Source organism: Zalophus californianus, chromosome 10 (genome assembly GCF_009762305.2).
Source record: "Zalophus californianus isolate mZalCal1 chromosome 10, mZalCal1.pri.v2, whole genome shotgun sequence".
NCBI classification, from domain to species: domain Eukaryota; kingdom Metazoa; phylum Chordata; class Mammalia; order Carnivora; family Otariidae; genus Zalophus; species Zalophus californianus.
Genome location: NC_045604.1, coordinates 47,876,638 through 47,998,533, shown reverse-complemented (window position 1 = coordinate 47,998,533; position 121,896 = coordinate 47,876,638). Strand labels below are relative to the sequence as shown.

The window sequence follows — 121,896 nt, the reverse complement described above, 5'->3', positions numbered from 1 at the left end:
TCTAGGATGGGATCTTTTTTCATTAGTTATTCTAAGGACTCAGTGGGCCCTTCTAATCTGAAATGTGTTTTTCTTCACATCTGGGACATTTTCCTTCTTTTTAAACTCCCAAACCTCACCACCATTCTTTCTGATTCATTTTCCACCTCTCATCACTTTCATTTTTGTTGCCTTGTCCATTCTACTATAAACCGAGAAATCTTTTCTATGATGTGTCTTTCAGGGATTCCTCAATATACCTGGCTCACTGATGGAACATATTTTTCCCAGAGCTTTTTTTGGATTTAACAGGTCATGGAATTTTAGATGGAAAATAAAGTACAGGTGTGTGCACAGGTTTTCTTCTTAATTCAGATTCCTTGGTTATGTTTTGGTTTGTCGTGTTCCTTTAATTAGACTACATTTTGAGGTCTTTATGCCGTTCCTATTCTGTACCCCTTAAGCTTTTTTTCTGGTTTTCAAGGACTTTAGAAAATTGGCTCATTCTCCTTATCCAGTAAACACATCCCCAGGTTATTTCTTCAAATACATTCTCCTCTTTAGTTTCCCAGCTCGTTTGTCTCCAGAGGCATCTGGAAGGTTCTTCACATTCATTCAAGAAGCTCTCCGCGCCCCACCTGCTCTCTTCCGGGAGCCCAAGTTGCATCTGGCTCTGCAGTGATTCTCCACCAAGCTTCAGGATCGCCTGTAATTTTACCCCAACAGCGTTAGGCTTGCTGAATCAGAATCTCTGCGGATCAGACTTGGGTATCATACGGGTATCATTCCCCCCTGCCCCTAACTTCAGTAAGCTCCGCAGGTGATTCTGAAGCACACCCAAGTTCAGAACCTCGAGGCCCCCTCCCCCTCCTGCCTGCACATCGCTAGGGCGGACGGCCCCCTGTCCTCGCCCCTGTCTGGCTGGGGAGGTGGTCGGAGAGGTTCTCGAACTGCAGCCCCACCGCGCGTCTCCCAGCCACGTCGGAGGAGGTAGGCGCCGGCGATCCCCCGAGGGAGGCAACGCTGCCCGAGAGCACGGTCTGGTGGCCCTGCGCCGCCCGGTCCCCCAGCCCCGACCCCTGAGCGGCCGGCCCTGCCCAACCGTCCCACCGGCCGCGCGCCGCCGGGGCTGGACCGCTGCGACGGGTCGCACGCCGCCCGCCCTCGGGCCCTGGTGCGCAGGCGCGCGGGCGCCTTGGCGCTGCTCCTCCTCCGCGGCTGGGCGGGAGAACGCCTTTGACTCTCCCGGCCTGCAACGGCAGCGCCCGCGCTGTGGGCGACACGGGTGAGGGGCGGCGCTCCGCCCCGCGGCGTGGGCAGTCGGCGTCGCGGGAAGGAGAGCTACTCACACCGCTTGGGGCGGAGAGAGACGTTGGGGACGGGGAGAGGACCCCTTCGCCCCGGCAAAAAGAAGGTCGTTGACTTGGGTAAGAGGAAGCGGGCGGCCTCCCCGTGGTCTGGGTCGGAGCAGGTATGCTAGTGCGAGGTCTTCACCTGGAGCCTTCTCCGTGCGCTGGGGAAGGCGGAATTGCGTCTGCCTACTTCCCGGGCCTTCTCCCAGCGTCGACGAGGGATGCTGTCTGATGCGAAGTTTGCGTTGTAGGCTAAGACCCCAAAAAACCCTTGTTAATGCTTCAGCAGAACAAAACAAAACATAAAACCCAACCAGCCCGGAACTTGGGACTTCGCACACATTAGCCAGGGGCGGTGATTTCTCAGGCGTGCAGGTTAATCAACACAGGTTGAGATTTAGAGTTTGAATTGTGTGAGGGCTTTGCGAAATGAGGGTTTCAGAGAACCTTCACGGTTTTGCTTCTGCTTTATCACCTTTAGAATTCGCTTCTTGGTTTATATTCCACTATTGATCCTTTTAACACCCCCCCCCCCCCCCCCCCCCCCCCCGCCAACTTGGGTTTGTTTGCTTTTCTCATGAGCCATGTTTCTATCTTAAATCCGGTAAGGTGCAATGTCTGAACAAGAGCGTGTACAGGAATGCCTGAGGAAAGAAATAAGGGCACTTCTCATTTCCACCAAAGATGGTTTGACCCCACAGCAGTTGGAAAAGGAGTACCTTTTGATGGTTGGCAGCCATTTGCCACTCCGAATCCTTGGCTATCGGTCAACTATGGAGCTGGTGTTGGACATGCCTGATGTTGTCACTGTCTGCCCCTGTGGGGATGGTACTGTAATACTGAAAGGTAAGCTTAGGATTTAAGATCTATAAGCTAAGCAATAATGATTACTTAGGAAGGAATTATTCTAGCAAATAAATAGGTGATAGGGACTAAGGAGTGCACTTGTGATGAACACCAGGTGATGCATGGTGTTGAATCACTATACTGTACACCCGAAACTAATATAACACTGTGGATTTAACTGGAATTGAAATAAAAACTTAATAGGAATTGTTATAGCAGTTATCCTGCATCTAGCCATTATCCTGCATCCCAGGGAGGGGATTTTAATATTTTGAGGGGGAGAGGGTTAATGGTTACCTTTGAGGTTGTGGGAAGAGTGAAAGCTTTAGCAAAATCAAGAAATCGTTCCCCAGAAAAAGGTACGTTCACAAAAACTACAGTTTACATATGATTTCAGATTATTGCACCTTAAATTGGGAGAAACATAACAATGGAAATTTTATTTTATTATTTAAAAAAATTTTATTGTTATGTAAATCACCATACATTACATCATTAGTTTGTGATGTAGTGTTTCATGATTCATTGTTTGTGCATAACACCCAGTGCTCCATGCAAGATGTGCCCTCTTTAATACCCATCACCAGGCTAACCCATCCTCCCACCCCCCTCCCCTCTAGAACCCTCAGTTTGTTTTTCAGAGTCCATCATCTCTCATGGTTCCTCTCCCCCTCCGATTTCCCCCCTTTCATTCTTCCCCTCCTGCTATCTTCTTTTTTTTTCTTAACGTATATTGCATTATTTGTTTCAGAAGTACAGATCTGTGATTCAACAGTCTTGCACAATTCACAGCACATACCCTCCCCAATGTCTATCACCCAGCCTCCCCATCCCTCCCACCCCCTCCCACTCCAGCAACCCTCAGTTTGTTTCCTGAGATTAAGAATTCCTCATATCAGTGAGGTCATATGATACATGTCTTTCTCTGATTGACTTATTTCGCTCAGCATAATACCCTCCAGTTCCATCCACATCGTTGCAAAGGGCAAGATCTCATTCCTTTTGATGGCTGCGTAATATTCCATTGTATGTATCTACCACATCTTCTTTATCCATTCATCTGTCGATGGACATCTTGGCTCTTTCCACAGTTTGGCTATTGTGGACTTTGCTGCTATAAACATCAGGGTGCGTGTACCCCTTCGGATCCCTACATTTGTATCTTTGGGGTATATACCCAGTAGTGCCATTGCTGGATCATATGGTAGCTCTATTTTCAACTTTTTGAGGAACCTCCATACTGTTTTCCAGAGTGGTTGCACCAGCTTGCATTCCCACCAACAGTGTAGGAGGGTTCCCTTTTCTCCAACATCTGTCATTTCCTGACTTGTTAATTTTAGCCATTCTGACAGGTGTGAGGTGATATCTCAAAAATGGGAATTTTAAATTATGAACTCATGTTTTAAATTTCATGAAACAAACATTGCAGGGAAGTTTGTTCATCTTGAGAGTTTCAGGTATTTCAGCAGTCAGCGGTAATGCTAAATACTGGGATTTATCTTTCTGTCTTCATCCTCTGGTAGAGGAGCTAACAAGTGGTCGTCTGTAAAGTACAAGAAATGGAGGAACCAAGGGTTCACGTTTATAATGCTACCTAGATACACAGCTCCTTGGAGAGTTAAGAATTGTCTCTATAACCACAGATGCAAAGGATAAAGAAAGGAGTTAAGTTTTCACCTAAATATGATTTCTTTTTTCACACCTCCTTAGCCATTCCAGATGAATCCACCAAAGGAATAGCAAGTTTGGTTGCAAAACAGAGGAGCAGCCATAAGGTTCGAAACTCCGTGCAGAAGGGAAGGGCCAGTGTTTGCTCTGGGCCGAGCTCCCGTCGGCGAGTACCTTACCGAGGAAGGGTGCCCCCCATTCTTCCAGCTGTTGTGAAGAGTGAGTTGAAAGACCTCTTGGCGTTATCTCCCGTTCTCCTTTCTGATTTTGAAAAGGCATTTGTCAGACGATTTGGACGTTCATTCCAGTATGTGCAGTATGGATTCCTCTCTATGTTTGAAGTGCTTAATGCTGCTTCGGATGTCATTTCTGTAGAGCAGACCAGAGCAGGTTCTTTGTTGATGCTAAAGAAGAGCGTATCAGAGGAAAAGCAGAGAAGATGGCCAGCAGGTAAGCATGTGAGCATTAATCCCTGTATTGTGGGTTAGCAGAATTTGGAGCAGTCCTGGCAGCTATGGAGGTAGGTAATGTCTCAGCTCCCAGAGTTTGTCAAAAGTTGCATCCTGGCGCTCCCACTTGCTGGCTGAGTGATCTTGAGCAAGTTACTTAAAACGTCTAAGCCTTAGTTTCCTCCTCTAGAATAGGAATAATAATACTTGCCTCTTGGAGTTGTGCTGAGGATTAAATGAGATGAACTCAAAAAAGTGTCTCACATTTAGTAAGCTTATGATAAGTGGTAGCTATTACTATAAAAACACAAGATCTGCTTTCTCTGGAACACTGTAAATGAACATGAGTCCATGTAAAGCTATAACATGGGAAATGAGTTTAAAAAAAAAATACTGGTTGCATTTGCCATCTAATTTTTGCTGGCACAGATCTTTGATATCCTAGCAAGCAATGCAGTAATTTATGTACTGTAATGATAACCACCTTATTTAGCGTTTTACCTTGGATTCCCATTGCCACACCATAGAAGGGTGAATAACCCAATCATAGAGATAAGGAAAAGAAAGCTCAGGAAAGTTAAATGACTTTTCCAAAGTTGCATGACTAGAAAAGTGTTACAGCCAGGGTTTGATACTCAGCTCTTAATACTGTTCAGTGCTTTTCTTACCCAATCATTGTCCTTCTTGTTTTTGTTTTTTTTAATATATATATAGTTATTGAAATACACACAATGACCCATTGTTTTCAGGTGTACAACATAGTGATTTGACAACTTTGTACGTATGCTGTGCTCACCACAGTGCAGCTGTCACGTTATTACAATACCATTGACTGTGGTCCCTATGCTGTGCCTTTCATCCCTGAATCACTTTCTCAAAGTCTCAGAAGACCAGTGTGATCATTTGTGTGGTGCCTCACTAGATCCTTGACAGTACAGAATCTACACACTGAGCGTATTTGGAGAATTTCTATACCTATTTCAGTGATTTTTCTTTTTCTCTAAAATCTGTATTTAGAGTAATGTAGGTGAAACCATGAGAAAGTCCCAAGTGTAGAAACCAATACTTAAACTATGATAGGAAGTATAATTTGATGACGATATCCTAGGGTGTTTACATGCTCTGGTCAGGGAAGACTGCAGGGGCCAGTGAATGTTTTGAGTTTAACTCTGAACCATCAACAGTATCAGTATTCTTGAGTTGCTCAAACTTAGGGAGACAAACTCATCAAGCTGTTAAACTTATAAGAGGTTGACTTGTATAAAGCAGTTTGCCAACTTATTGAATGGGGGGAGCGATATTCCTTCCCAGTGATTGGATTGTCCATGTTTCCCATCTGTGGACCCTTCATCCTGTCATCAGGATATATTGGAAACAGTGTGTGTGTGTGTGTGTGTGTGTGTGTGTGTGTGTGTGTGTGTGTGTGTGTGTGTGTGTGTGTGTGTGTGCGCGCGCGCGCACTTGATGTTACAGTAAAGAGCTAGGCTATAATGAAGTCTAGTGATAAACTGTTCGTGTTGTACATCAACATATATCTCTCCAGTGGTATTTTCCTCCCTACAAATCTTGAAGAAAAAAATCTGTACTCTAGAATATCCTTTATTCTATAGCTTTTTTATCCCCCTTTCTTGCTCCCATACTACTAGGTGATTGTCTGGTTTGAGAAGCGTAGTTTTAAGTAGACTCCTTACTTGGAGGCTTTTTGACCTCCTAAACAGGATACAGCTTTTTAGGTTTTTACCTATTGAAACCTGCCTCTCTGTAATTATATTGAGGTGGCCTTAAGTAGAGTTTTTAGGTAGCCCCAACCTTTTCAGTAACACACTTAATGATCTCTTGGTTTTCATTTATAGATGAGAATCTCTTCCATTGTATGTAAATTTTATTTGGCAGTATGAACACATAAGCTTACTTAATTGTTATTTCAAAGTTGAGGGCAGTTAGGTCACAGTAGCCTCTATAGATAACCACTGGAAAATAAAGTAGAAATCGTTAGTGACAACTTTTCTCTGTTCTTTTATTCACAAAAGGAGGGAAAATGTTTACTCAGCCTTTTCAAATGAAACAGGGGTCATACTCCACAGGCTCCCCAGTTGCAAAGGCTTGCTTTTCACAACCCACTTCAAACATGGAACTACCGAAGCAAATATTGAACGTGGAAAAGACTTTTAAGTCAAATGCAGTAGAGACTTCAAGGCTGAATCACACTGAAAAATTAAACCAGGTAAGATATCTGATTTTGGAGATATATAAATACACCAAAAATGTGTTTAAATTCAGTGTTTATTACTTAGAACTGATGGAAAAGCTTACCTTTTAAAGTTAAAGTCATTTCATATTTGAACATTTTCTATGGTTGTGTTGATTATTAGCTAGTAAGAGGTGGCAGTGGGAAAAGAGTACAATTTTATCAGTTCCTCTGGTTTCTTCGACAGGTTTCCCCTGCTATTCGAAAGTACAGTGTTCCTAGGAAACCTTTCTTAAGTTGAACTGGTATAAAGCAAGGAAACAATTACCATTAATTTATATGGAAAATATTTTGAACATTCCCAGACTCTCAAAATAATCTCTAGTGGGCATTTCTGATACCTTAAGACACATCTTGCTAATGATTTTTCTGATACCTTAGGACTTATCTTGGTAATTGACACACAAAATAAATAAATGGAGATAAAGCACAGCATCAAGCCACCATAGCTTGATGCTGAATGAAGTTCTTGGGGAAGGAGGTTGGCGATGCCTCTCCAGCTGCTCAGACAGCCCCTGTCACCACTTGTTGCAAAACAAATGCTGGATGCTGTTTTCACTTCTGAAAATCCTCTTTCGATTTCTTTGAATTAGCAAAAACAAGAACTAACCCTAGATCCTTCATAAAAGCAAAGGGGCATAGTGTGAACTTTTGAAAGGCGAGGGGTACCTGTACTTTCTGCAGATGACCCTCAAATATCTCTCTAGTTCCAGCTTCTCACCGAAGTCCTAGAAGTATATTTGCAACTTACCTCGTGGATATCTTCACTCGAATGGCTGGCCTGAGCACTACAGTGCTGGTATTTTTTTGACTATGTATACACTGAAGGATTTTTCAACAAAAGCTACTAGAATATAACCAAGAAAGGCCTGGTTAAATTAGCAAGATAACAACCTTTTTTTGCATTAAAAATTAATTATATTTTATTTAAATTCAATTAACACAGTGTATTATTAGTTTCAGAGATAGAGTTCAGTTATTCATCAATTGTATATAACAGCCAGTGCTTATTACATCACACGCCCTCCTTAATGTCCATCACCCAGGTACCCCATCCCCACAAACACTCCCCTCCTGCAACCCTCAGTTTGTTTTCTGCAGTTAAGAGTCTTTTAGGGTTTGTCTCCCTCTCTGATTTCGATTTGTTTTATTTTTCCCTCCCTTCCTCTGTGCTCCTCTGTTTTGTTTCTCAAATTCCACATATGAGTGAAATCATAGGATAATTGTCTTTCTCTGACTGACTTATTTCACTTACCATAATACCCTCTAGTTCCATCCACGTCCTTGCAAATGGCAAGATTTCATTTTTGTGATGGCTGAGTAATAGTCCATTGTATATATATACTACATCTTCTTTATCACTTTATGTGTTGTTGGACATCTGGGCTCTTTCCGTAGTTTGGCTATTGTGGACATTGCTTTTATAAACATCGGGGTGCACGTACCCCTTCGGATCACTACATTTGTATCTTTGGGGTAAATACCCAGTAGTGCAATTGCTGGGTCATAGGGTAGCTCTATTTTCAACTTTTTGAGGAACCTCCATACTGTTTTCCAGAGTGGCTGCACCAGCTTGCATTCCCACCAACAGTGTAGGAGGGTTCTCCTTTCTCCGCATCCCCGCCAACATCTGTCATTTCCTGACTTGTTAATTTTAGCCATTCTGACTGGTGTGAGGTGGTATCTCACTGAGGTTTTGATTTGTATTTCCCTGATGCCAAGTGATGTTGAGCACTTTTTCATGTGTCTGTTGGCCATTTGTGTGTCTTCTTTGGAGAAATGCCCATTTCTTAACTGGATTATTTATTTTTTGGGTGTTGAGTTTGATAAGTTCTTCATAGATTTTGGATACTAGACCTTTATCTGATGAGACGTTTGCAGATAGCTTCTCCCATTCTGTCAGTTGTCTTTTTTTTTTTTTTTTTAAGATTTTCTTTATTTATTTGACAGAGAGAGACACAGCGAGAGAGGGAACACAGCAGGGGGAGTGGGAGAGGGAGAAGCAGGCCTCCTGCAGAACAGGGAGCCCGATGCGGGGCTTGATCCCAGGACCCTGGGATCATGACCTGAGCCGAAGGCAGACGCTTAATGACTGAGCCACCCAGGCACCCGTCAGTTGTCTTTTTTTTGTTGTTGTTGTTGACTGTTTCCTTTGCTGTGCAAAAGTTTTTTATCTTGATGAAGTCCCAATAGTTCATTTTTGCCCTTGTTTTCCTTGCCTTTGGAGACCTATCTAGCCAGAAGTTGCTGTGGCTGAGGTCAGAGAGCTTGCTGCCTGTGTTCTCCATTAGGATTTTGATGGATTCCTGTCTCACATTGAGGTCTTTATCCATTTTGAGTCTATCTTTGTATATGATGTGAGAGAATGGTCCAGTTTCATTCTTCTGCATATGGCTCTCTAATTTTTCCAGCACCATTTATTGAAGAGACTATCTTTTTTCCATTGGACATTCTTTCCTGCTTTGTCAAAGATTAGTAGACCATAGAGTTGAGGGTCCATTTCTGGGCTCTGTATTCTGTTCCATTGATCTCTGTGTCTGTTTTTATGCCAGTATCATACTGTCTTGTTGATTACAGCTTTTATAATCCAGCTTGAAGTCTGGAATTGTGATGCCACCAGTTTTGGTTTTTTTTTTTTTTTTTTTCAATATTCCTTTGGCTATTTGGGGTCTTTTCTGGTTCCGTACAAATTTTAGGATTATTTGTTCCAGCTCTGTGAAAAAAGTCGATGGTATTTTGATAGGGATTGCATTGAATGTGTAGATTACTTTAGGTAGCATAGACATTTTAACAATATTTGTTCTTCCAATAATGAGCATAGAACGTTTTTCCATTTCTTTGTGTCTTCCTCAATTTCTTTCATGAGTATTCTATAGTTTTCTGAGTACAGAGACTTTGCCTCTTTGGTAAGGTTTATTCCTGGGTATCTTATGGTTTTGGATGCAATTGTAAATGGGATTGATTGCTTAATTTTTCTTTCTTCTTTCTCATTGTTAGTGTATAGAAATGCAACTGATTTCTGTATATTGATTTCATATCCTGCCACTTTGCTGAATTCCTGTATGAGTTCTAGCAATTTTGGGGTGGAGTCTTTTGGGTTTTCCATATAGAGTATCATGTCATCTGCAAAGAGTAAGATTTTGACTTCTTCTTTGCCTATTCACATACCTTTTATTTCTTTTTATTGTCTCTTTGTGAGGCTAGGACTTCTGTGTTGAACAACAGTGGTGATAGTGGACATCCCTGCCATGTTCCTGACCTTAGGGGAAAAGCTCTCAGTTTTCCCCCAATGAGAATGATATTTGCTGTGGGCTTTTCGTAGATGGCTTTTATGCTATTGATATATGTTCCCTCTATCCCTACATTGTGGAGAGTTTTAATCAAGAAAGGATGTTGTACTTTGTCAAATGCTTTTTCTGCATCTGTTGAGAGGATCATATGGTTCTTGTTCTTTCTTTTATTAATGTGGGGTGTGTCACATGATTGATTTGCAAATGTTGAACCACCCTGGCAGCCCAGGAGTAACTTTGATTTAGTCGTGGTGAATAATCCTTTTAATGTACTGTTGGGTCCTATTGGCTAGTATCTTGGTGAGAATTTTGGCATCCATGTTCATCAGGGATATTGGTCTGTAATTCTCCTTTTTGGTGGGGTCTTTGTCTGGTTTTGGAATCAAGGTCATGCTGGCCTCATAGAAAGAATTTGGAAGTTTTCCTTCCCTTTCTAGTTTTTGAAACAGCTTCAGAAGAATAGGTATTAGTTCTTCTTTAAATGTTTGGTAGAATTGCCCTGGGATGCCATCTGGCCCTGGACTCTTCTTTGTTGGTAGATTTTTGGTTACTGCTTCAATTTCCTTGCTGGTTATGGGTCTGTTCAGGTTTTCTATTTCTTCCTGGTTCCATTTTGGTAGTTTATATGTTTCTAGGAATGCATTCATTTCTTCCAGATTACCTAATTTGTTGGCATGTAGTTGCTCATAATATGTTCTTATAATTGTTTGCATCTTTGGTGTTGGTTGTGATCTCTCCTTTTTCATTCATGATTTTATTAATTTGGGTCTTTTTTTCTTTTTGATAAGTCTGGCCAGGGGTTTATTGATCTTATTAATTCTTTCATAGAACCAGCTCCTAGATTTGTTGATTAGTTCTGTTCTTTTGGTTTCTATTTCATGGATTTCTCCTCTAATCTTTATTAATTCTCTTCTCCTGCTGGGTTTAGGCTTTATTTGCTCTTCTTTCTCCAGCTACTTTAGGTGTAAGGTTAGGTTGTGTATTTGAGACCTTTCTTATTTCTTGAGAAAGGCTTATATTGCTGTGTACTTCCCTCTTAGGACTGCCTTTGCAGCATCCGAAAGGTTTTGAACAGTTGTGTTTTCATTTTCATTTGTTTCCATGAATTTTTTAATTCTTCATTAATTTCCTGGTTGACCCATTCATTCTTTAGTAGGATGCTCTTTATCCTCCATGTATTTGAGTTCTTTCCAATTTTCCTCTTGTGATTGAGTTCCAGTTTCAAAGCATTGTGGTCTGAAAACATGCAGGGAATAATTTCACTAATTTCACTCCTTTGGTACCGGTTGAGACCTGATTTGTGACCCAGTATGTTTTCCATTCTGTGGAATGTTCCATGTGCACTCGAGAAGAATCTGTATTTTGTTGCTTTAGGATAGAATGAATGTATGTGAAGTCCATCTGGTCCAGTATGTCATTCAAAGCCATGTTTCCTTGTTGATTTTCTGCTTAGGTGATCCGTCCATTGCAGTGAGTGGGGTGTTAAAGTCCTCTACTATTTTTGTATTATTATCAATGTATTTCTTTAATTTTGTTATTAATTGGCTTATATAATTGGCTGCTCCCAGGTTAGGTGCATAAATATTTATAATTGTTAGATCTTCTTGTTGGATAGACCCTTTTATTATGATATAGTGACCTTCTTCATCTCTTATTACAGTCTTTGCTTTAAAACCTAATTTGTCTGATACAAGGATTGCCACCTTAGCTTTATTTTGATATCCATTAGCATGATAAATGGTTCTCCATCCCTTCACTTTCAATCTGGAGGTATCTTTGTGTCTAAAATGAGCCTCTTGCAGACAGCATATGGATGGGTCTTGCTTTTTTACCCAGTCTGATACCCTTGTCTTTTGATTGGAGCATTTAGCCCATTTACATTCAGAGTAACTATTGAAAAATATGAATTTAGTGCCATTGTATTACCTGTTAAGTCACTGTTTCTATATATTGTCTCTGTTCTTTTCTGGTCTAAGTTGTTTAAACGAAGCTCTCTCTTCGTTTAAAGGATCCCCTTTAATATTTCTTGCATGGCTGGTTTAGTGATCACAAATTCCTTTAGTTTGTTTGTCCTGGAAGACTTTTATCTCTCCTTTTATTCTGAGTGACAGCCTTGCTGGATAAAGTATTCTTGGCTGCATGTTTTTCTCATTTAGCACCCTGACTATATCATTCCAGTCCTTTCTGGCCTGCCAGGTGTCTATGGCTAGGTCGGCTTCCAGCCTTATGTTTCTTTCTTTGTAGGTTAAGGACCTCTTGTCCTGAGATGCTGTCAGGATTTTCTCTTTGTCTCTGAGATTTGTAACCTTCACTATTATATGTCCAGGTGTTGACCTATTTGTATTGATTTTGAGGGAGAGTCTCTGTGCCTTCTGGACTTGAAAGCCTGTTTCCTTCCCCAGATTAGGGAAGTTCTCAGCTATAATTTGTTCCAGTATACCTTTTGCCCCCCCTTTCTCCTCTTCCTCTGGTACCCCAATTATTCTAATATTGTTTCGCTTTATGGTATCACTTATCTCTCGAATTCTCCCCTCATGATCCAGTAGTTCTTTATCTCTTTTTCTCAGTGTCTTTATTCTCCATCGTTTTATCTTCTATATCACCAATTTTCTCTTCCTCATTTATCTTAGCAGTTAGACACTCCATTTTCGATTGCATCTCAGTAATACCCTTTTTGATTTTGACCTGATTAGATTTTAGTTCTTTTATTTCTCCAGAAAGAGATTCCCTAGTGTCTTCTATGCTTTTTTCAAGCCCAGCTAGTATCTTTATAATTGTTATTCTGAATTCTAGCTCTGACATCTTATATCCATATTGATTAATTCCCTGGCAGTTAATACTGCCACTTGTTTTCTTTTCTGGGGTAAGTTTTTCTATCTTGTCATTCTATCTAGAGAAGAATAGATGAACAAGAGAACAAAATACAAACATAGCAACTATGACCCCATCAAAATATATACTAAAAAATCAGAAGAGATCAGAAACCAAAAAAAGAAAGAAGAGAGAATATAATCCAACAGGTGGACCAAACAGAGCAATACCCTTGGTCCTGGGTACATTTTGGTCTGTTAGAAGAATCTAGATCCCAAAATTGTCAGGAAAGAGAAATATATATATACACACACACAAATAAAGTTGAATACAATGAAAGGAAGCCAAAAATAAAGAATATATATAAAAATGTAACTGTAAAAATGAAAATTAAACAAGACTTAAAGAGTTTATAAAATAAGAAATAGTTGAAAAGGAAAAAAAGAAAAAAAAATTAAAATTAAAAGACTAAGGAACCATGAGAAGAAACCCCAAATCTACATACTGTTTTATCCTAGTGCTGGAGTTTTGCAGTTCTGTATGATCGGTAAACTTGGTATTAGCCATATGTTCCTCCTGGTCTTCTGGGGGAGGAGCCTGTTGTACTGATTCTCAGGTGTCTTTGCCCCCGGCGGAATTGCACCGCCCTTGCCAGGGGGCCAGGCTCAGTGTAAGCTACTTCACATTGCTCTATGTGGCTTTTGTTTCTGAAGGCTTTCTGTCCCACTTTGGGGATGGAAATGAACATGAAAATGGTGGCGCTCCGATCTCCAGCCCCGGAGCTGAAAATTTGCACACCCCAGTGTTTAGTGCACCCTCAGGGAAAAGGAATCAATCACTCTTGTGTCCCTGGTTTCTGTGGGCACTGTGTTCACCCAGCCTGTGACCGAGTGTTTATCTCAGGCACATGACCCTGTATCGAGTTTCCAAACTTACAGACCCCTGCACTGTGCACTGGGACTGCTCCTCCCATGGCAGGGATGGGATCTCACTGTGGTTCTGCCTCTTGATAGGTCCCTGCTTGGAGAGCCGTTGCCCTACCATGCCCCCGCTCAGGGTTAATGGCAGCACTGAGCTGAAAGCCCACTCCTGGGCTTGAGGATAGCAGCTGGCTTCCCTGCTCTGATGCTTGGGAACTCTGCTGCACTCAGGCATGCCTATTCCTTCTGTGACCCTGGGGATCCTGAGACCACATTTCTTCCCTCACTGGAACACATTTCTAAAAGTTCTAATTTTGTGCTCTGCTGCTATATCACTTTCTGGTAGCTGGCTCCCTTCCTCCGGGGTTTATCTTCTGATACATCTTCTTGGGTTCACTTCTCCACACCTCCTACCTTGCAAAAAGTGGTCGCTTTTCTATTTGTAGAATTGCAGCAGTTCTTTTCTTAGATCTCCAGTTGAGTTTGCAGGTGTTCAGAATGATTTGATAGCTATCTAGCTGAATTCCAGGAACCAGATGAAATTAGGATCCCCTACTTCTCCACCATCTTCCTTCTCAATCCATGCAAGATGACAGCTTAAGTAGAGTTCAGAATAAGCACATGGAAATTAAATTCAAGACATAAAAGTGCCTTACCTGTATAACTTTAAAAAAATTAGCTTTAGTGACAATTTACATACAGTAAAATTTACCCATTTAAAATGTACAATTTGAGTTTTGACAATGTAGCCAGTCATGTAATCACCATCAAGAAACCATTTCCATCATTTTCAAAAAGTTCCATTATGCTGCTTTGTAATTGATCTCTTTTCCCAGCTATAGCCACAGATATAAAAATCACTGCTTTCTGTGAGTTTGACTTTTTAAGAGTTTCATCTAAATGGAATTAAATAGCGTCTAGCTTTTGTGTTTAGCTTCTTAGCATGATGCTTTTGTTACCTTTTTTGTTGCATATCATTCCACTGTATTGATATACTTCAATTTGTTATCTACTTCCATTAGATGATATTTGGGTTGTTTCCCTTTTGGGGTATTTACATATAAAGCTACTTTGAACATTTGCATACACCTTGTATGACTGTGGACTCCAGTTCTCTTAGGTAAATACCTGGAGTAGGATTGTTGGGTCATTCAGGAGGTATATGTTTCACTTTATAAGAAATTGCCGAACTGTTTTCTAAAGTGGCTGTACGATTTTACATTCCCATGAGCTACATAAGAGAGTTCCAGCTGCATCTTTGTTAACATTTGGTATTGTTAATTTAAAAAATACCAGTCATTTGAGTGGGTGTGTGGTGGTATTTCATTATGGTTTTAATTGGAATTTCTCTAATGATGAATAATGTTGGGTATCTTTTCATATGCATATTTGCCTTTTGTAAATCTTCCTTAAAGTATCGCTTCACATCCTTTGCTCATTCTTAAGAATTGAGATTTGTGTTGAGTTGGAAGAATTATACAAGAATGGGTACAAGTCCTTTACCAGAGACATGTTATGCAGATGCTTTCTCCTGGTCTGTGCTTGTCTCATTTCTTTAGTTCTGTCTTTGATGAAGCAGAAGCCATTAACTTTGTTGAAATCTAACTTACTTATGTTTTTCTTTTGATTCTTGCCTACCTAAACTTTGTTGAATACGAAGTCACAAAAATGTTTTGTGTTTTCTTCTAGAAGTTTTATGATTTTAATTCTTAGGTCTATTATCCATTTCTTTCTTTCTTTCTTTTTTTTTTTTTTTAAAGATTTTATTTGTTTTTTTGACAGAGACACAGCGAGAGAGGGAACACAAGCAGGGGGGAGTGGGAGAGGGAGAAGCAGGCTTCCCGCTGAGCAGGGAGTCTGATGCAGGGCCCAATCCCAGGACTTTGGGTTCATGACCTGAGCCGAAGGTAGATGCTTAACGACTGAGCCACCCAGGCGCCCCTCTATTATCCATTTCAAGTTAATTTTTATATAAGGTACCAATATGGATCAAAGTTTTATGCAATGGCTAGCTAATTCCTCTAGCACTATTTTTTGTAAAACACTTTTTCTCGCTCAACTACCTTATTACTTTGGCACCTCTGTTAAATCTGTTGACCTCTCGTATGTGTAGGTTTTAGGACTCTATTCTGGTCATTGATTTACATGTTCTTTTGTCAATACCACACTATCTTATTACTCTAGTTTTATAACATCTTGAAATTATATAGTTAAGTCTTACAACTTTTTTTTTTTCAAATTGCTTTGTCTACTCTAGGTTCTTTGCATTTTCGTATAAACTTAATTTGATATAAATCAGCTTGTTAATTTCTACCAAAAATAAATATGCCTCTTGTGATTTTCATTATAATTACATTGGGCCTATAGATAAGTTTGGGGAGAATTGACGTCTTAACAGGACGCCTGGGTGGCTCAGTTGGTTAAGCAACTGCCTTCAGCTCAGGTCATGATCCTGGAGTCCCTGGATCGAGTCCCGCATTGGGCTCCCTGCTCAGCAGGGAGTCTGCTTCTCCCTCTGACCCTCCCCCCTCTCATGTGCGCTCTCTCTCTCTCAAATAAATCTTAAAAAAAAATATATTAAAAAAAAAAGAATTGACATCTTAACAATATTGATCCATGAGCATAGTATATTTCTCCATTTGGGTCTTTAAGTTTTCAGTACTGTTTTATAGTTTAAGTACCCAAGGCCTGCATATATTTTGTTAAATTTTACCCCCACATTTTTCATATTTTTGATATCGTAAAGGATGTTTTCAATTTATTTTCTAGTTAATTGTTGCTAGTATATAGAAAATTAATTGCACTTTTTTGTATATTGACCTTTATCTTGTGACCTTGAATCAAGGTACTTGATAAACTCATTTCTGTAGTTCACATCATTCTAGTAGCTATTTTGTAGAGTTGGGATTTTTTAAAAAAAAGATTTATTTATTCATTAGAGAGAGAGAGAGACAGAGGGGAGGGGCACAGGAAGAGGGAGAGAAATCCTTAAGCAGACTCCTGACCCTGAGTGCGGAACCTGGTGTGATTGGGGGAGGGGTGATTGATCCCAGGACCCTGAGATCATGACCTGAGCCAGAATCAAGAGTCAGACGCTTAACTGACTGAGCCACTCAGGTGCCCCAGAATTGAGATTTTCTGCATAGGTCATCATACCATCTGGGAGTAGATAGTTTTACTTCCTTTTCAATCTGCCTTTTTTTCCTTCTTAGATAGGCTAGGCTCTCTGGTATAATAATGCATAGAAGTGGTGAGAGTGGAAATTCTTGCCTTGTTCCTGACTGTGGGGGAAAAATATTCAGTCTTTCATCATTAACTATGGTTTTAACTGTACCATTTTTATAAATGCCATAAACCAGGTTGAGGAAATTCCCTTCTGTTCCTAGATTCTGAGATTTTTTTTTTTCCTTGGATGTATGTAGGAATCTTCTCCATCCATTAAGATGATTATAGGATGTGATATTGTGATTTACTGTATGAAAAATACATTCTTTCCTCTCTTCTGGCACAGAGCTCCTAAAACCCTTGGAATTTTTAAAGTGATGAGAGCTTTAAAGGTGTCTTTTATTGTTAATGATGTGACTTTTGGAAATCACCTAAGATAGGGGCTGGTTGCCAGTTGGAGCCAACAATGTGATTAGAGGGTTGGAACGTTTTAGTCTTACCCCCAACCTCCTGAGAGAGGAAAGGGGCTGGAAGGTTGACTCATTGGCCCCTGGTGAATGAAGTCAATCAGTTATGCTGTTGGGACAAAACCTTCAAAAAACCCTCAATATGTTGGATTTGGAGAGCTTCCATGCCACTCTTCCAGGGGAGAGTGGCATGCCTGGTGAGGGTGTGGAGCTCTGTGCCTCCTCCCACATATCTGACTTTATGCATCTCCTCCATTTGTTGCTGAGTTATATCATTTAAAAATTTTTTTTATTGTTTTTAAAAATGGAGATATAATTGACATATTAGTCTCAGATATTCAACTTTGATGCATTGATATGTATAATATGAAATGATCGCAGTAGGTCTACTTAACATCCATCACCACACATAGTTAAAATTATTTTTTTCTTGTGATAAGAGCTTTTAAGATTTACTCTCTTAGCAATTTTCAACTGTACAATACAGTATTAATACTGTATTAACTATTATGTAATATATTACTATAATTATATAATGTATATTATTATGTAATATCTGTTATTCTATATCATTAATACATACAGTATTAAATATATTTGCCATGCTGTATATTACATCCCCAGGACTTTTTAAAAAAGATTTAAAAAAATATTTATTTGACAGCAAGTGCACATAAGCGGGGAGTGGCAGAGGCAGAGGGTGAAGCAGGCTCCCCGCTGAGCAGGGAGCCAGACACGGGGCTCCGTCCCAGGACTCTGGGATCATGACCTGAGCCAAAGGCAGACGCTTAACGACTGAGCCACGCAGGTGCCCCCCAGGACTTTTTATAACTGGAATTTGGTACTTTTTTACTCTCTCCACGTATTTTACCCACTCCCAAACTCCTGCCTCTGGATACCACCCATCTGTTCTTGTATCTATGAGCTCAAGTTTTTGTTGTTTTGTTTTGTTTTGTTTTTTAGATTCTGTGTATAAGTGAGATCATACAGTGGTTATCTTTCTCTGACTTATTTCCCTTAGCATAATGCCCTCAAGGTCCATCCATGTTGTCACAAATGGCAGGATTTCTTTCCTTTTTTATGGCTGAATAATATTCCTGTGTGTGTGTGTGTGTGTGTGTGTGTGTGTGTGTGTGTGTGTGTGTGTGTGTGTGTGTGTGTGTGTGTGTGTGTGTGTGTGTGTGTGTGTGTGTGTGTGTGTGTGTGTGTGTGTGTGTGTGTACCGTACTCACCCTCAGACCCCATCACAAAAAAACATCACATTGGGTGTTAGGGCTTCAACATATGAATTCTAGGAAACACAATTCAGTTAGTATAGTACCCACCCTAACAAAGCAAAACTCAAAAATGATTGAGTCCAAATAAATTAACTGTGTAAAGCTCAATAATGAAAGATAAGTTTGCTTTGTTTTTTCCAGTGTTTGAAGTTCTTCTGTCTTCCAAATTTATTGTACTGATTAAAAATTCCAGAAAAAATGTTAAAGAATAATAGTACAATTTTTTTTTTCAACGACTTTAAACTCCATAGAACTTGGTGGGAAGACCCTGCCTGTAACTTTCAGGACCAGGCAATAACAAATGCACAGGACCTTTGATCCTGGCATGGCTCCAAGGAGAGGATGAGAGGGATGCACAGACACTTTTTCTGTAACTGTTTTCCTTTGAGTTTCATGCAGCTCCAAGAATTCCTCATCTATGCAATCTAGTAACCACATTTCACCGCCAGTTGAAGTTTTTGCCATAGGAGCTGTTTGAATCTTGTTCCAAAGAGTGGGCTCTAATTCCTAAACTATGTATTTTAATTTGCTAGCAGGACAGACTCCACATAATTATCAGATCCTACATAATCCTATTTATAAATGTACAACTTGACGTTTCTTCAAAATTATAGGTCTAACAGTTTGCTCTGTGGTCCTACTTAGAACTCTACAAGTGTATGTATTAGTGTAGAAAAAGAACAGATCTATAACAAATTTAAATTACACATTTACAGACTTTTTGATACTGTTTTTTGTTTTTCCACAGTGAACATATGCTATTTTGTCATAAGAGAAACATGTTATTAAAAAGAATAAAAATAAATTTCTCCTTCATCAAGTGAGTATTAGTATTTTTTCATCTTTCACCTCTGAGTGGAACAACCAGGCGTGATCTTTGGTCTGCTGCCTTTTGGTCATTGCCATGCTTTGTTTCATGAAGCAAACAGCTAGAACAGTTTAAACTCTGTTTTGCAAGATGTGAATAATCTTTATACCACATTCTATTAAATTCCCTTTATATTGACTGAGGAAGTTTACATGGAGAATGAAAATGTGAATGAATGAGTATGGATTAGTCATATTTTCTAGGGAATAAAGCCTCAGATGCTCTGTCTGAGTGTAGTCCCAGATCACAGCTAACCATGGTGTTACTTTGCTTCCATTAATAGGTCATTGCCTTTAAGAATGTTTGGTCAAGGAATAGGGATCTGGCATTTCTGGGTTCTCTAGCCTTCATACTGTATCTAAGAGTACCCCATCCTACTCTACTCCCATCTTACATTACACATTAGGAAACTTCATTGTAACATTCACCGTGAGGTTTAAAGTAGGTAAACCTGGAATTATAGAAGAAGATCTGATCTTTAATGAATTAAAAATCAGGGATGGGTGTTAGTTTGCACCTAACTTTTAATTTGCAACCAAAGAGTTGATAGTTTTTATGTGCATTATGTGGTGTGCTTGGTATTGCATATAAAAAAAGATGCTTTTTTATTTTCCTTGATTGACCTGGCCCAACTGTCTTTTAAGAGTATCCTGGACAAGCAACTGGGTATATTAAACAGTTACTGTCAGCAGGAGCTGTTCGATGGGTTCATTAATGCAATTTTTGGAAGCTGTGTTCCCTGGCCAACTAAAAGTAGCTGTTCCCTATATGTTTTCTTGTGAGTTTGGATGAAATTTTCAGTACGGCAAGTCACATTCCATACTGCCTGGCTTCTTGTCAGATGAGGTACCTAGTAAATATTTTAGCAGTTGAAAACTTTGCTTCTATATGTGTCTGTGCCAGTTTTGTGATCTTTATCAGAAATGTATTTATGTTTCACCATATGGCCACAGGGCTGTAGTATACTCCTCTAAGATGTCACTTCTGTTCATTTCTGCTTTTAGCTTCATGCATCTTCTTTCCAAAATGCTCCCACCCTCATGTTTCCAAATATCACCCAGGTGTCTGTTTTTTTTTTTAAACTTTATATTACAAAGTAATAGAGATTGATTGTAGAAAATTTGAAATACAGGAAAGCACAGATGAAAAGAAAAAACCACCTATGCTTTTATCACTCAGAAAAGTTGACTTTTTCTTTTAAAGTTTTTATTTCAATTGCAGTTAGTTAACATACAGTATTATATTGGTTTTGGGTGCATAGTGTAGTGATTCAGCACTTTATACATCGCCCGGCGCGCGTCACAAGTTCACACCTTCATTCCCATCGCCTGTTTCAACCAACCCATACCCCCACCGCCTCCCCTCTGGGAGCCATCAGTTTGTTCTCTACAGTGAAGAGTCCCTTTCTCGGTTTGCCCCCCTCTCTCTCTCTCTGTCTCCCTCTCTGTCTCCTTTTTTCCCCCTTTGCTCATTTGTTTTGTTTCTTAAATTCCACATATGAATAAAATCATATATTTGTCTTTCTGACTGACTTATTTTGAAAAGTGTACTTGTACCCCAGTGTTTATAGCAGCATTTTCTACAAAGACAAATGATGGGGAAACAACCCAAGTATCCGTCAGCTGATGAGTGGATAAGAAGATGTGGTGTATATACACACACACAATGTAATAGTAACCATAAAAAAGAATGAAATCTTGCCATTTGCAACAACATGGATGGAGCTAGAGAGTATTATGCTAAGTGACTTTTTTTTTTTTTTTTTTTACTTTTAAATAAAGTTGGCATCATTCTGGCCCAGGTTTGTGACCTGCTTTTTTTTTAGTCATAACTGTAAGTTGTGAACACCTCACATTATTAAGTATTGTGATGCAACATAATTTTTAATGGCAGTAGGATGCATCGTAATTTATTTAACTTGTAACCTTGGTTAGGCATTAAGGCTCTTTCTAGTGTTACTAAAAATAACCTTGTGATGAAAATCTTGCTCAAATTTGCATATATCTCCATTACTTCACAGGATAAATTTCTGGAGCGACAATCACTGCATCAAAAAGAATGTGTATTTTTATGTAGTTAGGTTGTCCTCCGTAAAAGTTGTTTCAGTTAGCACTCAGATAAGGTATGTGTGGACTGTGCATCTCTCCTGTACCTTTGCTAATCCACAGTGTAGATGACCTCTCCCTCCCTACCAACCCAATCTGTTAGATCTCCCATTTCTTTCCTAATGCCTTTGGGCATATTATTTCTTCATGACACTCTGTGAGTCTTTTCATGATATTTATCATAATTGCAATTATATATTATATTTATGATTATTTCATGTCTGTCTCCCCACACTAGACTAGACTACCAGGTTCCAGGAAGGCAGTGACCATATTGATTTTATTTACCCCTGTATATCCACTGTGAAGCACATAGTATGTGTTCAGGACATTTTTGTTGAATAAGTGGGCATTATTGTGAAAATAATTTTCCAATTTGATAGGCAAGTTACTATATTTGACTAATGTCTTTTTATTAGAGGTTAAGCATCATGCTTTTATTGCTTAATGTTACTATTAATTGCCTATTCATGTTTTGTCCATTTTTTTGAGGAGTATCATCTTTTGATTCAAAGCTCTTCTCTGCCTCTTCTTCTGATCCTAGAGGCTCCTATCTGAATATGGTATTTTTTCCCCGTCACTTTCCATCTCTGCTTATGCCCCTATAATATTTTTGTTCACTTGATTTATTATCCATTCTTTGTGTTTGCTAGGTAGGCAACTGAGACAAGCATTATTGAAGTCAGGGTCCCCTCTTGATTATTTCCTGGTGTCTATCACTGATTACCTTCCTCTCTTACTGCCCTTCCCCCTCATTATAACTTCTGCCCTCCAGTTATAGATACCCCCAAGATTAGCTGGACTTTAAGAAATCTTCCCTACCCCATTCAGCTTAAAGTCGGCTTAATTTAGTGCTCTAGCTTGAGGAAAAAAATACATTTTTTTCCCTTCTCCAGAAGCATTCTGTCCCTAGCTAAGAGCCTATCATTTTGACATCTTAAGCCCAGGCCTGGCGACTATTTTCTTTAAAGGGCCACACGGTAAATATTTGAGGCTTGAGGTCCAAATGGTCTCTGTTGTAAACACACAATTCTGCCTTAAGCCCAGACCTGGCAACTGTTTTCTTTAAAGGGCCACACGGTAAATATTTGAGCCTTGAGGTCCAAATCGTCTCTGTTGTAAACACACAATTCTGCCCATGTAGATAATATATAAATGAGTGAGTGTGGCATGTTCCAGTAAAATTTATGAATACTGAAATTTGAATATCATATAATTTTCATGTGTCACAATATGTTCATTTTATGTTTTCCCCCCCAACTATTTAAAAATGTTGAGACTATTCCAAGCTTATGGGCAGTACAAAGACAGATGGTGGGCCAGATTTGGCCCCTGGGCTATCGTTTGCTGACCCTGTCACAAGCCACACTCCAGAGAGAAAAATCACATTTGTAATTCTCATCCTGTCATTTACCTCCCAGTTCCCCACACTTTTGGAATTTGTTAAAAACCAGCAAAAACCTACCTCTGTGTTTTAGCTTTCCTCCTAAAACTTGTTGTCTTTGAGCCTGTTTCCCTGGGTCTCTTATTATTCGTCCCTTTCGAATCAGCACCTGCACTGGATTCTTTCCTAATTTCTATGCATTCTGCATTCCACCTTTATAGTGTCCCCTCTTTCTAGTCTTACTCCCTAGTCTAAGACTCCCCTCCAGAGACTGGCACTGGGCTCCCCGTTGGTTGTCCACCTCTAATACCATTTTCTGCTGACAGATTAAAATTCTGATAGTGTCTTTCCCTTGCTGAAAATCTCGAGGTTTTGTCTGCATAACCAAGTAAAACTCCTTAGTTTGGCACCTAAGGTATTCTGTAGTACTTCCTTCTCTCTTCTTCAGTATTCTCTTCCACTACTTCCTTAGTGCCTCCAGGCAAGTTATTTTTTTCCCCTTTTCCTGTGCTTACGATGTTCCTTATGGCTTCATTGCCGTCTCTACCACCCTTCTTTGCAGTGTCCCCCCCACCCTTCAAGGCCCTTCAAAAAGGAAGCTTTCCCTATATTTATAACCTAATGTGATAATAGGTCCTCTGTGCTTCTGTCCCTCTTTAGTGATGCCCAGAGTCAGCCTTAGGTTATGGCAGTTTATGCTTTTATCTCATTTCCCTACTTAATTTTAAGTGGCTTGAGAGGAATGACAGTGCCGTGACCTTTTTTGGTCCCCTCAAACAGTGATAATACAAGAAGTTGTACTGATTCTTCTAATGAGGGGAGCATGTCGGGATGTGAAGAATCAGTTCTCTTTTGATTCTCTTAACTGTTCACTGGGAGAGCTTTGGCGAGTTCTCTGATGGCAGGTGCCGAAGAAGTATGAAGAACATAAGCCCCAGGGCTGAGGCTTTTTGTGAAAGCTAGTGATATGATCCTAGGAATCTGATCTCCCTCCCCCCAGCCCCTTTTCCTATAACCTTACAAGATACTGAAATCGTCTTCATTTTCCAGGTGAAGAAACTGAGACCTAAGTGGTTATACAGTTTGTAAGTAGTGACAGGCCAAGTGAAAACAAGAAGAAAGATGAAAAAATACAAAGTATAGAAGGAAAAAATATTCATAGTGATTCTGTCTATGTGATAGGATTTTAGGTAGTCTTTCCTAGCATCTATTTTTCCCGCTTATTATCTTTAAACATACATTATGACTCTTAATGCTTTAAGTCATCCCATTTCAGATGTTGTGGTTTTACTGGGAGAAATGCGAATCCATGGTCTTTGATTCACTTAGGCCTCCCCTGCCGTGGCTGTTCTCCGGGTGGGGCTGTCTGCATGTTTGTCATGCTTCTCTGACCTAACTGCCTGAGCTTCCGGCTTATTTTTCCAAATAGTCTTGTACATCACCTTCAACCTTATTGGGATCTCTATGCCTTTGGCTTGTCTCAGCTAAAATCCTTAGACCCCTGTTGTCTTAGCTTACGCCTCTCCTGTCTTTACTCCCTGCCTATTGCATTTGGATAATCCTCTTTCATTTCCTCACCTTATTTTTCTGCTTTCTCAACTGCCTGAACTGTCTCCCCTTTCCCTCTAACTCTTAGGAGTGGGCCTTGCTGCTGAACTCAGGATACTGAAGCCGTTAGTCACTCTACCTTGACCCTACATTCTGTATCCCACCTGGTTCTTTCTCCCTTCTTTCCTGTTACAACAGAAGAGCTTTTCCTTCTTACCCTGGCTCACATTCCTTCCTGCCTCCTAGGACCTTCCATCATTCAGTCCCTTCCTTGCATTTGGCATTCACTAAGCATGTGTTTAATAAACATCGAATTTTTATAAACAGAAGAAAATGAGTAACAAAAATCCTTTCTGGGTAAGAGTAGGAGATTGAGTAGGAGTTTGAAAAATGGAATACTCTAGAATCTAATTGTTTCAGAGAATGTTAATTATCCTGGAAAATTGCAGAGTGTTTTATAGATTCCATCTGCTCTAAATATATTTTAGATGGTATGAAATGTTATAGTGCCGCTTAAGAATTTACCCATTTGATTGAAAGACATTTCCTGTGATAGAGGTTTCCTTTTACATATTGTTCAGGTTTACCTTTGATCTTTTTCTTTTTGGATTATAACTTGAACTTTTTTTCTTTTTTTCCGTAGCTGGAGAACACATTCAAATCGGTTATTGCACAAATTGGACCTGGAGGGACTATCAATCCAGAACTAAAACATAAGATAAGATTTGTAAGTATTTTCTGTTTCTGGGAAATGAATATGAATAATTAATTATACATTTAGATCTCATTTGTGGTTAAATTTACTTTGCTTATGAGTATTTATTTTATAATTATACCTGATCTTTTCAAGTATATTGCAAATGGAGTGGCTATTCTTTTAAGATCAGGAAAAAAAATTACTCCTAATAATTTTTAATGTTCTCAAAATTATTTAGAAAATACCCATCACCTGGTTACCCCCTCCCTTCTGAGATTCTCAATTTGTTTTCCGGGGTCTATATACATATATATATATATATATATATAGGGGCCTATATATAAATATAAATATATATATAATATATATAAATTTATTAATTTTATATATATATTTTTTTAATAGATAAAATTTCAATGTAGTCCTTTTTTCCCTATTCAATGCTACCTTTATATATGTACCAGTTTTATTTTCCCTGTAACTCTGTGAAGTAGTGTCCTCTAACAAAGAGAACAAAATATACCCAGGAAGTACTGAAACACCCTACCTTGCCCACATTGAGAGATTATAGCCCCTCCTCCCCTCACCCCGCTGTAAAAATTTTAATTTTTAATGTTTTTAAAAAATTTTTAATTTCATAAATTTTATTCTTGGGTTTCATTTTGGCTTTGCTTTTTCGGTGGTGGCTTCCGACTGCTCCAGATATTCCCAGGCTGCATCTTGCCTGGATTGTGGTTGATATTTAGGGCTCTGTACATTCCCTCAGCCACCCCTCAACAGAATGACTAGGAGGAGGAACTCCTAACAAAGAAAAGAACCAGAGACAATGATTTCTCCTGCAGATCTAATGGATATGGATATAAGCAGGATATCAGAGATAGACTTTTCAGGGTAGCAGTTATGAAGTCAATAGCTAGGCTTGAGAAAACCATTAGTGGTGATATAGAATCTCTAAGGGCAGAAATGAGAGCCAATCAGGCTGAACTTAAAAGGGTTATGAGTGAGATGCCGTCTAACCTGGATACTCTTAACAACCAGGGTAAATGAGGCAGAAGAATGAATTAGTGATCTAGAAGATAAACTGATAGCCATTTATATTTCTTATGTGAATTACCTGTTCATGTCTTTGGCCTAATTTGTTGTTTTTCCTTGTTAATTTGTGAAAGCTCTTTGGCCGTTAATGTATCGGGCTAAAGAGTATGTACACTTAAAATTTTGGTGGGAGCTATTCTTATTTGAATGATCAGAGTGCTGTTACTACTCTTATTGCTTTAAATTATTCCATTTTGGATGTCGTGGTTTTACTGGGAGAAATGCAAAAACCATGGTACATTCAAACCCTGTTTTTTTGTTTGGACATTGACTGTGTATCCAACAATTATTTATTTAAGAATGTTCAATATGATTTCTTATGGTAACAAAAAGTTAAAGGAAAATTAAACATTCATTGGTAAAGGATTGGTTAAATTAACTACCGAAACTAGACAGTATCGTGAGGCTCATAAGAAAGTTTACGTATATCTCAATTAATTTTCATGGAAGTATCTCCTTGACATATTGTTTGACTTTAAAAACAGGTGTTATAGAATAGCAAGTTTAGTATTTTCTTTTCATGTAAAATCATGTATAATGTGTGTGTCTACATAAAAGGTTTCTGAAAGGATGATTTATGAAAAGCAGCAACAATTATCCCTGGTCACAGGATTTTGGAATCGTTTTTATATTTTTCTGAAGCTTGATTTAGCCTTTTTAATGAAACATGTAATATTTGGAAAAATCTGGGATAACAAAACTTTTTACACTTTATTGGGATAGAGTAAGTCTGCTTTTAGGAATTTTTCCTAAAAGATAATTGGACAAGTGTGCAAGATGCAAATATGAAAATAATTATAATATTTGTGACCATAAAGCAAAGGACACAGCCATAAATAGAGGATCAAGTAAATAAATTTATATGGAATAATTTGATAACTCTATAGCCAGTATATATGTTGATCCATATTTACTGACATGGAAAATTGTTTATGGTATGATAATAAAAAACTGGTTATAGAAATGACCTTATTTTTATATTAAATACAGGTATTTTTATGTGCATATGGGCAACAATGACTATGATAATTTTTTCTTTGCTTAACTGTATTTTTCAAAGTTTTCTATAGTATCCATTTTATTTCTCTTCTACCATTTAAAATGCTTGAGGGATGCCTGGCTGGCTTGGTTGGTAGAGCATGTGTCTCTTGATCTCGGGATTGTGAGTATGAGCCTGACACTGGGTATTGAGTTACATAAAAATAAAATCTTTAAAATAAAATGCTTGAAATTATGCTGTAGGATTTTTATTTTATGTGAGCTAAAGCTAAATATATGAGCTAAAGAATCGTAGGAATTTCTGGAGACCTGTGGCATTGTAGTATTGTGCAAGAATGATTTCTTGACTCTGGAAATGTTGGAAGCCTTTTTTTTGTTTTTTTTGGTTGCATCCTTTTTTAAAACTGGAAACTGATCTAAAAAATATTGTGACTTTTAATTCATTCAGTAATGTTATTTTTTTTTTACTATTTAAGTTTATATGTCTTATTTTGATATTTTGTTAGCCAGCATCCTAATAGTGTCTATTTATGTTGTATTTTATTTTCTATTAGGTTGTATCCAAGTTTCCAGAGGGCTTGCTTATTTCTAAACTGCTCAGAGAGTTTGAGGTGAGTATTTTCTTTTTCATCAACCATGGTTTTTTTATGTCTTATGTTTCTTGTGGTGGATAGAAATTTTGTGTCTATTCCTTGGATTCCCCCACCTATGCTCTAGAACTTCAACATTTTGTTTTGCATTTTGCTATCATTTTCTTTACTAAAAGAGTTAAGAATATGATCCTTTATAAGTACTTCATTATATATAGGATATCTTTACCATTTAATAGTATTATTAGAATAAAAGTTAATTTATTTTTAAAGTCTGACAATGCCAAGTGTCAGTGGGGATGTGGAAAAACAGAATATGTCATCCACTGCTCGTGGGACAAAATCCCTTTGGAACTTTGACAGTAGCAAGTAAAGTTGAAGACAAGCACCCCCAATGATCTAGCACTTCCACTTCTACATACATACTTTAGAGACACTCTTATGTGTGTGCACATGGAGATCTGCATAAGATGTGAACCTGGCAGCAGAATGAAAAACTGGAAGCAGATTAAACGACTGTCAATAGGAGAATGGATAAATAGAGATTGACATTTATGTGATGGAATAGTAGATAAAATGAACTAGGTTTATTCTGCAACATGGAATCATCATCTGTTTAGTGAAAAAATCACGTTGCAGAATGGTAATTTAGACACTGCCTTATATCCAATTTAAAAAAATGGTAAGATCTGTATACATGTTAGCTCTGTGCTAGGCTCTATTCTGAATGCCTTTCATGTTGTAATTCATTTGATTTTCATGATAGACTGAGGCACAGAGAAGTAACTTGCCTAAGGGTCAGATAGTAATGGGTGGAGTCAGGATTTGAACCCCAGGCAGCCTGGCTTCAGAATCCTAAATCTTAACTTCTGTGCCATGAAAACTGTCATATATTTCCAGATATAAACAGATTTTGTGAGCTACTACAGCATAATGGTTGATACATTAACCTGTATGTGCTGGTTTATAAATGATATGTAAAGTCAGGATAATATTACTTAAGAGAGTTTTGTGAAGTTTTAATGACTTAAAAATGAAATATTTAGAACAGTGCCTGCCACATAGTAAATTATGCAGTAAATATTAACTCTTAGAAGAAAGAAAGATTGAAAAGATAGGCATCATCCCCTGGATAGTGATGGAGAAAACTTAAGTTCCCATTGTTTTAAAAATATGAATCTTTTAGTGCCACACAGTTTATTTCAAATAGACTTAAAACAAGGGGTCTTGATTTTTTTTTTGATGAACCAGCAAATTAACTTACCTTATAATGAAATTCCAGAATAAAGTCTGTTAAAGAATGACTTAATTACCATAAAATTTATGGGTAAAATCAGTCTCCTATGCCAGATTCACAACTCAGAGTGAATAGTTTTATACCACAGTCAAATGTAGCTTGTAATAAAAGTTCAAGGTGTTAAGGTTACAAGTCAGCAATTCTGGAGAAGTTAAAACAAACCTTTTAATGTTATAGCAAAGCTCTTTGCTTTTCTTAGTAAAACAGGCAGAAATTCAACTTCATGATTAGAAGTATATAGGAAGTATAGATTTATTTTAACTTTTGTTCTAACTTGGAGAAACACTTGCTTAACCCTTTATTTATCCAGTGTGATGTAAAAGCTATACCTGTGGGATTTGCCCTCTTGAACTACCTGCTCAGTAGTTTGTCATTTGTTCAAAATGGCTTGTTCATTTGCTAATTGAAGGGAAGATAGTGCAGTGGCAGCATAGGTTTTGGTTTTTCCTGAGGCTCCACATAAAGACGGAAAAACTAGATAGCAAAACTAAAAATCCACTGACAATATCTACAACAAAATTGGGTAATATATTTTCTAAGAACAATTGTGTGGGGAGTAATTGCCAGCGGCCACAAGGTCTTCATGTTGCCAGTGTCTGTGTCAGGAGAAAACAGGGAAGCAGGGGAGCCAATTTCTGATGGATCTGGGAACAAAAAAGTTACAAAGTAACCATCAGATAATTCACTAGACAGTAGAGCAAGCCATTTTGAAAATAGCAACTGAAACTGGACAATATCAGTCTAATAGCAGAGAGTATCTCACGGTAAGGCTTGAATCAGACTGGAGCATTATAACCTCTGTGAATTCTTGAAATGGACAGGCCAGAGGTCCCTTCCAGGTAGGACCAGACAAGAGAAAAAAATTAAGCAGGACAGGGACCATAGAAAAAGAAGGGCTCAGATGTAAGTAGGATTAAGAGACGAGAGCCAGAATATTTCAAAAACAAGCTACTATATATGTATATATACAATTTTAAATTTGAGTGAAGTTGACCATATTACATTAGTTTCAGGTGTACTTCATGGCAGCTCAACGTTTAAATATGATGCTATTCTCACCACCAGTGTAGCTACCATCTGTTACCATACAGCACTATTACAATATCACTGACTATATTCCTTATGCTGTGCCTTTATTCCTGTGACTTATTCCTTCCATAACTGGAAGCCTGTATCTCCCACTCCCTTTCACCAATTGCTCATCCTCCCCATCCCCTGCCTTCTGGCAACCATCAGTTTGTTCTCTGTATTTACAGGTCTGATTCTGCTTTTTGTTTGTTTATTCATTTTTTAAAATATTCCACATATGAGTGAAGTCATGTGTTATTTGTCTTTCTCAGTCAGACTTATTTCACTTAGCATAGTACTCTCTAGGTCCATCCATGTCGTTGCAAATGGCAAGGTCCCATCCTTTTTATGGCTGTGTAATACTGTGTGTGTGTGTGTGTGTGTGTGTGTGTGTGTGTGTGTGTACGTACCACGTCTTCCTTATCCATTCATCTAATGGACTCTTAGGTTGCTTCCATTATTCTGGGTGTTGTAAATAATATTGTAGTAAACATAGGGGTGCATAAATTAAATAAATTAGTGTTCTCATTTTCTTTGGGTAAATTCCCAATAGTGAAATTATTGGATCATATGGTATTTCTATTTTTAACTTTTTGAGGAACTTCTGTGGGTGTACTACAATACTATATTTTTTAACAATATATGAAAATAGTAGAAGGAGGAGGTCTGAAGCAGAAAAGCCATCCAGAATGTTCTACAGATTAGGAAAATGAATTTAATGTAAGATATGCAACAGAAGAGGATCAGGGCCAAACTTCTTCATTGTGTTAAGAAAAAAAGAGAATAAGGAGAAGAATCATTTATCTATAGATAGTGAAAGCATGTCAGAAATGCATGCCCCTAATACAGATCAAAACTGAAGCCTGCTTTTTCAAAAAGATACGTTAAGAAAGTGATACAAAAAGATACATTAAGAAAGTTCTTTCATGAACAACATAAATCTGAAGTATATGAATTTGGAAATAAAGTGATAATAGATTGGGCAGAATTAGAAACAAAAGAAAAAAATCATTTCCAAAATGAAGACTAAACTACAAAGATGGCAAGAGCTAAAAATACAACAGATAATGCCCTCAGAAAAGAACAGGTAAATATGAGGAACATGTTGAAAATTAAAAGGAAATGAAGGAGGCACTGGGGATCTAGTCATAAAAAGTCTCTGTAAGATTTTTGAAATCTAGTGAGAAACTCAGGCACACAAATAAGATGATATGTCTGAGTAGCCTGTATTGGAACAATCTTGAAGATAAATATTATAAATTCTGGACAAAGTTTAAAAAACTCACTCTCTGAAGATACTAGATCAATATCTAAAAGTAGGCAGAAACTGGACAGGATTCAGCATCTGGAAGAGGGAATGACACTTTTATTTGCCTGGATTTCGGCCGGATGGCAGGCCCCATCCAATGGTTGGAATTTTGGATTTGGACAAAAACCAGAAGTTTATACTGCCTTGAAGAACCAAAGGATAGTGTTTAGAGCTACGTAAGCAGCTGAAAAAAGGGAAGAAATTTTAGGATGGAGAGAGCTACAGAGAAGGAGCACCAAATTCTGCACATAAATTCTTCCCAAATCTCTGGTTGACAGTTGAACTACACATGGTTGCAGCAAGGTCAAAGTAGCCTAGTAAGGCTAAAAGAACTGAATATATTTCAGCTGTTGACCATTACAGAGAGACAGAGTTTAAGTTCGGCCAAACTGCCTGCTAAAACAAAGCAAAAAGCAATCAGCTTAAAAGGAATATGAACAATTCCAGAGTCTTTTTAATATACCATTCATCATGTCCAGGATACAAACCAATTTACTAGATATCTGTTAAGAAACAAATATGATCCTTGGTGAAGAGAAAAAGTAATCAATGGAAATATTGGTGATGTAGATGTTGAAGTTAGAAAAAGGTTGTTTTTTAAAATATTTTATTTATTTGACAGAGAGAGACACAGCAAGAGAGGGAACACAAGCAGGGGGAGTGGGAGAGGGAGAAGCAGGCTTCCCGCCGAGCAGGGAGCCCGATGTGGGGTTTGATCTCAGGACCCTGGGGTCATGACCTGAGCCGAAGGCAGCCGCTTAACTGACTGAGCCACCCAGGCACCCCAGAAAAAGGGTTTTAAAAGAACTTTTATTGTCCTGTTAAAGAATATAAAGAAATATGTGTTCATATTGAATGAACAGATAACGGGTCTTACTGGAGAAAAAATATAAAAAAACAAGGTATTCTAGAAGTAAAAAAAAAATTCACTGCAGTATCTTAACAAGTTGGAAATGGTAGAAGAAAGCACCAGTGAACTTCAAGACAGATCAATAGAGATGGTTCAATCTGAAGAACAGAGAAAATAAATGAAAGATAAAAAAAGCAGAGTCTGAGAGACTGGTAGGACAATACCAGATGGTCTAATGTAGATGTAATTGGTGAGGAGAGAAAGAAAGGAGAGGATATAGGAAAATATTTGAAAAAATAATGGCTGAACATATTCCAAATTTTTGTGAAAGAAGTTTACAGATTTAAGAAGCCCAGATAACCTCACCCAGTGAATATAAAGAAAACTTTGCATCATAGTCAACTGCAGAAAACCAAAGATAATTAGAAAATTCTGAGAGCATCCAGCAAAAAATGATTTTCAGAGAAAATCCTGAAAGCAGTGAAAGAAATGCACACAGAGGAACAATGATACAAGTGATGGCTGACTTCTCATTAGAAACAATAATGACTAAAAGAGAGTGGAAGGATATCTTAAAAGTGCTCAAAGGAAAAACAATGTTAGGCCAATATTTTAGGCCAACAAAAGATACTTGATAGTATCTTTCAAGAATGAAAGTAAAAGACATGGGTGCCTGGGTGGCTTAGTCGTTAAGCATCTGCCTTCGGCTCAGGTCATGATCCCAGGGTCCTGGGATTGAGCCCCGCATTGGGCTCCCTGCTCAGCGGAAAGCTGCTTCTCCCTCTCCGACTCCCCCTGCTTGTGTTCCCTCTCTTGCTGTGTCTCTGTTAAATAAGTAAATAAAATCTTAAAAAAAAAAGTTTTCAAATGATCAAAAATTGCAAATTAATAGTAAGCAGCCCTGCACTATAAGAAATTCTAAAGAACATTCTTTAGGCTGAACAAAATGATGCTAGGTTCACTCAAATCTGCAGGAAGAATTGAAGAGCACAGGAAATGGTAAATGGGTATATATAAAAGACTTTCCTTTCATCACTTAAATATATGACTGCTTAAAGCAAAAATTATAACATTGTGTAATTGGGTTTGTAACATGTAGATATGTGGATGTAATACACACGAAAACCATAGCATAATGAGTGGAGTACATGGAGCTATAGGTTGTAAGGCTCTTTATATTTTATGTGAGGTAGTTCTATACATCTTTAACTGAAAAATTAAGGATGTATAAAACAGCCATAAAAATGCAGAGTTGCAGCTATTAAGCCAGTAGAGAAATTAAAATGGAATTATACAAAAATAGTAAACCCAAAGGAAGATAGGGTGTAGTGTTTAGTGTTTAGGGTTTAGTGTTCAGCTGTCTTGCTGGAAAGACAATGGAACAAGGTTTAGAGGAATAGAATACAGATGGGATCAGAAGAAATTAAATAGAAAAATAGTGGGGTGCCTGGGTGGCTCAGTCAGTTAAGCATCTAACTCTTGATTCCAGCTCAGGTCTTGATCTCAGGGTTGTGAGTTCAAGCCCCATGCTGGGCTCCACACTGAGCATGGAGCCTACTTAAAAAAAGGGCAAAATGGTAGCTGTAAATCCAGTTATCTTAATTTCACAAATGTAAGTGGGTGAAATATTAGAATTAATGAAATTATGAGACCAGATGTAGAGGCAAGATGCAACTAGATGACATTAACAAGAAACATACTGTAAATATAAAGACAGAGACTGAAAGTAAAAGATGAATAAGACAGTAAATAAGCATAAAAGAACTGAATTAAAAAAATTCAGATAAAACAGTTCAAGGCAATATGTATTATCAGAGGACCATTTGGTAAAGGATCAATTCTTAGGAAGGGCAAAGGATCAATTCTTAGGAAGATACACTATTTAAATGTGTATTTATCTAATATTTTAAAATAAATGATCCAAAAATTGACAAAATAATGAATTCCATAAACAGATTTTGTTTTTCCAGCAATTAATAGGATAGCTAAAAAATGCATAAGGACATAGAAAGTCTTAACCACTCTCTCTACCATCTTGGTCTATTTTATAGAACACTAGACTCAACACTGCAGAATACACTTTCTGTTCAAGTACATATGGGACATTTGCCAAGATAGAACATTTGGTTGGCTATAGAATTAAGTCTTAACAAATTTCAAAATATTGAGATCTTAGAGTATGTTTTCTGATTAAGAAGGGATTAAATTACAAATCAAACAGTAAATTATTTAAGTATTAGCCTTTCAGATAATTTGGAAATTAAACACCGTTTTTCAAGTAATTATTAGGGAAATTAGAAAATATTTCCAACTGAATGATAATGAAAATACAACATATCAAAATCTGTGAGATGTAGCCAGAACATTCCTCACAAGGGAAATTATAACTCTGAAATGCCTAAATTAGAAAAGAAGAAAGATATAAAATCATCATTGACCTTAAGGGTTTACCTTAAGCAGACTAGAAAAAGAAGGGCAAAGTAAGCTCTAAACAAGTAGGAGGAATGAAATGACAAAGCTAAGGATAGAAACCAATAAATTAACAATTAAGAGAAAATTAAAGCCAAATGTTGATTCTTTGAAAGTTCACCAAAAGTGGTGAACCACTAGATCCTTAAAAAAAAAAAAGACAAATCTCAGTATCATGAAAGAAAGATTTTGTCATTATAGATCCTACAGATCTAAAATGACGATAAGGGAATATTATAAACAACTGTGCCAATCATTTGATAACTTAGATGAAATGGACAAATTTCCTAAAAGACACAAATTGAACCTGAAGAGAAGTAAAACTGTCTTTATTTGTAGGAAACATGGTTGTCTACATAGGATATATTAAGGAATCCATGAAAAAGCTACTCAGACTAACAAGTGAATTTACTAAGGCCAAAGATACAGGTTAATATTTGAAAAATCTGTTACATTTCCATATAAAGGCAGAAAACAATTTGAAAAAGAAATTTAAAAATTTCTGTTTACAATAGTGTCAAACTTAAGTAACTTGAAAATAAGATTAACAAAGAAATGTAAGACATCTACATCAAAAACTACTAAACATAGCTGAGAGAAATGCAAGAGGACTTAGCTGTAACACATTCATGGGTGAGAAGTCTCAATATTATTATTATGCTCTAGATTCATTACATTTTTCATCACAATTCCTGCAGGCTATTTGTAAACATTGAAAAATGCATGAATTTGTCATATAGGAGCATACATGAAGAGATCCACTCATATGCACTCAAGTGATTTTTGACAGAGGTGCCAAAGGAATTAAATGGTGAAAGGAACATCTGTTCAGCAAATGATGCTGGAACAACTGAATATCCATAAAGGAAAAAAATGAACCTCAACCCCAACCTCATACCATGTACAAAAGTTAATTTGAGATATATCATAAATCCAAATGAAAAAGTTAAAAATTAAAGCACCTAGAAGAAAACACATTTTCACAACCTGGGGATAATGAGTTTCTTAGGACATAGAAAGCAATAATCATTTAAAGGAAAATTAATGAGACTTTATTAAAATTATATTTAGGAGACTACTTAAAAATTAATAGGCAGATCACAGACTAGGAAGAAATATTTACAATCGTACATCTAAAAAAAGACTTAAATCCAGAATACATAACATTTTATAATTACAGAAAGCCAGACAACTCCATTAAAAAAAATTGCAAAAAGATCTGAACAGTTTGCAAATGCAGATATGTGAGTGATTAATAGCACAAAGCACAAATGTAAACTCTCATACATTTTTGATGCAAGTATAAAATGGTACAACTACTTTGGAAAATGTTCTCTTTCTTATAAAGTAATTATAATATAATTTACCCCTTTGACCCAGGATTATACTCTTATTTTCCAAGAGAAATCAAAGCCTGTGTCCCCCCCAAAAGACTTGTACATAATATTTATAATAGCTTTATACTTAATTGCCAAAACTGAAAACAACCCTATTATTCACCAATGGGAAAATGAATAAAGAAATTATGGTATATTTTTACAATGAAATACTTATTCATCATTAAGAAATAAGCTAATACATGAACCAACATGGATGAATCTGAGAAACACTCGCTGTTGAATGAAGCCTCACACAGAACAGTGCTGTAGGATGTCTTCCATGTGAAGTGCTTGCTGAACTGATGGAAATGTTCTGTATATTGAACAGGGCTTTGGGTTACACAGTTTTGCCTTTTTTTTTTTTTTGCACACAGTTGTTTATAGCACCTTTATTCATAATTGTGAAAACTTGGAAGTGATTAGAATGTGCTTCAGTAGGTGAATGGGTAAATAATGGTATATCCAAACAATGGAGTATTCAGCTCTAAAAAGAAATGAACTGTAGGTCCATTTCTTGGTTTATCTCTTCTACTCTAAAGATTTTTAAGTGTCATTTATATATATATACTTAAAAGTTTGAAATATTTCCAGGTCTGACATATTTTCTGAGGCTGAGTCACATCATGAGCTTCCTAAAGAATACAGTCAATGATGTGCCCACTAAAATACCAATTTACACAGTTTTGCTTTTATCAAAGTTAATTGGTAGGCTTAAGTTTTAAATGTTTCACTGTATGTCACTTTTACCTTAAAAAACTAACATATTGAACTCAGTTAATGTGCGTGCTAACTCATTTTGGGGTGAAGGGTACTGATGTTGGGAGGTTACTCTGAAAATGTATAAAAAAGATAAGATGGATTGGTAGGTAGATGGATGGATAGATGATAAAACAAATATAGCAGAATACCAATAATTATATCACTGAGGTGGTAGATGTTCATTGTCCAAGTCTTTAACCTTTTGTTGTATTTGAAAATATTTTTTTAAAGATTTTATTTATTTGACAGAGAGAGACACAGTGAGAGAGGGAACACAAGCAGGGGGAGTGGGAGAGGGAGAAGCAGGCTTCCTGCTGGAGCAGGACCCTGGGATCATTACCTGAGCCAAAGGCAGACGTTTAACGACTGAGCCATCCAGGTGCCCTCCCTCTTTTTAAAGATTTTATTTATTTATTTATTTATTTATTTATTTATTTATTTATTTATTTATTGACAGAGAGGTATTTGAAATTTTTCATAAGAATATGTGAGGAAAAAATGAACAAAGGCAAAGATTTAAGAGAAAGTAACAGACTTGGAAAACATGCGAAGAAGAGCCAACGTATAAATAAAACTGAAGACTGGAACAGAACAAATACTGAAAGCTATAGTTTGAGTGAACTTTACTGAAATGGAAGATTTGAAACTATGTATTGAAAGAACACATGACATATCTGAGAATGTTCACCAGAAAGACCCACATCAAATTATTGGACTTAAAAAAAAAATCCTTTGGGCATCTAAACAAAAAGAGCAAGTGACTTATAAGGGAGACAGAATGAGGTTATGGGTATCTTCACAGCAGTATTTTATGCTAGAAGGAAAGGGAGTAACCTATTTCATATACTCAAAGGAAAAAATATAGGCCAAGGATTTTATAGCTAGCAAAATTAACCTTCAACTATAGAGCGCCAGAGAAGCTGTTATCACCATGCAAGGATTCAAGAACTCTTGTTCCCTTGAGTCCATCTCAAGGAGTCTACTGGAGAATGAACTTCAGAAAACTAGAATTGTTGAGAGATAGTGACAAAAGAACTGACAATGAGTGCTACTTGTAAAGCTAAGACCAAATGAGGGTTAGAAGGAGAGAATATAGTATGTAATGGCAATATAGTCTGACAATGTAGATAAAGAACAATGCCACAAAATGATAAGGGGTCAGCGTAGGCAAAAAATTTTAGTTGCTTTTATTATATTGATAGTGGTAATGTTAGTACTGTTAATCAATTTTGAGACTGTTGTGTAATGTGGTATGGGGCATATTAATAATTATGACATATGTGGAAGCAATTATGGGATAATTTTAATTGTATAAACATATTATAATATAATATATTCCAGGAATATCATATCATTTGGCATGATAGATGAACCTGGAATATCTTATCATTCCAGACTAATAAGGAGGCTATTAAAGACTGGGTTCACATCAGAAGGGCTTAGGAATCCGCTTGAAGAGTTATTTCAGGTATCAGTCATGATAATACGTGCAGTGGTTTGAAGTTCATCAAATATGTTTAATTCTGTGAGTTCTTATGATATTAAAAACTGGTCATCTTAGAGGATGTTAGAGAACCAATTTATTTTCTTGAAAAATGATAAAGAGCGAATCACTTATCCTGGCTTTGCTAAATGAACTGGTATGACTGGGTAACCAGGTAGCAGATGAGGGGAGCATACCTATATAATGTTCCAACTAAGTAACAAAAAAGAATTGATAGAATTTCACTATGTTAAAACCCTTAATAAAATAGTGGATCTAGGTATGGACCAGGAATGCCTCCAGACACCACCAAAAAAGAGACAACCAGACATTATGTGCCTCTTTATAAACACAGCATCACTTGAAGTCATAGAGCATGAGTCTGACCAAGCCTTTGATCCAGCTACCAATGCAGAAAATAGTTTTTGCACTAGAGTATGTCATCTGCAAAATCCACACGGTGAGGAGATGAAATCATGTAATAGGATATATTCATATATTAGAGGGCATAAATTTAAACTCTAAGTTAAAATTGAGTTGGAGGTGGAAGAGAGAAATGAAGGAGAGTGGGAGTAGAAATACATCAATTACTTCTTTGCTTATGGTTGGGAGTCTGTAAAGCTGGAGACATAACAAAGGAATTAGGAAGAAATATATCTGACATATCAGTCAGTGGACAAAACCAACTTAATACTGATTCTCAGAATCACAAAGCAAAACTCAGCTGTGTCATGTACTGATATGGGATTATCTCTGTATTGACTGAAAAATGTACAACAGATATAGTCTATTCTGCTGAAGCATGATGTGTGTTTAGATTTTGACAGTTTCTAGATAGTTACTCAAGCAACTGAGGATGATGGTTAATGCAAGAAACTTGGAATGATTGGTTCCCTCCAGGGACGTGATCTCCTGGGCCACTGAAGGATGGGAGTGGGTCAGAGACTTAGTTTTGCTGTATACTTTTTTGAGACTCCTAAATATCATGTATTAAAAAAATTCATGAGGGGCACCTGGGTGGCTCAGTCGTTGGGCGTCTGCCTTCGGCTCAGGTCATGATCCCAGGGTCCTAGGATCAAGCCCTGCATTGGGCTCCCTGCTCAGCGGGAGGCCTGCTTCTCCCTCTCCCACTCGCCCTGCTTGTGTTCCCTCTCTTGCTGTGTCTCTCTCTGTCAAGTAAAATAAAATAAAATAAAAATGCTTTAAAAAAATTAATGAAATCCTTCCCAGCCTAGTCTTGTGTTTGACTGACTTGCATATTCATAGTACTAGGCCCTTTACAGAGAAGATAAACCATTAAAGAGACTAACAGACATAAAAAGAAAAGAAGCCATGATACGTAATGTGCAAAGAAGTAGAGATACAAGTCTCATTCACCATCATCCTTCCCCTTTTTTCTACCAAACTTTTCTCTCTCGGGATATTCATGACTAGCTATAGATGTGATATTAACAACCCTTTAAAACCATGACTTGGCTGATGCTGGGCCCCCGTTTTCCAAGTGTCTTGGAGAAGTGATAAAGAGTTGAATTGGGTCTCATAGTGTCCATGAACAAGAAGGTATACAGCAGTCCCGTCCTCTGTCAGGAGTTAGTTCTTTCAGAGTGTTTGCCTCTGTGTGCCTGTCAGTTTTCCCCAAGGTGATTAAGTCAGAGCAAGTGTTTATTTCCTATTCTAGTTGGACGAACAGAAAAATAATTATGTTTAGCTCAACTGCTTTACCTTGGTTAGGAAGACAGAAGTTTAAGAATTTGAACACTTTAATGGGGGATCTCACTAACAAGGGCAAACTTCCAATTCATTGTGCAGTTTAAACCAAACATATTTCATATAAATCCCATATATATTTTTTCTATATTTGGTATAATTTTCCTTCTTTTGCAAGGCAAGAAAATCAAACAATACTGTAGGAGATACACTGACACCTGCTTATTAATCTCAACATCTAGGGTGAAATCATAAAATTTTAAGGAAATATTTTAAAATAGTATTACTTTATTGCATGTTGAAGGTGGTAGTGAATTCCTTATCTGAAAATAAATAGCCAGTTTTATTATGACTTTTGTATTTTGTGCATTCCTCCCCCCTTTTTTAAGACTTTTGCTTTATAATCAAATATTGTTAAAAATGAGAGGTAAAAAGCCCTCCTAATTTTCACTTCAATTTACCATATGCTTTAAAAGGAACTTGAAACTGGCCTGGAAGGGACTGTAGGTGTCAAGGTAACTCACATATTGACTAAGTCCAAATTAAGGGGCATTGTTTAAGGGCATCTGTATATGTTATATTCCTTCTATCTAATGTTTTATGTTATTTATTTTTTTTGATAGATAATCTTTAAAGAGCAACTTTCACCAAAAAAATTGGGCTTCTTAAATGTGACAGAACTTGTTGGAGCTCTTAGTGACATTCTCCGTGTTGAGTTCAGGGAAGGAGAACAAGACTTACTGGTGTTTGATGCCGATATGAAGCCACTACCACCTGGTGAGTTGAATCACAATTTGATGCAAACCTGATTTTGTAAAAATTGAAGTATAGTTGACATACAGTTATATTACTTTTAGGTGTACAACACAGTGATTTGACCGTTCCATACATTATGCTGTGCTCACCATGATAAATGTAGTTGCATTTTGTCACCATACAATGTTATTGCAATATGATTGACTGTATTCCCTATGCTGTATTTTTCATTCCTGTGACTTATTTATTTTATAACTGGAGGTTTGTACCTCTTAATATTCTTCACCTTTTTTGCCTATCCCCCCACCACTGCCCTCCCTTCTGACAGCTATCAGTTCTCTGTATTTATGATTGTTTCCATTTTGTTTGTATTGATTTTTAGATTTCACATATGAGTGAAATCATATTGTGTTTGTCTTTCTCTGCCTGACTTATTTTACTTAGCATAATACCCTCTAGGTTTATCCATGTTGTCTCAGATGACAAGATTTCATTTCTTTTTATAGCTGACTAATATTCCATTGTATATATACTAGGACTTTATGTGGATAGACACTTAGGTTGCTTCCATAACTTGGCTATTGTAAATAATACTGCAATAAATATAGGAGTGCATATATCTTTTTGAATTAGTGTCTTCATTTTCTTTGGTTAAATACCCAGTAGTGGAATTTTACTGGATCGTATGTTATTTTTATTTTTAATGTTCTTTTTTTTTTTTTTTTGGAAACTTTACACTATCTTCCACAGTGGTTGCACCAATTTACATTCCCACCAACAGTGCACAAGGGTTCCCTTTTCTCCATATCCTTGCCAACACTTGTCTATTTCTTATCTTGATACTAACCATTCTGATAGGTATAAGGTGATTTCTCACTGTGGTTTTAATTCTGCGTTTCCCTCATGATTAACAATATTTAGCATCTTTTTTTTTTAGCATCTTTTATGTGTCTATTGCCCATTTGTATGGCTTCTTTCAAAAAATGTCTATTCAGATTTTCTGCCCATTTTTATTTGGATTATAACTTTTTTTTGGTATTGAGTTGTAGAAGTTTTGTATGTATTTTGGATATGAACCCCTTATTGGATATATCATTTGCAAATATATTCCCCCATTCAGTAAGTTGTCTTTTCATTTCGGTTTCCTTTGTTGTGCAAAAGTTCTTTAGTTTGGTGTAGTCCCAATAGTTTATTTTATTTTGATTTCCCCTGCCAGAGGAGACATACTTGGAAAAATGTTGGTAAGGCTGATGTCTAAGAGATTACTGCCTATGTTTTCTTTTAGGAGCTTTATGGTTTGAGGTCTCACATTTGGATATTTGAGTTTGTTTTTGTGTATGGTGTAAGAAAGTGGTCCAGTTTAATTCTTTTGCATGTAGCTGCCCAGCTTATTGAAAAGACTTTCTTTTCCCCATTGTATATTCTTGCCTCCTTTGTTATAGATTAATTGAACATATAAGCATGGGTTTATTTCTGTGCTCTCTGTTCAGCTGATCTATGTGTCCATTTTTGTGCCAGTCCTATACTGTTTTGATTATCACAGCTTTGTAGTATGTCTTGAAATCTGGAATTGTGATACCTCTGACTTTGTTCTTTTTCAAGATTGCTCTGGCTATTCAGGATCTTTTGTGGTTCCACATAAATTTTAGGATTATTTGTTTAGTTCTGTGAAAAATACTGTTGGTATTGGATCACCTGGGTGGCACAGTCAGTTAAGCAACCGACTGTTGGTTTTGGCTCAAGTCATGCTCTCAGGGTCATGAGATTGAGCTCTGCATCAGGCTCCTTGCTCAATGGGAAGTCTGCTTGGGATTCTCCCTCTCCCTCTGCCCCTCCTCTCTTTCTCTTTGAAATAAATCTTTAAAAAAATACTGTTGATATTTTGATAAGAATTGGATTGAATCTATAGATTCCTTTGGGTAGTGTTGACATTTTAACAATATTGGTTCTTCTAATCCATGAACATGGTGTATCTTTTCATTTGTGTCATCCTTAATTTCTTTCATTGGTATTTTATAGTTTTCAGAGTACAGGTCTTTTATTTGGTTAAATTTATTCCTAAGTATTTTGGTTTTTGTTTTTTGGTGCAATTGTAAATGAGATTGTTTTCTTAATTTCTCTTTGAGCTACTTCATTATCAGTGTACATGCAACAGATTTCTTTATATTAATTTTGTATCCTATAACTTTGCTGAATTCATTCAAATAGATTTTTGGTGGAGTTTTTAAGGTGTTCTGTATATAGTATCATGTTATTTGCAAATAGTGACAGTCTTATGTCTTATCAATTTTTTTTTTTTTCTGATTGCTGTAGCTAGGACTTCCAGTACTGTGTTGAATAAAAATGGCAACAGTGGACATCCTTGTCTTGTTCCTGAGAGCAAAAGCTTTCACTTTTTCACTATTGAGTATGATGTTAGCTGTGGGTTTGTCATATATGGCCTTTATTATGTTGAATTATGTTCCCTCTATATCTACTTTGTTGAGAATTTATCATGAACAGATGTCGAATTTTGTCAAAAGCTTTTTCTGAATCGATTGAGGCAACCATATGTTTTTTAACTTTCATTTTGTTAATGTGATTTATAATTGATTGATGTGTGGATATTGAACCATTCTGGCATTCCTAGAATAAATCCCGCTTGGTTGTGGTAAATGATCCTTTAATGTATTGTTGAATTTGGTTTGCTAATACTTTGTTGAGGATTTTTGCCTTGTATGTTCATTAGGGATGTTGACCTGTAGTTTTCTTTTTTTGGTAGGGTCTTTGGTTTTGGTATCAGGGCAGTTCTGGCTCAGAATAAATTTGGAAGCTTTCTTTCCTCTTTTATTTTTTGGAGTCATTTGAAAGAGTAGGTATTAAGTCTTCTTTATTTAAATGTTTGGTAGAATTCACCTGTGAAGCCATCTGGTCCTGTACTTTTATTTCTTGGGAATTTTTTGATTACTAATTCAATTTTGTTACTAGTAATTGGTCTGTTTATATTTTCTATTTCTTCCTGATTCAGTTTTGGAAGATTGTATGTTCCCAGGAATTACCCATTTCTTCTAGGTTGTCCAGTTTGTTGGCATATAATTTTGTGTAGTATTCTTTTAGAGTTCTTTGTATTTTCATGGTGTTGGTTTGTTTTTTGTTTCATTTTTGAAATTGTTTGAATCCTTTTTTTTTCTTAATGAATCGGCTAAAAATGTATGAGTTTTGTTTATCTTTTCAAAGAACCAGCTCTTGGTTTCTTTGATCTTCTCTATTACATTTTTGTTTTTTTTTAATTTTTATTTTTTTAAATTTTATTATGTTAATCACCATACATCACATCATTAGTTTTTGATGTAGTGTTCCATGATTCATTGTTTGTGTATAACACCCAGTTTTTTTATTGAATTTTTTTATTATGTTAATCACCATACATTATATCATTAGTTTTTGATGTAGTGTTCCATGATTCACTGTTTGCGTATCACACCCAGTACTCCATTCAGTACGTGCCCTCTTTAATACCCATCACCAGGCTAACCCATCCCCCCACCCCCTCCCCTCTAGAACTCTCAGTTTGTTTCTCAGAGTCCATAGTCTCTCATGGTTCGTCTCCCCCTCCGATTTGCACCCCTTCATTTTTCCCTTCTTGCTATCTTTTTTTTTTTTTTTAACATATAATGTATTATTTGTTTCAGAGGTACAGGTCTGTGATTCCACAGTCTTACACAATTCACAGCGCTCACCATAGCACATACCCTCCCTAATGTCTATCACCCAGCCACCCCATCCCTCCCACCCCACCCCCACTCCAGCAATCTTCAGTTTGTTTCCTGAGATTAAGAATTCCTCATATCAGTGAGATCATATGATACATGTCTCTCTCTGATTGACTTATTTCGCTCAGCATAATACCCTCCAGTTCCATCCATGTCACTGCAAATGGCAAAATTTCATTCCTTTTGATGGCTGCATAATATTCCATTGTGTATATATACCACATCTTGTTTATCCATTCATCTGTCGATGGACATCTTGGCTCTTTCCATAGTTTGGCTATTGTAGACTTTGCTGCTATAAACATCGGGGTGCACGTACCCCTTCGGATCCCTACATTTGTATCTTTGGGGTAAATACCCAGGAGTGCAATTGCTGGGTTGTATGGTAGTTTTATTTTCAACTTGTTGAGGAACCTCCATACTGTTTTCCAGAGTGGTTGCACCAGCTTGCATTCCCACCAACATTGTAGGAGGTTTCCCCTTTCTCTGCATCCCCGCCAACATCCATCGTTTCCTGACTTGTTAATTTTAGCCATTCTGACTGGTGTGGGGTGGTATCTCATTGAGGTTTTGATTTGGATTTCCCTGATGCCGAGCGATGTTGAGCACTTTTTCATGTGTCTGTTGGCCATTTGGATGTCTTCTTTGCAGAAATGTCTGTTCATGTCTTCTGCCCATTTCTTGATTGGATTGTTTGTTCTTTGGGTGTGGAGTTTGTTAAGTTCTTTATAGATTTTGGATACTAGCCCTTTATCTGATATGTCATTTGCAAATATCTTCTTCCATTCTGTCGGTTGTCTTTTGGTTTTATTGACTGTTTCCTTTGCTGTGCAAAAGCTTTTTATCTTGATGAAATCCCAATAGTTCATTTTTGCCCTTGCTTCCCTTGCCTTTGGCTATGTTTCTAGGAAGAAGTTGCTGTGGCTGAGGTCGAAGAGGTTGCTGCCTGTGTTCTCCTTTAGGATTTTGATGGACTCCTGTCTCACATTTAGGTCTGTTGCTTTTTAATCTCCATTTCATTTATCTCTATTCTCACCTTTATTTCCTTTCTCCTCCTAACTTTGGGATTTGTTCTTTTTCTAGCTCCATTAAATGTAAGTTTAAATTGTTTAGTTGAGATTTTTCTTTTTTCTTGAGGTAAGGCTGTATCCTTATAAAGTTCCCTCTTAGAACTGCTTTTGCTGCATCACAAAGGTTTTGGATCATTGTGTTTTCATTTTCATTTGTCTCCATGTATTTTTTTCATTTCCTTTTTGATTTCTTCATTGATTCATTGGTTGTTTAATAGCATGTTGTTTAGCATCCACGTGTTTGTGTTTTTTGCAATTTTGTCTTGTACTTGATTTCTAGCTTCATACTGTTGTGTTTGGAAAAGATGTTTGATATGGTTTCAGTTTTCTTAAATTACTGAGTCTTGTTTTTGGCTTGATCTATCCTGGAGAATGAAAAGAACTTGAAAAGAATGTGTATTCTGTTTTTGGATGTAATGTTATGTGAATATTTGTTAAGTCTATCTGGTCTAATGTGTTGTTCAAAGCTATTGCTTATTTTCTGTTTGAGTGATCTGTTCATTGATGTAAGTGGGTGTTCAAGTCCCCTACTATTTCTCCCTTTATGTCTTCTAATATTTGCTTAATGTATACAGGTGTTCCTATGTTGGTTGCATAGATGTTTACAAGGGTTATATTTTCTTGTTGAATTGATCTCTTTATCATTATATAATGCCTTTATTTGTCTCTTGTTACAGTTTTTGTTTTAAAGTCTACTTTGTCATATTGCTACCTTGGCTTTTTTTTTTTTTTTTACTTCTATTTGCATAGTATATGTTTTTCCAGCCCTTTACTTTCAGTATGCATGTGTCTTTAGGTCTGAAGTGAGTCTCTTGTAAGGCAGCATATAGATGTCTTTTTTTTTTTTTTAATTCATTCAGTTACCCTATGCCTTTTTTTTTTTTAAAGATTTTATTTATTCATTTGAGACACAGAGATACAGAGAGAGAGAGAGAGAGAGAAAGCATGAGCAGGGAGAGAGGCAGAGGGAGAGGGAGAAGAAGGCTCCCCGCTGAGCCAGGAGCCCGACGTGGGGCTTGATCCCAGGGCCCCGGGATCATGACCTGAGCTGAAGGCAGATGCTTAACCATCTGAGCCACCCAGGTGCCCCTACCCTGTGCCTTTTGACCGGAGCTTTTAGTGCATTTACATTTAAAGCAATTATTGATAAGTATATATTTAATGCCATTTTGTTAATTGTTTTCTGATTCTTTTTATGGTTCTTTGTTCCTTTCTTCTCTTTATCTTTGTGATTCGATATTTTCTTTAGTGTTATGCCTGGATTCCTTTCTTTTCCTTTTTTTTTTTGCATATCTGTTAATAGGTTTTTGTCGTTACCATGAGGTTTATATATAATATCCTATGTATGTAGCAGTCTATTTTATATTTTTAGTTGGTGGTTGCCGAAGTTTGAACACATTCTAAAAACACAAAAGTTTTACTACCTCCCCCCCCAAGTTTTGTGTATTTAGTGTCATATTTCATATCTTTTTATTTCCTGGCCCTTAACTAATTTTTTGGATATTGATTTTACTATGTTTGTCTTTTAACCTTTCATATTAGTTTTATAAGAGATTGATTTACTACCTTTACTATATGTTTGCTTTATGAAATTTTTTCTTTTCATAATTTTTTTTCTAATTATGGCCTCTTCTTTTCCACTTAGTCCCTTTAACATTTCTCATAAGTCTCTTATAGTGGTGATGAACTCCTTTAACTTTTGTTTGCCTGGGAAACTATTTCTTCTTAAATTCTGAATGATAACTTTGTGGGGTATTCTTGGTTATAGGGTTTTTTCCTTTCATCACTTTGAATATATCATGCCATTCCCATCACAGCTGATACTCCTATCGGGTTTCCTTGTATGTAACATGTTGCTTTTCTGTTGCTGATTTTTAGATTCTCTACCTTTAATTTTTGACATTTTAACTAATTTGTATCTTGGTGTGGACCTCCCTAGATTCATCTTGTTTGGGATTTTTGTGATTCCTGGACTTGGATGTCTGTTTTCTTACCCAGGTCAGAAAAGTTTTCAGCTATTATTTTTTCAAGTTATTTCTCTGCCCTTTTCTCTCTCTCTCTTTGGGACCCCTGTAGTGTGAATGTTAGAATGCCTGATATTGTCTCAGAGATCCCTTAACTTATCCTCATCTGAAAAAATATTTTTTCTGTTCAGCATGGGTGCTTTCCATTACTCTGTTTTCCAGATTGCTGATTCATTCTTCTGTACCTGCTGATCTGCTGTTGATTCCCTCTAATGTATTTTGCATTTCAGTTATTGTATTCTTCAGCTTTGATTGGTTATTTTTAATATTATCTGTCTCTTTGTTGAAGTTTCTCTGAGTTCATACACTCTTCTCTGGAAGTCAAGTGAGCGTCTTTATGATTATTATCTTGAACTCTTTATCAGATAGGTTGTTCATTACCATTTGGTTTAGTTCTTTTTTGAGGTTTTGTCTTATTCTTTCATATGGGGCATATTCCTCTCTCTCCTCATTTTGTTTGACTCTCTGTGTTTGTTTCTATAAATTAGGTGGAAAACTACTTCTAGACTTGAAGGAATTGCCTTGTGTAGGAACATACCCTGTATAGACTGTATGTGTCTGGCAGCTTTGGTCGGTTGGCTGGAGCTTAGTGCATGCAGGCTGGGTGTCCCAGGGCACTTGCTTTAGGACCACTCTGGTGTGATGGCTGGAGCTGAAGTGGGTACAGAGCAGAGGATTCTGGTACTCTCCATGCACAGTGTGTCCTGGAGGTACAACTGGAGCTGAAGTGAATGTGGGCTGGGGGTTCTTGGAGTGTTCCGCATAGTGGGTACCCAAGTGAATTGTCTATAGCTAAAGTGGGGATGGGTCTGGAGTATTCTGGAAGATGGAAACCTGATTATTATTTGTTCCTGAAAGGACAAGGAAAAATAAAGCATTGCTTACATAATATTCTTTATTGTAACCACATCAACCAAACAGATTACACATTAGCCTTGAAAACACTTTGATATGATGACCATTCTTTTTGGTGATACTTGTAGTAAGGCTAACCTGTATCATTAATGAAGACCATCTAAATTATTTTTTAGGATTTATTTATTTTAGAGAGAGAAGAGGGAGAGACGGAGTGCGCCAGTGTGGGGAGGAGTAGAGGGAGGGCAGGAGAGAAGGCAGACTTCGCTGAGCACAGAGCCTGACTTAGGGCTTGATCCTACAACCCTGAGATCATGACCTGAGCAGAAACGAAGAGTCGGATGCTTAACCACCTGAGCCACCCAAGCGCCCCAAAGACCATCTGAATTTTTAAAATGTACTTTCTTCATTATCCACATATTTGGATAACTCTGAAGAAATAAATTTTCTAAAATAGTGATCTGATGGGGAAGCACCAAAACAGTGGTTGTTAACTCTGGCTGTGCATCAAAAGCTTTTTAGAAATACATGGTTATTTGGAATAAATGGGTGTGTATTGGGACCTAGCACTTGTATTTATTTTTAAACAAACTTTTTATTTTGGGTAATGTTAGGTTTATAGAAAAGTTGCAGAGATATTAATGAATTCTCATATGCTCTTCATCCATATCCCCTAATACTAACATCTTATATTACCATGATACATATATCAAAACTAAGAAATTAACTGATACATTACTATTAATGAAACTCTAGATTTTATTTTGGTTTTACCATTTTTCCCATAATTGTTCTATTTCTGGATCCACTCCAGGATACCACATTGCATTTAGGGCACTTGATTTTTGTTTGTTTTTTGTGTTTTTCTTTTGACTAAGGTTTTTTTTCTTTTGAAATTTTTATTGAGGGTATTATACATTTATATAGTTATTATGAACAAATGCAGAGAGATCCCATGTACTTTTTCCTCTGTTCCCTCAGTGGTCATGCTAAATTATAGTATAATATAGTTCAGTTGACCCTTGAACAAGATGGGTTTGAATTGGATAGGTCCACTTATATATGGATTATTTTTGGTAAAATTAGTATAGTACTGTAAATGTAATTTCTTTATAATTTTTTAAACATTTTTTCTTTAGCTTTATTATAAGAATACAGTATATGATATATATGACATACAAAATATATGTTAATCAACTGTTTATGTTACAGTAAGGCTTCTGGTCTGCAGTAGGCTATTAGTAAAGTTTTTGGGGAAGCAAAAGTTATATGCAGATTTTTGACTGCATGGGGGGGTGATGTCTCTAACCTCTGCATTATTCAAGGGTCAACTGTATTTATATTTTTATAGGTTTTTTTTTAAGATTTTATTTATTTGGCAGAGAGACAGCGAGAGAAGGAACAGGAGCAGGGGAATAGGAGAGGGAGAAGCAGGCCTCCCACTGAGCAGGTAGCCTGATGTGGGGCTCGATCCCAGGACCCTGGGATCATGACCTGAGCCGAAGGCAGATGCCCAACGACTGAGCCACCGGAGCGCCCCTATATTTTTTTTTATTTTTATTGTCATGTTAATCACCATACATTACATCTTTAGCGCCCCTATATTTCTATAATCTTTTACAAGTGGTTTCGATGGATAGCAATTTTTTGTCCAAAATGTAAATGTATCTTTCCTGATTTTTCTGATTATTAAAATAACTCATGTTCATTTTAGAAAATATCACAGATGAGTGGAAAGTTGGAAGTGAACAATTACCATCATTTTAGTTCCCCCAAAAATGCTGTTAGAATTTTTACATAGTCTTCCAGATTTTTTTCAACATATATGTAAGCATTGCTAGATTTTTAAAAACTTATAAAAGCAACATTTACTTATTAAATAATTCCAGCAATGTAGAATGGTAACTAGTAATTGTTTTAATGGGTCTTTTTTGAACCTTTTATATATAACATAGTTATTTATCATATGTATAATTTTCTTGTACAAAACATTATATAAATGTATACGTTCTTTTTATACTTCATGTATTATGGATGTTTTATATCAGCATAAATAAGTTTATTTCATCCTTTTTAACTACATATAATTCTTTTATGTGACTACATTCATTTAATCAGTCTCATATTGACAGACATGTAGAGTGTATTTATTTTTTATCATTATAAAAGATACAGATGTAGATACCTACATCTTTGTGGACTTTTGTTTTTCTTTAGGAGCCACTATGGTTTTAGGTCTATCTGGAGTCTGTTTTAATGTGGCAACCTCTTATAATCATCATACACATGTAATTTGAACAAAATATGTGATTGATTTGGTAATTCCCTAAAAATTAAGGCACTGAATTATGGAATATTAAGTAGTCACATACATCGTACATTAAGCAACAGTGCACTTTCACTGCTAAAGTTGAACAAAAAATAAATTGAAATCAGGATGTTGAAAAATAAAACCTTTAGTCAAAGTTCAAGAAACCTTACCAGACTTACCCTCTCCCATGCCAACATAAATAGTTTAAGATTTGTTCCCTTCTAGAATTTCCTTTTATCTCTCTATACTGAAAGGTCTGCAAAGACAGGTTCATGTCTCTCATTTATCATTATTTTCCCAGTGCCTGGCCCATAGAATGTGCTTAATAAGTTATACAAATTATTGTAATAGCTATCCACAGGCTACTGTATTGATCATTTCAGATGGAGACGTTTCATCAGTCAGAAATTCATGTTTAGTTCAATCGGATAAGAAAATAGAAGTCAAAGCTTATGTCTCCAGTCCCCCTAGAAATTCACTGTCTACTGCTGCTGTCGAGGAGACTGCATGGGATTGTCCTCCTAAAAAACCATAAGGAGCCAGAACAGAAGATTTGCAAGAAGCCTAATCTGGTGGTAAAACCTTTACAGCTGGTAAGGTTTAACGACTTTGTATACTGGAGATTCAGCATTATGAAAAGTAAATGAATATTTCTTCAAACCAAAATTCTATTTTAGAAAAGTCTTATTTCTAGATATATGATTTCTTAGAGCAAAGCTTTGGTCTGAAGTCGCCTTATGCAGCATTTATTCTGGTTTTCAATCTTTTGTATAACTAATTTCATTCAGATCTCATTTTAAAGTTTTCAGATGGCTTTGAAGATTTGCCAGTTTTTGCAAGAGGTTATAGCCAATGCTCGGTCCATGTTTTTTAAAATGTAGGCTGGAAAACCGTCGAGGGCTTCAGAAGGAAGAATTGAGGAGCTTTATTTCACTTTATGTCTCAACAGCTGCTGCAGATTGCCGTGCACCTGTCCTCAACTATAGGGTGCTTTTCCTTTTTTCTTTTTCATTACATGTCCACACAGTTCTCCTTTTTTGTGCTGTCCTCTCCTGTTATTTATTTTGTTGTTGTTAAGGAATTAATTGCTTACTCTTCTTTTCTTCTACCATCTATACCTGGCTTCTTTCATGGAAGGAAAACAATTTGTTTGGAAAGCCTACTGCATATTTTCTAGAGGATAAGAGAAAGGCCTAAAGGAGAATAAGATATTTTAGAATAAGAGTGTTTGAGAAACCCTATTTTTGGTTGGAAGACTAGTGTGAAATTTAATGCATTCTTTAAAGTTACCTTTGTTGGTAGGGTTGGGTAGGATGACAGTCTATCTTGGCTCAGCTTGAATATTTTAAGTACCATATTTGCAATTTTGTATGGGGTAGCTGTATAACATACTTTTAATATCATAAGGCAGTGGTTTTCATATATTAATGTAGGTAAGGATCACCTAGGGAATTATTTTTAAAAGATTTTATTTATTTGATAGAAAGCACAGGCAGGGGGAGCGGCAGGCAGAGGGAGAGAGAGAAGCAGGCTCCTCAAGGAGCAGGGAGCCAGGCTTGGGACTCGATCCCAACATCCTGGGATCGTGACCTGAGCCTAAGGCAGATGCTTAACCGACTGAGCCACCCAGGTGCCCACCTAGGGAATTTTTTAAGTGCATAACTGGAAGCCCCACTTCCAGGTATTTTGGATCAGTAAGTCCTGGCTAATGCCTAAGAAGCTTCATTTTTATAGTTTCCCAGGTGATTCTGATAAAGATGACTCATGAAATATACTTTGAGAAATGTCATAGTTTGAAATGCCACTCAAGGTTTTATAGTGGTTTCTTTTCTTTTTTAACTTGTAGCAAGTAGAAGTTAACAAGTCACAGCTCAACCTGGCAATGGCCAATCGTGATATCCCACCAGATGCTGTACGGGACAAGAAATTATGCAGACTGCCACCATTAGATACCAGTACCCTTGTGGGGGTCTTCGTGGAGTATATCATCTCTCCTAGTCAATTCTATATCCGAATCTATAGCAGGGATTCATCTGAGTTACTTGAAGACATGATGATTGAGATGCGGTAGGAGCCTGTTGTTTTCAGTGTATTTTTCATGTATCTCATTCTAAATCATAAGTTCTCAACATTTTGATTTTAGGGCTTTTAAAAATTAAGGACTGGAGAACTTTTGTTTATTGATATTTATCTTAGAAATTAAAACTGTAACATTAAATTTTTTTTTGTTTAAAAATAATGGTAAGTCCATTTGTGTGAATATAAATAACATAGTTCTGTGAAAAATAACTATTTTCCAGAAATTATAATATTGGCATTGTTCTACATTTTTGCAGATCTCTTTAATATCTGTCTTAATAGAAGAAAGTTTGATTTTAATATCTGCTTTTGTCTTTAATCTCTTGAGGTACATTGTTTTGGTTGAAGTATATGAAAACATCTGGCCTCACACAGATACATAGTTGGAGAAAAGAGTATTTTAGTAGCCTTTTCAGAAAATTGTAAATCTTCTTTGATAATTTCAGAAAATTCTGGAACATTCCCAAACTTGGCAAGTGGTAGTTTTTAAAAATTAGTTGCAGTGTGGAATTTGAACTTTTCATACCCTACTGTGATAAAGTCCGTTGGTCTTCCTTTGCACTTTGAATGAACCAGGACTGGTTATGCAATTGCAGGCTCCAGTGCAAAATTAAAATGCAAGATGCTGAGTTTAAAAATCACTAAGAATTTCAGGACAGCAATAGCAGAACATTAAAGCAAGCGTAAGGCCCTTCTAAGTGTGGACTCAATACAACTGGCCCTGAAAGGATCTTTTACCCCCATTAATAATTTAAAACATCGTGCACTGGTAATTTGGAAAACACTGTTTTGCTGAGTTATGTAGATCTTCCACATTTATTAATATCACCACTGACCTCATCAAAAAAGTATTACATATTAGGGAGCTGTCAAGCTCATGGTGGTAGATGCAACATTTCCAAAATCTTTATTTTCACTTGAAAGCCTTTAATTTTATCCGTGATGACAAATACTGTCAGTGTTTTCCTTGAAGTGACAGGCTCATCTCATTTTTGAGAAAATGTGTGTCAGATACCTAAGTCTGAATAAACAGAGTTTGATAACGGTCCTTTCAAGCAAAAATGGTGTTCCATGAGAACAATGGCTAGTTCATTTTCCAAGTAAAAATGTTCCACAAAAACAGCTAGTTCAATTCACAACTCAAGTGCATAAGTGCTTTTCTTTAAGACAACTTGAGAAGTGTTTTATGTGTATAGTACTTCCATTTTTGTCACACAGAATATTGAAAAGATGGTCACTCAGTGGTTGATATTTAATAAACTTAATTTTTATTACTTTATCAAGGACATTCTTAAGTGACTGGCTTTTTTTTCTTTTTCTTTAATTCTGAGTGTGTGACAGTGACATATAAATGATAAGTTTGGTGCCACTGTCTTGATTTGGTTAAGGCCCCTTGCTTTTTTTTTTTTTTTTACCATCATTGCAAATGTTAACACAGTGAAAAGGGTAAATCACTATTTTACTCAACTACTTATCTAATTTCTTTTCTCTGCTGAAAAATGATGCCCTTTCTTAGTAAACACCATGAAAAATGTGTACATTTGCAGTCACTTAAGATTTATTCATGAACAACAGTGTCTGGTTTTTACATAGGTGTCACATATAAGAATAATTTATTACATACTTCTCCAAGAGCATTCCATTTTTTAATCTAATTTTACCACATTATATACTCCACTCCTCTCTCACCCAAGAACACCTGGCATAATGTAAGTCACATAAAAATCACTTAGTAAAAATATCATATATTCCATTCCAGGATGCCTGTAAGATTTAGTACATGTTTTAAAGCACACTTAGGGGCTTTGTGACCTTGAAGTTACTTTAACTCTATAGGCCTAGTCTCCTTATCTCCAAAGTAGGGATACTAATAGTACCTGCCTCACAGAGTTGTGATGATTAAAGTACTTAGAATGGAGTCTAGTTCAAAAGTTGGCTACTGTTGTTATCAATACCATATCTGCTGTGTGCTTGGGATGTTGAGGTATGAGGAATACAAGGAGAAGACAGACGTGGTCTTTCCTTTGTCAACACCACGATTATCTGGGAAGATAGGGGATATGTGGGGTATTTCATGAGGTGGTCATTCTGCCTGGGCGAGGTGGAAGAGAGCTTCACAAAGCGGGTACTTGAGCTCGGCTTAAAAAACAAGTAAGAATTTGCCAGTCAAGGTGTGAGTGTGTATGTGCAGGTCCAGTCCTCGGCACTGAGGGCAGTAGTAGCATTAACAACAGGAGTAGCGCTGTGCTCTGGGAGCAACAAATAGGGCAGTGAGGTTACCACTGCGTGAGGTTGGGTGGACAGTGACTGAATGTGAAACTGGAATTAGGGAAGAGCTGGAGTATGAACACCATGGGAAGAAATTCTGACTTCTTCTGTAGACAACGAGGAGCCTCTGAAGGTTTTTAGAAAGTAGGGGCATCAACAGGTTTGTATTTCAGGATAACTCTGGTTGCAATGCAGAAGGTGGGTGGAGTGAACAGGAGAGCATCCATTACTATGCTAGTCTTGGTAGGAGTGTGAGAGTGGAAAGGGAGAGAGAAATTGGAGAGAATTTGGGAAAGTACAGTTGTCAGGTCTTGGTGACAAGCATGGGTTTGAGAAAGATAAGGGAGAAAGGGAGACTAGGAAACCTGTGTTGACTTTAGAGATTGGGTAGGTTTGAGCTGGGGTTAGAAGTTTGCACCTGGTGCCTCTAAGGTGACCATGAGGTATAGGGAATTGATAATGTTGAGTGGACAATATTAGTTAGGATTAGGTTTAGCCACTGTTACAAAGACATAACTTAGCCATAGTAGCATAAAGAAGATAAAAGTTGATTTCTTCTTCCCGTAGTAGCCCATATATAAACACTACAGACCAATAGGGTAGCTCCATGGTGTTAGGGATGCAAGTGTTTCCTGTCTTGCTGTTGCAGACAGTGTGTTGCCCCCATCTGCATGGTCCAGGAGGTAGCTCGCCACCACACCCAGCAAGCTCCTCATTCCAGCCAGTGGGAAGAAGAAAGAGAAGAAGGTAGGAGGTTGGAGGCATGCCATTTTCTTGAAAGACAAGAGCTGGAATTTCTATACTTGACTTTTTTTTTCCCCCAGAGACATGTACTCTTATTATTTTCTTTTCTTTTTTGATTTTTTTTCATTTTTAAAAATTTTATTATGTTAATCACCATATATTACATCATTAGTTTTTGATGTAGTGTTCCATGATTCATTGTTTGCGTATAACCCAGTGCTTCATGCAGTATGTGTCCTCTTTAATACCCATCACCAGGCTAACCCGTCCCCCTACCCCCCCATACTTGACTTTTTTTTTTAATTGTGGTAGAATACACATAAAATTTACTATCCTAATCATGCACACTCTACTTTTTCCTCACATCTTATTTCCCAGAGCTTAGTATTCACATCCAGATGCAAGGGAGCCTGGGAAATCTGAATGGCTATATACTCAGGAAAATTTGGGATTCCTCTTACTAGGGGAAGAAGAGAGGAGAGTGAGAATTGGGGGAAAACTAGCATCTTTTCCGTACAGCTGGAAGTAAAGTTTCAAAGTTCAGAAGCAATTCAGCGTCTAAAGATCCCAGTGGAGAATCACCAGTTTATCCGTAGTGGTGTAAGACATGAAAGTGGATGAGATGATGCTGTGTACAGCAAGAATATTAATAGATAAGGAGTACCTACTGTATTTGGGCTCTGTGCCAAACATTCACATATTTGAACTAAGGTTTTATTATCCTCTCCATGCGCAACAAGTAAACTGAAGCATAGAAAGACAAAGATACATGGCTAGTAAATGATGGAGTCAGAATTTGAGCTCATGTCCATTGGCTCCAAAGCCTGAGCTTTATTATTTTATACTTCCCAAAAAGAGGAACCCAGAGAACCCAGACATTTAAGGCAATTACAGGGCCAGGATAGGAATAATTATTGACAGGGAAGAATTGGGAGCAAATAGTGTCTTGGAAGCTAGGGTAGAGACTGAAAGAGGACAGGGTCAGGGTCATGCTGCAGAGAATTAACGGACCACCAATGCTTAAAAATGCCCATTTTAGGAAATGCTGAGGAATAAAGTTGGATTACATTTTGTTCAGAGAGTATGAGCTTAAATGAATGTGTGACTTTCTATTTGAAGAAGTTTGTCGATGAAGAGAAGGAATTTGGATAAGAAAGAGGAAAATAATAGTAATAAGCATTAACAAATCAGAAAAAGTGGGGATTCTTTTCCTTTTTGCCAAGACTTTCTTGCTCTTGATACGTTAGTAAAAATGATCTTGGTATTTTCTTCCCCTATGTGATTCCCTCTATTATGGAATTCTGTAGGCGCTGCTATTCTAATCAGCTGGTTTCTGATCGTACGCCATGCCGGAGTATTTCATCCAACCAGGACATCTCTGTTGTGTAAGGATTTCTGAGGATAAGTGGTGGTATCGGGTCATTATCCATCAAGTCCTTGGGAAGCAGGAAGTTGAAGTATTCTACCCAGACTTTGGAAATATTGGAACTGTTCAGAAGTCCTCCCTGAGGTTTCTCAAGTGAGTTAACAAATCTTACTAAATTATTCTTAAGTTTTGAATCCTGTGTTGAAGCCACATGGAGTTAGGATCACTCTTCCTTTTCTCTTGCCTTCCTCGCTCCATCCTTCCCTCTTTGTTCTTAGTGCAAATGGACTTGGCATACGGTTCCTTAGTTTCACAGGGAGATTATAATCTCTTATGTCTTCTTTCACATGATTATGAATCTGAATGGACCATGAGACTAAATTCCAGTCTCTTAATTAAGAAAATGATTTTTTGGGTCATGCTAAGAGTTGCATTATATAGCATGAAGGTTAGTTTGTTCCTACCTCTATTTTAATTGCATGGTTTTCAAAGATTATTATGTCTAAAGATTTTACTTCTTAGATTGCTTTAAGTGTAAGACATTAACTTAAAAATCTATGAATAAAATACTCCGAAGTGGTGTGAATAGCTCAATCAAGAATGGATTAGAGATTCATAAAATGCATTTAAAGATATGATTAAATATTTGTGTATTTGATTATCTCTTGCAGGTGCTGCTACACAAAGCTTCCAGCTCAGGCTATCCCTTGTTCTTTGGCTTGGGTGAGACCAGTAGAGGTATGTTTATTCCCCATTAATCAGCAAACGTTTGATACTTAGAACAGTTCTAGGATCTCAGGATACAAAAATAAAACATGGAATGAGCCCTACAATGAGAAATCACTGTAGATAGTCTGGAAGATAGACGTGGAGACAGAAATCAGTGTGCTGTGTTGTATTTGCTGTAGAGCTATTTATGGTGTGTGCTAGGAGGTGCAGAAGGAGGAGTGCGCTACTCTGTTGAGGGTAGTCAGGGATGACCCTCTGGCCAAGGTGGCGTTGGAGTGGAACTTCGAAGGAAGATTAGGACTGTAACTAGACAAAAAAAGAAAGCTGTTCCAGCCAAAGGGAGGGTAACATAAAACATCTAAAATTTGAGAAATGATAAGTGGCTCAGTTTGCTTACATGGCAGTAGATGAGCTGGAGTTGGTGGATGGAAGTGATATGAGAGAAACAGACAGGACCCTGAATGGGGATCTGTATCCGTGTTCAGGAGTCCAGACTTTGTCCTTTAGATGCTGGGGAGCAACTAAAGGATGTACCTAGGGAACCACCATACTGTTATATGTTTTTGAAGAATTCTCTAGTAACATAGTTGTGTGAGATGACTGAAGTGGGATGAAGCAAGAGGCATTTTTTTTTTTTATTAACATATACCTGTATTATTTGTTTCAGGGGACAGGTCTGTGATTCATCAGTCTTATACAACTCACAGCACTCACCTAAGCACATACCCTCCCCAGTGTCCATCACCCAGCACCCCATCCCTCCGACCCCACCCCCACTCCAGCAACCCTCAGTTTGTTTCCTGAGATTAAGAGTCTCTTATGGTTTGTCTTCCTCTCTGTTTTGGTCTTGTTTCATTTTTCCCCTCCTTTCCCCTAGGATCCTCTGTCTTGTTTCTCAATTCCTCATATCAGTGAGATCATATGATACTTGTCTTTCTCTGATTGACTTATTTTGCTTAGCATAATACCCTCTAGTTCCATCCATGTCATTGCAAATGGCAAGATTTTATGTTTTTTGATGGCTGCATAATATTCCATTGTGTGTGTGTGTGTGTGTGTGTGTGTGTGTGTGTTGTGTGTGTGTGTGTGTGTGTACACCACATCTTCTTTATTCCATTCATCTGTCGATGGACATCCTTGGCTCTTTCCATAGTTTGGCTATTGTGGACATTGCTGCTATAAACATTGGGGTGCAGGTGCCCTTCGGATCACTACATTTGTATCTTTGGGGTAAATACCCGGTGGTGTGATTGCTGGGTCATATGGTAGCTCTATTTTCAACTTTTTGAGGAGCCTCCATATGGTTTTCCAGAGTGGCTGCACCAGCTTGCATGCAGGAGGCATTTTCATCCATATAGAGACATTTGTTTATGTAGTTATGAATATCGTGCACTTAACTTGGTGTTTTTCCCTCAGAACTCTTTTTTTTTTTTTTTTTTTTAAGATTTATTTGAGAGAGAGAGAACAAGCACAGGGAGAGTGGCAGGCAGAGGGGAGAGGAAGAAGCAGGCTCCCTGCTGAGCCTGGAGCCCGAAGTGGGACTCGATCCCAGGACCCTGGATCATGACCTGAGCCAAAGGCAGATGATTAACCCACTGAACCACTCAGGTGCCCCAGAACTCTTAATTATATATGCCGTACACACTTATTATATTACATTTGTCTTAACGTACTGGTCTACTGGTTGCTTACATATTACATGATTATTCCTGTCAAGAAATTTATCTGAAAAACACAGTACAGAAGAAAAAGAAAAAACATTACTATTATTCTACTTTTCAAACACATTCAATTTAGAAACTTTGATGTGTGTTTCAGTTTACTGGATGTTGGGGGTCAGTTTTTGTAGGGTTTTCAGGATTACATAGAATAGTAGTATTATTTTATATTCTTAACTCAGCGTTATTACAGGATAAATTATTATGTTACCATAGTTTTCAATTTTAATAGATTCATAGTAATCTGTTAGGTAAATGTATATCATAGATTGATTAACTATCCCTTTATCGTCAGACATTCAATCTGTTCTGATTTTTGAGTATATAAATAATGTATGCAGTTACAGTCTTGTGCAGGTCAGTATTTGGGATTTTTAGGGTGCATTTTAGTCTTGGTTTTTTTCTTCCATGAGGAAGGTCAGGGCTAAATTTGTGACTCACTTGGAGCCAGTGTTCATTATTCTCATATTAGCTAGATGGCTTCCATTTTTGTGTCTCTTTTTGTTTTCTTATTTCCTTCCTGAAATGCTTCTGACCTTAGGGCTTTTGCCCACTCTCTTCCTTGGAGTAGCTTGTTCAAAGCATTCTCATGGTTGGCTCCTTTTTGTCATTCAGATTTAAGCCCAAATGTTATTTCCCAAGAAGGACTTCCTTGACCAGCCAATTTAAAGTACACACTTCTACTTCAGTCATTCATTGCAATTTATCTTTATACACTGTTATCTGGTATTATAATTATTTGTTCACACACACAGTGTAAGCTTCTGAGATGAGGGGCATTGTTCACCACTATATCTCTAGTGCCTAGATCAATGGTTGCGTCATTGTAGGTGCTTAATAAAGGTCTTCAACTGAATGAATGAATCTCAACTTTTTATCTTTTTTTCTGGTTTCAAAAATAGTTAACACATTTGGTAATGGCAGAGTAACAATAGAGTAGCATGGTGGGACTAATACTCCCATAGGCAAAATCCAAAGCAGGCAGAAAAGCAGAAATCTACCCTGAGAGTCAAGCCACAGGGTGGTAAGATCAGGAAATTTTCAGCTTCTATCCTGGGGTCACTCCCCAGTCTATATAGCCTTGGCTGGCTTGAAGAGTTAGAGGATGTTGTTTGGGACTGGCAGAACAGCTGGGAGTTAAGGGAGAATACTTGAAGGGAGGGAACCACAGAATGGGTGTTTCAAAATCAGTGACTTGCCATCTGCCCAAAACCTTAGATGACTCCTAAACTCTGCAGGCATTAGGAGAACCCAGTGGCCCTAGTGAAACATCACTGGCTTATTTACTCTTTCTTTTTGTCACCTTGCATGCGTTCTTTTGAAGTTTTTTAATCATTCCACTAACACACTATATTATTTTAGGGATTCTAGGAATACAACACTTGTAAATAACAATGCAAACACATTAGAACACTTTCTTCTTTAAACCTCCTCTTCTGATCTATTTTTGTTGTATAATTATTGTTATTGTTTTAAAACCCCTCAAGAAATGGACCACATAAAATAATGTTCATCTAGATTTAGTCATGTATTTCTCAATTTCTTAGCTCTTCATTCTGGCCACTCAAACCCCTTGAGAACATTTTCCTTTTATTTGAACGTATCCTTTAAGATTTTCATTTTGTGAGGGTTTGCTGATAGCCAAACTCATGTTTACCTGGACACATAATTTTGCCTTTATTTTTTGGAAGATACATTCACTCGAATTTTAGGGTGGCACGTGATATGTTTAGTGCACTGAAGATATTATTATACTGGCTTCTGGTCTCCCTTATCTTATTGGAGAAGTCAGCTGTCAGCCTGATGGATGTTCCTTTGAAGGCAGTGTCCTTTTTGTCTGTAGCTGTTTCTAGCATTTCCTGTTGTGGCTTGTGTCTTCAGTTTTAGTATGTTTTATGTGTGGATTTATTCTTATTTATCGTACTTTGTGGTTCATTGAATTCCCTTTATCTGTACTTTGTTACTTTATATTAAATCCAGCAAATTCCCGGCCATTATCTCTTCAATTATTATTGTTTTCCCCCCATTATTCATATTTATATTCCCTCTGTCTCTATTTCTGCATCTCTTTTTCTGGGACCACAATTAAAAGTATGTTAATATTTCTCAGTTTATCTTCCATATTTTTAAAACTGTATTTTTCTGTATTTTACATATTTCTCTCTTTCCATATTGCATTCTGGGTATCTTCCACTTCACTGATTTACTCTCTAATTCTGTCTAACCTGCTACTGAATCAATCTTTTAGGTTTTAAGTTTTGGTTATTGTATTTTTACTCTCTAAAAATTCTCTTTGTTCTGTAATTTTGCTAGATGAATTTTTATAGATTGCTGATCTCTGCAGAAGCTTTCAAATTAATCTTTTTTTGTTTTTAAGTGTAGTAAGTTTAGTTGCTTTATAATTGTCTAGAAAGTTTTTGAAGGTTTGTTTTATGTTGTTTCTCCTTGTTCTTACTTGTGATTAGTTGTTTCTTTGTATGCCTTTTATCTTTGTCTATACTATTCATTGTCTTTGAAAAATTATTTGTAAGAATGTTTGAATAATATGGGCTAAGATTGCCTACCTCTAGAGAGATTTGCATTCGCTTCTGCCAGGTACCTAGGAATACTCCCAGTCTGGAACCACGTTAATTTAAATCAACAACTTGAGGATTTGTGTACTCTCCGGTGATATGAAAATTAACTGCAAATCCACGTGAAGGCTAGCTTATTTCTTTTCCTTTTTTTTTTTTTAAGATTTTATTTATTAGAGAGAGAGAGAGCACAAGCAGGGGGAAGGGCAGAGGGAGAAGCAGGCTCCCTGCTGAGCAGGAAGCCCGAGGGGCTTGATCCCAGGACCCTGGGATCATGACCTGTGCCAAAGGCAGATGCTTAACCGACTGAGCCGTCCTGGTGCCCCTCTTTTCCTTTTTAGGCAAAATATTTCCCACTTTCCCTTTAATTCTCTCCTGATAATTTGTTACTCTCTTGACAGTTCTTTGATGCTTTTGGACATACCTAAAAAATATTTTAATCCAGAATTTTAGTGGTTTCTGTAGAAGGATTAGTCCAATAATTTAACTTAATCATTTCTGAAAATGAAAGTTTTTCACCACATAAATAATAAAGTTTTTTCCATAATCACATTTTTCATAATTTTTCCTTTATTCTGACTTTACTTATCCCCAAATCATAAATATCCTACAGTGTATAATTCTAGTAAGAGAGAGTGAGAGAGAGAGAGAGAACAAGAGGGGGTAGGGTCAGAGGGAGAAGCCCCCACTGAGCAGGGAGCCCAATGCGGGACTCGATCCTGGGACTCCGGGATCATGACCTGAGCTGAAGGCAGTCGCTTAACCAGCTGAGCCACCCAAGCACCCTACTTTTATGGTTTTATTTTTCTATGAAAATCTCTAGTTCATCAGGAGTTTATTTTTGTATGTGGTTACTATAATTCATGTTTGAATTTATCATCTGAATCTCATGTTTTGATTATATTTCAGGAACATTGGACGTCCAGAGCTATTTTGCAGTTCCAGAAGTTGTGTGGTTTGAAGCCATTAGTGGGGTAGTGGATGAATATGTAGACGGAATCCTTAACATTTTTCTGTGTGATACATCCTCAAATGAAGATGTCTATTTCCATCATGTCTTGAGAACGGAGGGCCATGCTATTGTATGCCGAGAAAATGTCCCTTCTAAGGTGGAGCTGTCTGGTTGTGTTTTTAATATATTTTATTTACTCTGAACACTTCAAGGTGTAAGATAATTTAATAGAGAAGGTTATTTGATGTATTCTTTAATCTTAGAGACATTTGAGATGCCTGCCTTCTTAATGCAGAGCATTCTCTTAATTTTCAAATGACCACAAAAAACTACCTTTGGCTGATGAGAGTGTGAATACTTTTAAGTAATTGAATTGAGATTCTGTCTTACCTCAAATCAGTTCTTTGAGGTCTTCTTAGAGAAGACAACACTCTTGTTTTGCAACTATTGATGGTGATGTCTGCATCACTGTTAATATTGATGTTGATATTTTTGTGACTAGGAAAAATTGTCAATATGGAAAATGTTTTAAATTTTCTAAAATTTTAAATTTTAGAAGATGATACATTTCTACAACATTTGAAAATTATGAAGTGCTTTTTCACTTTTTCTCTAAGTAATTAAACCCTTCCTTCTTTTTTTAATTCCAGGGTTTCAGAGAACTCAACCCTTTAGCTTTATATACTAAATCCAGTGCAGGGCCAGAGGATGTGGTCCTGACAGAACTGGGTTATCCTTCCCAGCAGCACTATTTTAATGAAGACCGAGAGATTAGTCCACAATCTAAGGAGAGTGAATTATATACCCTGGTGAGAGGCTTTTGTAAATATTATAATTCTTTTTATTATTGTTAACATTTAATGAGTACTTATTATATGCCAAACACTATGAAAAACACCATAAGCATAATATGTTATTTAATCCTCACAGAATGCCTGTGATACAGTTGCCGTAATTATCCTTATTTTATAGGTGAGGAAACTGAGGCTTTCCAAACCTAGGAAAGTTTATGCAACCATCGTAACAGTACCTTGTCTCTCATTATTTGCTGGTTTAAATCTTTGCTACAGTCACGCTTTCTCCTGCATGATTTCTCTCGCATACACTAAATTCCTTTCCTGCCTTCACCTACTCTAACCCGAATGCTGTTCTTCTTCGCTCTGCTTACCTCAGATTCTTCCAGTGTTCTCATTTCTTACTTTCTCTGTAAGCCTTTCAGTGACTCCCACTCACAGTAATAACAATATTACTATTCCTACTATTACTGTTACATATTATTCCAGCCAACAGAGGTAATAATAAAAATTTTAAAAAAATAACAGCAACATTTATTGAACTTGCACTACATGGGAGGGACTGTTCTAAACACTCTTATGTACTAGTTAATCTTTACAATCACTTTACCAGGTTGGTACTTTTGTACCCCTGCTTTAGATAGAAGTAAAATGAAGCACCAAGTAAGGACTTAAATGTTTTTGAACAAATAAATAAACATGTCCTCTGAGTCTTCTATCCTCATGCAACAGGTACAGGGCTAAGAATATAGGATGTGTTTGGTTGAGAGCCAAAGTGATTTTGGGCCCAGCAAGGCTTTTTATTTTCATTGAGTACATATTATTTTGCTTAAATATGTTTTATATATCTGACTTATAAAATAAAATTATAGAGATGATGTTACATTTTTAGTAGATATTTGCTAACTATTATATAAAAAGGGAAGGCCGGTTTGACCACTGGGAGATTAACCTGTTCTGAGAAGTAGAATGTAGGTATAAATGTTTACTGCTGCATGTTTGAAACAATATAAGAATGTTAGATTTCTAGTTTATGTTAAAATTAATTAGGCTCCTTTGGCCCATAACACTTTCTGAAGCCTGAATTTTTCTTAAACATTATTACTTGATTGGAACAATTATATTTTCTGATTCTTAAATAGTGATTTGAATACACCCTTTACAATTTTTAGAATATCCTATCACTGTGTTATGTCTTCAAATAATCATAGTTCAGTCTCAGAAATGAAATAAAGCCATCGTTTCTGCAAAAGAGATAAGACTTAAAATTCTTGTATCCCACCGCAGCCTGTATCCCATGGGCTTCATACACATTCACACTTACCCATCCACTCCCTACCTCTGTATACTCCGTTCTCTGTAATTCCTACTCTTCTTTTAACCATCCAGCAGTTTGTGTTACCTCCTTCATTGCAACTTTTTAAGGCATCTTCTTAAGGCATCTTCCTCTCCAGCGATATTTTGGTCATATCTCTGTGATGGCTCTACACTGAAGGTTGTACAGTGATTATCTGATTGTGTGTCTTCCTGCTATATTTTGAGTTCCTTTAGAGCTGCACCATACTGCATCTTTTTTTTTTAAGATTTTATTTATTTGACAGAGAGAGACACAGCAAGAGAGGGAACACAAGCAGGGGAAGTGGGAGAGGGAGAAGCAGGCTTCCTGCGGAGCAGGGAGCATTATGCGGGGCTCGATCCCAGGACCCTGGGATCATGACCTGAGCCGAAGGCAGCTGCTTAACAACTGAGCCATCCAGGGACCCCTGCATTCATCTTTATATCCACAGAGCTACCCTGTACACATTTCATAATGTGTGCTCAGTAAATGTTTGTTGGCTTGAACTAGTTTAGCAGGATAGGAAGATGTGGGGTCATGGATAAAGTTAGAAAATAATGTAGCATCCATATGAACCATAGTGAAAAATTCCTCCCAGAATGTATAGGCCTGCAGATTTTAGAAACGGCATTAATATGGAAAATAAAATAATTTCTCTTTCATATCTACTAGCAAGGTGTTAATGATGAAATGGCTTTCACTCACCTTGAATCTGAATTAAAGGAGCCATTAAAGGATTCTGAATTCAATTCTTTGAAAACCCAAGATAACCGCTGTGAAGAAGATCCAAAGTGGTCCATCCCAGAGCTAAAGGATCTGAAGGAAGAAAATGAGGTAGGAGAAGGAAAGAGTTTTTTAAAAATGTAATTCATATACTTAATTCATAAGTGAAGGGGACGGAAATAAAATAGCTCTTTAAATTCTGCTTTTACTGCCATCAGAGAATCTTTCACAGATGAATTATGTTTTCTCTTCAGCAGTCACTGACGCCAAAGTTGAAGCAACATAGCCTTGATCACAAAAAATGAAAGGCATTATCTGGCTTTGATGTGTTAGTTCCTATCTTGTTGCTTCGGGCAGTCTTCAAGAATTATGTGGTGATTAGAAACTAGTACTGAGATACAATATCAGGAGAACGCAACAGGAAAAATATTGACAGCTTTTTCGGAGGATGTATTTTATTTTTATTTTAACCTAATGTTTATGTACATATAGCTTAGAGTGCCCCATAATCCCTTCCTCTACATTTTGTATTTCACAGGCCAACCATTTTCATCTCTTTGAGGGGCTGCTTTTGGGATTTACCTCTGTGTATTTCACTATATAACATGCGTATGTTATTTCCTGAGTTTTCAGTTTTACGTCCCTCTGGGAAAGAGGAAGATTTCCATCTCTTTCATCCCTTTGCCCCACCACACACACGTACCCTTTTTGTCCCCAGTCCCGCATCTTACTAATGTCGTTATACCACCCTTTCCATTAGATCACCATTCAGTATTTACATTATTACCATAAATGCTGTCAACAGGTAGTATGCTGTGGCAACTTTTTCCTTCCTGAATGACTTTTGTTTTCTCTAGTGTTAGTATTTCTTTCTTTTTAAATTAACATAGAGTAAAATTGACTCTCTTCTGGTGTATTGTTTTTTTTTTTATTAACTTATAATGTATTATTTGTTTCAGGGGTACAGGTCTGTGATTCATCAGTCTTACACGGTTCACAGCGCTCACCATAGCACATACCCTCCCCGGTGTCCATCACCCAGCCACCCCATCCCTCCCACCCCCACCACTCCAGCAACCCTCAGTTTGTTTCCTGAGATTAAGAGTCTCTTACGGTTTGTCTCCCTCTCTGGTTTTGTCTTGTTTCATTTTTCCCTCCCTTCCCCTAGGATCCTCTGGTGTACTATTCATAAATTTGTGTAACCATCATTGTAATCAGGATGCAGGATGGTTTCATCACCTGAAAAACCTCCCTGGTGCTTCCCCTTTGTAATCATAGTCTCCCCACGTCCTCAACTCTTAGCAACTGTTGATTTGTTTTCTATCACTGTAGATTTACCTTTTCTGGAGTGTCCTATAAATAGTCATAGAATGTGTATATAATTTTTTGAGACTAGCTTCTTTCATTCAGCATAATACCTTTGGGATTCATCGAAATTGTTGCCTATGTCAATAGTCTGTTCCTTTTGATGGATGAGTAGTAGTTTATTGTATGGATTTACCTTAATATATATATATCCATTCGCACCCATTGGAGGATACTTGGGTTGTTTCCAGTTTTGAGTAATTATGAATAGAGCCTCTATAAATATTCATGTACAGATTTCTGTATAAAGGTAATCAGGAGTAATGTGGTAAGTGCAGGCCAAACTGTTCTAGTTGTTTCTTACCTTGCCAGCAGTAGGTATTATCAATGATGTTCATTTTTAGCCATTCAGATAGATACGTAGTGGTGTCACAGTGTGATTTTAATTTGCATTTCCCTAATGACTGTTGTTGAACATCTGTTTGCATGCTTACTTGCCATCTATAAACATACTTCTTTGAGAAATGTCCAAGTCTTTTGCCCATGTTTTTGTTGGGTTGTTTGTTTTCTTGCTAGTAGATTTTGAGAGTGCTTTAAATATTCTGAATACTAGTGCTTTGTCAGATATGTGATTTTCACCCAAATGTATTCTCCTACTTGTAGAATGTCTTACATTCTCTTAATAGTGTTTTTCATACCACAAGTTTTAATTTTGAGAAATTCCAGTTTATCAGGTTTTTTTTTTTATGTACAATGTTTTCAGTGTCAAGACATCTTGAGTTAATTTTAGTATAAGATGTGAGGTTTAGGTCAGTGTTAATTTTGTTGCATATAGATGTTCAGTTGTTTTAGCATCATTTTTGAAAAGACAGTACTTTCTCCATTGAATAGCCTTTGCAAACTTGCCAAAAATCAATTGTCTACATTTGTGTGTGTCTATTTCTAGACTCTGTATTGTGCTCCATTGATCTGCCTGTTTTTTCAGTATCACACTGTCTTGATTATGGTAGCTTTGTGATACCTCTTAAAATCAGTTTTCCAAACACCATTTGTTTGAAGAGACTCTTTTTTTCCCTTGGATATTCTTTTCTGCTTTGTTGAAGATTAGTTGACCATAGACTTGAGGGTCCATTTCTGGGTTCTTTATTCTGTTCCATTGATCTATGTGTCTGTTTTTATGCCAGTACCATACTGTCTTGTTGATTACAGCTTTATAATCCAGTTTGAAGTCTGGAATTGTGATGCCTCCAGCTTTGCTTTTCTTTTTCAACATTCCTTTGACTTTTTGGGGTCTTTTCTGGTTCCATACAAATTTTAGAATTCTTTGTTATAGCTCTGTGAAAAAATACTGGTGTTATTTTGACAAGGATTGCATTGAATGTGCAGATTGCTTTGGGTAGCATAGACATTTTAACAGTATTTGTTCTTCCAATCCATGAGCATGGAATGTTTTTCCATTTTTTTTGTGTCATCTTCAGTTTCTTTCATAAGTGTTCTGTAGTGTTCAGAGTACAGATCTTTTACCTCTCTGGTTAGTTTTATTCCTAGGTATCTTATAGTATTTGGTGCAATTGTAAATAGGATCAATTCCTTGATTTTTCTTTCTGCTGCTTCATTATTGGTGTATGGAAATGCAACAGATTTCTGTATGTTGATTTTCTATCCTGTGAATTTGCTGAATTCATGTATTAGTTCTAGCAATTTTTTGGTGGAGTCTTTCGATTTTTTTAAATAGAGTATCATGTCATCTGTGAAGAGTGAAAGTTTGACTTCTTCCTTGCCAATTTGGATGTCTTTTATTTCTTTTTGTTGTCTGATTGCTGAGGCTAGGACTTCAGTACTATGTTGAACAACAGTGGTAAGAGTGAACATCCCTGTCATGTTCCTGACCTTAGGGGAAAAGCTCTCATTTTTTCCCCATTGAGGATGATATTAGCTGTGGGTGTTTTGTATATGGCCTTTATGATGTTGAGGTATGTTCCTTCTATCCCTACATTCTGGAAGGTTTTTTTTTAATCAGGAAAGGATGCTGTATTTTGTCAAGTGCTTTTTCTGCATATATTGACAGGATGATATGATTCTTATCCTTTGATTCTTAACCTTTTGTTAATGTGGTGTATCACATTGATTGATATGTGGATTTTGAACCACCTTGCAGCCCAGGAATAAATCCCACTTGGTCGTGGTGAATAATCCTTTTAACGTACTGTTGGATCCTACTGCCTAGTATCTTGGTGAGAATTTTTACATCCAGGTTCATCAGGGATATTGTTCTGTAATTCTCCTTTTTAGTGGGGTCTTTGTCTGGTTTTGGAATCAAGGTCATACTGGCCTCGTAGAATGAGTTTGGAAGTTTTCCTTCCATTTCTATTTTTTTGAATAATTTCAGAAGAATAGGCATTAACTCTTCTTTAAATGTTTGTTAGAATTGCCCTGGGAAGCCATCTGGCCCTGGACTCTTCTTGTTGGTAGATTTTTGGTTACTGCTTCAATTTCCTTGCTGATTATGGGTCTGTTCAGGTTTTCTGTTTCTTCCTGGTTCTGTTTTGGTAGTTTATATGTTTCTAGGAATGCATCCATTTCTTTCAGATTGCCTAATTTGTTGGCATATAGTTGCTCATAATATGTTCTTGTAATTGTATTTCTTTGGTGTTGGTTGTGATCTCTCCTCTTTCATTCATGATTTTATTAATTTGGGTCATTTTTTTGATAAGTCTGGCCAGGGGTTTATTGATCTTATTAATTCTTTCACAGAACCAGCTCCTAGTTTCATTGATCTGTTCTGTTCTTTTGGTTTATATTTCATTGATTTCTGCTCTAATCTTTATTAATTCTCTTCTCCTGCTGGGTTTAAGCTTTATTTGCTCTTCTTTCTCCAGCTACTTTAGGTGTAAGGTTAGGTTGTATATTTGAGGAGACCTTTCTTGTTTCTTGAGAAAGGCTTGTATTGCTATGTACTTCCCTCTTAGGACCGCCTTTGCTGCATCCGAAAGGTTTTGAACAGTTGTGTTTTCATTTTCATTTGTTTCCGTGAATTTTTTAATTCATTAATTTCCTGGTTGACCCATTCATTCTTTAGTAGGATGCTCTTTAGCCTCCATGTATTTGAGTTCTTTCCAACTTTCCTCTTGTGATTGAGTTCCAGTTTCAAAGCATTGTGGTCTGAAAACATGCAGGGAATAATTTCACTCTTTTGGTACCGGTTGAGACCTGATTTGTGACCCAGTATGTTTTCCATTCTGTAGACTGTTCCATGTGCACTTGAGAAGAATGTGTATTCTGTTGCTTTAGGATAGAATTCTCTGAATATACCTGTGAAGTCCATCTGGTCCAGTGTGTCATTCAAAAGTCATTGTTTCCTTGTTGATCTTCTGCTTAGATGATCTGTCCATTTCAGTGAGTGGGGTGTTAAAGTCCCCTACTATTATTGTATTATTATCGATGTGTTTCTTTAATTAGTAATTGGCTTATATAATTGGCTGCTCTCATGTTAGGTGCATATATATTTACAATTGTTAGATCTTCTAGTTGGATAGACCCTTTGATTATGATATAGTGTCCTTCCTCATCTCTTATTTCAGTCTTTGGTTTTAAATCTAGTTTGTCTGATATAAGGATGGCCACTCCAGCTTTCTTTTGCTATCCATTAGCATGATAAATGGTTTTCCGCCCCCGCACTTTCAATCTGGAGGTGTCTTTGTGTCTAAAATGAGTCTCTTGCAGATAGCATATGGATGGGTCTTCCGTTTTTATCCAGTGTGATCCCCCAGATCTTTTGATTGGGGCATTTTGTCCATTTACATTCAGAGTAACTATTGGAAGATATGAATTTAGTGCCATTGTATTACCTGTTAAGTCACCTTTTTTGTATATTGTCTTTGTTCCTTTATGGTCTATGTTACTTTTTGGCTTTCTCTTCGCTTAAAGGATCCCCCTTAATATTTATTGCAGGGCTGGTTTAGTGATCACAAATTCTTTTTGTTTCTGTTTGTCTTGGAAGCCTTTTATCTCTCCTTCTATTTTGAATGACATCCTACAGGGGGATAAAGTATTTTTGGCTGCATATTTTTCTCATTTAGCACCCTGAATATATCATGCCAGTCCTTTCTGGCTTGCCAGGTCTTTGTGGATAGGTCTGCTGCCAGTCTAATGTTTCTACCCTTGTAGGTTATGGAACTTTTGTCCTGAGCTGCTTTCAGGATTTTCTCTGTCTCTGAGATTTGCAAGTTTCACTATTACATGTTGGGGTATTGACCTATTTTTATTGATTTTGAGGGGAGTTCTTTGTGCCTCCTGAACTTGGATGCCTGTTTCCTTCCCCACATTAGGGAAGTTCTCAGCTATAATTTGCTCCAGTATACCTTCTGCTCCCCCCTTTCCTCTTCTGGGATCCCAGTTATTTTGATATTGTTTCGCTTTATGGTATCACTTATCTCTCGAATTCTCCCCTTGTGATTTAGTAGTTCTCTTTTTCTCAGCTGCTTTATTCTCCATCATTTTGTCTTCTATATCACTAATTCTCTCTTCTGCCTCATTTATCCTAGCAGTTAAAGCCTCCATTTTTTGATTGCATCTCATTACTAGCCTTTTTTATTTCAACTTGATTAGATTTTAGTTCTTTTATTTCTCCAGAAGGGGATTCTCTAGTGTCTTCTATCCTTTTTTTTCCAAGCCCAGCTAGTATATTTATAATTGTTATTTTGAACTCTAGTTCTGACTTCTTACTTCATCCATACTGATTGGGTCTCTGGCAATCAGTACTGTCTGTTATTCTCTTTTTTGAGGTGAGTTTTTCCATCTTGTCATTCTTGCAGAAAGTGGTCGCTTTTCTATTTGTAGAGTTGCAGCTATTTTCTTAGATGTCCTGTTGAGTTCACAGGTGTTCAGAATGATTTGATAGCCATCTAGCTGAATTCCAGGGACCAGACAAAAAACTAAGGTCTACTTCTCTGCCATCTTGGACTCTCCTACCCAAACTTGTTTTTAATATTGAAGTTCCTTTTTCCTTTGCATGTAAATTTTAGAATCAGTTTGTATCTGAGATTTTGATTGGAATTACTTTAAATCTATAGATAAATTTGGGGACAACTAACATCTTTAATCTGTGAACACAGCATATTTATCTATTTAGGTTTTCTTTTATACTTTTGTTAGGGTGTTATAATTTTCAGTATACAGGATTGTTTTGTTAGCTTTATACCTAAATATTTCACTTATTTTGGGAGCAATCGTAAGTGATAACTTTTTGTTTCCATATTTTCATTGGTGGTATATGCAAGTTGAGTTTTGTATTTTGACCTTAATCCTGTGAACTAGCTAAATTCACTTACTAGTGCTAGGAGGTAGTCTGTAGATTCCGTCAAGATTTTCTACATACAGGAGGCTTTGTCATTAAGTGTCTGCCTTTGGCTCAGCCCCGCATTGGGCTCCCTGCTCGGCGGGAAGCCTTCTTCTCCCTCTCCCTTTCCCCCTGCTTGTGTTCCCTCTCTCCTTGCGTCTCTCTCTGTCAAATAAATACAATCTTTAAAAAAAAATTTTTTTTCTACATAGATGATAATGCTCTCTGTGAATTTTGACAGTTTTATTTCTTCCTCTCCAATCTGTATGTCTTTATCTTTTACTTCCCTGCCTTATTAATAATTACAATGGCTAGGATTTCAAATATGACGTTGAACAAGAGTTGTGAGAGAGGATGTCTTGTCCTGCTGAATGGTTTTATCATGCATATATGGGTGTAAATTTTGTTAAATCATTTTTCTGTATGTATTGATATGATCATGTTGTTTTCTTCTTTATTCTTTTAATATGGTATATGACAGTAATTGATCAAATATTGAAGAAGACCTGCATTCTTGGTATAAATCACATTTGGTCATGGTGTATTATTATTTTTCTGTATTGCTGGATTCCATTTGCTAATATTTGGTGAAGATTTTTATATCTGTTTTCATGAAGGATATTAGTCTATAGTTTTCCTGAACAATCTTTGACAGTTTTAGTACCAGAGTAATGCTGGTTTCATGAAATAGGTCTGGAAGTGTTCTTTTTTATTTTCTGGAAAAGATCATGTAGAATTAGTTTTATTTTTGGACAGCCACATGCAGAAGAATGAAACTGGACCATTTCCTTATACCACACACAAAAAATAGACTGAAAATGGACAAAAGACCTAAGTGTGAGACAGGAGTCCATCAAAATCCTAGAGGAGAACACAGGCAGCAACCTTTTCGACCTCAGCCACAGCAACTTCTTCGTAGAAACATTGCCAAAGAGAAGGGAAGCAAGGGCCAAAAATGAACTATTGGGATTTCATCAAGATAAAAAGCTTTTGCACAGCAAAGGAAACAGTCAACAAAACCAAAAGACAACCGACAGAATGGGAGAAGATATTTGTAAATGCCATATCAGATAAAGGGCTAGTAACTAAAATCTATAAAGAACTTATTAAACTCAACACCCAAAGAACAAATGATCCAGTCAAGATATGGGCAGAAGACATGAACAGACATTTCTCCAAAGAAGACATCCAAATGGCCAACAGACACATGAAAAAGTGCTCAACATCGCTCAGCATCAGGGAAATCCAAATCAAAACTTCAATGAGATACCACCTCACACTAGTCAGAATACCTAAAATTAACAAGTCAGGAAACGACAGATGTTGGTGGGGATGTGGAGAAAGGGGAGCCCTCCTACACTGTTGGTAGGAATGCAAGCTGGTGCAGCCACTCTGGAAAACAGTATGGGGGTTCCTCAAAAAGTTGAAAATAGAGCTACCCTACACGACCCAGCAATTGCACTCCTGGGTATTTACCCCAAAGATACAAATGTAGGGATCCAAAGGGTTACATACACCCCAGTGTTTACAACAACAATGTCCACAATAGCCAAACTATGGGAAGAGCCTAGATGTCCAAGACAGATGAATGGATAAAGAATAAGTGGTGTGTATATATATATATTTATACACACACACACACACACACACACACTGGAATGTTATGCAGCCATCAATAGGAATGAAATCTTGACATTTGGAACGACGTGGATGGAACTGGAGGGTATCATGCTGAAGGAAATAAGTCAATCAGAGAAAGACATGTATCACATGCCCTCACTGATATGAGGAATTCTTAATCTCAGGAAACAAACTGAGGGTTGCTGGAGTGGTGGGGGGGTGGGAGGGTTGGGGTGGTGGGTGATAGACATCGGAGAGGGTATGTGCTATGGTGAGTGCTGTGAATTGTGTAAGACTGTTGAATCACAGACCTGTATCTCTGAAACAAATAATACATTATGTTAAAAAAAAAAAGCAGGAGGGGAAGGATGAAGGGGGGGAAATCGGAGGGGGAGATGAACCATGAGAGACTATGGACTCTGAGAAACAAACTGAGCGTTCTAGAGGGGAGGGGGGTGGGGGGATGGGTTAGCCTGGTGATGGGTATTAAAGAGGGCATGTCTGCGTGGAGCAGTGGGTGTTATACGCAAACAGTCATGGAACACTACATCAAAAACTAATGATGTAATGTATCGTGATTAACATAACATAATAGAAAAAAAATAAAAAGAAAGACTGTTTTATCTATTTTAGGGTTTGTGCCTTTCCATATAAATTTTAGAATAAGTTGTGTATTTCTGCAAAATACCTTGTTGGGATTTTGATAGGAAGTACATTAAACTTGTTGGATCAATGCAGGAGAATTGACATCTTTACTGTGTTGAGTCTTACACTATACAAACATGTTTCTACATTTAATTAGGTCTTCTTTGATTCCTTACATCAGCATTTTGTAATTTTCAGTATATAGGTCCTGTATGTGTTTTAAGTATGTACCTAATTGTTTCATACTATTTGGAATGATTATAAATGGTGTTGTATTTTTAATTTCTGTTCTGCATGCTCATTGCTGGTATATAGAAATGCATTTGATTTTTCTGTACAATCCTGTATACTGTGACCTTGCCTACTCAGATTTTTTGTAGACTCCTTGGGATTTTTTAAATAGACGGTCATGTCTTCAGCACGGGACAGTTTTGTTTCTTCCTTTCTGATCTGCATGCCTTTTATTTCCATTTCTTGCCTTATTGCATTGGCTAAAGCTTCTAGCACTGTATTGGATAGGAATGGTGAAAGACAAATTTGCATTATTCCTGATCTTGGGGAGAAAAGCATTACTTATAATTTTAGTTTTTTTTTTTTAATCAAGGTGAGAAGATTCCCCTCTATTCCTATTTTTCTAAGAGTTTTTCTCACAAGTGGATGCAGAATTTTATCAAATGCTTTTTCATTGATATAATCATATAATTTGTCTTCTTTAGATTGTTCATGTAGTGGATTACACTGATTGAATTTCAGATGTTAAACCAGCTTTGCATACCTAGAATAACACCACTGGTCATGGTGTGTAATTCTTTTATATGTTGTTATATTCTGTTTGGTAATATTTTATTGAGGGTTTTGCATCCTCAGTTCTTGAGAGATATTAGTCTATAGGTTTTTTTGTTTGTTTTGTTACTGTCTTATATGGTTGTAGTATCAAGGTGATACTGTCTGCATAAAAGGGGCTGGAAAGAAGTGTTCCCTCCTATTTTCTGGAAAGATTATGTAAAAATCAGTTTCTTTTTGTGGTGGGTGGTTAATTCTTTAACTGTTTCTTAGATTACTTCAGTGAAACTGGCCTGGAGATTTCTTTTTCAGAAGAATTTAGACTATAAATCAATTGTTTTAGTAGATAAGAGTATTAAAGGTGACTGTTTCATTCTGGGTTAGATTTAGTATTTTGTGATTTTTGAGGAATTGGCTCATTTAATTTCTGTTGTCAATTTTGTGTGTCTGCAGTGTCTACAGAGCGTTGTTCATAGTATTCCTTTATTATCCTGCAGTGATGATCCCCTCTCTCATTCCTAATGTCAATTTGTGTCTTTTCCTTTTTGTCCATCTTACTAGAGGTTTTATCAGTTTTACTGAATTTTTTCTAAACAGTCATCTTTTGGTGTCCTTGATTTTATATCTGTTTTTCTGTTTTCAAGTTCATTGTTGTTGTTCAGTGTTCATTGTTTTTCATTGCTCTTATGTTTTTGCTTTCTAGTTCCTTTTTTTAATAAGTTTTTAAGGATTTTATTTATTTGACGGAGAGAGAGAGAGAGCACAAGCAGGGGGAGCAGCAGGCAATGGGAGAAGCAGTCTCCCCACTGAGCAGAGAGCCCGAAGTGGGGCTTGATTCCAGGACCCTGAGATCATGTCCTGAGCCAAAGGCAGATGCTTAACTGCCTGAGCCACCCAGGCACCCCTCTACTTTCTTAAGATGGAAACCTAGATTATTGATTTGAAACCCTTTTTTTTCCTAATATAAGCATTTCATGCTCTAACCCTCTTAGTACCACTTCAGCTACATTTCACAAGTTTGAATACATTGTATTTTCATTTGGTTCAAATATATTCTGATTATTTTTGAGCTGTCATGTTTGACTCATAATTATATGACCCTAATTATTATTATATGGGTCATATAACAATGGGTCATATAAGTATGGATTATTTGAAAGTGTGTTTCTAAGTGGACATTTTCCTGTTATGTTTCTCTTATTTACAGTTTAATTCTATTGTCTGAGAACATATTTTGTATGATTTCAGTTTTTTAAATTTGTTAAGGTACGTTGACATAGGATATGGTCTGTCTTGGTGAATGTCTCATGTGCCTTTCAAGAGACTGTGTTCTGCTTTTGTTGAATGGAGTGTTCTATAAAGGTTAATTAGATCCAGTTGATTGGTGGTATCATTCAGTTCTTCTGTATCCTTGCTGTCTACTCGTTTATTGATTACTGAAAAGAATGTTGAAGTCATCAACTATAATCTTGGATTATGTCTGTTTCTCCTTTCTTGTCAGTTTTTTTCCTTGCGTATTTTGGAGCTTTATTGTCAGATGCCATATATTTAGGGTTGGTGTGTTTTCTTGATGAACTGACCCTTTTATCATGATGAAATGTCTTTATCCATAGTTACTTTCTTTGCACTGATGTCTACATTGTCCGGTAGCAGTATAGCCACTCCAGCTTTATTTTTAATTGTTGATACATCTTTTTCTGTCCTTTAATTACCTAACCTACCTACCATTATATTTGAGGTAAGTTTCTTGAGACAGCGTATAGTTTAGTCATTTTTTAAATCCATTCTGATGATCTGAATTTTAGTTAGTATGTTTAGACATTTTACATTTAATATCATTATTGATATGTTTTGATTATAGGTCTACCATTTCATTGTTTTTATTTGTTACCTCTGCTTTTCATTCCTTTGCTTTTCTTTTCCTTCCTTTAGTATTATTTAGTGTTCTCTAGTAGTCCATTTTAGTTTACTTATTATATTTTTATTATATCTACCTATATAGTGTTTTGACTGGTTACCCCAGGAATTACAATATACATCTTGACTTTTCACAGTAGATGTAATCTGTATTCACCACTTGAAGTGGTATGTATATATCTTACCACCATTTAGGTGTTTTACTCCTTCCCACCTCCTTTATGCTATGTTTATATATGACAAGTATATATGTTGAGAACTTACAATGTTATAGTTTTTCCTTTGCACCTTCAAACAATTCAGGACAAGAATCGTCCATTATACTTCTCCAGATAGTGATCATTTCTGTTACTCTTTATTACTCTATATTCCAACTTTCCTTCTGGTATCCTCTTCTCTCTATCCAAAGATCTTCCTTTAGCAATTCCTTTAGAGTATATCTGCTGACAATTAATTTTTTTAGTTTTCTTCATTGGAAGTGTATTTATTTTATCTTCATTCTTGAAAGATATTTTTGCTGGATGTAGGATTCTGGGTTACCAGTTCTTTTCTTTCAGGCCTTAAAAATTTCATTGCACTTTCTTCTGGCTTTCATAATTTCTGAGGAAAAATCTGCAGTATTGTAATTGTTCCTCTATAATAACATGTCATTTTCCTTTGTCTATGGAGGTAGATTATAATCTACTTAGACATGGATTTCTGTTTGAGGTTTGCCAAGCTTTTTGAATCTGTAGGTTTATGTCTTACATCAAATTTGTGACATTTTCAGACACTGCTTCAAATACTTTTTCTGCACTGCACTCTTTCTTTTCTCCTTCTGGGACTCCCATGAAGCAAGTGTTAAACCTTTTGGTATTGTCCTGTAGGTCCCCAAGTCTCTGTTTTTGCTTTTGTTTTCCCATTTTTTTTCTCTCTGTTGTTCAGATTGGATAATTTGTATGGATCTCTCTTCAAGTTCATGAATTCTTTACTTTTAATTCTGTCCTGCTATTGAAAACAGACCTAGGGATTTTGATATTTGGTATAAAAACTTTTGCTGAATTTCCCTGTTTTTATGCTTGCCCACCTTCACTTTTACCCTCCAGAAGACCCTCTGGTTTTCCAGCAGGAAAATGAGGTGTAGCTTCCTTTGTATATGGAGGAATAGGGTTGGGTATCTGCTTCTTACACAGACCTTCTACCAGTGCTTTTGTCTTTGTTCCCACTTTACAGTCTCACTTCCAAAAACCTTGTAGTAGCAATTTCTGAGCATTTGCAGTATCTGGTATAAATTTGAGTTGCTTCTCAGTTTTTCCTGCTATAAGCTCAGGATTCTCCTTTCTCACGACTGCTTAGTAAGTTGTCACTTTCTTCTTTTCTCTATCCAGAATGTAGGTGGTGTTGTCTTCTGTTCTCTGTAACAATGAGTTTGTATCTAAATCTGAATATTTTGGTGACGTTTCAGGAGAGAGAGGGTAGTCAGTTATGTATTCAAACTGCTGTCTTTCCCTGGAGTCAGGAAAAAATTGTAAACCTAAATTTTAAAATGTACTCCCATAGCAACTATAAATTAAAGGTTTTCTTTGTCTTCTGATACATTTTAGGATGAGATCCCCACTGGAATGCCATGCCTGGAATCAGTGACTATTGGTGATGATGTTTGGGATGAGAACTGGTTACCTCTGCAGGCTAAAATGGGAAAAGGGGGCGATGCTGCTTCCCACTTACTTACCTCAAGTCTTGGTGGAAAGAAACCGTACCCATCATGTAAAGAAATGCCACAGAAGGTTAGATCCCTGGGAAGACAGCAAATCATTACTGAAAAATGAAATGTAAATTACCTCAAGAAATCTATACATTTTGGAATTCAAAATGATTTATCACATGATAATTCAGAAGAATTCATTTTTTTCCCCAAAGATGGTAGTGATAGGGAGGAGGACAAGTTGAAACAGGAAAGAATAAATCATGGACTTATTGTCCCGTCTAACCTTTTAAGCATTATGATTTTTATCATTGGAATCTTAGGCCTTGGGATCTATAAATAAGCTGTTTTCACTAATTTTATTTTTATTGCATTAGCTTTATAATATTATCTCTGGGTCTCTGCAATGAGAATATTAGCTAATATTGGGCCTAACTATATGTTTAAAATGTAATTTACTTCCCACTGGTTATTAGAAGAAATATGTACAGTTAAATTGCTCCTTATTATTTATGCCATTTAAACACCAGATGATCATGAAAAATCATCTGGCCATGAAAACAGTATTGAAGAAAATACTATAAACCAGAGTTGTATTTGTTTTTATGACATCTGTGTGTTCCAAGGAATTCAAGATATTGGATATGGACCGATAAAACAAGGGGGCAAATTCACACAGATATGGAAACTTAATAAACACCTTTTCTTGTTTAATCAACTTTGCCTCCTTGCCTTTACCTTGCCCATATTATTCTCTGTCTGGATCATGTGGCACTATGTCTTAGTTTGTGCTTATAATTTTTTCTCTATAGGATTGGTGCTTTTCTGGACCCAAAGATATATGGGATGATTCATGGCAGCCTTCAGGCCTTGTGAATGGAATGAAAGTAGAAATTCAAAAACAAGAGGGATTGGGTGCTCAGCAAAAAAATACTGGCACAACCAGGATTCAGAAGGTAAATGTCTAATAAATGTTATTGACAGATTCTCCTGAGGAAGTGCTTTCGTTTTTAGAAAGTGAAATTCTGGTTAATGATCCCTCTATAGCATTTGGTGGAATACCTATACGCAAAATGTAGGTTGATTTTAAAATTAATTTCAGTCAACTTAATTTATCTCTTCAGAAGAAAATCCCAAGCTTAGAATTGAAAGATTGATAAAATCTCTGTGTAAGAGTTATAGAAAACAGGTATTTTCATATAATTTAGCCAAAAATATAAATCTCTATTTTTTTCTTTTATGTTGCTGTGGCAGGAAGCACTAATCCTGGAACAAAATATATTTGCTCTGTGTTTCTCAAATATATTATGAGCATCCTAAAAACAGCAGGACAATATGTATGAATCATGAAGTCTGGCCACCAGGCCTCTGCACTTTTATTTTTATGTGTCACATTGAAAATAAAGGACTCAAGGCTGGGAGAGTTGTTGAAAAGCCGATTTGTGGAAGATGAGTTTTCTGAATGATGTATTTCCTATAAAATATGGTTATTTTGTATGAGAGCATTGATAAAGTATGCTATATTACATAGAATACTCTGTTCTAGAAATGTGGGTTGCTTAGCAGCACAGATTTAGTTTTAGGATAACACCTCAACCCTTCAAAAAAAAACCCAGTACCCATTAGCAGTCACACCCATTTCCCATCCTCCCATAGCCTGAGGCAACTACTAATCTGCTTTCTGTCTCTATAGATTGCTTATTTGGGGCATTTCATATAAATGTCATATAATATGTGGTCATTTGTGATTGTGTTTTCTTTGTTTCCTTTGCCGTGCAGATTTTTAGTTTCATGTAGTCTCATTTATTTTTGCTTTTGTTGCTTTTGCTTTTGGTTTCATATCCAACAAATGATTACCAAAACCAGCGTCCTAAAGCTTCCCCCCTATCTTTTCTTCTAGGAGATTTATAGTTTCAGGTCTTATGTTTAGGTCTTTAATCCATTTTGAGTCAGTTTTTGTGTATAGTGTAAGATAAAGATCCAGTTTCATTCATTTGCCTGTGGATATCCACTTTTCCCAGCATCATGTGTTGAAGACACTGTTCTTTACTTGTTGTGTAATCTTGGCACCATTATCAAAGATTGGTTGACTGAAAATGTGTGTTTTTATTTTGGGGCTCTCGATTTTATTCTTTTGGTCTATATGTCTGTTTTATGCCAGTCCCATAATGTTTTTATTACTGTAACTTTGTAGTATATTTTGAAATCAGGAAGGGTGATCCCTCCTCCCCCCAACCCTGAAGATTGTTTTGGCTCTTTGGGGTCCTTTATGGTTTCATATGAATTTTAGGATTGTTTTTCTGTTTTTGTAAAAAATGCCATTGGCATTTTGATAGGAATTGCTTTGAACCTGTAGATCACTTTGGGTAGTATGGAAATTTTAATAATATTAATTCTTCCAATCCGTGAGTATGGAATATCTTCCCATTTATTTATGGCTTCTTCCATCAATGTTACATAGTTTTCAGTGTACAGATCTTTCACCTTCTATTCTTTTTGATGCTATTGTGAATGTGATTGTTTTCTTAATTTCCTTTCCAAGTAATCTCTACACCCTGTGTTGGGCTTGAACTCACAGCCTCCGAGATCTAGAGTCAACATGCTCTACCAACTGAGCCAGCCAGGCACTCCTTAATTTCCTTTTCAAGTAGTTCATTGTTAGTGTATAGAAATGCAACTGATTTTTGTTTGCTGATATTTGAGTTTTCTCTTACTAATCTAGCTAAATATTTGTAAATTTTGTTTATAGCTTCAAAAAACTAGCTTAGTTTCATTGATTTTTTTTTCCTATTGTGTATTTCATTAATTTTTACTCTAATTTCTGTTATTTCATGCCTTCTGCTGATTTTGGCCTTTGTTCTTTTTTTTAATTCCTTAAGGTATAAAGTTGTTTGTGATTCTTTATTTTTATGTAGGCATTTACTGTTATAAACATTCCTCTTCATCTACCTTTGGCTCAGGTTGTGATGCCGGAGTCCTGGGGTTGAGCCCCGCATCAGGTTCCCTGCTCAGCGGGGAGTCTGCTTCTCCCTCTCCCTCTGCCCCTCCCCCCTGTTCATTCCCTCTCCCTCTCTCTCAAATAAATAAATAAAATCTTAAAAAAAATTCCTCTGAGTTCTCATTTTGCTGTATCCCATCAATTTTGGTATGCTGTTTTCATTTGTCTCAGTATATTTTCTAGCTTCTCTTTGATCTCTTTGTTGACCCATTGTTTGTTCAGGAATATGTTGTTTAATTTCCCAGGTTTCTGGATTTAGTCTTCATTTTTGATGGATATTTTCCCTTAGCATTGAATTTTAGGGTGGCACTTTTTTCCAGCCCTTTGAAGATGTCCTATCATTATGTTCTGGCTTCTGTTGAATTGTCAGCTGTCAGGTGTCATTGTTCCGTTGACAATGATGTCTTTTTTCTCTGGCTTCTTTTAAGATTTTTCTGTCTTTTGCTTTAAGCTCTTTGATAATTATATATCTAGATGTAATTTCCTTTGGATTTACTCTACTTGTGGTTCACTGAGCTTACTGAATAAGAAGATTGATGCCCTTCATCAGTTTTAGAAAATTTTGGCCTATTTGTCTAATCAAATAGTGCTTTTCCCTCATTATCGCCCTCCTGCTGGCATTCCAGTTACCCATGTGCTAGCACTTTGGCTGAGTCCCACATGCCTTTTGGGCTCTTTTCTCATGTTTACATTTTTTCTTTTTTTTTTTTTTTTTTTCCTGTGTCTCACTTTGGTGATTTTCTATTGATTCTTCCAGAATACTAGTCCTGTCATCTGTGGGATCTGTTCTGCTGCTAAACCCACACATTGAATTCTTAATTTCAAACATTTTTCAGTTCTAGAATGTCCATTTGATTCTTTTTTTAAATAAATTTGAATTCTTTGCTTAAATTCTTTACATTTTCATCAATTTTTTTCTGTTACTTCCTCTGCATTCTTAATCATGCTAATCACATTTATTTTAAAGTTTCTTTTTTTTTTTTCAGATAATGCCAATATCTGAATCAACTTTGGATATGTTCTTCCCTGCCCCAGCCCCCCGTATTTGATCTTGTTCTTTGATCCTGTTTTTGGTGTGGGAGGGGGGATGGAGAAAGTGGGAAGCATACCTCCTGATTTTTTTAAATTGAATATTTGACATTATGGATAAAAAATTACAGAGGCTCTAGATGAGTTATCTTCCTCTAAGGCAGACTGAGATGTCCTGTGGCTGACAGATACCAGCCAGTCACCTTAACACACACAATGAGGTTTGGTTTTAGGCTTTGTTAGGACTGCTCTATTTCACTTTTGTCCTTACTCTGTAGATGTGGCTGTTATTCCTAACATGGGATCCTTTGGGGATCTCAGCTGAAACCCTTGGTGGGGCTCAGACTCCATCCTCCTCTCCTCAGCTTTATAAGGTATAATTCATATTCCATAGTTACCCATTTAAAGTGTACAGTTTAATGGCTTTAGTGTATTCACTAGTCCATTAGCTTATTGCGCATTCATCCTACAAGGAATTGTAGAACATTTTCATTATTTCCCAAATATACCCTGCGTCCCTTAGCTGACACCCTCCCCTTTATCTGCCAGATACTCATCTACTTTCTGTCTCCGTTGATTTGCTTATTTTTTGTGACATTTCATGTAATTAGAATCAGTACAATATGTGATCTTTTGTGTCTGGCTTCCTAACATAATATTCTCAAGGTTGATCATGTATCAGTACTTTATTTCTTTTTATGGCTGAATAATCCATTGTATGGATATACCACATTTTGTTTATCCATTCATCAGCTGATGGATATTTGAGTTGTTTTCAGTTTTTTTGCTATTCGGAATAATGCTGCTGTGACATTCATGTACATGTTTTTATGGAGACATGTTTTAAATTTTATGAGGGTATGTACCCTAGGAGTGGAATTGCTGGGTCATATGGTAACTCTTTGTTTAATGTTTTGAGGAATTGCCAGACTTTCCTAAATAGACATTCCCACCGACCATATAAGAGTGTTCCAATTTGTCCACGTCTTTGCCAGTACTTGTTATATCTATTTTTTTTTTTTAAATCATAGCCATCCTTGTGGGTGTGAAGATGTATGTTATTGGGGTTTGGGTCTATGCTTTTGATTACATATGTTAATCATGTTTCTTGAAAGTCTGTCATTGACCTCTAGTTCCATGAGGTGTGTTTTCAGATAACTATGATGGAGGCAGTCATTGATAACTACAGAGAGCTAAATCTGGTAGTATGATGCTTCTCAAAGTATAATGTGCTTACACATCCCTTAAGAATCTTGTGAAGCTGCAGGATCTGAGTAAATTTGGGATGGGGACACAGGTTCTGCATATCTAGCAAGCTCCCAGGTGATGCTGCTGGTTGGTGAACCACACTTTGAGCAGCAAGGCTGGAGAACACTCTTTGGAGAAAGAACCTTGACTGTCAATTAAATGCTCAAGTTGACTGCAGGCAGTTGCTGTCAGAGTGTCATACAAATTTAGAAAGCATTCACCTGTGTTATTTTTTTTTCCAGAATAAGCTATCAGAATGCATCTTAAATATGTTTTAACAATGCATCTTCAAAATCATATTTATGAGGAAAGAGAAAGGATATAGCCTCAAAAATTTGTTTCTGATTTCAATTTTTGTTAAACTACTGAAAATAGACAGCAGGACATAGTGTAAAAAACACTTGGTCTGGCTGGTCTGCAATCTGTGGCTTAGCCTCACCATAGACTAAAATCTACAGGTTGGCACAAGTTACCTTTTGGAGCCTCAGTTTGTCCATCGGCAAAGACTGATTTAGATAGTGATCTTTTCAGCTCTGAAAATTTATCATATAAATATTTATTTACCTGCCTTTGGAGCCTTATTGAAAGAACTCACTAATGCTTAGCCTCATTCTGAGAATAAACCTACAGGGTAACTAAAACACACATGAATTGCATAAGCCAAGTAAAAATTTGAATCTACATCTTTGATTTCCTGAAGTAGCATATTGTGTGGCCAGTATAGCTAATCTGAAATGTGAGTTTCATTTTTGCTGTCAAAAAAGGCTACCCACATAGCCCTTTGTATATTGCATAATTGTATAACTGCTTTCATGCCAGCCATATTTGAAAATGAGCAGAATTTTTTTTGTTATGGAACAAAAAGAGAATGCCAATTGAGACTAGATGTCTACTACATATGAGGCTGAAGAACATACAAAGCTACATTTTCTGTTTGTATAACTACTGGTTCAGTTCACTCAGGGCAGATCTCAGACTGTTGGCAGCCTAGGTGGGGTAGGGCTGGCTTTAGTCATATTAAGGCCAGTTACCATCACAGAAGGTGAATGCTAAGTTACCATAGATTGTATCTACTTCAGCAATGACAGTATGGTAGGACATAGGATCTCGTGGTTAAAATTTGATATTCCATTCACTTAAGTCCAATTTAGTCTCCATATGGGATGTTCATCTTTTTTTCTCAAACCCTGGTTCTTAATATTCCATTTTGTCTCTTCTTCTGAGGAGCCTTCCTTTAACTAGTTTATGTTCTCCTGGTGTGTTCACACTGCAGAATGTGGGCCAGGCCTCCATTCATGGCTGGCTGCAGGACACACACTGTTTCTTCAACTGAGGGCTGTGAGCTTGGGGACAGGGATCCTGTCTTACTGGGAGATTGTGAGAACAGGAACTGGGCTGAGTTCCCTCTCTGCTTTGTCACCTACTGGGTGACACTGATAGCTTCGCCTCTTGTGAAGAGTGTTCTGCTAAGTGAAAGGGCCCATGGTGAGGACAACAGAACCCCCAAAGCTAGAGCTCGTACTGACGTTTGAATGAAGAAGCACATGCCGGTAGCCTGGCCGTGTGCCGCCGGTGAGGCACTCGCCGCCTTCTCTCGCCTTTCCCACCGCCCTTCTGCCACTCTGTGTGGCCGCTTTCGGCACTGTGTTTGCTCGTAATGTGTCTTCAGTAAATGTTTCTTGATTGAATTGATGGTCACTAAGTTAGAAAGGGACTGTTTTTTTCTAGAGAGGAACTAGGTTCTTAAAAGTGAGTAGTGGTATTAATTCTGATATGAAAAATATTTGTCTCTATAACTAAGGAACCAAAACAGGGTTAAATTCTTCCTGTTACACTAACAACTACTTTTCATGCTTTTGCCCTACTTTTCTCATACTGCAGCAGCCAAACCTAGAGAGTTCTTCGATTCTTCCACATTGCCCAAGTTGAGGAGTTCTATACTCTCTGATACGGTCGCAGCAGTCAGCGGAAGGGAGCCAGCCCGAGGCCAGCAGCATCCAGACTCCCGGCCAAGCCCGTTCAGCTGTCCTCAGCAGCCCTTAGTGCAACGCCTCCGGTGCTTGATCCTGCAGAAAAACGCTCTGGTTCAGGTAGCTTTACATTTAATTGACAAACACAGTGGTTTGTCATCCTGCTAAAAATTAGCTTGCATTGATCTTTTCAGAACCTACCTTGAAAAAATTGCTGACTTTAGCCTTGGTCTCAAGTCCTTACTGGGCTCAGTTTGTCCCTTCTATTTGCCACTCCTCTTTTTATGAGCAGCTGGTTGGGGGGGCGTCTGTTTTACGTACAGTAGAATTTGCCAGTTTTGAGTAGATGGTTCTGTGAGTTTTTGGACACACGTATACAGTCTTGCTGCCACCACAGTCGTGACCTAGAACAACTCACCAGTTCTTTGCTTCCCTCTGCAGTCATTCCCTCCCCTTGCTCGCTGGTTCCCGCATGTTACTTTCTCTTTTCTTGAATTTCATAGAGTCGTGCATTATATGGTTTTTAAGTCTGACGTTTTTTCACTGAGCATGATGTTTTAGAGATTGATTTTATGTTGTTGCCAGTGTCAAAAAGTTCTTATTTATTGCTAAGTGTACCGTTGTATGGATATCTTGTCATCAGATGAACAGATTTGGGCCTTTATGAATAAAGCTGCTGTGAAACAGTCACACACGCAGCTCTTTGTATAGACATAGTCAGTACGTACCAAGGAGTGAAATTGCTGGGTCACGTGATCACTGCATGATGAACTTTTTAAGAACTACCAAAACGTTTTCCAAAGTGGCTCTTCCATTTTTGATTCACACAGGATTACATGAAATCTGATTTGCTCCATCTCCTTGCCGGCAAATGATATTACCAATCTTTTAAAATTTTGCTATTCTAGTGCATGTGTAGTGGTATCTTATTGTGGTTTTAATTTACATTTCCCTGTTTGCCAGTGAGGTTGACCATCTTTTCATGTGCTTATATGCAATCTGTAAATCTTCTTTAGTGAACTTACGTGTTCAAATGCTTATTTTTATTGGATTATCATCTTTTCACTGATTTGTAAACATTCTTTATTCTGGACACAAAAGCTTTGTCAGATATATACACCTATATGTATGTGATATATATCTCACAAATATTTTAAGTGTGTGACTTCCTTAACAGCATCTTTGGAAGAGCAAAAGTTTTCATTTTGATGAAGTCTGATTGATTTTTTTCTTAATATAAAGTTTGAGCTTTTTGTGTCCTATTTAGAAATCTTTCCTAACCCAAGTAACTGATTTGCTCTTTTTCTTATGAAAAGTTCTATAGTTTTAGGTCTTAAAATTAGATCTGTGATCCAATTTGTTAATTTTTGAGTTACGGTTGCATTAGTATTATGGTGTGATGTAAGGATCAATGTTTATTTTGATTGCATATAAATATTCAGTTTCTAGTTACCAATTTTTTGAAAAGACTATCCTTTTTTATTTTATTATTTTTTTTAAAGATTTTTTATTTATTTGAGAGAGAGAATGAGATAGAGAGAGAGAGCATGAGAGGGGGGAGGGTGCGAGGGGAGAAGCAGACTCACCGCCGAGCAGGGACCCCGATGCGGGACTCGATTCCCTGGACTCCAGGATCATGACCTGAGGCCGAAGGCAGTCGCTTAACCAACTGAGCCACCCAGGCGCCCAAGACTATCCTTTTTTAAACTGCCTTGATGTCCTTGTCAGAAGTCAGTAGGCGGTATATGTGAGGGTCTATTTATGTTTTAGTGGTTTATATGGCTTTATACCACTGCCTTGATTAGTGTGGCTTTATATGTCTTGAAATCATACAGTTTTGTTCTTTTTCAAATTGTTTTGGCCATTTTAGGTCATTTTCCGTATGAATTTTAGAATTAACATAAATGTACACAAAGCCTGCTAAAATTTTTATTGGGATTTTTTTATACATTGTAATATTAGTTTCAGGTGTACAATATAGTGGTTCAACAATTCTGTATATCACCTGATGCTCATCACCACAAGTGCCTCCTTAATCCCCATCACCTATTCAGTACCCGTCCTCCCCTGCTTCTGGTAACGTTAGTTTTTTTTTTTTTTCCAAGTTTTTATTTAAATTCCAGGATAATTAACATACAGTACAATACTGCTTTCAGGGTTATAATTTAGTGATTCAGCACTTTCATACATCACCCAGTGCTCATTACAACAAGTGCACTCCTCAGTCCCCATCATGTATTTTACCCATCCCCCACCCCACCTCCCTCTGGTGACTGTCAGTTTGTTCTCTATAGTTAAGAGTCTGTTTCTTGGTTTGCTTCTCTCTTTTCTCTCCCATGCTCATTTGTTTTATTTCTCAAACTTCACATATGAGTGAAATCGTATGGTATATGTCTTTATCCTGCAGACTGATTTCACTTCGCATAATACTCTCAAGCTCTATCACAAATGGAAGATTTCATTCTTTTTTATGGCTGAGTAATATTCCATTGTATGTATATGTGTGTGTGTGTGTGTGTTTATATATATATATATATATATATATACACGTATATATATGTATATATATCTCACCTCTTCTTTATCCTTTCATCAGTCAGTGGACACTTGGGCTGTTTCCATAATCTGGCTATTGTTGATAATGCTGCTATAAACATCAGGGTGCATGTATCCTTTTGAGTTTGTATTTTTGTATTCTTTGGGTAAATACCTAATAGTACAATTGCTGGATCATAGGGTAGTTCTATTTTTTTAACTTTTTGAAGAACCTCCATACTGTTTTCCAGAGTGGCTGCATCAGTTTACATTCCCACCAGCAGTACAAGAGGATTCCCCTTTCTCCACATCCTTGTCAACACCTGTTGTTTTGTGTATTGTTGATTTTAGTCATTCTGACAGGTGTGAGATGATGTTGCATTGTATTTTGATTTACATTTCCCTGATGATCAGTGATGATGAGCATCTTTTCATGTGTCTGTTTGCCATCTGTATGTCTTCTTTGGAAAAATGTCTATTCATGCCTTCTACCCATTTTTTAATTGGATTATTTGTTTTTTTGGGTGCTGAGTTGTAGAAGTTCTTTATATATTTTGGATACTAATCCTTTATCAGAGATGTCATTTGCAAATATCTTCTCCCATTCTGTAGGTTGCCTTATTTAGTTTTATTGATTGTTTATACCTTTGCTGTGCAGGAGCTTCTTATTTTGATGAAGTCCCAATAGTTTATTTTGCTTTTGTTTCCCTTGCTTCTGCAGACATATCTAGAAAGAAGTTGCTATGGCTGATCTCAGAGGTTACTGCAAGTGTTCTTGTCTAGCTAGATTTCTAGCTGCCTCTTCTCTCGTTCTTTTTCCCACAAATTCTAGGCACCCTTGGCCTTCTTGAATTCCAAACTCTGTCTTTTCAACCGAGTTAAGATCTCCAGGCTCAGTTTGGCTTCTTCCTTCTTGTACTGAAGCCTTGAAACTATTCCAGCAGGAGCTAATGTCGTTGTAGCACTTACTTCACTTGTTTCCCTTGTCTTAGGGATCACTGCCTTGCATGCCTGTTGTTCAGTGTCTGAATCTGCTCCTGTTTCAGACATTCTGCCCAGTTTTCCAGTTGTTTAAAGCAGGAAAGGTGGTTTTTTCAATCACTGTTGAATTAACATCAGATCTGGAAGCAGAAGTTTTGCTACTCTTTTAAATTCTTTGATCATGTGTCCCTGCTTTCATATATTTATACCTTTTAAAATCTGAGCTCACCAAAACTGTGTAAAACTTTATTTTATTAGAACTCACCAGCTCTTTTCCTCTCTAGTGAGCATTAATTATAGCTTTATGATCAGAGTTTTACTTTTTGGAATACCCTGTCAAATTCTCCTTGAATGTGATTCATCACAAATGTATGGAACATATACCACGTGCTACTATGTTAGTTGCGAAAAATGCAAAGATGAATAAAGTACTGGATTATGTTCGTGTTTTCTCTAGATTTTTTGAAATTTGTGTTTTTAAGGTCTAGAGCAGTGCTTTGCAAAATATAATCATAACTGGTACTAGTCTGCGAAGTGTTTGTGATGATGGACAACACATTAGCACATTATTTAGCTCACCTGCATTTTTTTTTTTTTAACTAAAGCAGAATTTTCTTGAAAGAAGCAGTGTGTGGCTTAGATGCTGGCAAAAGCTCCTTCTTTCATTGTAGGCAGGTAATAAAGAGTTCATGATCTAGAGTATACGTGTGACAATGCCTAGCATCCCCTTCCTTGGCTGTTTGGAACTTTTGGCACTGATTCCTAAGGAATTTATTTTATGGCTGATAACCCGTTTTTGGGACTTCTTACAAACATCTTGGTCAGTTTTGTTTTTACACTGGTACATTCAAATTGAAACCACTTTGGCAATAGAAAACACATGTGGGACACCATTGTGCTCTCTGCTGGAAGGAAAGAGGAGAGCTTCAGGACTCCTCCCTGGTATTGGAATTATATCCATTCTGATGTCCTAGAAAGAAATTTTCCCTTCCCTGTTCATAAGTACCTTTTTTCCTCTCTTTCCCCCCCTCATTCTGACAAGGATTTATTTCATCTCAATTCCCCATTCTCATTTCCTTGCCATTTGTTGACTGATGAGTCTCATCCTCTCTAATTGTAACAGAAAATGTCACCACCTAAAGAAAATGATTGTCACACACACTAGTAAAGATCTAGAATGGGAAAGAGAAGGCAATGAGTGTGAGAACCCCTTGAAAAGACTTGTGTTTTCTTTCTTTTTCAGTGGAGAGCTCTCCAGAGAGCCTAAAGAATGATTTCTCTAGTAGCCATGCTATTACAGTATTCAAAGACAAGAGTCACGGAGCCATGGACCAGCTCTCTTTGATCTTGTCTCCTGAGCACCAGATTTCCCAGAAGCTCTACATTCCTCGGAGCACAGCCACTGCTGCCTTAGGAGCTGCTGCACGGTTAGCCACCTCCAAGAGCCTCTTACACTGGTACCCCCAGTGTGAAAAGGATGGAAGCATGAGGGAGGGAGGAGGGGAGAAAATAATAAGCCAGGTGCTTTAGGGCTTGGTGATTTCCCAAGGTCAAAACGAGGAGGTATTGAGACAAAACGGTATTTTGATAGTTGATGCCTTTGTCTTTCTGTGTGATCGTATGTTAGCTTTATTTTGCAAACAGTGTACTTTGTTGTGTAAGTATTGATATTTAATGTTAGTTTTAATTTTTATTGACAGTGTTTCTTATTCCATATAATTTTGTTCACCTTAATGTAGTTTAAAGGAATTTTTATTTTTTGTTGTTTTTGTGTGTGTTTCTATAAATGTTTTTCTTGTACATATCATGACTGATAAAACTGAAAAACTAATGTTTTGTGATCCATATTTAGTAAGACAAAAATTATCTCAGATTCTTATTTCCAGAAAAAGGATGTCTGAATTATAAAGACTGCTTTTTCTTTTTCATTTGAAATTTTCTATATCATAGAGATAATTCAGGGCTCCAATTCTTACCATTATTATTTCTTTGAAATGCTAGGATCAGTCAGAAAGTCCACATCCTGAAGCTTTGGTCATGTAAACACTTGCACATTTAAAAAAATGTAAGTAGTCTTTCAGTACAGGCAGTTTCCTGAAGACTAATAACAAAATTCTAGAGACTGGTTGTTGAAACTTGCCTGCACCGTCTCTGTAGGCCTCCCAGGAGCTTCATTGTTTAAGCATCTGTGGGACATGGTGTTCTCTGAAGTCAAATTGTGTGAAACACCATATAGCTAAAGGTATGAACTATCAAGAATAAACAAGAGACCGAAAGGTGAAATTAAAGAATATGAATGGTACTAGTTTAAATTCTTTGTGGTAAAATACTGGACTTATCCCCAAATTTAAAAAAATTGAATACAGATGCATTTCTTGGAGTAAAATCTGAGAAAGAGCTGTGAATTACTCGTGTGCCGAATATAACTCGATTCTCACCTTCCAGACCCCTCCTCTAAGGCCTCCTGTTTCAGTATTACATGGCAGAGCTGGCCCCTACTTCCTTTCTCTCTTTCTACAGTAAGGATTTCTCTTCATCTGAACAACTTAATCAGCAAAATGTCCACTGAGGAAGGGGGTGAGATGAAAGTAAATATGAAGTACATTTAAATTTAGACTATTACTGGCTGAAACTTCTTTCTTAGAATTAAGCAATTATGAAACAAAGTTAAACCTTGAGTCTCTAACTACTGATGTGTTTTGGTTTAAAAACCTTAGAGAAAACATATTTAATACAATAAAATTTAAAAATCCAGATTCATCTTAAATTCCAGTATATCTGTAAGAATGATGATATTCTAATTAACAACAAAAAAAGGTAATCTGGAAACACCACTGATAGTTGATCCAACAGAAAGAACAGGTTCCCATTGGGGTTTTTTGTGATTTTATATCAGACATCTTTATTGGAGAAGACAGCTGGAAAGTTACATGAAAGTTAAATATAGGACAGTTAAATATCATTTATGATAATCGAAACTGGAAAAGTTCTGTTTTTCATGTAGGTTTAGGTAATTACCCACAACTTGTTTCTAAAGAAGAAAATTCATTTTGGAATATGCTTCTTAGAATTCTTCCTTTAAAGAAGCCAGGTTTGAGTAATATACTTCACTTCTCCAGATGGGCAGTCATTGGGGTTGGGGCAAAGTGAATCTGGTAATATTTACATATTTAGTAGGTCATACTATAACTCTCTCTGTAATAGCATGAGCTACCAGGAGGAACTCTGCCAATGCTGGCTAACCTGGCAGCAACTAATTTTACACTTTGCCAGTTAGATGGGGGGTTATGGAATCAGTGTGCTAATAAGGCTCATTGTAATCCCATCCATTTGCAAATGGCCAGATAGACAATCGTTTTAGACAGAGGCATCTCAAACTCATGAGTGTCAATACACTTTGAAAGAAGCCTATTTATAAATTAATAGTTAACATCCTGAGTGAGCAGAGTGAAGAATGAACCTCTGAGAGGCTTGGACAGCCTATCTGCCAATTTGTTTACCTACCTTCTCCAATAAGGTGGGTTTTGCTTGGTAGTTAACTAAAATAGCCCAAAGTATCAAAAAAAAAAAAATGTACTAGATCATTTGAACTTGAATAAATAGATTCATGTATATGGGCAGGAATAGCAATAAGAAATGTTAAAAAGGTAGATGCTCTGCAGTTTAGGGTTAAGTTAATTATATTGTACAAAGATGGGTTGACATGTTTTATACTTACAACAGTCCCCCTCCCCATATTTTTGTTGTTAAGGATCCATCAGAAGTAATGGAGTTCCCCAAGAAGTGTTGACTGAGAAGTGGGAGCTTGAGTGTGTGAGAGGGAATGGGGATGAGAACATAAAGGAAAATCCTGGTTATAAACTCTTTAGGGATGGAAGAAGGAGTAGCTTTACTAATAACCACTCAGGTTTTAAATCCAGTGGCTTGTAACCAATACCTGTCTCCCATCTAAAAACACATCATGGGATATCAAAAGAGGGGCCCTTCCAGCTGCAGTCAGCTATGCCTGTACCCACCCTGTGACTCTCACATCTGAGATGCCGCTGCCCATTTCAAGGCATAGGGATAACTAGAGGCTTCTGCCTATAGTCAGATTCTGTCTAACCTGAAGACTTAGAATTAGAGTTTTAATCTAAAGGGGTCCTTAGATGAAGAAAATTGAACCCTAGAAAGACTGAATCATCTATGGTCACATGCCTTAAATTCCCTTACGGGCTGACTCTTAGCTCAGCACCCTTTCCACAGGAAAATATTGCAACTCTGTCTTGTGTAGTTTAAATGATTTGGTGCCAGAAGACATAGTTTGGTAGATAAGCCCAAAAGAATGGTGGTTCTGTTAGCTGAGCAAACCCCTGGTGTTGGAAGGGAGAGAGATTGATTTTTACAAGATCTTGTATTCTTGAATGTGGCTAGCTTAAATAACAGTGGGCCAATTCTGTGGCTAAAGAATCTGAATGGTGTGGGCGGCACGGTAAGGGATGAGAAACCAGCATCTTACAGAGCAGTTTTCAGCTTCCTCCTGACATTTATACATGTATAGCCAGGCTTTTCTAACAAACTTTTGATATCTTTTCAGAATTAAATTCATCTTATTTATGCATACAGTGTCGTGGACAGCATTATTCATAATTTTGCAGGAGCCATCACTGAGACAATTCAAAATTTTCATTTCCTGGAGCCCGTTCAGATCTTGACGTTTTCCAAGATGCCAACCAAAGTGCATAGCAACTCGATCTGCCTGTATTCTTTGAACATAGCCCTATTCCTAACAGTTGGGTGTCATTTGTCTCATTTAGTCAGTCACCAGTCAACCTAGGAAGCTCTTGGTGTCATTAGCCTATTGGAACCAGAATACTTTAAATTCTGCTATTTTTAACCAGGTAGACAAATTATTTTAACTTCTCAGTCAAGGTGTTCTCTAACATTTAGAAACACAGTTGACTTATGTGCCACTTTTCACATGAAATTGAGTGTTTGACCCACTTCAAACCTGAGTGGAGAATTTATTCACAGCTAAAATTTCTTGGTTGTAAGCATAGTTTTCAAGAAATGCTTTTAGGTTTCTGTTTGGTATAAACTTTGTTTTAAATTTTGGTTAAAATTTTTAAAAATATTTTTTAATTTATGGAAAAATGTTTATAAGGAACTATGTTTACTTGATTATTATGTCTTAGTGCAATTTAGATAAATAATTTGATGAGGAAACCAAACTTAGGACTCTTTCTCTGCTCTCTAAACTTTTGTTATGGAACTAATGGGAAGTTATTGGGATCAATATGATTGGCCTAATGTTTGGAATTTGTAACAGCATTTTGTTTGATTTATATATTTATGAAGTTGGAATTTGTGTTGTCAAAAAATGTCGAGGTGTTTTTTTGTAACTAGCTTTTGTTGTGATGATTCTGCAGGAATGAACATTTCACTTAAATATGTGACCCAAAGAACTTAGTTGACTAAAATACAAAATTTGCTTATATAGTTGTGCAAACAGATTTAACACTCTTACTGGATAAAATATTTTTCTTCATTTTTGGCATGACCTTTTTATTCTTGACCTTTGTAAACCGTTGCTATGTTGTAGGTAAATACTTTTGTTCCATGAAGTTGGAATTTGTTCACACTGGAGCCACGTCTTAAGTAGCTGACCGCCACATTTTAGACTTGTGTTATTTCTCCTATTAGTACAATATGTCAAACCCTTCTCAGCCATGTTCCGGTTTCTTAAATTCTCTTCTGAGACTTCCCACACACACACTACCGAACCTGCTCTCCACTTGCAGCTGTAATTCCGCGCTCTTTCAGCTGCTCACTGGATTGCCCAAGTCCCCATTCAGAGCCTTTGTTTGCTACAGTAGCTCTTCTGCCCGGAGCAGATTATTTCTAGGTGATTCTCAAACTCCATTCAGGTGGTTTGGTCAAACTTATCCTTAATCTGTCGTTCCACGGACCGTAAGTAGGAACCAGTCAGCTCAGTTCATTTCTTACTGCAAAAAATGACTCCTTGAAAAAAGTATGAGTATGAGCTGTCATTCATATGTTCTGATGAAAAATCTCTTCTGATACCATATATAGGAAAATACCTGTCAGCTAAGTGAGCCTCTGTGTGTACCACGATATCGACTATGAAGCAAAGTGTATCCCCACAGGATGTTCCGTTTCTTCCCCGTGATGCCTGTCTTGCTCCTTCCAAATGGATAACTGTCTTCCCTTCTGCTTGGAAGGATGAAACTTAAACATACATGATATGGGCCAGAGTCAAAAGTTTACTCTTTCTTTTCTGAATTTTAAAAGTAATAACATTCCTGTACTGATCTGGACTAGGATAGTTAAATAAATTGGGAGTACGGGGGTGGAACGTTTGGCTATAATTGATAGCATACTTTTCGCGCCTCATGTTTTAGGTAGTGGAGCATCTGTTTATGATTAGCTAGAATGTGATCTCCCATCACCTTTTCTACAATTGATGTTGATTTAATTTTGCTAAACTTTCTAGATTCAGAAACATAACTCCACCAAAACTTTTTGGTCTTTATGTAGTTTTTGCTTGGAATTGACTTTATCCAGATTCATGAGGCTCAGCAAAGTTGTCTCAAAACCTTAAGAGAAAAATGGCAAGTTTTTCAATAAAAGCCAAATCAGGTGTAGCAAACATCAGTGTAGGTAAGTATCAGTAAAATCTGCCATCACCTTAGGCTAAGCCACCTTTATTGTCTTTTCTGGCATGGGGTAGATGTTCAGTAAGTTTTACTGAGTGAATGAGTAAACAAGATAGAATAGGGTATAAGGTTCGTTGAAGTCTTGATCTTTTTTCTACAATTCTATGTTCTGAATGTCTATAAAACAAGGCTTTATTGGGAAGAGTCTAATCAAACATGAGCAAACATCCTTAAACTGCCTAAGGTTGAATAAAGAGCATGTTCTCCAGATAAGAGAACTGAGTAGAAAGACCAAATATTTTGTCTAGGTTATTCTTCTACACAAACCATACTTCGTTACTTTTCTGGTTTGGTTCGTGAAAGAAAATGGCCAAAAAAAAAGGGGGGGCCGTTTGATATTTGCAGCTGAGTTCTTAGCAATCAGCCTCTATAGCGTCCTTCCAGAAAAGTTTATCAAATTGGCTCTTTTTAGTTTATCGTTCTCTATTCGTGGAGGCATACCTCTGACATCCCAGTTCATTTTCCAGAAAGTCTTTCAGCACCACAGACCCAGGTTCGGTGATGAAACAAATGCATTTAAAAGTGCTCTTTAGGGTTAATATATTACTTTGGACGTAAACTGCTTTTCATGGACTTTCTGGTGGCCTCTCGAGTTTTGGGGCTAAATTGAGTTGTAATGAAGAGGGTAGGGCAAGGCCTGTGGCAGTGTCATACCCTGCCAAATAATGATTCCAGGGACAACAGTGAAATGAGGGACGCCCTAGTAGCTCAGTTGGTCAAGCGTCTGCCTTTGGCTCAGGTCATGATCCCAGGGTCCTGGGATCGAGTCCCGCATTGGCCTCGCTGCTCACTGGGGAGTCTGCTTCTCCCTCTGCCCCTCCCCCTGCTTGTGCGCACGTGCTCGCTCTCTGATAAAATCTTCAAAAAAAAAAGTGAAATGAAAGAAATTGAAGAATCTGCTCTCCTTACCAAGAAACCCTTTTTGGTTTTTTGGTGAATTTTCTGCCATTCATTCTTTTTAAGAACATATTGATGAGGTTTTCTGTTTTGAATTCAGTGTGCGAATGTGATCTAAAAACATTAAGGCAACTTAAGAAATGAGCAGGGAAACCACCACTAGCTTTAAATGTGTTCGCTGGTAAAAGTAAACTTACGGATTCCCACTGACAAATACAATGCTGGTGATGGACCATGACCACGCATTGCTGAGGCAGTAGTTTGCAAGCCTGGCCTTGTATAATCACCTGGAGGAGTGTTGAAAAAGCCTGCACAGCTTGGATCACTTCGTCCCCCAAAGGCCCTGATTTAATCGGTCTCCTGTGGTTCAGTGAGCAGCAAGGCCCAGAACCACTGTGCAGGAGGATTCCCGACTCTGTCCTGAATGGGAAAAACCACACACGGACACATGTCCTGCCCTTCCTCTAAACTTTAGAGGCGTGATTCTCAGGGGAGGGGCTAGAGGAGCAGATGGCTGGTGAGGAGAGCACTTTTTCAAATGAGTCAGGCTTCCCGCTCTGGCTTGCCATCTAACTCCTCCTTTGCCTTTCTGCCTGGTGCTAGTGAGCCCACCGTCCACCCTCCCCTCCCTGCCTTCCAGGCATCCCTGGTGCTGGCCGCTGCTGGAACAGACAGAAGTTGGGAACTCTTGCGTTAGAAACAGGGTCGTGACAGCCTACAGCAACTGATTTTTTAAGTTTAATTGTGTGGGTTTTTTTTGTTTTTAAAGATCTCATTTATTTGACAGAGACAGAGACAGCGAGAGCAGGAACACAAGCAGGGGGAGTGGGAGAGGGAGAAGCCGGCTTCCCGCCGAGCAGGGACCACCACGCGGGGCTTGATCCCAGGACTCTGGGATCGTGACCCTAGCCGAAGGCAGTTTAATTGTAACAATGCAGGAGATTTTCAGGAGCACGGTACAATATTAACCATAGGCCCAGTGTTGTACAGCAGACCTCTAGAACTTACCCATCATGCATTATTGAAGCATTAACCCCACTGATTAGCAACTCCCCATTTCCCACACACTGATCTTAATTTGGTCATCATGTTCTTTTATATCCCACGGTGGCACTTTCCCACTAAATACTATAGGGCTTTAATGTGGGCTTGAACTGTGGTGGCCTTTACCCCCTCTCAGTAGGGACCAGATGTGATGGCAGCCTGGAAAGTGCTGAAGCCACGCGCCCAAGAGGGGAGCCAGTGTGACGCTCACTCTACTGTTGTTTCCTAACCAGACAACAGTCATTTTACTGGGAACCTTGATACGAAACCTGAACAAAGCTGAATTTCCTGCTGTCTTTGGAAGGAGTCTGCAGGAATGTTAGGGTGGTCTGGTGTCAACACAGGGCTTTAGCTGAGGGCTTGTCGGGTGATCGTCCTGGGGCTTTCTTTTTAGACGACATAGAGCTGAGCTTTCAGGGGCAGTTGCTGAAACGGGAAGCGGAAGTAGTACGTGGACACCTCGTGGGAGTTTTAATTTAGGGATTATAAGCCTAGGATTTCTCTACTTGAATTGCTCCTCAGAGTAGAGCTGATGAAGAGAGTATTTCACCAATGCTGGATTTAAAAAACAACAACTTTTTGTTGTATGAAGCCTTCTTCGCCGAGGCGGTTTTGCCCACTCCTCACTGCCAGGGGGCGCTCTAGGACAGGCGTTCTGTTGCCAAGCCAGATCCTTTGAAATACTTCCTACCTCACCGCACAGTTGAATTGTTGAGTTGGAAGTGGAGCTTGGAGCTCACTTCTTCCAACCTCTCTTTTTACTTGAAAAAACAAGCTGAGTGACATAAAGTGAATTTGGGGGGTAAATAAAGGTCTTAGAGTAATTCTTATTGGGTGATCTTCTTTCCCACAGTTTAAAATTCCTCCCATTTGACCTTACTCTTGTAAGCCGCTTGTTTACACAACTTAGACTTTATTACTTTGTGGCTATTTTTATCCCCCCAGACGGTGGGGAGACACCAACAAGCCTCTACTCATATTCAGAAGCAACAACTACTAATTCTATCTTGCTCTGTTGAAAAAAAATCTAAGAAAAAATAAATCACCTTTCCATCTTTATTTTAGACTTTCCAGGGCAGACAGGTTCTTACCTCCTTTATAAGTTTCTGTTGTAGGGAAAAGAAAGCAAAATTCTTATGATTTAGGCACATTTTGAGTCTTTAAATAAAGGGATTTTTTTTACTCCAGTGCGTTGAATTTTGTGTGTGTGTGTGTGTATGTTTTCTGGGGGAAGGTTCCTCAGATTCTCAGAAATGATTAAGAATGCCTGCAGGAATTCTGCATCCTGTGTTACAAGACTGAAGGCTCTCCAGGTTCTCCAGGGAGATGGAAAACAACAATTAACCCTTGTGACTTCACTCTCAAGACAAGCAAGGTCCCTGGTGTAGAGAGTGGGTTTGACTCATGATGAGATCTTGAGTCCATTATAATAACTGTCACTTGTCGAGGGCTTTACACGTTGCAACGCAGCAGAGACAGCTACCATCAAAAGTTAATGAGTTTAGATCACATTAGACAAGGATAGTATTACCCAAGACAGGAAATTATTTTATAAGTTCTGCACCCTGTTTGCTTCTGGGCAGCACTGCATTTACAAAAGGGGTTGACCAGCATTCCTAAGAGAATTGCTTGGATAGTAAGAGCTTTGTTGCATTCATATAATGTGCCACGAGCTGTTGGTTCCAAGTGTTTTACGTAGATTATCTCATTTAATCCTTGTAACAACACTAGGGGGTAGGTGCTCTATTACTCCCATTTTACAGATAGGGGAATTGAGACACCGAAAGGTTAAGTATCTTACTACACTGACCGAACTTAATACTGTGTCATAGTAATGTTAATATCAACTTACTAAATACTTAGGATATGCTGTACCTTTTACATATTTAATTTTCACAGCATCCTTATTACTCTTTCTCACAAGAGGAGAAACTTGTAGCTCAGAAAATGAAGTAACTTACTCAAAGTCACATCTAGTAAGTTGCAGGAACTAAATATGTCTGATTCCTCCAAAGAGTCATCTCTATTGTTTTCCATCATGCTTCTCCTATTCCCTCTTAAACCCACTCCTGTTCTGCCTGTGCCATTCTGCCCAACGTGTTCCTGGTCAGGTGTCCAGCGATCTCTGTGGAATTCAGTAGTCAGCCCTCAGTCCTCACCACGTCCGACCTGTCAGCAGCGTTTGACACTTCCTCTCCTTCAGGGACATCACATTCTCTAGGCTTCCCTCGTACTTGTAGGTCAGTCCTCCACACCTCCTTTTCTGGCTTCTCCTCTTCGCCCTGACCTCTTACTGCTGAAGGGCAGCAGGCCTCGCTTTCTCGCTGAGTTCATTCAGGCTCGTGGCTTTAATTACCATCTACATCCCGGAGATTTAGATTTTTGTCTCCAGCTCAGAACTCTATCCTGAGCTCCATACTCAAATTCTTATGTGACCTTTCTGCTCAGATACCCAAATGCCATTTCAAGCTTAGCAGGTCCAAAATGGCACTCATGATCTTGGCCCCACCCGCGCCTCGCACCACACCACGTCCTGAGCCTTCTGTAAACTAGTTGTCGAACTCCCTGCATCTAACTACCCAGACCAAAATCCTTGGAGTTATCGCCGGCTCTTCCCTTTCTCTCATATCCTGCACCCAGTGAGTCAGGAGATCCTATTGGCTGTACCTTCAAAATGTATCTGGGTTTGCACCTCTTCCCACTGCCTGTGCTCTTCTCACCTGGTCTGAATCATGGTGTTTGGCCTGGGTTGCTTCAACCGCTTCATCTAGTTCCCCTGCTGCCTACTGCACTGTTTCCTCAGTTCTCCACAAAACAGCCAGGGAGAACCAGTCAAGCTCTAAGTCTACTGGAATCCCTCTTTTGCTCAAGACCCTCCAAGAGCTCCCAGTCTTCCTGAGTCCCTGCAATGGCGCTCAAGGGGTGGTATTGGCCAGATAAAACACAGGATGCCCAGTTCAATTTGGATTTCAGATAAACAATAATTTTTTAGCATAAGTGTGTCTCATGCAATATTTGGGACATAATTATACTTTTAAAATATTATGAATCTGAAACTCAAAATAACTGGGAATCCATGTTTTTATTTGCTAAATCTGCCAACAGTACCCACCAGGTCTGACATGATGCCCCCCGCCGCAGCCTGTCTCTGACCTCGTCTCCCACAATCTCCCCCTTGCTCACTCCATTCCACCCACACTGACCATGTTTTCCTTGAGTACAACCACGCAGCTCCCAGCTTTGACTTTGCCAGCTGTTCTCCCTCCAGTATCTGCATCTTCTCAAAGAGGTCATTATGAAAATTACTACTTAATCCCCACGCTCCTGATCGCCCCCTCCCCCCACTTACCCTGCTCTACTTTTTTCCCCATAGCACCTAACTTCATATACCTTTTAATTCTGTATTGTCTGTGTCCATCAACCAGCATGTAAATTCCCCACAAGGCAGGTATCTTTGCTTTGTTCAGTATTGTATCCCGAGAGGCTAAAACAACAGCACACAGTTACACGATAAATATTTGTTGAATGATGGAATGATTTCAAAAGCCTGTGTTCCTTTCCCTTGCATTATATCCCCTCCGTTCCAACTTGCCTTAGGACAAATATCTGAAGAACCTGAGAGTGTAGAGGCCGGAGAGATTATTGGCCAAGATGGGGAGTGCACTTACATCCCAGCTGCCACAGCCCTTTGGTCCTGAGTCAGGGCACGGGACCGTCCACACCTCTCTGCCTGGGCAAGTACGGTGTTCCTGGACCCTCGGCCTTGCCCTCTATTTAACAAAAAAACTTGTTTCTTTTCTATGTGCCAGGACTTACGCAAAACTCCAAGGATCCGAGGATAAACAAGACAATTCCTACTTAGAAGGACCTTACAGTGAGGTTCCTGCCTGTCTGATCAAATGAAAGGGAATGGGGCCCGACGGGCCACATTTGCCCCTTTTCCAAAGAAAGCGCCACAGCTTTCCAGGTGCCCCTTACAGCCTGTCATCTCCCCGTGGGTTTTTTCCTCTTCTGGTAACCCCCAAGAGAAAACCCGAGCGGCTGGGAAGCAGAAGCAGCGAGAAGCACATCTGCTCTACCCTCCCGGTGACCCCGGCGCCGCACAGATCAATTACAGCGCGCGCAGGAAGCCGGTTGGCGTCAGTCTCCGATGACGTCAACAGGAAGGTGCAGCGGGAGAGCGAGGACCCGCACCGGGAAGCGGGTTTGCTGCTGAAAATCCCTGGCCTCCACCACATCCCAGGAGCAAAACTCGTGACAACGGGGATACTGATGTTTACTCAATGGCTTTGTATACATTTTCAACCCACCTGATTTCTGCACTCTTCTGTTGCTGAATTACTGAAGAGAGAAATGACCGTCTTAACATGCCGCAGCTAACTAGAAAAATCTAGGGCAGTTCGCGGAAGTCGTGGTAACATGGCTGAAATGCATTAGAGAAAGAAGTATCTTTGCGGGAGGATGGTTTTCTCGTCTCTCTTCCCCCCTGCATTCTAGCTAGCCTGGCAGCATGTCTCTGTCACTAGATGAGAGGCCTGTCATTTTCTAATTCAATGAAAATTCATGATGGGCCTGTTTGACACAGGCTGTGTAACTTCCTGTTTCCATGGTATTAAATTTATTAAAAGAGCTCATCCTTTACTCAAAGAAGATAGCTTCCTAGTTGCAACTGACCAGGCATACGGGGGGAAGAAAAAAAAACCAACAACAAAAAGCAGTCCTTGGGATCAACTATATGCCAGTAGCAAGAACTGGTTCTTTCTTTCTCGAAAAACAAAAAATAAATGACCAGATGCTAGCTGGAACTCAGGACACCTCCCAGGACAGGACAGCCCAGGGATGTGGAGGGGAGCCCGGACCGGCGGATCTTGTAAGGCAGAACTGGCCGGGCGACACTGGGAATGGGCCGTTCTGATTCAGCATTCTCTCATTTTCACGCTCAGCTCTTCCCCCTCTAATTTTGCCCACTGTGCTCCACGACTGGTCACAGAGTGCCCGGCCCTGTCCTGTCTCCGTGCAGCTGGGCCCCAGCTTAGCAGCGCTGACCCTGGGGGCGCCTCTTAGAGTCAGGATCTAGCCGCTCAGTTCAAACTTACCCATTAATCTTAGTAACTCTTAGTGTCTTCTAGTGAAGTCTATGCCCCTTTTCTTCTTTGCAGTGTGTGTAAAAAGGGGACGGAATCTCTGCTCTCTGAGCACTTGCTTCAACAACCGGAAGGTTTTCCCATCAGTCTTCATCTTCTGTTTAATATACTTTTCTCTTTCTTGGTAATAATGTTCTATGAGGAAATATTTATTTTATTTTATTTTTTAAAAAGATTTTATTTATTTGATGGAGAGAGACAGTGAGAGAGGGAACACAAGCAGGGGGAGTGGGAGAGGGAGAAGCAGGCTTCCTGCTGAGCAGGGAGCCCCATGAGGGGCTCGATCCCAGGACCCCGGGATCATGGCCTGAGCCTGAAGGCAGACGCTTAACGAATGAGCCACCCAGGCACCCTTCTATGAGGAAATATTTTAAACTTGTTTTGACACCGTACATTTATTATTCCTATTACCTGGAGGAGGTGGGAATCTGGAAATAAGAACAAAAAAACAGTTTTTAGAAAATGAAATCATTTTACTGGGAAAAAATTACACTTTGAGCACCAAAGCAAGAACATTGTTTTCAATTGGTTTGGTAGATCATGTTGCAAGAACAAAATGCTCAGTGTGGGCCTGGCAGACTGTCCATAATGATCAGGAACGTTCAGGCCGTTACTTTTATTTTAAAGGTTGATAAAATTTCCACAGCTACAAAAACTAGGATCTTACAGGATTCACTTACAACTTTATCGCCAACCTCACTCTTCTTCCCTATAAAATTCCCGGAAAACTTGCCTATCTAGCAGGGGAATGTGACAAAACCAAATCAAAAGGAGCACCCACAACTATAATAGTTTATATAACCCTTTATGAAGTGCCTGCCTTAGGGAGAGTCAATGAATGAATACAGAAAATGAGGCTCTAAGTGCCTAGGACCAAAGAGGTCCTTCTTAGATCTTCTGCTTCAAAGTGATATGAGAATTAACTGAAATCCTGAGAGTTCTACCAAGGGGAAAGCATTCCATTGACCCTCATCACAGCTGAGTCAACTTACAGTTCTTAATCAAGCCTTCCCTGTTCCAGACAAATTTCAGTGAGTAACTAGTTTCCCTGTTTCTAATTACTCATAGAAGGTGACACAAAGTGGTATTATTTTAACTAGGAAAAGATGTTAAATTTCTTCATCATGTTATTAAAAAATGTATAATCACACACAAAATGAAAGATGGCTATTAAAGATTTCTTCCAAGATATGTTAAATCTCCAACTCCTCCAAACACATTTTTAAACTGAGAAATCAGCTCTAAGAGGAGACACTAAAACCAAGGGTTACTAAGTGTCTGGGTGGTTCTGGATGGCTAATGCTCACCTTCTTCATTCAATCAACTTTTATTTGCCAGGGACCTTCTGCGTGCCAGGCATTGTATTGTGCTAGATGCTAAGACAAAAGATTATTCCTGTCTTCAAGAATTTCACAGTTTGATAAGAGAATGGACAGGGTGGAGAGAACTTACAGGTAAGCAACCATAATAGGATGTGATAAGTGCTCTAGGGCGCATGTGCAGGGATCCTTGGCAGCAAAGAAGGCTTGACCCAGCCTAGGGTTGGAGGGCAGTAGATATTGCAAAGATTTTTTTTTTTTTCCTCAGAAGTTGCCACCTAGGCTGGGTTTTCAAGGTCATACACGTGTCTCTAGTTCTAGTGCATAGAAGGTATTTCAAAAGCACTTAAAAGATCCTTCAACAGGAAGAAATGAGGCAATGGGAAATACATTCCAGTTGGCTGTGGGAAAAGAAAAAAGTTAAAGGAATCAGTTGAAGGAAAATTACCCCAAACTTATAAAAGTGTAAAAGATGATTTTATGACCTTTCATGTTAAGCTAAGAGCATTTTCTAATAAGCATACCTAACTTTATTTGCACAACCAATCATGGCCTAAACATTTTACAAGTCTGTAAAATTTATAATGTGATTTTCTTTTCTGCCACTGTAAAGAGGATAACTCCGAGGGTTATGGTTTATTGTCCTGTAGAGCATTAACCAATTTGAAACTAGTGTAGCAAATTTCTTTCACTATTTCTTTTTTTCTCTTCTTTCATTATAAATACCCCAAGTTTTCACATTGTCTTTTTTTAAAGTTTTGAATGATTTAATTTATTTTAAATTGTGATAAAATACACATGATATAAACTTTATCATCTTAACCATTTTTAAATGTACAGTTAGTGATAAGTACATTTACATTGTTGTGCAACCAGTCTCTGGAACTTTTTCATCTTGCAAAGCAAAAACTACCTAGTAAATAATTCCCTATTTCCCCTTCCTCCCAACCTCTGGCAACCACCATTCTACTCTTTGTTTCTATTAATTTGACAACTCTAGGTAACTCCTATAAATGGAATCGTAGAGTACTTGTTTTCTGTGACTGGTGTCACTTGGCATAAGTAAAGGTTCACTCATGTTGTTGAATGTGTTCGAATTTCTACCTTTTTTAAGGCTGAGTAACAATTCATTTGCATGTATAGATCCCATTTGGCTTATCCATTCATCCATTGATGGACACTTGGGTTGCTTCTACCTTTTGGCTATTGTAAATAATGCTATGGACACGCATGCACAGAATGATTTAGTTTCAACACACAAAGAAGCGTCAGTTTAGGAGTATTTTTATCATAACCGAACTTTTGGACGTTTGTACGCCAGAGCTCGGGTATCCTGTGAAACCCCTTGGGAGTGTGTCATGGAGATGGTGGCAGGAGAAGGGACTGAAGGCATCAGTTACCTTCCAGGCCCAGAGGTGTAGCTTAGAACACAGCCACCTCCCAGGGCAGCTGGGAGGATTAAAGGGAATAGCAAGTAACAAGCAGCGGAAGGAAGGCACAAGGCACGTAGTAGGAGTTCCACATACTTGCAATCCCTTTCCTTCCCTTTGGACTTGCCTTGCTCCGAGTGCAGGTGGCTAGGGAGTACACAGGACCCATGGTTGCTTACAGTGCATCAAATATTCTGAAAATGATTAGATTGCAGATTCTGCCTTATGTATAGTCAAAACATTTAAAATACCATTAAACCTCTGCTTTCCCAGCTCTGTGGATTCCTGCAACCTACAGCTCACAAAATTTCTGTGTCTGCAGGGGTTCCTAATATACCCTGGTCTCGATGCTGCGCTGTGCGTTCACATTGTCTTTGAAAATAGCTTTGACATCCTGCTGGTGTCATCATTAAAGAGTTAAATAAAACTCTAAAATGAGCTCACTGTTTTTTGTTTAAGAATCGAGTTTTTAAAATTTTGAGAACTACACTTTGATGGATAGGTATGAGCAGAACATAAACAGCTCGTTATAAAAGCAAATGCTATATATGAAGTGTTTATTCGATACAGGTTTTTCATTTACTGATATTACCCAACCCTCATTAGCTACATTATCCTCTGTTTTCCCATCCTAAGAAAAATAATGATATTCACTAATGCCCTAGACTCAGCACTTTCATCTAAGCATCAATTTCAACTATTGTTCTGTCACCTCTGTGCACTAATAGGGATAGTTTTCCCTGCTTAATCTAGGGCCATCTGTGGAAATGTTAATTTGTGTTCTTCCTTTTGATTTAAAAATACTCTCAGAGGGTTGCTGAAGGAGATTGGGGTGGGGGGATGGGGTAACTGGGTGGTGGGCTTTAAGGAGGACACGTGATGTAATGAGCACTGGGTGTTATATAAGACTGATGAATCACTGAGCTCTACCTCTGAAACTAATAATACATTATATCTTACTTGAATTTAAATTTAAAAAATTAAAAAAATAACTCTCAGAAAGCATATACATTCACAGAGATTAATTTGAGAACATCAGAACCATATAGTACCATGTGGCAATTGAGAAAGTGTATACATGCCAGGAGACTCCCTTCTCTCCTTCTGGAAGTCCTGCAATACCAGGTTGGGATACTTTCTACTGCACTTGCCCATTGCAAAATCCAAAACTTTTGATATGAATTTAAACTGAGTAATTTTTAAATTAGTGCATGGATATTTTTAAAGGAGTTCATTTTTTCTTCACATAATTAATTGCACCTACATTGAGAGACAAGTGTATAGATGAGTAAGATGGAGAGTGGGTACACACCAAGCAAAGAGACCACAGGGCAGAGGCACAGAGATGTGAGAAACAAGGGCACAGTGTGCTTAAGGAGCTTCAAGTAGGTCAGTCTGACTGAATCATTGAGTACAGGTTAAGGTAATGGAGAAATAATGCTGCTCAAGTAGGCAGGGGCAAAATGAAAATGGGCCTTGCAGACCATGCAAAGGAGTGGTGATTCTGCAGGCAGGCAATAGGGAGTAATTGAAGGAATTTTTTTTTTTTTAGTTTTTATTTAAATTCCAGTTAGTTTGCATACAGTGTAATATTAGTTTCAGGTGTACAATTTAGTGATTCAGCACTTCCATCCATCACCCCGTGCTCATGACAACACGTGCCCCTCTTAATCCCCTTCACATACTTCAACCCACTCCCCCCACCAACTCCTCTTTGGTAACCATCAGTTTGTTCTCTAGAGTTGAGTCTGTTTCTTGGTTTGCCTCTCTCTTTTTTTCCCCTATGATCATTCGTTTTGTTTCTTAAATTCCACATATAGTGAGATCATATGGTATCTGTCTTTCTCTGATTGCCTTATTTTCCTTAGCATGATACTCTCTAGCTCCATCCACATCATTGCAAATGGCAAGATTTCATTCTTTTTTATGAATTGAAGGATTTCAAAGCACTTTATAAAAATCACTTTGACAGCAAATATGAAGCATAGACTGAAAGATGAAAGATAGGAAACAGGGTCATTGGTTAAGAGATTTTTGCAGTATCCATAATTCATGTGGAAGTAATGAAGGCCTAAAGGAGGGCATAGGGGGTAGAGAGGATCAGATTACCTCCTTTTGAAAAGGAAACAGTCCAAAGATCTTATCAGAAAATGCAACTCTTTTCCATGTCTTGTCTCCACATCTATTTGTATGAAATCAAAGAGACAACAATAAAATCCCAAGCAATAATTTCATCTCTGTGTCTTGAGTCTATCCAGAGAACAATATCCATTGACATTTGGCTTCTCTAGCTATATCTAATACTGTATGTGTATTTAAGCACGGAAAGTTCTTGGAACTTTCCCCATATTTCTAGGAAGAGCACCCTGAGAAGAGTTAGTCTTATGGGAGGAATATTGAACTATAGTTATCTCTCTTCCATTTTTTTGGAAACAGAAGTTTCCATTTTGACAATGCCAGTGAATCACTTATAACTAATCAAAACTACTTTTCTTAAAAAATGCATCATTTTCTTTTGCTAAATTTGGTATTTTCTTTGGCATGCAGTGGAAAGGCACATAAGTTTTCTTAGAGAGAGTGGGGATACCAAATGGTTACTTAAGAATGAGAAGGAGACAACTGAAGAGCCCAAGACCTAAACCCATCTGAGAAAAAAAGCCATCCTCTTTTTCATAAAACTAATGAAAACACTGGCAAAATTGTCAATCAACTTCTTCAAAATTCTGGAAATTAACCAAAGGCTTGTGACAATCCAGAGGATATTTGTTCAAGAAAAACTTGGTAAGAAGAGCAAGCTTTGTGGCCTTTTACCTTGCCCTTATTTCCACCCCCCCCTTTTCCGTAGCATTTCCCCCTTAAAACCACAGCCCACAAAGAGTGAAAATCAGCAGGCTGGCAGCTATTTGGGAGGGAGGGAGGTACAACAGAATTGGAGTTCTTTCAAAGCCCTATTACCAGAGAACTTTCATTGTTTGACCTGTCTAGTGGTCCCCTGGAAGACTCCACTAGCAAGTATATTTTATTTGACGTGATTTGGAGTTTAACCAGTGTAAACAGCCTTTTCTTTGGGGGTATTTATTGAAAATAATCAGAGCAATTGTTTTACATCATGAATGGCTGAGTAGTGGATAATAATTGGGATTATAGGTAAACCAAAAGCTTGAAAGTGAGGAATGAGATATACATTTATATATATATATATATATGAAAAGCTATTCGTATATATATATATAAACATAAATATATATATTAACTCTGGAGGTAAAAAGTAAAATAACTGAAATGAAAAATTCACTAGAGGAGCTCAACATTAGGTTTAAGCAGACAGAAGGAAGAATCAGCAAACTTGAAGATAGTTCAATTGAGGTTATCCAGCCTGAGGAGCAGAATGAGGAAAAAGGAACAGAACCTCAGAGACTTGTGGGATTCTGTCAATTGTATCAACATAGGCATAATGGGTGTCCCAGAAGGAAAGGAAAGAGAAAAAGAAGCAGAAAGAATATTTTAAGAAATTTTAAGAAATAATGGGCAAAATCTTCCCAAATTTGATGAAAAAAGTCAAATGGATTCAGAATAGCAAAGCTCAAACACTTCCCCACCTAGATACATCATAATCCAAACTAGACAAAGAATACTGACAGCAGCAAGAGAGAAGTGATTTATTACATACAAGCGTTCCTTAAAAAGAGTAGCAACTGATTTCTCATTAGAAAGTGTTGAGGCCAGGGGATCCTGGGAGCCTTATTTGGTTAAGTGTCTGCCTTTAGCTCAGGTCATGATCTCGGGGTCCTGGGATCGAACCTGCAACAGGCTCCCTGCTAAGTGGGGAGTCTGCCTCTCCCTCTCCCTCTGTGCTTTCCCTCTCTTTCTCTCTCTCAAGTAAATAAAAATCTTAAAAAAAAAAAAGAAACTGTTGAGGTCAGAAGATGGTGGTATGACATATTCATAGTGCTGAAAGAAAAAGATTGCCAATCAAGAATTCTATATCCAGCAAAAATATTCTTCAAGAATGAGTGAGAGATTATGACATTTCAAAATAAATAAAAACTGAAAGAACTTGTTACTTGCAGACTTGTTCTGCAGGAAAAATATAGTGAGTCCTTCAGGCTAACATGAAAACAAATTAGACAGGAACTCAAATCCACATGAAGAAATAAAGGGCACTGGTAATGGTAACTATGTGGGTGAATACAGAAGATGGTAAAAAATATACGTTCTTGGTGACTGTTTTTCTTCTATCTTATTTAAAAAACAAATGTATAAAGTAATAATTATAAATCTGTGTTGATGGATACAAAATGTATAAGGATGAAATTTATATGAAAAATATAATACCAAGAGAGGGGGAACAGAAATATATAGGAGCTATAGGAGCAGAGTTTTTGTATACTGTTTGTATTAGGGTTCTCCAGAGAAACAGAACCAATAGGATATATATATATATATATATATATATATATATATATATATGGATTTATTATAAGGAATTGACCTGTGTGATTATGGAGTCTGACAAATCCCCAAATCTGCAGGGTAAGTCAACAAGCTGGAGACCCAGGAGGAGAGCCAGTAGTCCAGTTCATGTCTAAAGGCTAGGAGGCTCAAGACTCAGGAAGAACCAATGTTTTGGCTTGAGTCTGAAAGCAAGAAAGAGCTGACGTCTCAGTTTGAAGGCAGTCAGGCAGAAGGAGTTCTCTATTATTTGGGGAAGGGTCACTTCTTTTTTTCTAATCATGCCTTCAGCTGATTGAATGAGGCTGGGGGGGGTGGGGAGGATGGTGGACAATCTGCTTTATTCAGTCTATCAACTTAAATGTTAATCTCATCAAAAAAATCCTTGCAGAATCCTCCAGAATAATGTTTGACCAAATATCTGGGCACACATGCCCTAGTCAAGTTGATACATAAAATTAACCATCACACTATTGAAATCAACTTGAAAGTTGGTATTAGTCTGAAGTAAATTGTTGTAAGTTAAGATGCTAATTGTAATCCCTATGGCAACCACTAAGATAATAACTCAATAATATATAAAGAAACCACAGGATCATCTCAATAGATTCGGAAAAACATTTGAAGAAATGCAACACACTTTTATTATTGAAACACTCAATAAACTAGCAATAGAAGAGAACTTTCTCAACTGATACGGGGCTCTGATGAAAAACCCACTGGTAACATTGTACTTAATGGTGAAGGACTGAAAGCTTTTTCCATAAGATCAGGAACAAGACATGGATGTGCACTCATGCCAATTCTATTCAACATTATACCTGAGGTTCAAGTCAAGACATCCAACAACTAAAAGAAATAAAAGGTATTTAGTTTGGAAAAGAAGAAGAAAATCTATCTCTATTGATAAATAACATAATCCTGCGTAAATGAAAATCCTAATACATGCACACATAATCCATTAAAGCTAAGAAACAAATTCAGAAGGTTTCATGTTACAAGACCCATATAGAAAAATCAGTTGTATTTCTAAACACGAGCAATAAATAATCTGAAAATGAAATTAAGAAGATAATTCCAGGAAATAAACTGAGGGTTACAGAAGGGAAGGGGATGGGGGGATGGAAAAGCCAGGTGATGGGTATTAAGGAGGGCATGTGTTGTGATGAGCACTGGGTGTTATACACAACTAATGAACCCGTGAATGCTACATCAAAAACTAATGATGTACTCTATGTTAGCTAACCGAACATAATAAAAAAAAGATAATTCCATTTATAATAGCATCAAAAAATGTAAAATACTTAGGAACAAACTTAACGGAAGTCCAAGACCTGTACACTAAAAACTACAAAATATTGCCGAAAAATTCAAGACCTAAATAAATAAAAAGACAGTTCATATTGAGGGATTGGAGGACTTAATATTATTAAGATGTCAATATTCCTGAATTGATCAATGCAGTTCTTTTTTTTTTTTTGATCAATGTAGTTCTTATCAAAGGATAAAGTTTTGTTGTTGTTTTTTTTTAGAAATTGATAAGCTGATTCTAAAATTCATATGTAAATACAAGGGATTTAGAATGGCCAAAACAACCTGGGGGGGAAAAACAAAGTTGGAGGAATCACACTTTCAGATTTCAAAACTTATTATAAAGCTACAGTAATAAAAACTGTGTGGTACTTACACAAGGATAGCCATATAAATCCATAGAATAGAGAATAGAATTGATAGTCAGGACATAAACCCATACACTTGTGGTCACTTGATTTTTGACAAGGGTACCAAGATGGTACATGGAGAAAGGATCATCTTTTCAACAAATGGTGCCAAGACAAATGGATAGCCACATGAAAAAGTATGAAGGTAGACCCTACCTTGCCTCACATAAAAAATTAAGTCAAAATGAATCAAAGACCTAATTTAAGAGCTGAAACTATAAAATAGTTAAGAGAAAATATAGGCATAAATCTTAGTGATCTTGGATTTAGCAATGATTTCTAGGATATAACACCAAAAACATAAGCAACAAAAGAAAAAAAATAAATTGAATTTCATCGAAATTATTAATTTTTGTGCCTCAGAAGATATATCAGGAAAGTGAAAAGACAGCCCAAAGAATGAGAAGAAATGTTTACAAATGTATATATGATAAGAGACTTGTATTTAAATATATAAGGAACTCTCACAACTCTCAATTAAGATGGGCAAGGATCTTAACAGATATTTCCCCAAGGAAGATAAACAAATGGCCAATAAGCACATTAAAAGGTGCTAAACATCATCAGCAATCAGGGAAATGCAAAGCAAGACCACAATATAATACTTCACTCTCACTACCATGGCTAAAATAAAAAGGACAGAGAATAACAAGTGTTGGTAAAGATGTGGAGAAATTGGAACCCTCATATATTTCTGGTGAGAATATAAAATGATGCAGCTGCTTTGAAAAACAGTCTGGCTAAATACATAATTACCCTATGACCTAGAAATTTACCTCTTAGCTATTTACTCAAGAGAAATAAAAAGTTATGGATATGACTTGACATGAATGTTCATAGAAGCATTATTCATAGTAGCCAATAAAAGTGGAAACAACTCAATGACTCATGACAACTGATGAGTGAATAAACAAAATGTGGTCTATCTGTAAAATACAGTATTACTCAGTCACAAAAGGGAATGGAGTAGTGATGCATACTACAACATAGATGAACCTTGAAAACATGCTAAGTGAAAGAAGCCAGACGCAAAAGGTTACATATTGTGTGATTCCATTTATATGAAATTTCTAGAATAGATAAATTCATGGAGACAGAAAGTAGATTAGTGACTGCCAGTGGTTGGGGGGGGTAGGGGGAACCAGGAGTAAATGCTAATAGGTATGGAGTTTCTTTTTGGGGTGATGGAAATATTCTGGATTAGATAATGACGATGGTTTCACAATTTTATGAATAAACTAAAAACCACTGAATTGTACATTTTAACTGGGTGAATTTTATAGCATATGAATTAAATCTCAGTAAAGAAACAATGCTAATAAAAACAGCCTTTTCGGAATGAGATCTTGCCATTTGCAACGATGTGGATGGAACTGGAGGGTGTTATGCTGAGTGAAATAAGTCAATCAGAGAAAGACATGTATCATATGACCTCACTGATATGAGGAATTCTTAATCTCAGGAACAAACTGAGGGTTGCTGGAGTGGTCGGGGGTGGGAGGGATGGGGTGGCTGGGTGATGGACATTGGGGAAGATATGTGCTACGGTGAGCGCTGTGAATTGTGCAAGACTGTTGAATCACAGATCTGTACTTCTGAAACAAATAACGCAACATATTTTAAGAAAAAAGAAAAAGAAGAAGATAGCAGGAGGGGAAGAATGAAGGGGAGTAAGTCAGAGGGGGAGACGAACCAGGAGAGATGATGGACTCTGAAAAACAAACTGAGGTTTCTGGAGGGGAGGAGGGTGGGGGGATGGGTTAGCCTGGTGATGGGTATTAAAGAGGGCACATTCTGCATGGAGCACTGGGTGTTATGAACAAACAATGAATCATGGAACACTACACCAAAACAAATTATGTAATGTATGGTGATTAACATAACAATAAAAAATTAAAAAAAAAACCAAAAAACAGCCTTTTCATAGGAGCAAAAGCCTGTATCTGTTCAAGCAAGGAGATGTTGGCTTCACAGACTCCAGAGGAGGCTTACGACAAAGTGCTGTATGGTGATGGGTCTTAAGTAGACATGAGTAAGAATCACCTGTGGAACTTTCAGAATATACTGACAGCTGGCCCACTTTGAAGTTTTCTGATTTAGTGGGTCTCTAGTAAATCTTGAGTGTTTCCATGCCCATCCCACCTGTCCCTAAAGCGTGGATAAGGTCAAAACTAGGATTTTAGATATTCCTGGTTTAGATGTTGGGGACTTCCCAGTTATTAGAGGACAGCATTAGAACCCAGAATTAGAATATCCAGATGCTTCTAATTAGAACTCAGAATTAGGAAATCCAGATGCTTCTCATTGGAAGTGATTTGAGTTCTATACCAAGGTTTCTGTTCTACAGTCTAAGAGCAATTGCTATCTACCACTCATGTTTCATGAGGAATGTCTACACAGTATCTCGGTCACTGACACTTGTTTTCTTGAATTCATGCCAACATCTGAACTATGTCAGGCATGTAGGAGGTGCTCAGTAAATGTAATTTATATTTCCTCCTTTATATCAACTTATGTCTGAGACCCCCAAATCTTTAGGAATGAATAGCTTTCCCTAATAAGTAGCTTTGGAATTTCGAATACTAGCTTTTGTAATAATACTTGGGGGTATTTTTGTAATAAAAAGCATTTAGATAAGGATTAGTATTGGTTAATCTACAAGTAAATATATATTCTAGTGGAAATGGGAAATCTCCTTCATTACCAAATGGCATTATGTATGTAATTTTGTTGCTCACAATCTGTCTTGGCAGGTGTTAGAACACAAACTCTCTAGGGCTGTCCCAAACGCAGTGGGTCCCCGAAAAAGAAGAATGATTTGTGACACAAACCCCGCGGAGTCCCTCAATCTGTTTCCGTGATTTACGATTCCCTTACTTCAGTGATGACTCCCACCATTTGGTCCAGACCTACAGAGGCCATGTCTGACATTTTGGCAAAGAGAGGGGCAAATACCACCTTGAATCTATCTCGGGCTCACGAATCACCTTTCTTCCCTGCAAAGTTATCAGCTGCTTAATTCTGGATGAGAAGTTGGCATCTGTGGCCAGAAACCAGGGCCAGGTTTAATAAAACCTTAGCTGGCTCCCAGTTTCCAAGGACAGTCAACATCAAGGAATCCTACTGCATGCTTTCCCAGGACTAGGGTGGATGAAAAATGCCAGTCTTCCCAAAGACAATGTTTTCTCAGAGCCATACATGGCTACTGACAGTGTTAGCAAAGCAAGTGCTAACACATCTAGATTTGAAGGAGATGGCAAGAAAACCAATATGGACTATCAAGGTGACCTACAAAAATTACTTGCCGTCTGTCTCCACTCCTCTTCCTCTAAAACAATATGTAAGGCAGTTTGGTGGGGCCCTGTAAAAGGTAGGGGAGAGGATGAATGACTTCTCCAGATTCTTTAACTTCCTCTACCATAAATTCCAGTGTTTGGGAAATTGTGTGCAATTATTATTTTTATAGCCAATAACATATGCATTGTACAAAACTTAAAAGGATTAAAAGGTCCTATAGAAAAATCTTCCCCCCCATCCGCTTCCCTTAATCCATTTTTTATCCCAGGGCCAATGGCACCAGGCACTGTTCTAGATCCTGGGGATAGAGCAGTGAATAAAACAGAGTCCCCGTCCTTATTGAGCTATATTCTAGTGGGGAGAGACACAAAGCAGCTTTGGGTACTGATAAATCGCATAAGAAAAATAAAATAACCGGTGGGGGGAAAAAAACCCCAGCCTTTGAGGCTCTCAAGGAGAGTCTGGTCAGCTCTGTCAAATGTTGCCAAAAGGTAAAGGTAGAGTATGCAGTAGGATGTAGTGATGTGTCGACTCCTAGTCTTCCCAACGGGAAGATGCCTAGTGACCTTGACAGTGGACAAAAGGAAGAGTGGAAAGTGAGACAGTGGGGACAATGTGAGCTCACTCTGGAGGCTTGCTGTGAGGACACAGAAAATGGGACAGTGGCGGGAATGTTGTCACACAGGTTAAATCAAGCCGCGCGTATGCTGCGCCGAGCCCAGTGCCCGGCACAGAGTGAACTCATAGCTATTCTTAGTGTTGTATTTCCTACTCCCAGTCTTTCCTATGTCTGTTCCAAAGTTCATTTTCTCCTAAAAATGTTTTCAATCTGTGGTTGTCTTATGTGAGTCCTGAGAATGCACAGTCACTCCGAGTATTATCCATAGTTGTAAATGATCTTATCTCTGGCCTCTCTGGATAAAAGTTACGTTTCCAGGAATTGTAAATGGAGAGACTTTGTGTTTTAAGTGGCCTGTCAGGGTGCATTTGGTGCCAGCAGGATGAGGCTGCATGACTGCTCATTTCATCGTGAAAGAGGGCTTTGGAGGGGCTGCAAAGCACCAGATTTCAGCCAGTAAGTGATCTTTCTCCTTCTCTCTGTGGCTCTGTCCCACCTTTATCTGGATCATAGCACAGATGCAAGAGCACCCAGGGAATTCTATGGTCTCTAGACAGGTTTTCTGGTATTTCCATATTTTCCTGGGACAATTTGGGAGAAGTGGCGTTGGCGTGTTTGTGGTTAGTTTGCTTTTGGTCTTTTGTTTGCTGTCTGCCAAACAGACGCATGTCCCCAGTTGTCACTATTTATGAGCACTCATATGGCCAAAGATTAGCCACAGGGATAAAAAGACAAAGCAATTTGGATAGCCTACAATCAACACAAACTACCCTAGCAGAAGGGAGAGAGGGCTGATGATGTTCCTCCCTAAGTCACTGGGATCCTGTCCCTCAAGGCACTGGCTCCTGTTCTAAGCCCTTGGTCCATACTGGTTCCCATGCACATGTCAGTCCTGTTAAAGAATTAGTTAATCCCAGATTTTCAGTAAATGCATCTATTTTGTACCCAGCTGGGTAGCTCCTGTTCTTGGAGGAGAAGAACATTCCTTCTCATCTTCAAGGTGGCAGAGTCAGACTGGACCCTTCTGTTTCTCCTCCTGCCAGGTGAAAGGCAGCATCCTGAAGCTACTCTTTTTGGAGCTGTTCCTTCTTCATGCCCTCCCCTGTCGTCTCTCTAGCACAATCTCCTTTCCCGAGGAAATCTGGCATACATTCATTGTATAACACCACGTATTTGTGACCTCACTCAGTTGTTGCCTTGCATTGACATATAGCTGCTTTGTGTGTGTCTTATTTTTGTGAGCTCCTCAAATGTCTTTGAATTCCCTTCAGCTGAGTATAAAGTATAGACAGTCTGTAAATATTTTTGAATTAGTTTCAATGCATTGCTTGACCCTCAAGGATCTTAGAGTTTCACCAACTGGGTGAGGCAACAATTTTAGTGCCGAAGTGGAAATGTAACCCCAGGAGGTCCTGTGCTGAGAAGTGGGGGTGGGGGGGGCAGAGTTGAGGCTGGGCCAGTCTGGGGAGGCTCTTGCTTGCTCATAACAGTTGTCACCTGCACTGAGAAAGTAAGTCAGTAGTTGCTTTCCAAGTGGGCCTGGTTTTACAAACGAGCCTAGCTAGCAGAACAATATTACCGCGACTGACATGATGTCCTTTGCTTACTGATCTCTCTGCTTCCTCAAAGGAATTTGTTCTGCAGACAAACCTAGCTCCTGGCCCCTAGAAATCTCACAACAAAGGTTACGTCTGTTCTCTTTTCCCACTCACCAAAGCCCTTTTATCAGCGTGCTTTTATTCGTAAGCCTCTGTTTCTCTGCAAAGATTTATTTTATGGTTCAGCTCTCTAAAAAAAAAAAAACAAAGAGCTGAGAGCAGGAGAAACGGACAGGGAGAGGATGCAGATGCTGTCCTGCACGGCTTTCTGGATGCTGCATTTGGGCTTTTAATACGGCTGCTGTCAAGCTCCATTAGGAGATTTGCACATCAGCCTCCTACCTTTGGGGCCCAGCCTCCCGTCGTCAGCCCTGGCTGGAAGGAAGATGGTGTTTGAGGCCGGTAGCCAAGATGAAAGACAGGTTGGGTGTTGCAAAGAGCCCTCACTCACCATCCATGCAGCCCAGTCGCCTTTCATTCCATGGGGGTGGGGGAGCATTGACCTCCCCACGTGCAAGTGCTGACTGCCATCAGGGTCACGTGCGGGCATCCGTAAAGCCCTTTGTGAACAGTACAATAGGAAACAAGGCTAAGCCTCCATAACCTTTGTATACTTTGAAGAGAGACGGATTTCCTCTCTCTAGGAACGTGGAACAGTGCTGGAGGAGGATAGAGCCTCCACTCCCACCGACGTAGTAGCAGTCATCAAAACGGTCCTGGGGTCACAGGGCGACAGATGTGACAGACAGCCTTCACATCTGGCCTCCTATGTGGCTCTGGTGGGTCAGGGCACCATTTGGACTCTTGCCTCAGGGGCCGGGCAGCAAGTTTCTGGGAAGGAAAAGCCCCCTGGTGACATTCTCTTTCTTTGCCTTTGATAGAAAGGAGAAACCAGTACCCCAGGAAGAATCTATGGGGGTGTTTGTTTTTCAGGCTGAAATGAACACGTTTGTGGTCATCAGCAGAAAATATTAAGCACCCAACTCTGCAAGTTATTATGCTGGATCTAAAACCAGAGTGTGTGTGTGTGTGTGTGTGTGTGTGTGTGTGCGCGCGCGCCTTTAGTGTAAAAAAGCACTGATTTGCATTCAGCAACTCTTGAAAATTATATGATCAAAAAATAGATGGAATATAAAGCTCAAATCATTGTTGGTACGGAGAACAAATGGAAAGATTATGTGTTTATCCCTGTGTTGTCCCCACAGTTATTTATTACAGTAAATGCTGCTTCTTTGAGGAAAGTTCCAAGTTTACAAAGAAGTTTATTTGCTGAATCGGGCATTTAATTTGGAATTTTAATTGTTTTTGTTTAATTGGAAATTTTGACTTATTTTTTATGGAATCTGGCATTACGATGAATTTGCCAAAGAAGGTGTGTCTTAATGCCCACGATTCGTTTTAGTGAGACAAACCCAACACACTCATTTTTTGAAATGGGTGGTCGTGCTTCCTTCATTAAGTTGAAGCAAAACTTCTCTCAGTACCGTGTGTAGAGTCAGTGGACAAATCCATGCAGCACAGGCACTGGAGGGTTGAAAGAAGGGCAGACAGAATGGCCTGGGAAGAGAGAGGGGATGTAGTCTTAGGCGGTCATCTGCCATGAAAAGCTACACATGTAAGCTTGGATGTGGAATAGTGAAGGAGGGACTGAAGCGGCAATGTCCAGATGACAATGAGCAAACCACTGGTGATATGAGAGCCTCAGAGAGTGATACTGAGCCAAGTGCAGAGATCGAGGGCTCCTCCCCACAGAGCAATGGTACCAGTGGGAGAGCAATCTCAGATTTCCGGAGGAACGAGGGCAGTTTGCTCTACAAGACAAGAAATAGGAGACGGCAGTAAATTTATATGGTAGATTTTAAACTACAACTTCAGGTATAAGAAGAAAACATTGACTAGTGGGTGCCCACCTTGGGCCAGATAAACAAAGCTCTGGACTTGGGCCGCTGCAGCAGGACCGAGCATTGCCCCACGGCGGCATTTAGCACGGCCATCATGATTCCCTGCGCCTTCCTGCAGTTTGCCGGTTCTAGAACACCATCTCTTCCCTTGTGCCCATCTACCTGCTTACAGATATGCTGTAGAAAGTCTCTTTAGGGGGCAAATACCACATCCTGTTTTTGTTGTGAAGTTGCTGTCTTTTATTCTTCTTTTTTTCTAGCTTCACTGAGGTATAAAAGACAAATACACATGTATATATTTTTATATGTACAAGGTGATGGTTTAATATACTTTGTGAAATGATTACCACGATCAGGTTAATGAACATATCCATTATCTCAGAATTACCTGTGCGCCCGTTGTGTGGGCGTGGGCATGTGTGCATATAGTGAGAATGTTGAAGGTCTACTTTCTTAGCAAATTCCAAGTATACAACACAGTATTATTCACCAGAGTGATCATGCTGTACCTTAGATTCCTCCAAACTTATTCTTCTTATAACTGAAGACTTGTACTCTTTGACCAGCATCTCCCCATTTCCCCTGCCCCTCAGCCACTGGTAACCACCATTCCACCATTCTACTCTGTTTATGAGTTTAGCTTTTTTAGATTTCACTATAAGTGATATCATGCAGTATTTGTCTTTCTTTGACTGGCTTATTTCACTTAGCATAATGTCCTCAAGGCCCATCTATGTTTTTACAAATGGCAGGATTTCCTTCTTTCTCATGGCTGAATAATATTCATATTATATATATATATATATATATATATATGTATATAGCACATCTTTTTTTAAAAAGATTTTATTTTATTTACTTGACAGAGACAGAGAGAGAGCACAGGCAGGGGGACCGGGAGAGGGAGAATCAGGCTCCCCGCTGAGCAGGGAGCCCAATGCGGGGCTCGATCCTAGAACCCTGGGATCACGCCCTGAGCCAGAAGCAGACACTCAACCAACTGAGCCACCCAGGCACCCCTGTATCACATCTTCTTTATCCACTCATCTGTTGACAGACACTTGGTTGTTTCCATATCTTGGATATTGTGGATAATACCGCTGTGAACATGGGAGTGTAGAAACTTCTGAGATAATGATTTTGTTTCCTTTGGATACATAGTCAGAAGTGGGATTGCTCATCGTATGATAATTCTATCTTTAGTTTTTTGCGGAAACTCCATACTGTTTTGCATTGGTGGCTGCACCAGTTTACATGCACAAGGGTTCCCTTTTTTCCACGTCTTCACCAACACTTGTTATCGCCTGTCTTTTTGATAAAAGCCATCCTAACAGGTATGAGATGATACCTCAATGTGGTTTTGATTTCCGTTTCCTTGATGACTAGTGATGTTGAGCACCTTTTCATGTATCTGCTATTTCTATGTCTTCTTTGGAAAAGTGTTTATTCAAGTCTTTTACCCATTTTTAATGGAATTTTGTTTTATTTTGTTTGTTTGTTTTTTGCTATTGAGTTGTAGGAGTTCCTTATGTATTTTGGATATTAACCAAACCTTATCAGATATAAGGTTTGTAAATAT

The 121,896-nt window shown here is 37.9% G+C and overlaps 1 protein-coding gene across 1 annotated transcript; it reads left to right on the top strand.

The window, feature by feature from the left end:
- The first annotated feature begins 1,205 nt into the window (after nt 1-1,205).
- TDRD5 (tudor domain containing 5) lies at nt 1,206-95,696 on the top strand. Its single transcript, XM_035722342.1, is given in 24 exon segments — nt 1,206-1,406; nt 1,941-2,177; nt 3,888-4,064; nt 4,221-4,295; nt 6,325-6,518; nt 25,021-25,104; nt 27,720-27,776; nt 40,700-40,853; nt 51,228-51,373; nt 51,375-51,437; nt 52,691-52,911; nt 57,243-57,271; nt 57,274-57,454; nt 57,973-58,039; nt 63,231-63,288; nt 63,291-63,430; nt 63,924-64,082; nt 66,076-66,237; nt 79,318-79,500; nt 80,231-80,374; nt 86,575-86,697; nt 86,699-86,783; nt 91,423-91,640; nt 91,642-95,696. Coding segments are annotated over 23 exon segments (2,979 nt in total). The 5' UTR covers nt 1,206-1,406; nt 1,941-1,945; the 3' UTR covers nt 91,669-95,696.
- Nucleotides 95,697-121,896: the final 26,200 nt, after the last annotated feature.